Genomic DNA, 144,179 nt, shown 5'->3' with positions numbered 1-144,179 from the left:
TATGCCCCCTCCCCCATAGACTCACGTGTTTGAACAAGTCGATGGGGGCCAGGGAGTGGAATGTGATTGTTTGTATATTCTTCGATCAGGGAGTGGCACCATTTGGAGATGTGGCCTTGTTGGAATAGGTGTGACCTGGTTGGAGTAGATGGGTGTGGGCTTAAGATCCTCACCATAGTTTTCTGGAAGTCAGTCTTCCACTAGCAGCCTTTGAGTGAAGATGTAGAATTCTCAGCTACTGCCATGCTCCCACCTTGATGATAATGGACTGAATCTCTGAACCTGTAAGCCAGCCCCAATTAAATGTTGTTTTTATAAGAAAAAAAGAAAAGAATTCTGTCCTTATTGCTTCCCTTCATCCTTTGACAATCATGCTATTGGACATATAATCTGTCTAGTTTTGCTTACTAACTCCCTTAAATAAAAGCTCTTTTGTATCAACATATCAAATATTTGTTTATTTTACTAATAATTTGCTCATCAGAATATATCAATTATGAGTCAGAGGCTATTCATCTCTGTCAGAAACATTTCATAGCCTCCTACATACTATTTCTTTAAGACATTGTCTTCCAGAATATCATGATAAATAAAGTTTTCTAACACAAGACTGTGATTATATAAATGTTTGTGGGTCCTTAAAAGATGAGCCCATTCTAATTTGTGTAACCATCAATCAAGGTTGCTAATGTATAGCAGATTTTACTGTAAGTATCAGATCGAGTGTTATATAGGCCAAAGTAAGAACATGTTCATATCATGCTGAAAAAAAAAAAACAAACAAACAAACAAACAGAAAAGTGGACCATAATGTATCCTTCAGATTCTATGTATATCTCCACATGTGTGGTCTATAAATTATGAGGAATCTGTATACATATAAGTTGTATTTAGCTGCATCTATGTCTTCATTTTGCTCATTATCTCAGTAAAAAACTTTCCATTGTTATATATTTATAATTTGCATTTCATTAATGTTGTGTGAAGGTGGGAGAATACATGATTGATAATCATACTCATCACTTCAGAAATTTTTGAAATATGACAAATGGCTGGGATGCTCTTCTTAAAAGTCCAAAAGCTTTCAGTGCAATATCCTTGTCAATCTGCTCACTGTAACAATTCCAGTGCTGTGAGTTGCTTCTTCTAAGTCAGTGCTTTTTAACCTTCCTAATGCTGCAACCCTTTAATACAGTTTCTCATGGTGTGGTGACTCCCCAAACCATAAAATTGTTTTTGTTGATACTCATAACCATAATTTTTCTACTGTTATGAATCATAATGTAAATATTTGCATTTTCGAATGCTCTTAAGTGACTTTTGTGAAAGGATCAAGAGTCACAGGTTGAGAAGCAGTGCTCTAAAGTAAATTTCACTTTTTTTCCTAAGCAGGCTCTCATATGTGCTTGTGCACCTCTTCATTTTCTGTTATCTACTTCGCCCAAGACAGAAATTACCACAAAATTAAAGGATTATTTCTGTATCACTACAAAAAAATTAATAGTGAATCTTAATTTTGAACATTTTATAAATCCATCCCTTTTTTCTATCACAGCTTTCTGACTGCAGGTTTGTCTGCCACTGTTTCCACAATGCACCATTAAGTTACAGCAATGTTCTTTTAATTTGGACTGGATCAGTATATGCTTTCTTTGACCTCTCATCTGTCACAGCATATTGTGTTTGAATCTGTTTATTTCTTCTTCACTAGTTACATGAAGTATGAGCACTGAGGCTATCTGACAGATCTGGTGGTGGGAAAGAGTTTAGAATTATTACCAAAAAAAAAAAAAAAAAAAAAAAATGAAAGACCTAGAGGACACAAGCATGAGTGAGAAAACTCTTTCCTGTATTCCATATTGTGTTATGGGAAGCAAACATCCAGAAAGACTCATCCCGTGCAGGACCTACAGGTAAGCTTTTGATTACAGCTGAAGAGAGGGCATCATGATACCCTACTCTTTGGGTATCTAGCATAGGGAACTAGCTGGGAAGTAGATCAAGAAGGGAATTCACATTTGGAGAAGAAAATGACATGGAGTGGGCATTGGGAACTGAACACATATATTTTTTTAACTTGTCCCATAATCACACAAGTACAGAACACACAAATCCAAAATTTTTCTGAAAGATAACTCTGAGGAAGTCATGAGTGATTCATCAGACAGTGATGCCTGCAAACATACCGAGTGTTTCTTTTGATATTAGGTGGGTTCAAGGAGGAAAATGTGGCTTTGGCATATTTTCTTGAACAATTGTTCCAATTTCTTAGGTTTGGCAAAGTTACAGTGCATTTTTTCATTCTCTCTTTCTCATGATTTACAAAGCCATGTATACTTTAAAGGAAATTTAATCCATATGTTCTGATTCATTTGCACTTCGCTTGTTCGTGAAAGGCATCTCCTGTCGGAGAAATCAAGGAGAATCTTTTTAATAAGTCCCTACTTCCTCTCTCCTCTGAGAAGGAGCTTTTCTCATTTATTAGACAAGTGGGAACTCTCGAAATTCAGACTGGAAACTTATAAATTTCAGTGGAATGAATAATTTGTCAAAATCCTCTTTCTTCTTTTCCTATAGTAGTAAAGCTACTGGCATTTGACAAAGGAACAAGGCAACAACTGCAAAGTGCTGAGTGTTTTAAGAGTCACCCCTTCAGAATAATTTTCTCATACTTTTATATTTAGTAAACATGTTCCTATAAATGTGAACTGTGCCACCTCTATACAGAAAACTTCACATCTCTCTGAAGAAAAATGAAAGAGCAGATGGATGCTAAATTTATGAGACATTTTGTCAGCAGTCATTCCATGGAACTAAGAGACAGCCATTAATAACATGTCTAGCTCAGAGGATAGACAACCGACATTTGGGGCTAACGTATTCTAAAATCATAATTCTTATTATGTACAGGATTTGTTACTATGACCCTCAGGTAGAATGAAACAAAGAAGAAAAGAAATTAAATGGCTATAATTTAATTGCACATGAGATGTAACTTCTTGGATACTAATGACAGAACATTTCAATTAAAAAAGTTATTTAAATACATTGTGGAAACTTTATATGCCCCAATATAGGGGAATGCCAGGGCCAAAAGAATGGGAATGGGTGGGTAGGGAAGTGGGGGGCGCTATGGGGGACTTTTGGGATAGTATTGGAAATGTAATTGAGGAAAATATGTAATAAAAATATAAAAAAAAAAATACATTGTGAAAAACTATATATCACAATTTTTATTACCAGTTTCTAAGTACTCTTCCAGCTACATGACATGAGTCTTTTGCCTTGTGGTTGAGTAACTCTCTGTACCCCAGGTATTTCAAAGACACATTAAGTGTGGTAATGTAAAAAGCAGAGCACCCAGCACACCTTTTGGAGGATTGAGAGGCCATTAAAAACTCCCTGGGAAGAGGAAAGGAAGGTCCAGTATGAGAGTAAGATTATGAGAAATCAGGTTTTAATCAATTCTAAAACTTCAACATATATCTATTTAAGTTGATGTTAGATGGTTTATCCCCAGTGAAAATGAAGGCCTATATTTGCCATGCTGTGAACTATTTCAGAACAGAAATATTATATGTTCTCCAATGAATGTTTATGTGCACATCTGGATATATGAAGTAAGCTAAAGTAATTAATGGGTTATGCAAAAGTAATTATTACATCTGAAACCTTATTTTTGATTTGGGTAGAGTCTGTGGTTACATGATTAGTTTCCCAATAAAAGACACATCCATTTACAAACACATACACTTCATTTCTCTAACCACCAGCTCCAGTAAGAAGTAAGAAATACATACCTGTGGACAAGACTGACACTGTTGGTTAACTTCGTCTGACATCTAAATGTGTGCTTCTAAAAGAGAAACATAATGTGCCGTACATTATGCCATGTGTGTGTGTGTTTATGTATCAGCAATTAACTATTTCAAGTAATATATCAATGTGGTGTGGACTATGAGTTATAAAGTGAGTCAGGTTTTTGCCCAGCTCAGTGTCTTATCTTCTTAAAGCTCATCTTTGTCTTCATAACCTATTTATTCACTTTATTTTAGTTTTTAAATTCTTCTTTAAAAATTTCTCATTCTTCACCATATTCAAATACTTCCAAATTCTGTGCCTTTCTTACTGTCAAACTCTGTGTTCTTTCTCTCTTAAAAACAAAAATGAAAACAAACCAAACAAATGAGAAAGAGAAAGAAAAATGACAAAGATCACTTAAAAATCATGGAGACTAATTTGAATGGCATCTGCTCCTAAGCATAGAGGCTGCTCTGTGACTTGGTTGATAGACCATAAAAGGAAACTGACTCTCCATTGTAAAGGACAACAGGTATCCTTTACAAATAGCTTCTCAGCTAGGGGTGAGAGGCTGACCTCATTTCTCCTCTTCATGATTGGAGTTCTGTCAGGCTTGACTGTAGGATTAAAAACCTTCAAGCTCACTTCTGTGTTTCAAAAGCCACCAATCTCTGAGTTTGAAAACCCACCAAGTTTTGAGTTAAAAAACCTACTTGTCTTTGAACAGACCCCTAGCTCGGGACTTGAAATTCTATCAGTCCTCATCCTGGAAATCTCTACCCTGGAAAAGCTCTGCCACACTAGAAGCCCTATATAAAGCCTTTCTCCTGCTCAGGTGTCTTCTGCTTCTCTCCTGAGCAGAGGCTGTCATCCTACTGTGTCTTTCCCCAAAAAAATACCTTGTGTGAGGTTTGTTATGTGGTGTGACTTCATGGTTTTCCTTGGCCACCCAATTGTGATGATACCTTTCCCTTCAGAGCTGCAGTTATTTCCACTAAGAAAGTTTTCCATTCAGAGCTGCAACCCTTGCATTAGGAAACAGTTTCTCCTCAGAGCTACAACACTTACATTGACCTTGTCTAGGTCTAGTGCATGTTGTCATAGTCTCTGTGTCAACACATGTCCTGTTGTGTTTGGAAAATTCAGTTTCCTTAAAATCAACCACCACTTCTAGTTTTTATGATCTTTCTGTACCCTCTTCAGCATAGATCCATGAGCCTTGAGGGGAGAAGGAGGAAAAAATATCCTATGCATAGCTAAAACCTCAGTCTGAATAAAGTCACTATTTGCACATTGTCCTTTTGTGTATGGTAGGCTTTTCAAGGAGAGGCTTCCCCAGATAGGGACCTCACAACAAACCAAAATACAAGCTTCAACAAAGTCTGATTTGGTGAATCAATAACTTTTACTAGGTGTGGGACAACTTACAGGAACAAGTGACTAGAAGTTGGAAGAATAAACAAAGCTCACCCTAGTATGAAACATCGTAGGTGAGATTATTACTCCACAGCCTACAGATTGCTGAACAGGTTGAAGGTGTAGTTTTGAACAGCAATCAGTTTGTCTGATTTTATTTCAGACTGTACAGATGATTTTTATGCTTTGAAAAAGCTTAGCTAAACTGAAAGCTTTCTTTGTGTTTTGGTTCCTCTAAAAAGTGACTCAGCAGGTTTTGCTTTGACTCTGGGAAGGAAGTGTCCTAGGGGATCCTTTTGGTTTCAGGGACTTACTATAGCTACTTTCAATCCTTGACATTTGGTCTTAAGGTGTTTCCCTGATAGATGAATAATTTTGATCTGAAGAGAAATCTGATATAGATTTCTTTGTTAATTATCATCATCTGCAAGACAATACTTCTCTAATAAGGAATGATTGATGCATTGATCTCTGGGTATAGGAGTATGTGATTATGAATAATCATATTTATTTATTTAACAAATTAATAGCAATAGATTTTCTCCTAGTGACCAGGCACTATCTATTCTCAGGTTTTTTTACTTCATTAACAAATCTGATATGATTCTGTCTTATGTAGTAGATCTTAAATAAATCAAAAAGTGATTCTCCTATCAATTGTACCACTATTATACCAGTGGATATATCTTACATATAGGCTTCTATTTTAACATGAAAGATTATAGCTAAATGAACTTGTTGATTACTTTTCTTCTCTTCCATCCCCTAGCACTATGGATGCTAACTAGTAGGTAGGGATAATGCTTCCAGTTAAGTACCAGCTAGACTTCTCTATGTTTTGTCATAAGTATGAGCTAGCTAAGTTTCTTGCCATCAATTTTTGGAGGTCTTTATTATAATCTGCAGTATTTGGTAGATATATAGGATACTTTTAGCTAATGATTAAAATAAAATGCCATGAAGTACTAGTACTGAGTTTTTGTTGTTTTGGTAGCTTATAATATTTAATTGGAGTATTATCTCTGCGATTATAGGAAAATTCCATTTAAACTTCTTTTATATATGTATGAAGTTTAGGGAGATACTAGAGTCATAGGTTTTCATATGGTTCTTCTAAAGGCCTTTTGTGTTAGTCCTCCCAACTTTAAATTGGAACCATTACTTATTTCCCATAACTATTTTTAATATGAAACATAAGGAGTATGTTTAGTATAAACTAGGAATGAATTGTAACTCTCTTAATTATTTTGTATTAGTAAATTCATACCCTATCATGTTTATGAAAGAGCTTTCAGCCAGGGCTGCTATTAGCCACAATATAAGATCATGAATATTTTCCTTGTTTAATTTATCATTCTTTGAATGTTAGATATCATTGTCAAACTCATTGGAACATGATGAAGCATATCGTATTCATCTCTACCTGTTACTACTTGATATGTAGTAGTGAGCAGTACTTACATTTTGAAAGAATTATTTGATTGAAATATTCATTGATTTTCCTTGGAAGGTCAAGTTAAAATATACACAACAGCTCATTCCTGTTTCCTAAAAGTAAACAATATATTCAAAGCTAATATGTGTTCCTTCCTTTCATTCTCTTAGATTTTTGCTTCTCTCTCTCTCTCTCTCTCTCTCTCTCTCTCTCTCTCTTTCTGTATGTGTGTGTGTGAAGACAAGAGGATGGATTTCTGTTAAATATTGACTAAAGGAAAGTTGGAAGCTACCTGATTTAGGTGCTAGAAACTGAATTTATGTGCTCCAAAAGACCAGTAGTACTATTAACTACTATGTCTTCTCCCAAGCCTCTACATGTTGACTTTAAAGGCCATCCTTAGTCAGAATTGCTTCTGTCTAAAAGAAAAACAGGGACAAAGAGTAGAGCAGAGACTGAAGGAAAGACAATCGAGAGACTGTTGACACCTGGGGAGTCATCAAATATGCAGCCACCAAACCTAGTCACTATTGCTGACAGGCTCCTGATATAGCTGTCTTCTGAGAGGTTCTGCCAGGGCCTAACTGAAACAGATGCAGATGCTTGTAGCCATCCATCGGACTGAGCACTGGAATCGCAATGGAGGAGTTAGGAGAAGGACTGAAGAAGCTGAAGGTGTTTGCAACCCCAAAGGAAGAACAACCATAACCAACCAGAACCGTGAGAGCTCCCAGGGACTAAATCACCAACCAAAGAATACAAATGAAGGGACTCATAGCTCCATCTGCATATTCATTCAAGGATGATCTTATCTGCCATCAATGAGAGGGGAGGCCCTTGGTCCTGTGAAGGCTTGATGACCTAGCATAGGGCAAAACTCTAGCAGTGAGGTGAGAGTGGGTAGGGGAGCACCCTCATAGAAGCAGGGGGGAGGGGATTTGCAGAGGGGAACAGAGAAGGGGGATAGCATTTGAAATGTAAATAAATAAAATAACCAATAAAATTAAATAAAAAGATAAAGTTGCTCTCTATGTACTCAATCTTTTACTTCAATATTAACAAACCCTTAGAAAAATACCTATTTATCCATTGCATCTACCTCACTTCTTGTTGTTGCTCAGCTGATTCATATTCCACTGTTATGTTTAGAACACTGGTTAGAGGGAGAAAGGTGTATTATTAACTTTGAGTATTTATGGTAACTTAGTTTCATGCTTTAGAAACTGTGCTTCAATGTGCATATGAATATACTTGAAAAAAACTGTGCCTCAGTGTTCTAAGATTTCAATATTACTTGTAGAAATAAAAAACAAACTATGGTAATATTTATGGCTAGTAGCTTTTGGTTATCTTCTCTCAGCAAAAACGATTTCTCTTCTTCAAATTTCTTTTTTGGAGATTATGATTTTATAAATATAGACTCTGCCATGAAAATTGGAGGAGTGGTGAAACAAAGTTAGGAAAAATAGACATGGTAAAGAATTTGGAAACAGATTGTTTCTAAAATGGGTACTGGTTTGATTATTTACTAGTAAATGACGAATGATCACAAATCTAAAATTGAAGACTATAGATGATAATCTGATGTTTAGAGGTTTTAAAATGTTACTTAAAATAAACGCCATGGTTTTATTTGTTTGATATTATATTTCCTTCAGATTTATTAGATTGACAGTACTGTATTTATTTACTCTAAATATATTTACATTAATATATATATATATATATATATATATAAAATGTTAAATATCTGGTGTATTAGCTATATGTCTTTCTTCATCAAGAGTCTAGATACATAGTAACTTACAAAGCAGTAATGTAGTAATGTTCCCTAGGCAGTGATAGCTTGCCATGTATGAGGCTCTAGGTTCAAAATTTAGAAATGGAATGAAAGGTTTAGGAAGAAAGTAAGGCAGAAAAAATTCTGAAAGAATAAATAATATTACCAAGAAAGGTAAGTAGTACAAAAATTTTTAAAAATGGTATTTTAAGGAAGCATAAAATTGTAGAAGAGTAAACAAAACCATGTTTGAAAAGAAAATAGTCAAGTGGAAAATTTCAAAGTGAAAGAAAGAAAACCTTAATGGCAGAGATAGTAAATCAAATGGTAACTTGTTCATCTAAGCAGGAGAACTTTAATTCCTATTTCCACAACTCACTTAAAAGTGTGTTTGTCTATAGTCCCATCCTGGGACGTGGCACAGAAAGATAACTCGAGTTTGTTAGCTAGCCAGCCAAGATTATGCTGTGAGCTACAGGTTCAGTGAGAAAGACCATTGTTTGAAAGATAATGTGGTAAGTTTGACAAACAAACTACTGTGATTTTCTGGCCTTTGCATGTATGTGTGCACCCACACAAATATCCACACACATGGTCATATATACACATATACAAAATAAAGCTTGAAAATAGGTGTAGATAATATTTACTAAGTCCCAAATTCATTAAGTCTATCCATCATTATAACTTTATATCCAGAGGTTTTGAGGAGTTAGTTTGTTCAAATAATGGCATAAAAGTGTTATTAGGATTTTAATTTCAAATTTATGTCAGACAAACATAGAAAAGTAGTTAAGTGATATCTCAAAGCTAGGTACTTGAATGTTATCAATTTCTTTTAGTTAATTTATATTTCAAGTGCTTAGAACAGTAGTTCATACTAAATAGTTGTTAACTAATGGATCCCATGTGGTCAGAGAAAATAGGGGACTTTTTCATGCTTAGGTAATGGCCTTGAATTCCTGTTCTTTCCAAGACTTTTAAAATGAAGGGATGATGAATTTTGTCAAATGCTTTTTCAGCATCTAACAAAATGATCATGTGGCTTTTTTTCTTTGAGTTTGTTTATGTAGTTGATTACATCAAAGATTTCCATATATTAAACCATCCCTACAATGAAACCTACTTGACTGTTGTGAATAAAAATTTTGATGTGCTCTTGGATTCGCTTTGTGAGAATTTTATTGAAGATTTTTATTGAGTATGTTAATATTTTGCATGGATGTTTATAAGGGAAATTGGTCTCACATTCTCTTTCTTTCTTGGGTCTTTGTGTTATTTGTGGCTTCATAGAACACATTGGGCAGTGTTCCTTCTGTTTCTGTTTTGTGGAATAGTATGAAGAGAATTGATACTAGGTCTTCTTTGATGATTTGACAGAATTATGCACTAAACCCGTCTGGCCCTAGGCTTTTTTGTTTGTTTGTTTTGGAGAATTAATGACAGACTCTATTTCTTTAGGGGTTATTGGAATGTTTGGGTGGTTTATCTCATCATGATTTAACTTGAGCATGTAGTGTCTGTCTAGAAAAATTGCACACTTCATTAAGATTTTCCAATTTTGTTGACTATAGGCTTTTACAGTAGGATCTTATGATATTTTGAAACTTCTTGGTTTCTGTTGTTATGACTCCTATTTCATTTCTGATTTTATTAATTTGGATACTGCTCCTGTGCCTTCTGTTTAGTCTGGTTAAGGACTTATCTATCTTGTTGATTATCTCAAAGAACCAGCTCCTGGTTTTGGTGATTCTTTGTATAGTTCTTTTTGTTTCTACTTGGTTGATTACAGACCTGAGTTTGATTACTTCCTGCAGTCTAGTCAAACCAGTAGCTAAACTAGTAGCTAAAATCAAACTAAATGGAGAGAAACTTGAAGCAATACCACTAAAATCAGGGACTAGACAAGGCAGCCCACTCTCTCCCCTATTCATTATAGTGCTCAAAGTTCTAACTAGAGCAATTAGACAACAAAGGGAGGTCAAAGGGATACAAATTGAAAAGGAAGAAGTCAAAATATCACTATTTGAAGATGATAGAATAGTATATTTAAGTGACTCCCAAAATTCCACCATGTAAATCCTAAACCTGATAAACAGCTTCAGCAATGTGGCTGTTTATAAAATCAACTCAAACAAATCAGTAGCCCTCCTATACTCAAAGGATAAATGGTCTGATAAAGAAATTAGAGAAACAACATCCTTCACAATAATCACAAACAATATAATATAAAATATCTTTGTATAACTCTAACCAAGCAAGTGAAAGATTTGCACAAGAACTTCTAGTCTCTGAAGAAAGAAATCAAAGAAGATGACAGAGGATGGGAAAATCTCCCATGTTTCATATAGTTAAAATGGCCATCTTGCTGAAAGCAATGTGCAGACTCAATGCAATCCCCATCAAAATTACAATTCATTCTTCATATACATAGAAAGAGCAATTGTCAATTTCATTTGGAATAACAAAAAATGAAGGATAGCAAAAACTATTCTCAACAATAAAAGAATTTCTGGGGGAATCACCATCCCTAACCTCAAGCTGTACTACAGAGCAATAGTGATAACAATAGCATGGTGTTGATACAGTGACAGGAATGTAGGTCAATGGAATAGAACTGAAGACCCAGAAATGAACCCAAACACCTATGGTAACTTGATCTTTGACAGAGGTTCTAAAACCAACCAGTGTGGGGGGGGAAAGAGCATTTTCCACAAATGGTGCTGGATCAGCTGGCAGTCAACATGTAGAAGAATGCAAATCAATCCATTCTTATCTTCTCCCATAAAGCTCAAGTCAAAATGGAACAAGGACCTCCACATAAAGCCAGATACACTGAAACTAATAGAGAAAGTGGGGAAAATCCTTGAACACCTGGGCACAGGGGAAATTTTCCTGAACAGAACAACAATGGCTTATGCTCTAAGATCAAGACTTGACAAATTGGACCTCATAAAATTGCAAAGTTTCTGTAAGGCAAAGAACACTGTCAATAGGACACAATGGCAACCAACATATTGGAAAATCACCTTTACCAACCCTACATCAGGCTGAGGGCAAATGTCTAACATATATAAAGAACTCAAGAAGTTAGACTCCAGAGAAACAAATAACCCTGTTTACAAACGAGGAACAGAGCTAAACATACAACTCTCAGCTGAGGAAACTGGAACCACTGAGAAGCACCTAAAGAAATGTTCAACATCTTTAGTCATCACGGAAATGGAAATCAAAACAACTCTGAGATTCCACCTCACACCAGTCAGAATGGCTAAGATGAAAATCACAGGTGACAGCAGATGCTGGCAAGGATTTGACAAGAATTAGTGGGATTGCAAGCTGATACAACCAGTTTGGAAATCCATCTGGCATTTTCTCAGAAAATTGAACATAGAACTACCTGAAGACCCAGCTATACCAACCCTAACCATATTCCCAGAAGATGCTCCAACATTTAATAAGGACACATGTTTCACTATGTTCATAGCAGCCTTATTCATAGTAGCAAGAAACTGGAAAGAACCCAGATATCTCTCAAAGAGGAATGGATAAAGAAAAATGTGGTGTCTGTGTTTGGAGGCTGATTATGGGATGGATCCCTGGGTGCGGCATTCTCTAGATGGTCCATCCTTTCATCTCAGCTCCAAATGTTGTCTCTATAACTCCTTTCATGAGTGTTTTGTTCCCAATTCTAAGAAGGGGCAAAGTGTCCACACTTTGGTCTTCATTCTTCTTGAGTTTCAAGTGTTTTGCAATTTGTATCTTGGGTATTTTAAGTTTCTGGGCTAATAGTCACTTATCAGTGAGTACATATCATGTGAGTTCTTTTGTGATTGGGTTACCTTACTCAGGATGATACCCTCCAAGTCCATCCATTTGCCTAGGAATTTCATAAATTCCTTCTTTTTAAGAGCTGAGTTGTACTCCATTGTGTAAATGTATCACATTCTCTGTATCCATTCCTCTGTTTTGGGGCATCTGGGTTCTTTCCAGCTTCTGGCTATTATAAATAAGGCTGCTATTGCATACCCCTGCAAGATTTTGCTGAAAGGACCCTGATATAGCTGTCTCTTGTGAGGCTATGCTGGTGCCTGGCAAACACAGAAGTGGATGATCACAGTCAGTTATTGGATGGAACACAGGGTCCCCAATGGAGGAGCTAGAGAAAGTACCCAAGAAGCTAAAGGGGCCTGAAACCCTATTGGTGGAACAAATATATGGACTAACCAATACCCCCAGAACTCGTCTCTAGCTGCATATGTATTAGAAGATGGCCTAGTCGGCCATCATTGGGAAGAGAGGCCCCTTGGTCTTACAAACTTTATATGCCTCAGTACAGGGGAACACCATGGCCAAGAAGTAGGAGTAGGTGGGTAGGGGAGTGGGGGGAGGGTATGGGGGACTTTTGGGATAGCATTTGGAATGTAAAATAAGAAAATACCTAATTTTAAAAAAAGGAAAAAAATGTGGTACATTTATGCAATGGAGTACTACTCAGCTATTAAAAACAATGACTTTATGAAATTCTTAAGCAAATGGATATTACTAGAAAATATGATCCTGAGTGAGGTAATCCAGTCACAAAAGAAGGTATGCACTCACTGATAAGTTGATATAAGCCCATAAGCTCAGAACCTCCCAGATACAATTAAGAGACCACATGAAGCTGAAGAAGAAGAAGAAATACCAAAGTGTGGGTGCTTTGGTCCTTCTTAGAAGGGAGAACAAAATACTCATGGGAGCAAATAGGTAGATAAAGTGTGGAGTTGATACTGTAGGATAGGCTATCCAGAGACTCTACCACCTGGGGATCATCCCATATTTAGTCATCAAACCTAGCCACCATTGTGGGTGCCAAGGAATACATGCTGACAGGATCCTGAAATCCCTGTCTCCTGAGAGGCTCTGCCAGAGCCTGACAAATACAGAGGCAGATGCTTGCAGCCAACCATCCGACTGAACAAGAGTTCACCAAGGGAGGAGTTAGAGAATTGACTGAATAAGCTGAAGGGTTTTGCAATCCCATGGAAAGGACAACAATATCAACCAAAAATACCCCCCTCCCAGAGCTCCCAGGGACTAAACTACCAACAAAGGAGTACACAAGTAGGGTTGCATGGCTTCAGCTGTCCATGTAGCAGAAGATTGCCGTGTTGGTCATCAATTGGAGGAGAGGCTTGTGGTCTATGAAGGTTTGATGCCCCAGTGTAGGGGAATGCGAGGGCAGGGAGGTGGCAGGGGAAGGGAGATGGAATAGGGGGATTTTGGTGGTGAAACTAGGAAAGGGGATAACGTTTGAAATGTAATTAAGTAAATATTCCATAATAAGCAACAACAACGACAAGAAAAAACAAAACAAAACAATCAAATAAACAAACAAACAAAAAAAAAAACGGGGGACATTAGCTAATATAACAACATTGAATAGCTAGTCTTATAGGCTTCTGAAAGAAAAGTCGTGTGGATACTTTAAAGAGTTCAGATAAATAATAGATTTTTATACAACATTTGTGCCCTTAATTCATAAATATTTGAAGGCATTGGTTTAGCTGTCTTTTACTACTTTGTGGCTTCTTTCTTCCATCCTTCTCTACCCTTTTTCTTCCATCCTTTCAACCCCTTAACACTAAATAAGAGAGAAAAAAAAAAAGAATAGAGAGAAAAGAAAAGGGATCCCTGAATAAAGTCAAGGGGCAAAATGGGGGTAATGTTTTTGTTAGACTACTGTTGATTAGGGTTATCGTGTCTCTTGGGGCAATCTTGATCTTTCCCATTAGGATATTTAGTTAATTCTTCTTGTTTTCTCTTTACACATGACTATTTAACAAACCATGAACTCACCAACAACCCCACAATAACCCAACAACAACCCATCATGCCTCTTGGGATCTTAGCATTTATATACCCTCTGAAATGTTCCCAGAATGACAAACATCACACAATCAGATGAACTATCTTCAGCTTTTCTTGCTAGAACATAATCATCTGCTGAGGAGTGGACCATCTGAAGCAGACCCTTACCCCATACCTGGGATTAAAACAAAAATATAGCCCTATGATAATTCTGTGGTTTTTAAAGAAACCAAAACTCCAGAACTGTCACTACAGTTTAGTACATTTGACTGGCTATAAAACACACTACAATAATACAAAATATAGACAAGATGACTCTTTAGACTAATACTGCCTGTAGGATATCTCCTATGATTGAATATTTTTACAACCTATGCCATCCAGTGTTGTCATTATTAGTCGTAGGTGACTATTTGGTTCTTGAAAGTACTTTCTATATACCAGAGAAATTGTATCTTCTTGGATAATTATTTTAGTGAGATTTATATATAAATCCAGGATCTCTCAGGAAAATTAATTCAGATAATAAATCATTTTGATGTTGTTGCTTGTAGAAACTATGTCAGTTCATTATCTTTATTTTTATTTACCTTATATCTCAGGAAATATGATCAAGACTCTATTCAGAGTATATCCTCTAATGATAGTATTTCCAGAAAAGTGGGTCTATATAGGTACCACTCATATCATATAATATGCTGTTTTAATGATCAGGTGAAGAAATAGCTAACAGAGAGAATTCCAATAGCCATGCTATTTTTCCTTCCTTCCTTCCTTCCTTCCTTCCTTCCTTCCTTCCTTCCTTCCTTCCTTCCTTCCTTCCTTCCTTCCTTCCTTCCTTCTTTCTTTCTTTCTTTCTTTCTTTCTTTCTTTCTTTCTCTCTTTCTTCCTTTTTCTGTACATTTTTTTGAGATTGCAATTTAATTACATTTCTCTATTCCTTTTCCTTTCTCCAAATCCTTCCCACTCTCATTAAAATGTACATAGCACCATATCTAATAGGAAAAATTGCCAGTGCGCACAATGAAGGCAGTACACTATTGAGAATGCCCTAATGGAAGGCAAGAAAGGCTTGAGCACTTTATGTCCCCAAGCACAAGGCAGTGCCAAGAATATTTGGGTATCTTTCTGCTTTTACTAGCTTGGCTGCTCTAACAAGTCCCATAAATTCCGTGCCTTTCCAGGGCAACAAAGAACTGGGAAACAGATTACTTTCAAGACCATGTGTCTTTATGCAGCATTTCTTGGAACAGCGGTGCAATGAGTCTGGAGCCAGGCCCACAGTGGGATTCTGTGAACTATGGTATTATAAAGGGGCTATTTACTATTTAGTTTATATCTGTCTGTAAATTGTACTTATTTTCTGGAGATAAAACTATTAATTTGAAAGCCATATAAGGAGGCTTGCCCCTGATGAGCTGGTAAATGTGGGATTTCTTTCTAGTTTGTTGAGATTTCTGGTTACTTTTTTGTACTCCATATAATGTACTGTGTGCCCTTGAACAGCAAGTTATATACTGCTTGTTCACCTATTGTTTTGACTAATGTAACAATAATTGTACAGGTCTAATATATAATGTTAAGATTAATGAAAATATTGTCTGATATTCTTTATGACAGAGCCTTCATAAATGTTTCCAAATAAAATTTTAGGGGCTTTCTTCTTTCCACTCTGCCTTTTTCTCTCTCCTTTCATCTCACTCTCTCTTATCACCCCTCACCTCCTTCTGTTGTTCCTCTTACTTGCAATTGTTCATCTGCCTACCTTTCTCCTTTCATCTGTTTCTTTTGTTTGTTAAATGCAGAAAATTACTTTTACATTTGATACTTAGTTGGTTTGCATGTTTCTTAAAGCAACAAATATGTTCCGAATCAGGGACATTTAAAAGTATTGAAAACATATAAGGGAAAAGAAAGAAAAGTAAAATGAAAAAAGGAAAACCTAAGGAAGAATTGATTGGTATGCTTAACAACCAAAATAGATTTTTATAATATAAACTACCTGTTAAATAAACATAAGATCCAGAGCAGGGGTAAAGCTAGATGGTAAAGCTATTTTAGCATTGTTTTCTAAATATGCCTTTAATTGGGATTATGTCATTTTCCCTCTTCCTTATCTCTGTACTAACCCCACCCCAACTACCCTCCTTCCAACCTCTCCCATGAACCCCACTTTCAAATTGATAGCCTCTGTTTTTTATTATTACTGTTACATACATACATGCCTGTGTGTGTATGTATATATATATATATATATATATATATATATATATATATATATATGCACAGAGATGTATAAATACAAAATGCTGAGTCTGTTTTTGTTCTTTCTGTGCATACGGTTTAAAGTCTAATCACATTCTTTAACCAGTAAGAGGCTCATCTGCTCTGATGACCTGAGTTGCATTTAGAAGTCTCATTTCAAAATAAAATAGCATTCACCAGAAATCTTTTAATTACTACCAAAGATGTAGGAAGGTCTTGGCTTACATTCTTTTTGTACTCCAAGCATTGGTAAAATCATAAATACTATCAATATGTTTTTCATAATATTATAAATGCATCTACTATTCATGAGTATGTATTTTAAATCACTTACTGATAGCATACATAAGTACTACTTTAATGTTATTCAACTAATATTATATATAAGTTGTTTTAGTAAAATTTAGTTAGTTCCTTTATATTTCTAGGATAAAATCACATATATATGTTGATAATATTATAATCTAAAACATATATTGCATCTACTATTATGTACTAAATTTTGTTAAATATTATTGTTAGCTAATGGATACATTTTCTACTAATTTAATGAAAGTATTCTACATTTCTAATGCTTCAATATAACAGAAGGTGATTTACTAATATTTTACAAAACTAATGTATTACAGTTATTTTACCAATATAATAAAACCAGATATTGCAATATGATACTTTTAAAATTACACCTGAGAATTATTAAATATTAAATCAGAAGATATTAATACTATTTAATTAATTTTGCTGAAAGAAATTATTAAGTGTAATCAGATTTTAAATTATACAAGTCTGCAAATACATTGAAAGTATTGAATGTGTGGGTGTAACAATAGGAGAGTGTTTTAGAACTCATCTAAAATCGTTTCTTAGAAGCCAAACTCTACATTTTCTCTTTATCCAGTATATTCTCATTTCCCCACTGTCTCAACGTTAATATCCACCAGTGGGCTCCTCTGACTTTAAATATCGTACAATACATATGAAACAGTATGGCATGTAGTTCTTTCTGTGTTTGCCTTATTTAAGTTAATAAAATGCTATTAAGGTTCATTATGTTGTAAAAATAGAATGTCTACCTTTTTTGAGGCTAAATAATATACATTGAAAAGTGTCAATGATACATGAAAAATACAGATTTTTAAGTAGGATATGTGACTATCTTGAAAGAGTAATTACATAGTGTAAATAATATAACAGCATAAACTTGCAATGCATAACTATACATTCATAGCTATCACAGAAAATTAATGTCATGGATTAGTATAAATTGAAATATTGTCATTGTTCTTTTTAATCAATATTTGTATAGCATTTAATCTTTTAAAAATCATCTATACCTACAGTTTGATGCAATATAGATGATAGCAAGGACCCCAGTTAGTATATACATATGAAGTAGCCATGGTATATATAAGGTCCTGCCATACCTTTAAGTTTATTCACATCCCTTCCTGGGAAATGTAACTGAATTTCTGGTTGAAAGCTTTCCTGGACTTTTCCCCCTCACTTCACTTTTTCATAGATATTTCCTCAGTTGACACTTCACTTTTGTAGGGATTTGCTTCCTGGAGCTTGCAAACAGAACCATAATTTCTTCATTTTGCTTTCCTATCTAGAACATTGTTGGAATAAGGGAGCTGTTATTAAATGGATCTCAGAATCACCCACCCTTCTAAGGTTATTAAAGCATTTCCTGACTATAAGAATAATAGTAGAACATAGGTAAAAACTACATAAATAGTGCCTATGCTGTAGGGAAAGTTTAAGATGGTAAGGAGTAAGGAATGGTAGGGTAGAAGGAAGATTCCTAAAAGGGAATTTAATACATCAAAGAGAGTATAAAAACTCAAATGAAATTTTACTAACTTAACTCAAAATTTAAAAAGTGTTGCTATCAGGCATGGGATACCTCCTAGAGAACAGTTGGTCAGAGAGACCCCATAGCTTGGCTAAGGAATATGGATCTTGTTTTTGGTTTGGTTGCTCGCCATACATAGCTATTGAGACCCGATTGCTAATGGCATCACATTCTTGAGTTGCAGCACACAGACAAAGGGAGTCAACATTCTCTCAGAATTCTAGCTCCCACAGAGTTGCAATGTGCCGGACAGCCACTCTGTGCAAAGGGTTGGAGATGGAAACATCAACACTATGCTCAGTATCTAGCAATGCACCAGGAAAGATGTGCAATGGGATAAACATGCTTTTGGTGAATAAATCTGAGGCTTGATCCATAGAAGGAAATTTATGTCAGATACTATAAACCTGTTCAAATTTCTTGCCTGGGGACATTAGTTGACCTAAATGGGAACGCAGTAGTATTTTTTTTTTTTTTTTTGCTAAAGGTGCATGTTCTCAAATTACCATCTAAATATTTAGGTTTTATATTAATACCTTTATCTAGGAATGTATTATTCTTAACTTTGTTACAAGAAGCTTCTTTTGGGAGTGGCAATGGTTAATAAAAAGACTCCTAACTTATCCAAATATTGAGATTAGGTTTTGTGAGGAGTGCTTATCTACAAAGTGCTTATCTACAAAGCACTAAAATGTGCTTATTTATGAGACATCCACATCAGTTCTCCTCCCCACAATGCTCAAGGAAAAAGTATGGGAAAAGTGTACCCAAGGATGAGGTGGCACAAGCTTATATTATTCACAACCTTTTTAAATAAGGGTACATGCTTTATCCTTCCTTCTAGACCACCACCTAACAGAGGTAGTAGATAGGAAATGTTAATAAGGAAAAAGAAGATGTGGCGTTGTTTAGAAATAGTTATTTGGTGTGATTCCAATCCTCATTGTCAGGATATCAGCACTCCACTTCACTTGAATCAGTAGTAGTACCTCAATCCACTAGAAAACACCACTCATTAATCAGCAATGGCAGTTTGATCCAGAAGGAAAGGAGAGGATCTGCCAAACACCCTAGTCCACAGAAGCAGCAAGAAGCCACCAGAACACCTAGAAGTTCTTTGGTGTGTTTCTTTCTATGAAGTCAAGACAAACAATGAGACAACTGATGATCAGCCAAAAGTGACAAGGCAAATCAATGCCACACTTGTCCACTGTTATATTTATACTTTTCCCACACATCACATGTTCTCTCAAGTTTCTGCTCTAGCAGAACCTTGCATGCCTTTTCTCCATTCAGCTTCCAGAAAAATACTACATGTCTTTTCTCAAGAAAGAAGTTGAAAGATCACTATTTGTTGATGAAAGGATAGTATATTTATGTGAATCCAAAAATTCCACTGGAGAGCTCCTAAACCTGATAAACAACTTCAGCAAAGTGGCTGGATATAAAATCAACTCAAACAAATGAACAGACTGAGAAAGAAATTAAGAAATTAACACTCTTCACAACAGACTCAAACAATATAAAATAGTTTGGTGTAACTCTCACTAAGCAAGTGAAAGATCTGTACCACAAGAACATCAAGTCACTGAAGAAAGAAATCAAAGAAGATCTCAGAAAATGGAAGATGGAAAGATCTCTCATGCTCATGGATTGGAAGGATTAATATATTAAAAATGACCATCTTGCTGAAAGCAATCTACAGATTCAATGCGATCTCCATCAAAATTACAACTAAATTCTCCATAGGGTTAGGGCAATTTGTGTATTTGGAATTAAAAACAAACAAACAAACAAACAGGATAGTGAAAACTGTTCTCAATAATAAAAGAAATTCTGGGGGAACCACCATCCCTGACCTCAAGCTGTATTATAGAGCAATAGTGAGAAAAACTATGATATTCGTACAGAGACAGCAAAGATCACTTGATCTTTGACAGAAGATCTAAAACCATCCAGTGGATAAAAGATAGCATTTTCAATGAATGGTGCTGGTTCATCTGGCGGTCAATGTGTATAAGAATGCACATTGATCCATTCTTATCTCCTTGTATAAATCCCAAATCCAAGTGGATCAAAGACCTCGACATAAAATCAGATACACTGAAACTAATGGAAAAGAAAGTGGGGAAAAGACTTGAGCACATGACACCGGAGAAAATTTCCTGGACAGAGCACAAATAGCTTATGCTCTAAGATCAAGAATTGGCAAATGGGGCCTCATAAAACTGCAAAGCTTCTGTAAGGCAAAGGAGATTGTCAACAGGACTAAATGGCAACCAACAGATTAGGCAAAGATCTTTACAAACCCTATATGTAATAGAGGCTAATATCTAATATATACAAATAGCTAATTTTTTGACTCCAGAGAACCAAATAACCCTATTTAAAATGGGGTACAAAGCTAAACAAAACACTCCTTCATTGCTGGTGGGATTGTAAGGTGGTGCAACCACTCTGGAAATCAGTCTGGCAGTTCCTCAGAAATTCATCCTGTCATAAAATTGTTTCCAGACAAATTATCACATGACACAACCTAATCTCCAAAGAAATCAGAAATTTCCATTTCAGAATGATATACGGTAAAATGCTGTCTTCTGAGCATGAGAGGACTTTAGCTCTCATGACAAACACCTATAGTTCCATGAATTAGACCTATATAAAATCAGTGCCATCAAAATTCAAGTCTTGATGGAGAAGTACCTCTTGAATTCTCCTATCTAAATATTATTGACAGTTGATGGGCATTGAAGGAGGAATGCTCCTCTTTTGAGGATAGGAGTGGTGGCTATCAGAAAGTTGTCTGTGTTCTGGGGGAGGCTCTTACACACTTGTACATACATCCCCAAAGAGCACCACTTACAAGGCACAATGATACTTTAAAAAGAAGAATGATATGAAGTCAGAATGGAAGTTTTACACTGTCAAAAAGCATTGTATCCATGTATAAATAAATAAATAAACAAACAAATAAATAAATAAATATTGTCATTGAAATATTTATAAATCATAGATTTTGTTGGCCAATTTGGGAAAGATTGTTTTGTTCTTTCTTATTTATTTATTTATTTATTTATTTATTTATTTATTTATTTATTTTTTAAGGTTGTAATATAATTGTACCATTTCCTGCTTCTTTCTCCCCCTCCAACCAACTTTTATATACCTCATTGACCTTTTTCAAACCTATGGTCTCTTTTTTTATATTAGTTTTTGATATACACATACATAAACATATGAATACAAATGGCTCAGTTATAATGTTGCTTGTATGTATATTTTCAGGGATGACCATTTGGTCTTGAATAGCCAATCGGCATACTCTTCTCTTTATCTTGGAGGAAAACCTACAACCACTGCTTACTAAATCAAAATAATCACTCAATACATTCTAAACAATTTTGGATTTGGAGAGAAGCTGTAATAACCAAGAAACATGATGTTAGCTGTGAAATTGTTTCCTCTAATAATGTCAAAAGCTACACCCATAAAATCTCATTAACATGACTGACAAAATCTGAGCTGAACAAAGGTAACAACAACAGACATGCTAACATGGACAGAAAGTTCAGTATGCCTTGACCCCAAACAGTTAAAGAATGCTGAGAGCAAGAGAAACAATTTTGGCCAGAAGAAGAGCATCACAATTGTTTTGCTTTCTTTATAGAATTATATAATTTTAAAGGTTTGTTTGTATTGTTGTTGCTATCATAAAAGCATCTGTGTGATAAATGTGCATAAAAATACTTAATTGTAGATGTAACATAAGCTTGGTAATTTTCATTATTCTGAGATTATAACCAGTAAATTCCAAAAATATTAATTTTTATTAATTTATAATTATGCTGTACAATGTATTTCAAACATCAAATTATTGTATTTGTCTGTTTGCAGCTTATAGAATCAATAAAATCCAAGAATGATACATTTGCTATAAAAGAGATTACACAGAGATTTAAAATCTCTATGCATATTTTTAATCAGTTGTAAAATACCCCATCAAGATTAATTTCATATGTTGTAACTAATAAAATAAATCAATGGCATGTATAAGAACTTTTAACTTTTTTTTTTTTTCAGGTTATGATAGAATTACATTTACTCCTTCTCTTACCATCTACTTTGCGTCTGATGAACCCCCTCCTTCCTCTCTTCCAAATTCATGGTCTTTTTATTTATTATTTTAATTTGTTATTTGACTAGAAAACCACATTTCCTTAAAATTATTTACACGTTATATTTTCTGAAGTTATGAACTTCAATCATATTACTCTTTATTGGCAGTCCTTTATATGTACAGATTTTTATTAAATTGTGATATTTAATATATTTGATTTATTTATTTATTTTTTGATGTTTGGGATCCATTTTGATAGAGTTTTAAAGAGAAAATCTGGGAGCTGGAAAGCTACAAATCTCTGAAGCTACTAGGAGAGGGATGGAGGAAAAGCAAAAAGAAGGCCATATCTGCAAGCAACCATGGAGGTCAGGCACATGGTAGACAAGTAGCTACATGTCAGAAAGGGAAATTTTACAGAAGTGTAAGGAAACACAATGTGTTAGTAAAAGCAATAGAAGGAAACTCTATTCTCAATAATTTAGAAAAGCTGGTCTGAGAGCATGTAATATGATGAGCTAGGAACCTCTTTATGGAAGGAAAAGGGATATCATCTCATTAAATAACTGTTTTATTCTTTTTAATTAGGTAATGTCCTCAATTACATTTCCAATGCTATCCAAAAAGTCCCCAATACACTCCCCCCCCCCAGTCCCCCACCCACCCTACCCCACCCCTTGGCCCTGGCATTTCCCTATACTGGGGCATATAAAGTTGGCAAGTCCAATGGGCCTCTCTTTCCAGTGATGGCCTACTAGGCCATCTTTTGATACAAATGCAGCTAGAGACAAGAGCTCTGGGATACTGGTTAGTTCATAATAATGATCCACCTATGGGGTTGCAGTTCCCTTTAGCTCCTTGGGTACTTTCTCTAGCTCCTCCATTGGGGGCCCTGTGATCCATCCAATAACTGACTGTGAGCATCCACTTCTGTGTTTGCTAGGCCCCGGCATTGTCTCACAAGAGACAGCTATATCTGGGTCCTTTCAGCAAAATCTTGCTAGTGTATGCAATGGTGTCAGCGTTTAGAAGCTGATTATGGGATGGATCCCTGAATATGGCAGTCTTTAGATGGTCCATCCTTTCTTCATAGCTCCAAACTTTATCTCTGTAACTCTTTCCATGGGTGTTTTGTTCCCAATTCCAAAAAGGGGCACAGTGTCCACACTTTGGTCTTCCTTCTTCTTGAGTTTCATGCGTTTAACAAATTGTATCTTATATCTTGGGTATCCTAAGTTTTGGGGCTAATATCCACTTATCAGTGAGTACATATTGTGTGAGTTCCTTTGTGAATATGTTACCTCATTCAGAATGATGCCCTCCAGATCCATCCATTTGCCTAGGAATTTCATAAATTCATTCCTTTTAATAGCTGAGTAGTACTCCATTGTGTAAATCTACCACATTTTCTGTATCCATTCCTCTGTTGAGGGGCATCTGGGTTCTTTCCAGCTTCTGGCTATTATAAATAAGGCTGCTATGAACATAGTGGAGCATGTGTCCTTCTTACCGGTTGGAACATCTTCTGGATATATGCCCAGGAGAGGTATTGCTGGATCCTCTGGTAGTATTATGTCCAATTTTCTGAGGAACCACCAAACTGATTTCCAGAGTGGTTGTACCAGCTTGCAATCCCACCAACAATGAAGGAGTGTTCCTCTTTCTCCACATCCTCGCCAGCATCTGCTGTCACCTGAATTTTTGATCTTAGCCATTCTGACTGGTGTGAGGTGGAATCTCAGGGTTGTTTTGATTTGCATTTCCCTGATGATTAAGAATGTTGAACATTTTTTCAGGTGCTTCTCTGCCATTCGGTATTCCTCAGGTGAGAATTCTTTGTTCAGTTCTGAGCCCCATTTTTTAACGGGGATATTTGATTTTCTGGAGTCCACCTTCTTGAGTTCCTTATATATATTGGATATTAGTCCCCTATCTGATTTAGGATAGGGAAAGATCCTTTCCCAATCTCTTGGTGGTCTTTTTGTCTTATTGACGGTGTCTTTTGCCTTACAGAAGCTTTGCAAATTTATGAGGTCCCATTTATCGATTCTCAATCTTAGAGCGCAAGCCGTTGCTGTTCTATTTAGGGATTTTTCCCCTGTACCCATATCTTCGTGGCTTTTCCCTACTTTCTCCTCTATAAGTTTCAGTGTCTCTGGTTTTATGTGGAGTTCCTTAATCCACTTAGATTTAACCTTGGTACAAGGAGATAGGAATGGATCAATTCACATTCTTCTACATGATAACCGCCAGTTGTGCCAGCACCATTTGTTGAAAATGCTGTCTTTTTTCCACTGGATGGTTTTTGCTCACTTGTCAAAGATCAAGTGACCATAGGAATGTGGGTTGATCTCACAGTCTTCAATTCTGTTCCATTGGTCTACTTGTCTGTCGTTATACCAGTACCATGCAGTTTTTATCACAATTGCTCTGTAGTACAGCTTTAGGTCAGGCATGGTGATTCCTCCAGAGGTTCTTTTATCCTTGAGAAGAGTTTTTGCTATCCTAGGTTTTTTGTTGTTCCAGATGAATTTGCAGATTGCCCTTTCCAATTCGTTGAAGAATTGAGTTGGAATTTTGATGGGGATTGCATTGAATCTGTAGATTGCTTTTGGCATGATAGCCATTTTTACAATGATGATCCTGCCAATCCATGAGCATGGGAGGTTTTTCCATCTTCTGAGATCTTCTTTAATTTCTTTCTTCAGGGACTTGAAGTTCTTGTCATACAGATCTTTCACTTCCTTAGTTAGAGTCACGCCAAGGTATTTTATATAGTTTGTGACTATTGAGAAGGGTGTTGTTTCCCTAATTTCCTTCTCTGCTTGTTTATCCTTTGTGTACAGAAAGGCCATTGACTTGCTTGAGTTAATTTTATATCCAGCTACTTCACCGAAGCTATTTGTCAGGCTTAGGAGTTCTCTGGTGGAATTTTTAGGGTCACTTATGTATACTATCATATCATCTGCAAAAAGCGATATTTTGACTTCTTCTTTTCCGATTTGTATCCCCTTGATCTCCTTTTGTTGTCTAATTGCTCTGGCTAGGACTTCAAGTACAATGTTGAATAGGTAGGGAGAGAGTGGGCAGCCTTGTCTAGTCCCTGATTTTAGTGGGATTTCTTCCAGCTTCTCACCATTTACTTTGATGTTGGCTACTGGTTTGCTGTAGATTGCTTTTATCATGGATCTTGAATTCCTGATCTTTCCAAGACTTTTATCATGAATGGGTGTTGGATTTTTTCAAATGCTTTTTCAGCATCTAACGAGATGATCATGTGGTTTTTGTCTTTGAGTTTGTTTATATAATGGATTACATTGATGGATTTTCGTATATTGAACCATCCTTGCATCCCTGGGATGATACCTACTTGGTCAGGATGGATGATAGTTTTGATGTGTTCTTGAATTCGGTTCGCAAGAATTTTATTGAGGATTTTTGCATCAATATTCATAAAGGAAATTGGTCTGAAGTTCTCTATTTTTGTTGGGTCTTTATGTGGTTTAGGTATCAGAGTAATTGTGGCTTCATAGAATGAGTTGGGTAGAGTACCTTCTGATTCTATTTGGTGGAATAGTTTGTGAAGAACTGGGATTAGTTCTTCTCTGAAGGTTTGATAGAACTCTGCACTAAACCCATCTGGTCCTGGGCTTTTTTTGTTTGGGAGACTATTTTTTTTTTGATTTTTATTACATATTTTCCTCAATTACATTTCCAATGTTATCCCAAAAGTCCCCCATAGCACCCCCCACTTCCCTACCCACCCATTCCCATTCTTTTGGCCCTGGCATTCCCCTATATTGGGGCATATAAAGTTTGCAAGTCCAATGGGCCTCTCTTTCCATTGATGGCCGACTAGGCCATCTTTCGATACATATGCAGCTAGAGACAAGAGCTCCGGGGTTCTGGTTAGTACATCATGTTGTTCCAACAATAGGGTTGCAGATCCCTTTAGCTCCTTGGGTACTTTCTCTAGCTTCTCCATTGGGAGCCCTGTGATACATCCAATAGCTGACTGTGAACATCCACTCCTGTGTTTGCTAGGCCCCGGCATCATCTCACAAGAGACAGCTATATTTGGGTCCTTTCAGCAAAATCTTGCTAGTGTATGCAATGGTGTCAGCGTTTAGAAGCTGATTATGGGATGGATCCCTGGATACAGCAGTCTCTAAATGGTCCATCCTTTCATCACAGCTACGAACTTTGTCTCTGTAACTCATTCCCTGGGTGTTTTGTTCCCAATTCTAAGAAGGTGCACAGTGTCCACACTTTGGTCTTCATTCTTCTTGAGTTTCATGCGTTTATCAAATTGTATCTTATATCTTGGGTATCCTAAGTTTTGGGCTAATATCCACTTATCAATGAATACATATTGTGTGAGTTCTTTTGTGATTGTGTTACTTCACTGAAGATGATGCCCTCCAGGTCTATCCATTTGGCTAGGAATTTCATAAATTCATTCTTTTTTGTAGCTGAGTAGTACTCCATTGTGTGAATGTACCACATTTTCTGTATCCATTCCTCTGTTGAGGGACATCTGGGTTCTTTCCAGCTTCTGACTATTATAAATAGGGGTTCTATGAACATAGTGGAGCATGTGTCCTTTTTACCGGTTGGGACATCTTCTGGATATATGCCCAGGAGAGGTATCGCTGGATCCTCCGGTAGTACTATGTCCAATTTTCTGAGGAACCGCCAGACTGATTTCCAGAGTGGTTGTACAAGCTTGCAATCCCACCAACAATGGAGGAGTGTTCCTCTTTCTCCACATCCTCGCCAGCATCTGCTGTCACCTGAATTTTTGATCTTAGCCATTCTGACTGGTGTGAGGTGGAATCTCAGGGTTGTTTTGATTTGCATTTCCCTGATGATTAAGGATGTTGAACATTTTTTCAGGTGCTTCTCTGCCATTCGGTATTCCTCAGGTGAGAATTCTTTGTTCAGTTCTGAGCACCATTTTTTAATGGGGTTATTTGACTTTCTGGAGTCCACCTTCTTGAGTTCTTTATATATATTGGATATTAGTCCCTTATCTGATTTAGGATAGGTGAAGATCCTTTCCCAATCTGTTGGTGGTTTTTTTGTCTTATTGATGGTGTCTTTAGCCTTGCAGAAGCTTTGTAGTTTCATGAGGTCCCACTTGTCAATTCTCGATCTTACAGCACAAGCCATTACTGTTCTATTCAGGAATTTTTCCCCTGTGCCCATATCTTCAAGGCTTTTCCCCACTTTCTCCTCTATAAGTTTCAGTGTCTCTGGTTTTATGTGAAGTTCCTTGATCCAGTTAGACTTGACCTTAGTACAAGGAGATAGGAATGGATCGATTCGCATTCTTCTACATGTTAACAACCAGTTGTGCCAGCACCATTTGTTGAAAATGCTGTCTTTCTTCCACTGGATGTTTTTAGCTCCCTTGTCGAAGATCAAGTGACCATAGGTGTGTGGGTTCATTTCTGGGTCTTCAATTCTATTCCATTGGTCTATTTGTCTGTCACTATACCAGTACCATGCAGTTTTTATCACAATTGCTCTGTAGTAGAGCTTTAGGTCCGGCATGGTGATTCCACCAGAGGTTCTTTTATCCTTGAGAAGAGTTTTTGCTATCCTAGGTTTTTTGTTATTCCAGATGAATTTGCAGATTGCACTTTCTAATTGGTTGAAGAATTGATTTGGAATTTTGATGGGGATTGCATTGAATCTGTAGATTGCTTTTGGCAAGATAGCCATTTTTACAATGTTGATCCTGCCAATCCATGAGCATGGGAGATCTTTCCATCTTCTGAGATCTTCTATAATTTCTTTCTTCAGAGACTTGAAGTTTTTATTATACAGATCTTTCACTTCCTTAGTTAGAGTCACGCCAAGATATTTTATATTATTTGTGACTATTGAGAAGGGTGTTGTTTCCCTAATTTCTTTCTCAGCCTGTTTATTCTTTGTGTAGAGAAAGGCCATTGATTTGTTTGAGTTAATTTTATATCCAGCTACTTCACCGAAGCTGTTTATCAGGCTTAGGAGTTCTCTGGTGGAATTTTTAGGGTCACTTATATATACTATCATATCATCTGCAAAAAGTGATATTTTGACTTCATCTTTTCCAATTTGTATCCCTTTGATCTCCTTTTGTTGTCGAATTGCTCTGGCTAGGACTTCAAGTACAATGTTGAATAGGTATGGAGAAAGTGGACAGCCTTGTCTAGTCCCTGATTTTAGAGGGATTGCTTCAAGCTTCTCACCATTTACTTTGATGTTGACTACTGGTTTGCTGTAGATTGCTTTTATCATGTTTAGGTATGGGCCTTGAGTTCCTGATCTTTCCAAGACTTTTATCATGAATGGGTGTTGGATCTTGTCAAATGCTTTTTCCGCATCTAACGAGATGACCATGTGGTTTTTGTCTTTGAGTTTGTTTATATACTGGATTACGTTGATGGATTTCCGTATATTGAAACATCCCTGCATCCCTGGGATGAAAACTACTTGGTCAGGATGGATGATTGTTTTGATGTGTTCTTGGATTCGGTTAGCAAGAATTTTATTGAGGATTTTTGCATCAATATTCATAAGGGATATTGGTCTGAAGTTTTCTATCTTTGTTGGGTCTTTTTGTGGTTTAGGTATCAGAGTAATTGTGGCTTCATAGAATGATTTGTGTAGAGTACCTTCTGTTTCTATTTTGTGGAATAGTTTGTGAAGAACTGGGATTAGATCTTCTTTGAAGGTCTGTTAGAACTCTGCACTAAACCCATCTGGTCCTGGGCTTTTTTTAGTTGGGAGACTATTAATGACTGCTTCTATTTCTTTGGGGGATATAGGGCTGTTTAGATCATTAACCTGATCTTGATTCAACTTTGGTACCTGGTATCTGTCTAGGAATTTCTCCATTTCATCCAGGTTCTCCAGTTTTGTTGAGTATAGCCTTTGGTAGAAGGATCTGATGGTGTTTTGGATGTCTTCAGGATCTGTTGTTATGTCTCCTTTTTCATTTCTGATTTTGTTAATTAGGATGCTTTCCCTGTGCCCTCTAGTGAGTCTGGCTAAGGGTTTATCCTATCTTGTTGATTTTCTCAAAGAACCAGCTCCTTGATTGGTTGATTCTTTGAATAGTTTTTCTTGTTTCCACTTGGTTGATGTTGCCCCTGAGTTTGATTATTTCCTGCCGTCTACTCCTCTTGGGTGAATTTGCTTCCTTTTGTTCTAGTGCTTTTAGGTGTGTTGTCAAGCTGCTAATGTGTGCTCTCTCTAGTTTCCTTTTGGAGGCACTCAGAGCTATGAGTTTTCCTGTTAGAAATGCTTTCATTGCGTCCCATAAGTTTGGGGATGTTGTGGCTTCATTTTCATTGAACTCTAAAAAGTCCTTAATTTCTTTCTTTATTCCTTCCTTGACCAAGGTATCATTGAGAAGAGTGTTGTTCAGTTTCCACGTGAAGGTTGGCTTTCTATTATTTATTTTGTTATTGAAGATCAGCCTTAGTCCATGGTGATCTGATAGGATGCATGGGACAATTTCAATATTTTTGTATCTGTTGAGGCCTGCTTTGTGACCAATTATGTGGTCAATTTTGGAGAAGGTACCATGAGGTGCTGAGAAGAAGGTATATCCTTTTGTTTTAGGATAGAATGTTCTGTAGATATCTGCCAGATCCATTTGATTCATAATTTCTCTTAGTTTCACTGTGTCCCTGTTTAGTTTCTGTTTCCATGATCTGTCCATTGGTGAAAGTGGTGTGTTGAAGTCTCCCACTATTATTGTATGAGGTGCAATGTGTGCTTTGAGATTTACTAAAGTTTCTTTAATGAATGTGGCTGCCTTTGTATTTGGAGCATAGATATTCAGGATTGATAGTTCCTCTTGGAAGATTTTACCTTTGATGAGTATGAAGTGTCCCTCCCTGTCTTTTTTAATGACTTTGGGTTGGAAGTCAATCTTATCAGATATTAGAATGGCTACTCCAGCTTGTTTCTTCATGCCATTTGCTTGGAAAATTGTTTTCCATCCTTTCATTCTTAGGTAGTGTCTATCCTTTTCTCTGAGATGAGTTTCCTGTAAGCAGCAAAATGTTGGGTCTTGTTTGTGTAGCCAGTTTGTTAGTCTATGTCTTTTTATCGGGGAGTTGAGTCCATTGATATTAAGAGATATTAAGGAAAAGTAATTGTTGTTTCCTGTTATTTTTGTTGTTAAAGTTGGCATTTTGTTCTTGTGGCTGTCTTCTTTTAGGTTTGTTGAGGGATTACCTTCTTGTTGTTTCTAGGGCGTGGTTCCTGTCCTTGTATTGGTTTTTTTCTGTTATTATCCTTTGAAGGGCTGGATTCGTGGAGAGATAATATGTGAATTTGGTTTTGTCGTGGAATACTTTGGTTTCTCCATCTATGTTAATTGAGAGTTTGGCTGGGTATAGTAGCCTGGGCTGGAATTTGTGTTCTTTTAGTGTCTGTATAACATCCGTCCAGGATCTTCTGGCTTTCATAGTCTCTGGTGAAAAATCTGGTGTAATTCTGATAGGCTTGCCTTTATATGTTACTTGGCCTTTTTCTCTTACTGCTTTTAGTATTCTATCTTTATTTAGAGCATTTGTTGTTCTGATTATAATGTGTCGGGAGGTATTTCTTTTCTGGTCCAGTCTATTTGGAGTTCTGTAGGCTTCTTGTATGTTCATGGGCATCTCTTTCTTTAGATTTGGGAAGTTTTCTTCTATAATTTTGTTGAAGATGTTTGCTGGTCCTTTGAGTTGAAAATCTTCATTCTCATCCACTCCTATTATCCGTAGATTTGGTCTTCTCATTGTGTCCTGTATTTCTTGGAAGTTTTGAGTTAGGATCTTTTTGCATTTTACATTTTCCTTGATTGTTGTGCCGATGTTCTCTATGGAATCTTCTGCACCTGAGATTCTCTCTTCCATCTCTTGTATTCTGTTGCTGATGCTCGTATCTATGGTTCCAGATTTCTTTCCTAGGGTTTCTATCCCCAGTGTTGCCTCATTTTGGGTTTTCTTTATTGTGTCTACTTCCCTTTTTAGGTCTAGTATGGTTTTGTTCATTTCCATCATCTGTTTGGATGTGTTTTCCTGTTTTTCTGTAAGGACTTCTACCTGTTTGATTATGTTATCCTGTTTTTCTTTAAGGATTTGTAACTCTTTAGCAGTGTTCTCCTGCAATTCTTTAAGGGATTTTTGTGCTTCCTCTGTATTGTCTTCTGCCTGTTTAGCAGTGTTCTCCTGCATTTCTTTAAGTGTGTTATTAAAGTCCTTCTTGAAGTCCTCTATCATCATCAGGAGATATGCTTTTAAATCCGTGTCTAGCTTTTCCGGTGTGTTGGGGTGCCCTGGACTGGGCGAAGTGGGGGTGCTGGATTCTGATGATGGTGAGTGGTCTTGGTTTCTGTTAGTAAGATTATTACGTTTACCTTTCGCCATCTGGTAATCTCTGGGGTTAGTTGTTATCGTTGTCACTGTTTAAAGATTGGAGCAGAAGCTGTGTTCCACTCACCAGCAGTCCCAAAATCCTGCGGCGGGGGTCGTGGGTAGCTGGCGGGTGTCAGGCAACCCTGCTCTCCCGCTACCCCAGCGCTGATCCGGCTGGATGAGGCCTGTGGCCCTACTCAGGCCGGTTTCTGCTTCCCTAACTAATGCAGTCTCAGGTCCCGCGCAATTGGATTGGAGCAGAAGCTGTGCTCCATTCACCAGAAGTCTTAAGATCCTGTGGCGGGTGTTGACCCTGCGCCCCAGCTGCCCCGGTGCTTTTCTGACCGGAAGAGGGTTGTGGCCCTATGTAGGCCGGATTTCTCTCTCCCCAGCCAGAGCAGTCTCAGGTCCCGCGTGATTGGACTGGAGCAGAAGCTGTGTTCCACTCACCAGCAGTCCCAAAATCCTGCAGCGGGGGTCGTGGGTAGCTGGCGGGTGTCAGGCAACCCTGCTCTCCCGCTACCCAGGCGCTGATCCGGCCGGATGAGGCCTGTGGCCCTACTCAGGCCGGTTTCTCCTTCCCTAACTAATGCAGTCTCAGGTCCCGCGCAATTGGATTGGAGCAGAAGCTGTGCTCCACTCACCAGAAGTCTTAAGATCCTGTGGCGGGTGTTGTGGGTAGCTGGCGAGTGTCAGTGGACCCTGCGCCCCAGCTGCCCAGTGCTTTTCTGACCGGAAGAGGGTTGTGGCCCTATGTAGGCCGGATTTCTCTCTCCCCAACCAGAGCAGTCTCAGGTCCCGCGTGATTGGCTGGAGCAGAAGCTGTGTTCCACTCACCAGCAGTCCCAAAATCCTGCGGCGGGGGTCGTGGGTAGCTGGCGGGTGTCAGGCAACCCTGCACTCCTGCTACCCCGGTGCTGATCCAGCCGGATGAGGCCTGTGGCCCTACTCAGGCCGGTTTCTGCTTCCCTAACTAATGCAGTCTCAGGTCCCGCGCAATTGGATTGGAGCAGAAGCTGTGCTCCACTCACCAGAAGTCTTAAGATCTTGTGGCGGGTTTTGTGGGTAGCTGGCGAGTCCCTATCCTTTGGGAGACTATTAATGACTGCTTCTATTTCTTTAGGGGATATGGGACTGTTTAGATCATTAACCTGATCTTGATTTAACTTTGGTACCTGGTATCTCTCTAGAAACTTTTCCATTTCATCCAGGATCTCCAGTTTTGTTGAGTATAGCCTTTTGTAGAATGATCTGATGGTGTTTTGGATTTCTTCAGGGTCTGTTGTTATGTCTCCCTTTTCATTTCTGATTTTGTTAGAGTACTTTCCAAAGGGTTTATCTATCTTGTTGATTTTCTCAAAGAACCAGCTCCTCGATTGGTTGATTCTTTGAATTGTTCTTCTTGTTTCCACTTGGTTGATTTCACCCCTGAGTTTGATTATTTCTTTCCGTCTACTCCTCTTGGGTGAATTTGCTTCCTTTCGTTCTAGAGCTTTTAGGTGTGTTGTCAAGCTGCTAATGTGTGCTCTCTCTAGTTTCTTTTTGGAGGCACTCAGAGCTATGAGTTTTCCTCTTAGAAATGCTTTCAGTGTGTCCCATAAGTTTGGGTATGATGTGGCTTCATTTTCATTACACTCCAGAAAGTCCTTATATTCTTTCTTTATTCCTTCCTTGACCAAGGTATCATTGAGAAGAGTGTTGTTTAGTTTCCACGTGTGTGTTGGATTTCTATTATTTATTTTGTTATTGAAGATCAGTCTTAGTCTATGGTGATCTGATAGGGTGCATGGGACAATTTCAATATTTTTGTATATATTGAGGCTTGTTTTGTGACCAAGTATGTGGTCAATTTTGGAGAAGGTACCGTGAGGTGCTGAGAAGAAGGTATATCCTTTCGTTTTAGGATAAAATGTTCTGTAGATATCTGTCAGATCCATTTGTTTCATAACCTCTGTTAGTTTCACTGTGTCCCTGTTTAGTTTCTGTTTCCATGATCTGTCCATTGGTGAAAGTGGTGTGTTGAAGTCTCCCACTACTTTTGTGTGAGGTGCAATGTGTGCTTTGAGCTTTACTAAAGTATCTTTAATGAATGAGGCTGCCCTTGTATTTGGCGCATAGATATTGAGAATTGATAGTTCCTCTTGGAGGATTTTACCTTTGATGAGAATGAAGTGCCCTTCCTTGTCTTTTTTGATGACTTTGGGTTGGAAGTCAATCTTATCAGATATTATAATGGCTACTCCAGCTTGTTTCTTCCTACCATTTGCTTGGAAAATTGTTTTCCAGCCTTTCATTCTGAGGTAGTGTCTATCTTTTTCTCTGAGATGAGTTTCCTGTAAGCAGAAAAATGTTGGGTCCTGTTTCTGTAGCCAGCCTGTTAGTCTACGTCTTTTTATTGGGGAGTTGAGTCCATTGATATTAAGAGATATTAGGGAGAAGTAATTGTTGCTTCCTTTTATTTTTGTTGTTAGAGTTGGTGTTCTGTTTTTGTGGCTGTCTTCTTTTAGGTTTGTTGAGGGATTACCTTCTTGCTTTTTCTGTGGCGTGGTTTCCGTCCTTGTATTGGTTTTTTTCTTTATTATCCTTTGAAGTGCTGGATTCGTGGAAAAATAATGTGTGAATTTGGTTTTATCGTGGAATACTTTGGTTTCTCCATCTATGGTAATTGAGAGTTTGGCTGGGTATAGTAGCCTGGGCTGGAAATTGTGTTCTCTTAGTTTCTGTATAACATCTGTCCAGGCCCTTCTGGCTTTCATAGTCTCTGGTGAAAAATCTGGTGTAATTCTGATAGGCTTGCCTTTATATGTTACTTGACCATTTTCCCTTACTGCTTTTAGTATTCTATCTTTATTTAGTGCATTTGTTGTTCTGATTATTATGTGACGGAAGGAATTTCTTTTCTGGTCCAGTCTATTTGGAGTTCTGTAAGCTTCTTGTATGTTCATGGGCATCTCTTTCTTTAGGTTTGGGAAGTTTTCTTCTATAATTTTGTTGAATATATTTGCTGGTCCTTTGAGTTGAAAATCTTCATTCTCCTCTACTCCTATTATCTGTAGGTTTGGTCTTCTCATTTTGTCCGGGATTTCCTGGATATTTTGAGTTAGGATGTTTTTGGATTTTGTATTTTCTTTGATTGTCTTGCCAATGTTCTCTATGGAGTCTTCTGCATCTGAGATTCTCTCTTCCATCTTTTGTATTCTGTTGCTGATGCTCGTATCTATGGTTCCAGTTTTCTTTTCTAGTGTTTCTATCTCCAGTGTTGCCTCAATTTGGGTTTTCTGCATTGTTTCTACTTCCCTTTTTAGGTCTTGGATGGTTTTATTCAATTCCATCAATTGTTTGGTCTGGTTTTCCTACAATTCTTTAATGGATTTTTGTGCTTCCACTTTAATGTCTTCTACCTGTTTATCAGTGTTCTCCTGCAATTCTTTAATGGATTTTTGTGCTTCCTCTTTAATGTCTTCTACCTGTTTATCAGTGTTCTCCTGCAATTCTTTAAGGTATTTTTGTGCTTCCTCTTTAATGTCTTCTACCTGTTTATCAGTGTTCTCCTGCAATTCTTTAAGGGATTTTTGTGCTTCCTCTTTAATGTCTTCTACCTGTTTAGCAGTGTTCTCCTGCAATTCTTTAAGGGATTTTTGTGCTTCCTCTTTAATGTGTTCTACCTGTTTACCAGTGTTCTTTTGTATTTCTTTAAGTGTGTTATTAAAGCCCTTCTTGATGTCCTCTACCATCATCAGGAGATATGCTTTTAGATCCGTGTCTAGCTTTTCTGGTGTGTTGGGGTGCCCTGGACTGGGCGAAGTTGGAGTGCTGGGTTCTGATGATGGTGAGTGGTCTTGGTTTCTGTTAGTAAGGTTCTTACATTTACCTTTCGCCATCTGGTAATCTCTGGGATTAGTTGTTATTGTTGTCACCGTTTAAAGATTGGAGCAAATTCTGTGTTCCACTCACCAGAAGTCTCAAAATCCTGTGGCGGGTGTCGTGGGTAGCTGGCGGGTGTCAGCAGACCCTGAGCTCTAGCTACCCAGGTGTTGTTGAGACCGGAAGAGGCTTGTGGCCCTACTCAGGCCAGATTTCTGTCTCCCCAACCAAAGCTGTCTCAGGTCCCGCGTGATTGGATTGGAGCAGAAGCTGTGTTCCACTCACCAGAAGTCTTAAGATCCTGTGGCGGGTGTTGTGGGTAGCTGGCAAGTGTCAGCCGACCCTGCCCCCTAGCTACCCCGGTGCTGGTCTGACCGGAAGAGGCTTGTGGCCCTACTCAGGCCGGATTTCTGCCTCCCCAACCAAAGCAGTCTCACGTCCTGCGCGATTGGACTGAAGCAGAAGCTGTGTACCACTCCCCAGAAGTCTCAAAATCCTGTGGCGGGTGTCGTGGGTAGCTGGCGGGTGTCAGCCGACCCTGCGCTCTAGCTATCCAGGTGCTGGTCAGATCCAAAGAGCATTAAATAACTGTTTATCCCACCTATCTCTTTAGCCTGGATTGAGGTGAATTCAGGCAGCACTATGGTTATGCAAATGAACTGTCCTACTTAAATGTTGGTTCCCCACAGGTCAGAGATTCTATTGTCTTGACTAGAATAAGTTTTTCTTTACTGGAACTCTGTTGATACTCTGACATCCCTCCTCTCCACATGCTCTAAAATAATTTTGAAATAACATGTACTTGCAGAATTAGAGAGCTTTTCTGGCATCTTTGGCTATTTCATGGATGAAATGGTCAAGGGCTCCTAAAGGCATTTCTGACCAAAAAAAAAAAGGGGGGGGGGACTGGCTCATTTTCTCTGGAATCGTTTTACCTTAATCTATCTCACTAATTTTGACCTCCTACTTCTTTATTTATCCATCTGCCGAGGAAAGGTTCATGAACAGTATGCAATTTGGCAATGACAATTTGCTCTACATGGAATGTCAGCTGTGTCAGTTGGAATACTCCTTCAGATGACCTATGTAAACAAACAAACAAACAAAAAACAAAACAAAAATTTCCAGAAAGTGTATCAACGGTATTATTTTTATAACTGTAAAATGTAACAGAGTAAAGAAATGTTTAACTAAAGCAGGGCGTGGTGGTGCACGCCTTTAATCCCAGCAGTCTGGAGGCAGAGACAGGCAGATTTTTGAGTTTGAGGCCAGCCTGGTCTACAAAGTGAGTTCCAGGACAGCCAGGACTATACAGAGAAACCCTGTCTCAAAAAACCAAAAAAAAAAAAAAAAAAGAGAGAGAGGGAGAAAGAAAAATAATGATGAGTACTTTGGCATAACAAGTCACAGGGAACAAAGAGAAGCCAGAACAGAGATATTTTCTTAAATTTCTAAATCAAAGTCTATTACAATATCTTCATGGGCTCATAAGAACATCTGTCTTTTGGGTGCCCCTTGTTTTTGTTTTTGTTTTTGTTTTGTTTTGTTTTTTTTAATTGTCAAAGTCTGATTTTAACTTTTCTTTGATGTTTATGTTTTCCTTCTTTATACTTCTCTCTCCCTGTCCCTCCCTCCCCCTCCATCCCTCCCTCCCTTCCTGTCTCCATCCCTCCCTCCCTCTCTCCCTCCCTCCCTCCCTGTCTCTCTCTCTCTCTCTCTCTCTCTCTCTCTCTCTCTCTCTCTCTCTCTCTCTCTCTCTCGCCCTCTCTCCCTCCTTTCCTCTCCCTCTGTCTCTCCCTCCCTCTTTCTCTTTCTCTCCCTTTCTCCATGATGAGCTATAATAATAACATATAGGAACAAGAGATCAAACATTTTCTTGTCTAAACAGTAGGAAATTAAGAAGCACTGATGAATCTATCCAGAATTTGACTTCTAAATTCTAGCAAGGGCTTATAGATTGAGAAGGATCAGACACATAATCAAATTTCTGATAGGATTGAAAGTTAACAATAGGATGAGGACATTAACATTTCAATCCTTTCTTTCCCTTCCCCTATCTAACTTTCTTTGATTTATCTTCTTCACTTTCCATTCTTGTGTGTGTGTGTGTGTGTGTTTGTATTCTGTACATATGCATACATGCATGTTTGTAAACATAAATGGCATAGGGTCAATGTGTAGAGGCATAGTATATATGCACAAAGGTCCAATTTCTTTCTCTATAGTTCTCCATCTTATCTTTTAGTCCAGGTCACATATTAAACCAGGTGCTCACTGACAGCTACGTTGCCTGGCTTCAAGTATCTGTCTTTGGTTCTGCCCTCTACTCACTGCTGGATTTACAAGCAAACACATCTGTATCTGACTTTTATTAGAGTCCTGGAATTGCAAATTCATGTTTGTGTAGCAAACACTTTTACTGTAAACTTTTATTTCTAACAATCATTATTGTTTACATGGTTAACATACAATGAATACTGCTAAACTTACGTAGATTCTTTGTAAGATTTAATTCTTAACCTTCATTGTAGACAATAATATCCATTAACATCATTCAATTCATTATAATAATCTCATATTTATCATTATACTCTTTTATCCCATCTAAAATAGTATTTATTCACCTATTCACAGAATTTAATGATTATTTATCATATATTTTCTGAAAGGTTCTATATGTTTAATTTGCACGCAAAAATATAAAATGAAAAAGTGCTGTGAACTGGAAAATGCTTTGTGTTTATCTGGAAGGATCTTATAATTAGACAGAATACATGTTTAATACTATAATAATTATCTTATAAAGGCATTTATTCCCTTTATATTTGTTCCACAAATTGGCAAATGCACCAAAGTGTAGTTTTTACAAAAAAGTAAGAGGAATAGCAAACGGTGATATTCATGCTATAAAGATAGAGAAATTCTGTCAGTGTTACCGTTTCTGTACCACAAAAGCAGATGTGGAGGTAATTATTCGGGGGTAGCAGCTCACCTCTGGCCAGCCTGTACATTCATGTAGGCAGTGTCGTTTGAAGCCATTTCAGACTGAGTTACCCCAAGAGAGGCTTTGAGTCCGCCGGGCCTCTAGATGCCAATTTTACCTTTCATTTTACTTTTGGAACTTTGTCTTTGAATATTAATCTATTTGTGAATATTCCAATATCCTCTTGGGCTACCATCTGTCCTGTTTAAGAAAGAAAGATAAAGATTCTTATTCTAACTAAACATATATATATATATATATATATATATATATATATATATATGTATATATATATATATATACATATAAAATTTACCTCAGAGAAGTTTTTCATTGTGTGAGCATACTTTGAGAACAGATCAGAGGTTTTGAGCTGATACAACAGACTCAAATATCAGTAATTGCTTTGGATTGCTGTTTCTTAGAATTAGTGCTTCACAATGTTACACTTCCCTTTTTAATTACAGGAAAATATTTTTATTTCATTTATTTATTCATGTAAGTAAGCTGAATTTACTTAGTCTGTGTGCATGTTTGTATATGTTTATAGATTCTCAAGTCACTGCACAGACAAAAGGCAAAGGACAAGTTTCTACAGTAAGTTGTCCCTTCTGTGAGTCCTAGGGATCCGACTTGGGCTATCGTGCTGGAGGCCAGGGGTCTTTACCCCTGAGCTCTTTCTCAGGCTAGAGAAAAGACTGTTATGACATTTTCTGGAGAATTCATTTAAATGAGAAGAATATTGGGTGCACATAAGCTATTAGTTAATGCTGCCTAAGACAAAGACTTTCCTGCATATTTCAATTATTGCTATGAAAAGCCCTATTTTTTTCCAGAATTAGCAAAACAGATGCTGGGCCATTGATCAAAATTCATTTATGTAATTTTAGGTCACCCAAGTTCATTCTCTCAGCATGGGTTAAAAAACAACCTCTGCCTTTACATTGAAAGGTAATTTGGGGTGAGCAATATCAGTATGTGATGTGTCTAGAAGTTAGGGGTATGTTGCAGCAATGGTTTGGATATTGTAAGAAGGGTTTCCACTGAAAGGCTTTTTACCTGAAATGTTCAAGTTTGTCCTGATTTAGAAGTGAGGATCAAGTAAGTCATGCTTTTAAAAAATGGAAACGCAAAAATGTTTGAGATGAGGGTTTTGTGTTAATATGCACTGGGAGATCTTCAGTAAATTTAGAAATTACAATGCTTACTGCAATCTTAACAATGGCATCTCAGACAATGAGAGCAACAGCATACTGACATGAGCTTCTGTCAGTGAGAGGTGAGAACTAACTATATACTGCAGATTTTGTTTTTATTTTTTGTCTCAAGCTATAGGGTGAGTATATAGCAAAAAACTGTGCTACTAGCTAGAAATGGAAGTTTTTTTTTTTTTTTTTTGATATTTTCAGGAGAATCCATGTAGATTCCAGGAGAATCCAGGTAGATTTTCTTCTTGAAAAGAAATATAGACCAGTGATGCTTATAGGAGGTTGCTAATTTCAGGGAGGAAAAAGTGATTTACCAAATCCACTCCTAATTCTGAAGATAAAAATTAAAGAGATGATCAATAATGTAAAATTTCCCTTATTGATTTTTATAATTAAATGGTATCACATCAGTACATTATTAGTTGCAAAATACAATTATTTAAATAAGTGTCACTATTTATCCTCATGTAGTACTTCATTATGATTCATGAGATTAGTAAAATTTTCTTGAAATAGTTAATGAATAATATTTTAAAAATTGAGTTAAAAAGTCTGAGTAAAGTCTGTTTCTATTCCATTGTTCAAGCAGAATCTGCATTGTTATTGCACAGGAAGATAAAGATTAAAAGGCAATGACAATAAAGTGCAGAAGCACTAGCAATAATAATAACTAAAAGGTGAAAAGTAATAAAAACTATATACCAAAGAAACTACATTATGTTTACTATTCATTTAAGAATTTGTTAGTGTGGATTAGGGATAGCGAGTCGCTGCTCTGCATTTTTGACATAATGATGAAAAGGTTGAATTTTCTGATTTTTCATTGTTGTGTTTTGGGTTTATGCCCAATTTAGGAGTTATACATTCCACAAATGTAGCTAATGGAAAATCTGATTCTTCTTCTCATAGTGTCCTCAGTTTGTAAGGGCTCAATCCATACTGGATTTAGAATATTCTCTGCATCTTGCTAGAAGACTTAGTGTAGCATAGCTAGTGCAACAGCATAGTGGCACTCATGGTATTTCCTGCACAGATTTCATTGTGATCACAGGAAATAGAATTTGGAAATAAACCCCCAGTAGTGATTATCAAGTTAATAGATAGAAAAATATGTTCTGTTGTTAATCTGTCAACACCTAGATAATAGGAATTTCATCATAAACTCAGATAGACTTAGAATCACATGATGCCACTATTGAGACCTAGAAAGTATTGTGAGATTTTTCTCTTCACTTTTCTCCCAGGGCTTCCTCCTGTGAGTGAGGAAATCAGTTTTAATTCAATCGGTTCATATTTTTGTCTGCTTTATAGTATTCTTTTCAGAGGATGAGTCTCAGGTCTTCAGTTATTCTCTTTCAACATAGTCTGATACAGGAGACAGGATGCTGGACTCCAGGTGAGGAGAAATACAGGGATGAGGTGATGCTCCCCAGGGCCTCAGCTGGCATTGATGGCCGTGGGCTTCTTAACTGAACAGGTTCCATTGTTTTATTACCTCTTATTTTGGTGGTTTCTAAGCAGTACCATTTCTTTGAGATTGGATGCAATATAAGTTTTTGTTGTTTTATTTTGCTTTGATTTTGTTTTGTTTTTATTTTCTATACCTGCCATGCTATCTTAACCATACTGAACAAATCAGTAAGTGGGAAATATTTATGTCTTTAGAGCCATGGAAAATGGAAGGCTTAACTAGCACTTTGGGTCAAGGCACTTCCTCCACCATTCCTGCTCTGTCACAACGTCTCCATATATGATAAGGGGTTTACATTGTGTTATGATTATTCTAGGTTTTGTCAAGGATTGTCACATTTAGGATAATTTTTCTGCCATTCTTCTCAGGTTATATATAATGTGGAAATAATATTTTAGATTTACGTGCTTTCTTTCTGAATATTTCCTAATATAGATTTTGGTTTGACTTCAAGAGTTTATTCAAACCTCTCTCAGTCTCATCTACTCATATTTAACAATGTAATGATTTTGGTTTAAGGGAAATGGTTTGCTTCAAAACAGGATATGCCAGTAAAACCACAAGCATAAAAATCATCTAGTATTTCTTTGCTACAGATATGATCCACAATTCTGGATTTATCAAGGGTCTATACTAAAGATTTTGAGAGAAAACAGTGAAATGTCTTTAGTAAGTATTTTGAGCTATGTAGACTGTGAACTTATGCTATTCAAGTGCACTTCATTCTAGGATGAAAATTATCTCAATAAGAAGATCATTATTTCTTCAGGCTGATATGCTATCTTTTACTCGTATACAAACAATACTCTTAAATTACGCATCCCCCTTCCTGTCGGGGGGAAGAAAGTTTATAGAGTGCCCATCCTGAGCAGGAGCCATTTTGAAGAGACTAAATGTGACTCTATGGTCTCTGTTCCTTGCTGCATAGACGACATATTTGGTCAAGAAAGTCAAACCAGTGCAAGTGAAAAAAAATATGCATTCCATCACAGTATAAGAACATTATTTATTAAAGGTCTTTAAATTAAGAAATTTACTTGTTAACTTGTATACTTTTATTATGAAGATATAAAAATAACTTCTTTTAAATAAGTAGTTTTGAATACAATTTATGATCCCAAATTTTTTGTTTGTTTGTTTTTTCTGTTTTTCGAGACAGGGTTTCTTTTTATAGCTTTGGCTGTCCTGGAACTCACTTTGTAGACCAGGCTGGCCTCGAACTCAGAAATCTGCATGCTTCTGCCTCCCGAGTGCTGGGATTAAAGGAGTGCGCCACCACACCTGGCTTGATCTAAAATTTTTAGTGCATACTCTTTTATGTGTAAATGATTAATAATGGCTAGACAATTGTTAACATTTTCATGTTTTAGTTCTTTTTGAACATTTTTGTATTTTCCAGTAATAAGTTCAGTAAAATATTTTGTGCGTTCAATATATATTTGTATGCAACAAAGAGGATTGCTATTTCTGTTCTGCATAAGTTAAATATTCATCTGATAACATCTGAACTAAGACTACATATGTACTAGGGCATAACATATCCTATTTTTCTTTTATTTTATCTTAATCTGTGAAATGATTTTGAACAAGAAGCACTAATATAGTGAACCATGAATTTTGTACAGATGTTTTTAATATCATAATTATTTGAAAGTAAGTTTTTTAAACCCACAATTATATGGACCACCCAAGATAGCTATGGATGTATTAGTTATTTATTCCTGAATCCTTAGGATAATTACACACTGAGTTTCTCATAACAAGTTTTTTGGAGTGGTTAACTAAAGTATTATATGGAGAGTAATTAAGAAAATGAAATGAAGAACAACAATTATTCTAGAAAAAAGGAAATATAATTTTAATTTTACTTATTGTTGGACCATATCCGAAAAGTGTGCTAAGCCTAGTGAAATTAAAATATGCCCTGGGAGACCAGAGACCTCTTGAGAAGAGGTAGTAGAGTTACCCACATGTGAGGTTTTGAAGAATTTTTCAAATTTTATAGTTTCTCATAGAAAGCAATAAAGTTCTCATTAAAGTAGAAATACTGGGATGGAAATACAGGCAAGTGTAGCTTCTTTTGTTCTCAGCATGGTTGTGCTAACTTCAAAGTGAATATAACAGTTTCATGAAGCCCCTGATCCTCCTTAGGAAGAAAGGTCTCCTTGCAGCTTCCTCTCTTGGGCCAGTCCATCTTTCTCATCTCATATGTAACTGAGAAGAAAGCATTTTGTATACTCCACCACCACCCCTTTTTCTTTTTATCTGAAACCCTTCTTAGTTCATTTTTACAGTAAGAGACATTAAATGAACATGGAAGAAACAAGCCAGTAATACTTTGCCTTAGCCATTCATTTTGCTAATACTTAACTAAAAGTGAACCTTACAAAATACATTATGGTCACCCAACAGCCAGCATTCATTTAAGTACTGTGAACTAATGTAGCACCAATTAAAACCACACCATATCAATTAACATATCTTCTGTCTGGCTCTTGAAACATTATAGAGAAATCTGTATCTGCTTAATATATCATTTCTCTTTTCTTAGTGTTTATAATATAACTTGACAAAGAGACAGTGAAGATAAATTGTGTGTGTGTGTTTTCACACATATTAGTTGCATGGTTGAAAGGAAAAGGATAATACAGCTTTTTTGAATGAATATTTGATATCAGTTATACATGGATTCTGCTACAGTTTCACTGGTGAGAGAGAGGAGAGAGATAGAGAGAGGTGGGGGAGAAAGAGAGGGAGAGAAAGAAAAGAAAAGAAAAGAAAAGAAAAGAAAAGAAAAGAAGAAGGAGAAGGAGAAGAAGAAGAAGAAGAAGAAGAAGAAGAAGAAGAAGAAGAAGAAGAAGAAGAAGAAGAAGAAGAAGAAGAAGAAAGAGAGCAGGAGGAGGAAGAGAAGGAGGAGGAGGAGGAGGAGAAGAAAGAGAGCAGTAGGAGGAGGAGAAGGAGGAGAATAGATTGATGAGCCCTGAGTAAAGAGAGGAACATAAAGATTTCCAGTAACCACAAAGGGTTGGGAAACAGGAAATCAAGCACATTCTTTCTCAGACCCTATAGCAGCAGCTGACACCTTGATTTCTGACTTCTAGTCTCCACACCTGTGTTAAAATAAATTCTTCTTTTTTTCTACACAATTTTGGTACTTTGTTAACAGAAGATATAAGAAAAAGATGTTATCAACACAAGAGCTGCAAAACTAAAGCTGAGCTTCCTGTGGTGTGCCTCCATGTCACTTCACTGGAGTAGAATAGAGTAGCATCATAATAAGGCACAAGTGCCATTTCCTATACTAGCAAAATTAATGTGTCTGCTATTGAGCAGAAAAAGTACACTGTTACATTCATCAGTATTTTTAAATTGTGTACTAATTTTAAAGAAAAATGGTTTCTGAGTCATATTATGTTTTCTTTGTTTGAAGAGTTATTCTACGGATACATATATAATTTTACCATGTGCTTGAATACTGAATATTGACTTGTTCCAACAGTTGACAAAAGCCCTGAGGATGTGACTGTGCAATTTTACTTTCCTACCAGGTACATTCTATTGTCATTCATCATTGCCTTTCTCTTCTTGTCTTCCTTCTGTCTTTGTCTTGTCCTCCTTATTTTTCCCATGACCTCTATGCTAAACTTAACTTTCTTGAAGAAGTGAGAGATGAAAAGAATGGAAGTAATCAAATATAAAACTTATTATTTTTCATTTCTCCAGATAAAAACCCAACACTTTGACTTAGGAAACTAGAGAGCAGCATGAGCTTTCCTGTTGTCCTGTTTGAATAATGGATCATGATTTTAATTGTCTTTCATAACTAGACTGTTGGAGGTTCAGCACACGCCATCTGCAATTTGTCAATATTGCGGAACTACCTAAGATTATGAAGAATAAGAGAAGAAAAATGCCTTTCCAAAGTTTTAATTTGTTAGTAATATTTTGTGTGGATTTTTTAGGAGGGTGTCTAATTATCAAAAACCAAACAATAAACAAAAATAAACACAAATAGTTTTATAAATGGATCACAATTCTCTCTTTACAGATTTTAAGCAGATAGAAATGTTAGGTCCTCTGAGTTATTGTCGTTTCTGGATTTCACACTTTTTGAAAAATATGTATATCTAACGTGAATGTAACTATAAGAGAAAAGAGTTTCAATTAAATGCCTTAATGCTTTTAGTTCTTAGCACAAAGCCTTAAGAACAGTAGCAGTGAGTCATCAGTGTCTGCCTTGTAAATCAAACAAAAGCAGCTTCAAATGCATAAAACATGGAAGAGTATTTAAGTTAATAAACAAAAATGATATTATCATGGTTATTTTTTTGTTTTCAAGCATTAACTATGCTTAACTAACCATGGAAAATAATTTCAAATTTATACAAGGCAGATAGCATTGGAAAATGTCTGTAGTTTTGAAGGCTTTGAAAGAAATGATTCACAGGTTTAATGTGGTTTTACAGGACAAAGGATCTATAGTTAGCATTAAAAATAAAACAACAACCTCTGTCTTTAGTTGACTCCATATGGAAATATTAACTATTACTAATTCTAAAGAAAGAATTACAATATTAGTACAATTGTCTGTTAAGTGGAAATATTTTAAAAATCAAATGTTTTAAATAAAACTCCTTACTTCATCCACAAAGTGTTCTTTGTATACTAGCATTGCCATGAACTTCAAGATCCATTGTGAGTATCATGAAGATGTTATCATCTTTCCTTCCTTACTTTAAATACCATATTCCTAAGGGACAGGATCAGAAGAACATCTTGCATTTCTAATCTTAATATTTTTTTATGAAAGAATCTTCTTTAATTCCCTCCACAGCACTTAACAGAATAATAAAGAGTATCATGTATCATCTTTTACTGCTGTAGTTATAAGCAATTTATATACAGATGTGTAGGACAAACCTTTCTTTAAAAAAAAGTATGAGAAAATGTGCCAGAATTCTAAATTATCTAGACAAAACACAGTTTTACTGAATAGAGCCACAAGGTTTCTTTGTCTAAAAGCAAATGATAGGGACAACCTGTGATAGTGACTGATCATGAAAGAAACCCCAGGAGATCAGAGCTCTATAAAAGATCTTAGAGGAAGTCATTATGCTGTTGAGGGAATAAAAAAGAAAAAAAGAACTTAGGCTAGAAAGTTGTGAAATGTTGTCAGTATAGGTCATCTTTGTAATTATCTGACATCTTCAGGCAGAGTCACTATTTGATCAAAAGGATGAATCATTACAAATATTGATCTAGGCCAAGACATTTGAAATAATTAGTTTACTAACACAACAAAAATTTAAACTTAACTTATACAATAACTTTAGTGTAGTTTTGTAGTAAATAACAAAGAAATTATTTATAGATTTTGGTAATGTGTTAAGTGTAGAAATGACTGTGTTTAAAATGAAGTCACACCATCTGAATGTCACAATATAAAATCCATAAGATGGTTGATATTTATAATTAAGTTCATTAACATTACAATTACAATTAGCTAGGATGAAGAATTGTTTTGGCCTAAAAATATAGAAAACTAATATACTTTTATTATACAGGAAAAGATAATATAATGGCGTACTTATTCATAAGAATATTGTGATTATAGTGATAGTGATAGTTCAGCCAACAAATATGATTAAATTCAAGCTATATTAATTAAAATTTGGTATGAGTTGAGTTTAGAAAACTTTAAGAAGTTGGTACATAGTCTATGGACCTAGAACATTGGTAAAACATTCATAGATGATGAGGTAAAAGAGTCCTGAATGCAATGCATTATAAGAAATGGAAATGATGACATTTTGAACTGAAAAGTCCTGGATTGGTGTTCTAACCAATATGTAACACATGCCCCCTTGTCTTTTATATTATGGCCCTTGATATTGACATAGAGGACACAAAAATCACGAACTTCTAGGAAACCAAGAACTTCCAGAAAGTTCTTATGGTGCAAACAACTAAAGAGGAGAGATAGAATTTAAGAATGTACAAATGAAGAGATCAAAGGAAGAGGGAGAAGGGAAGAGGGGAAGGCTTTAGTAGTGGAATACAGCTAAAGGTGAGGTCTGGACACACAGTGCTATCAAGAATTGATACTGAGGCAAGTAGTCTTCTTGAACTCAGTAGATCATAGCTATTAGAAGTGAAAATAAATATAGAGATAGTGTTTGTCATGTGTCACAGGTTTCCTAGGAAGACAAAACACACATATCTGCTCTTCTCATATGGGTACCAAAGAAACGACTAGACTATAAGCACTACCAAAGTCCAACCCATTGAAACAAAGAGTTTTGTCCCAGTTACCTATAGTAATATGGGTAAGGGGTTATTTACAAGAGTAGAAGTGATTCAAAGAGACACGAATCATCAAAACCCTCCCCAGTAAAACTGACAGCTCCCCAAACCAGCGCAGCCTGTTGAATGCTGTTCTTTCCAGGCATTGTTCAGTCTGCTTTGCATCCCGTGTTCTCTGAGAGTGACTCAGACAGTCTACCATTTATACATTGTTGGTTTGTAGAGAGTTTTAGCAGTCAGTTTCAGCGATTTCCTCAAGTTTGTTTGAGTTGTGTACTTTCTAACCTAAGCAACAACATTTTAGTCTTTCCTATCCCTTTAGAACATCACTGTTCCTTGTAACAAGTTGTCTTAAGACATTTTCCTCCAAAAAGGCAGATTTAACCTTACTGAATACTGCTGCACAACATTCTAGAGATAGAGGCAAAATAGTGTCACTTAGTTGAAACAGAGGCAGTGATTGAGGTTCCAAAAAAGTCAAATCAATTTCAACCAAATACTCAGTAGTTTTTTGTACACATCAAGAATGACTGGCCATGTTTTTCATTACTGTACTATTATTATAATATTAAATAATTTGAGGGTTTAATTTCCAAATATCTGTGTTGAAATTCTGGCTTCATCATGCATCTGACTGGAGAAAATGTCATTTCCTCGGTAAATGTGGATAATGCTCATCTATTTAATATTTTTGAGATGAACAAAATAATTTTTTGGGTGCAGTGAACTTGATTGATTGTATTCAAGAAAGTAGGGAGGACTCCCTAGGCCCCTCCTGTTATTATGGGGGTCTGGAATGGGAATTGTGAGGGAGATGCTCAGTGTTGGGGGCCGAGTTGGGATAGGGACTCCTCAGCAAACAAGAGCCTGTCTCTTGCTCTCCATGTCCTTCCTGGGGTCCAGGGTTTCTTACTCCTTGGAGGCCATGTAACCATGAGGTCCACCACCCTGTTTCTGTAGCCGTATTTACTGTCATACCAGGAAATGAGCTTGACAAAGTTGTCATTGAGAGAAATGCCAGCCCCAGCATCAAAAGTGGAAGAGTGAGAGTTGCTGCTGAAGTCTCAGGAGACAACCTGATCCTCAGTGTAGCCCAGGATGCCCTTCAGAGGGCCCTTAGATGCCTGCTTCATCACCGTCTCTATGTCTTCATACTTGGCAGGTTTTCTCCAGGCGGCATGTCAGATCCACAATAGACATATTGGGAATAGGAACACGGAAGGCCATGCCAATGAGCTTCCCTTTCAGTTCGGGGATGACCTTGCTCACAGCCTTGGCAGCACCAGTGGATGCAGGGAGGATGTTCTGGACAGCCCCACGGCCATCACACCACAGCTTTCCAGAGGGACCACTCACAGTCTTCTGAGTGGCAGTAATGGAGTGGATCATGGTCATTAACTCTTCCATGATGCCAAAGTTATCATGGATGACCTTGGCTATGGGAGCTAAGCAGTTGGTGGTGCAGGATGCATTACTTATGGAGGCATCATCAGAAGGGGCAGAGATGATGACCCTATTAGCTCCATCCTTCAGGTGGGTCCTGACCTCTCCATGGTGGTGAAGATGCCAGTAGACTCCAAGACATACATACTCAGCACCGGTATCACCGCATTTGACGTTAATTAGATCTCACTCCTGGAAGATGGTGATGGGCTTCCCGTTGATGACAAGTTTCCCATTCTCGGCCTTGACTGTGCCGTTGAATTTGCCATGTGTGGAGACATAAATGAACATGTAGACCATGTAGTTGAGGTCAATGAAGGGGTCTTCGATGGCAGCAATCTCCACTTTGCCATGTGGAGAGCAGACGGCAGCCCTTGTAACCCAGCGCCCAATAAGACCAAATCCATTCACAGCGACCTTCACCATTTTGTTTACCGGATAAGACTGGCCCTGCACAAGAAGATGCATCTGTCTCTGGAACAGGGAGGGGCAGAGAGCCTAATAAAAGAAAATTTTAATTGGATATTTTCTTTATTTACATTTCAAATGTTATCCCCTTTTCTGGTTTCCCCTCTGAAAAACACCCTCCTTCTATCTTTTTCCCCCTGCCCCTGCTCACCAACCCACCTACTCCTGCTTCCTGGCTCTGGCATTCCCCTACATTTGGGCATAGGGCCTTCATAGGACAAAGGGCCTCTCCTCCCATTGATGTCTAACTAGGACGTCCTCTGCTGCAGATGCAGCTGGAGCCATGGGTCCCACCATATGTGCTCTTTGGTTGGTGGTTCAGTCCCTGCAAGCTCTTGGAGTACTGGTTAGTTCATATTGTTGTTACTTCTATTATATGGCTGCAAACCCCTTCAGCTTCTTAGGTCCTTTCTCTTGCTCCTTCATTGGGGAACCTCTGCTCAGTCCAATGGATGGCTGTGAACATCCACCTCTGTACTTGTCAGGCACTGGCAGAGCCTCTCAGGAAAGAGGTATAACAGGCTCCTGTCAGCAAGCACTTGTTGGCATCCACACAGTGTCTGGATTTGTTGATTGTAAATGGGTTGGATCCCCAGGTGAGTCAGTCTCTAGATGGTCATTTCTTCAGTCTCTATGAACATTACGTAGTCAAAATGGAAACTGCACTCAGATACTCCTCCCTGTCTTTGTCTTGGAAGAACCTGATGCCCAAGATGGTATGAGCTTCCACCAGACAATCATGAAGCAATGCTGTTAATTTGTCAATAAAGATAAGGAAAGCATAAAGATGAATAATCCTACTTGTTCTTAAAGGGACTGGCCTCTATGTTCATCTATTTTATCAATTTAAAAATCCTCTGTGATCCATCAATTGATAGCTGCCAGCTTAATTTAATGTTATAAACATCTGACTATTCACTACTTTTGAGATTTTTAACCTACACTAATTATTCAATAAAGGATAAAATTGGGGTTTAGAAACCCATGAGTAATAAGTACTTTTAAAAATACATACTATGATGTTTATTTTCCACAAACTGATGCTTCCACAAACCTTACTTAAAATGTCTCCTCAAAAATTATTTTGTAACGATACATTTTTAACAGTACTTAGGTTAGACACAAAGTATTCTGAAAAGAGCTCTTATAAGCTCTCAAATAAACAAAGCATAATTAGTGTTGAAATGTTTTGAAAAATCATCCATTTTCCGAAGTTCTTATTCACTATTATAAGACATGTATTATGTTACCTGTCTCTACTTTCTCTTCCATATTGGCTTTTCCATTTTAGGTTTTTTTATGATTCTGAATTGTTGCAGGTCCACAAGAAACATAAGGATTAAATGAAAAACCAAAATAGGGAAACACTACTGAAAAGTCTGAAGGTTAGTTCAAATGCATATAGGTATTCATTGTTTTATGGAAAAAAGTACAGATACAGAAACATCTTGTTTTTATTAAGGAGAATGAACTGATAGTCAAAAATTAGTAAATAGAGGAAATGATACTTTATAAAGGGATAATAAATATCATGTGGGGAGTTCTGTGCTCTTTTTTTGAATTTACAGAAAATTGTGGGTTTCTTTTGAAGCATAAAGTAAGAAGGCAAGCTATTCATAAAAGAAAATTCAAAAATCAAATTCCAGCTTCTTTTATTGATCCTTTTCATAGGTAAAATATGATAAAATTTAGCTAGATGGCTTTTCCAGTCTTTACATTTCACCACTGTGCCTAGTACTGCAAAGGAAAATGGAGTTTCATACTGGGAGCACTAGGCCATAATTTTCATACAGGTAAAAATATAATACTTAAATCTATTATTAGCTTCTACCTTCTCAGTATAGATGTAGTTCCAAAAACAAAAGGTATACTTGGCTCTAAATCTACGTAGGTGACTATGCATTCATTATATCTTTATTTTTCTTTTATTTTCATGTACATTATATAGAACTATAGATTCCCCATCTTCTTAGGTTCAGCAAGTCAAGTGAAATGGTGTTATGAGATTTTCTGGTTTTTGTTAGCAGGTTTACTGATGTTGTCCTTGTTTAAGTCTTGTTTTAGCAGCTATGTGATTGTCCTCTTAGACATTTCTAAAAGAAACTATCTCAGAGCCAAATTCTTGCTTCCTGGCTCTTGGAGACTTTTTGCCTCCTCTTCTGTGATGATCTGAGTGGAGAGGCCAAGTCCTAAACCATAGAGAAAGAACTGCGCATATAGGAATGTTTGAGGATGGGAGAGATGGTTTTTCCTAAGGTAGAGAGTCAAGTCACCCAAATATGTTATGTAACACTAGGTGGATATCTCTGAAATCATGTACTTACAAATAACTTTATACATAGTAAGCAGAAAGTGTGTGTGTGTATATATATGTGTGTTAAATATTAAATTATTGAAAATGAAAGCATGAGTGATGAATTTCTGTGAGAACAACAATGAGAATACATGGGAGGGCTCAGAGGGAGGAAAGGGACAATGATATAATTATATTTTCATTTTTTCCTTTTTATTGCTAGTACAATATTTACTTATCAAAATAGATATGAGGAAACATCATAAAATCAAGAAAATGATATGAATAAATGTAAATCATTCAATAGTAATAATTATTATTGGAAAATACAGATTTAGGGTTGAAAGTAGTCCATGAAAATAGAACCAGAAAATCACTATGCACATAGTTATCCTAACATCTGACAAAATGTACTTCAAGTCAAAAGTAGTTAATAGAAAATGGGTGAGGGCATGTTACACTCATTAAAGAGTATTCTCTAAAAAGATATTACAATACAAAGTATGGACATAGCAAATTCAAGTGTATTCAGTTTAATAAAAGAAACACAATTATGTCTGAAATAAAGATTTACCCCAACACATTCATAATCAATAAATCTCTTCTGTGAATAAACCGGGTATCTATAAATAAATGACACCAGGGAACCCTGAAGTTACAGTACAGCATAAGTCAAATGTTTCTAACACATACCAGGAAATCTTTATAACACTGAAAAAGAAAAACAATGGAAAGCGTACACATGCTCATGGATTTTGTAAGGATACCCTTGTTAAAATGTGTATCCTATCAAAAGCAAGCTATTAATTCAGTAAAGTCTCCACTAAATTTCTAATACAATTCCTCAATAATATTCAAAATAGTCTTGAAATCCATGTGTAAATAAAAAAGACCAGGAAGAAAAAAAATCAATCCATCACATTAAAATAATGCTGGAGTCATCTCCATTTCACATTTCAAATCGTATTACAGAGGTATAGTAATAAAAATCACCACGGCATTGGCTTCAAAATGCACTCACTGACCAGTAGGATAAAATTGAGGTCCCTAACACAAAAACACACAGCTACATCTTTATGATCTTTGAAAAATAAGATGGTGTATTATTACAGAAAAGACAACATCTTCAAGACTGCTTGCTAAAGTGTAAAGAGCACTGCATAAAGTACGTGGTAGAACCCTGTCTCACACAATGAACAAAACCCAACTTCAGAAGTATCAAAGAAGGACTGCAATATAATCATGATATCATAAAATTATTAGAAGATATATATTTTAAAAATATTTTTTCAAACAAAAAATATTTTAAAAAATATTTGAAGTCTCTATAGTCACTGTATTGGAATCCAACCCTACCTTTGCCACCTTTACATTGTAGAAACTAAGCCTGTTACGTGGTTGCTTCTCTACCTGCTGCCTGTCTTTGTCAGTTCCTGATTGTGTAATCTGGATCTGAATTTAATTTCACCATGATTTTACTGAGCTTCTGAGTTTGTTTTTAGCATTGTGCATTATCAGCCAGGACTGCCATCTTAAAAACCAGGCAAACAAACAAACAAACAAACAAAAAGCCCCAAAACTTAACAAACTGAAACTCTAACACTTAGACCCTAAACCTCTATCCTAAAGTTCAGAGATGAATGAGCAGATCCAAACAAGTTTGGGTTAAGAGGAGCAGAGGCCTACCACAGGAGCCATGAGGAATCTGAACAAGTGGAAGGATTGGTCATGATGCTCCTAATGGTGGATGAGTTTGTGAGGTGAAAAAGCTGGTGGGTTTGGAATCAAGAGTACTTCATTCTTTGTAATATCTCTCAGAGTTCTTCTGCAAAGAACAGGGAAGTTGGCAAGGTTCACAGATCAAGTCATACATTCTATCCTGTCACACAACACTTGATTTCAATTAGACAGCTGTTGGTTACACCAGTATAGAAGTAGCACTACTGTACACTTGTTTGTAACTTATCATACTTTCCATTGCTGTGGTGCTTGGCCTTGCAGGTGAGTAAGCATATTAATACTCTGACAACCCCACACTCTTCCCACTACCCTCTACCCTTGCTGCTTGCTCAGCAACTTTCAATGCTATAAGGGGGACTCTTCTAGTAAGAAGCAAAGGAAACAAGGAATCAAGATAAAAAGAAGCCCCAGAGTGAGCTATTCATATGGCAGTGGACGTATGTCCAGAACACACAAAGAAGCCAAAACAGTGTCAAGAAAACAAATATCCAAACATAACACCCCTATAATTTAGTATGAATTTTGTTTCTGAACAGAGTTCTTAAAAGAAGAAATGAATATGATTCAAAAAATAAATATCTCAAAATCTGTTTATCATCATGAGCAATTAAGGAAATATAAATTAAATCTACTTAAAGGTTTTACCTTGCCCCAGTAAGAATGGCTAACTTACAAAAAACAATTAACAAAAATGTCGCCAAATGTGTAGGGAAAGGCGAATTGTCATTCACTATTGGGGATGCAACTTTGTGCAGACACTCTGGAGATTGGTGTGGAGAATTATCAACGAGCTAAAATCAGATAAGACCCAGCTAATTCATTATGTTGTATATATATTCCCCAAAGGACTCTCATCTGTGTGCATTGCTGCTCTATTTACAATAACTAAAGAATTAAAATGACCTAATGTCGTTCAATAATGCCTGATAATGGAAATATGGTACTCATCCATTCTGGAATTGTCAGGTCAAATGACTGAGGTGCCAATTTTATGTATCAAAATGGAACTGGCTACCAGGTTTTCCCAGCATCCCTCATTCCCTACCACTATAGGGTATGGCTGACATATCCCACACTCTACCCCAAACTTATCCAGCCTTGGGGCTGAATTGCCATTTCCAAAGCACTGGCATAGCCTCATATGAAACAGCTATAACAGGGTCCCTTAGGCAAAATCTTTCTGGCATTGTGCAATAGTGTCTGGTTTGGTGGCTGATTATGTGATGGATCCCTGGGTATGGCAGTGTCTAGATGGTCGATCCTTTCATCTTACCTCCAAACTTTGTCTCTATAATTCCTTACATGGGTATTTTGTTTTCTATTCTAAGGAGGAATGATGTATCCACCCATTGGTCTTCCCTCTTCTTGATTTTCTTGTGTTTTGCAAATTGTATCTTGGGTGTTCTATGTTTCTGGGCTAATATCCACTTATCAGTGAGTGCATAACTAATGACTTCTTTGGTGATTGGGTTACTTCACTAAGGATCATATCCTCCAGGTATCTCCATTTGTCCAAGAATTTCATAAATCCATTGTTTATAATTGTTGAGTAGTACTCCATTATGTAAATGTACCACATTTTCTGTATCCATTCTTCTGTTGAGGGACATCTGGGTTCTTTCCAGCTTCTGGCTATTATAAATAAGGCTGCTATGAACATAGTGGAACATGTGTCCTTCTTACCAGTTGGAACATCTTCTGGGTATATGCAAAGGAGAGGTATTGTGGGATCCTCCGGTAGTACTATGTCTAATTTTCTGAGGAAACACCAGACTGATTTCCAGAGTGGTTGTATAACCTTGCAATCCCACCAAAAATGGAGGAGCGTTCGTCTTTCTCCACATCCTCCCCAGCACCTGCTGTCACCTGAATTTTTGATCTTAGCCATTCTGACTGGTGTGAGCTGGAATATTAGGGTTGTTTTGATTTGTATTTCCCTGATGATTAAGGATGCTGAACATTTTTTCAGGTGTTTCTCAGCCATATTCCTCAGGTGAGAATTCTTTGTTTAGCTCTGAGACCCATTTTTAATGGGGTTATATGATTTTCTTTTTTTTATTAATTTTTAATATTTTTTATTACATATTTTCCTCAATTACATTTCCAATGCTATCCCAAAAGTCCCCCATACCCCCCGCACTTCCCTACCCACCTATTCCCATTCTCTTGGCCCTGGCATTCCACTATAATGGGGCACATAAAGTTTGCAAGTCCAATGGGCCTCTCTTTCCAGTGATGGCCTACTAGGCCATCTTTCGATACATATGCAGCTAGAGACAAGAGCTCCGGGGTACTGCTTAGTTCATCATGTTGTTCCAACTATAGGGTTGCAGATCCCTTTAGCTCCTTGGGTACTTTCTCTAGCTTCTCCATTGGGAGCCCTGTGATACATCCAATAGATGACTGTGAGCATCCACTCCTGTGTTTGCTAGGCCCCTGCATAGTCTCACAAGAGACAGCTATCTTTCGGTCCTTTCAGAAAAATCTTGCTAGTGTATGCAATGGTGTCTGCTTTTAGAAGCTGATTATGGGATGGATCCCTGGATATGGCAGTCTCTAGATGGTCCATCCTTTCATCACAGCTCCAAGCTTTGTCTCCGTAGCTCCTTCCATGGGGGTTTTGTTCCCAACTCTAAGAAGGGGCACAGTGTCCACATTTTGGTCTTCATTCTTCTTGAGTTTCATGCGTTTACCAAATTGTATCTTATATCTTGGATATCCTAAGTTTTGGGCTAATATCCACTTATCAGTGAATACATATTGTGTGAGTTCCTTTGTGATTGTGTTACCTCACTCAAGATGATGCCCTCCAGGTCCATCCATTTGGCTAGGAATTTCATAAATTCATTTTTTTAATAGCTGAATAGTACTCCATTGTGTAAATGTACTATAATTTCTGTATCCATTCCTCTGTTGAGGGGCATCTGGGTTCTTTCCAGGTTCTGGATATTATAAATAAGGCTGCTAGAAACATAGTGGAGCATGTGTGCTTCTTACCGGTTGGGACATCTTCTGGATATATGCCCAGGAGAGGTATTGCTGGATCCTCCAGTAGTACTATGTCCAATTTTCTGAGGAACCACCAGACTGATTTCCAGAGTGGTTGTACAAGCTTGCAATACCACCAACAATGGAGGAGTGTTCCTCTTTCTCCACATCCTCGCCAGCATCTGCTGTCACCTGAATTTTTGATCTTAGCCAATCTGACTGGTGTGAGGTTGAATCTCAGGGTTGTTTTGATTTGCATTTCCCTGATGATTAAGGATGTTGAACATTTTTTTTCAGGTGCTTCTCTGCCATTCGGTATTCCTCAAGTGATAATTCTTTGTTCAGTTCTGCGCCCCATTTTTTAATGGGGTTATTTGATTTTCTGGAGTCCACCTTCTAGAGTTCTTTATATATATTTGATATTAGTCCCTTATCTGATTTAGGATAGATAAAGATACTTTCCCAATCTGTTGGTGGTTTTTTTGTCTTATTGATGGTATCTTTTGCCTTGCATACGCTTTGCAGTTTCATGAGGTCCCACTTGTCAATTCTCGATCTTACAGCACAAGCCATTGCTGTTCTATTCAAGAATTTTTCCCCTGTGCCTAGGCTTTTCCCCACTTTCTCCTCTATAAGTTTCAGTGTCTCTGGTTTTATGTGAAGTTCCTTGATCCACTTAGACTTGATCTTAGTACAAGGAGATAGGAATGGATCGATTGGCATTCTTCTACATGTTAACAACCAGTTGTGACAGCACCATTTGTTGAAAATGCTGTCTTTCTTCCACTGGATGGTTTTAGCTCCCTTGTCGAAGATCAAGTGACCGTAGGTGTGTGGATTCATTTCTGGGTCTTCAATTCTATTCATTGGTCCTCTTGTCTGTCACTCTACCAGTACCACGCAGTTTTTAATCACAATTGCTCTGTAGTAAAGCTTTAGGTCAGGCATGGTGATCCCACCAGAGGTTCTTTATCCTTGAGAAGTTTTTGCTATCCTAGGTTTTTTGATATTCCAGATGAATTTGCAGATTGCACTTTCTAATTCTATGAAGAATTGGGTTGGAATTTTAATGGGGATTGCATTGAATCTGTAGATTGCTTTTGGCAAGATAGCCATTTTTACAATGTTGATCCTGCCAATCCATGAGCATGGGAGATCTTTTCATCTTCTGAGATCTTCTTTAATTTCTTTCTTCAGAGACTTGAAGTTTTTATTATACAGATCTTTCCATTCCTTAGTTAGAGTCACACCAAGATATTTTTTATTATTTGTGACTATTGAGAAGGGTGTTGTTTCCCTAATTTCTTTCTCAGCCTGTTTATTCTTTGTGTAGAGAAAGGCCATTGATTTGTTTGAGTTAATTTTATATCCAGCTACTTCACCGAAGCTGTTTATCAGGTTTAGGAGTTCTCTGGTGGAATTTTTAGGGTCACTTATATATACTATCATATCATCTGCAAAAAGTGATATTTTGACTTCATCTTTTCCAATTTGTATCCCTTTGATCTCCTTTTGTTTTGGAATTGCTCTGGCTAGGACTTCAAGTACAATGTTGAATAGGTATGGAGAAAGTGGACAGCCTTGTCTAGTCCTTGATATTAGAAGGATTGCTTCAAGCTTCTCACCCTTTACTTTGATATTGGCTACTGGTTTAGTGTAGATTGTTTTTATCATGTTTAGGTATGGGCCTTGAATTCCTGATCTTTCCAAGACTTTTATCATGAATGGGTGTTGGATCTTGTCAAATGCTTTTTCCATATCTAACGAGATGATCATGTGGTTTTTGTCTTTGAGTTTGTTTATATACTGGATTACCTTGATGGATTTCCGTATATTGAATGATCCCTGCATTCTTGGGATGAAACCTACTTGGTCAGGATGGATTATTGTTTTGATGTTTTCTTGGATTCGGTTAGCAAGAACTTTATTGAGGATTTTTGCATCAATATTCATAAGGGATATTGGTCTGAAGTTTTCTATCTTTGTTGGGTCTTTTTGTGGTTTAGGTATCAGAGTAATTGTGGCTTCATAGAATGAGTTGGGTAGAGTACCTTCTGTTTCTATTTTGTGGAATAGTTTGTGAAGAACTGGAACTATATCTTCTTTGAAGGTCTGATAGAACTCTGCACTAAACCCATCTTATCCTGGGATTTTTTTTGGTTGGGAAACTATTAATGACTGCTTTTATTTCTTTGGGGGATATAGGGCTGTTTAGATCATTAAACTGATCTTGATTCAACTTTGGTACCTGGTATCTGTCTAGGAACTTCTCCATTTCATCCAGGTTCTCCAGTTTTGTTGAGTATAGCCTTTGGTAGAAGGATCTGATGGTGTTTTGGATGTCTTCCGGATCTGTTGTTATGTCTCCTTTTTCATTTCTGATTTTGTTAATTAGAATGCTTTCCCTGTGCCCTCTAGTGAGTCTGGCTAAGGGTTTATCTATCTTGTTGATTTTCTCAAAGAACCAGCTCCTTGATTGGTTGATTCTTTGAATAGTTCTTCTTGTTTAAACTTGGGTGATTTTGCCCCTGAGTTTGATTATTTCCTGCCTTTTACTCCTCTTGGGTGAATTTGCTTCCTTTTGTTCTAGTTCTTTTAGGTGTGTTGTCAAGCTGCTAATGTGTGCTCTCTCTAGTTTCTATTTGGAGGCACTCAGAGCTATGAGTTTTCCTCTTAGAAATGCTTTCATTGCTACCCATAAGTTTGGGTATGTTGTGGCTTCATTTTCATTGAACTCTAAAAAGTCCTTAATTTCTTTCTTTATTCCTTCCTTGACCAATGTATCACTGAGAAGAGTGTTGTTCAGTTTCCACGTGAATGTTGGCTTTCTATTATTTATTTTTTTATTTAAGATCAGCCTTAGTCCATGGCGATCTGATAGGATGCATGGGACAATTTCAATATTTCTGTATCTGTTGAGGCCTGTTTTGTGACCAATTATGTGGTCAGTTTTGGAGAAGGTACCATGAGGTATTGAGAAGAAGGTATATCCTTTTGTTTTAGGATAGAATGTTCTGTAGATATCTGCCAGATCCATTTGATTCATAACTTCTGTTAGTTTCACTGTGTCCCTGTTTAGTTTCTGTTTCCATGATCTGTCCATTGGTGAAAGTGGTGTGTTGAAGTCTCCCACTGTTATTGTATGAGGTGCAATGTGTGCTTTGAGATTTACTAAAGTTTCTTTAATGAATGTGGCTGCCTTTGTATTTGGAGCATAGATATTCAGAATTGATAGTTCCTCTTGGAGGATTTTACCTTTGATGAGAATTAAGTGCCCCTCCCTGTCTTTTTTGATGACTTTGGGTTGGAAGTCAATCTTATTATATATTAGATCGCTACTCCAGCTTATTTCTTCCTACCATTTGCTTGGAAAATTGTTTTCCAGCCTTTCATTCTGAGGTAGTGTCTATCTTTTTCTCTGAGATGAGTTTCCTGTAAGCAGCAAAATGTTAGGACTTCTTTGTGTAGCCAGTTTGTTAGTCTATGTCTTTTTATTGGGGAGTTGAGTCTATTGATATTAAGAGATATTAAGGAAAAGTTATTGTTGCTTCCTGTTATTTTTGTTGTTAAAGTTGTCATTCTGTTCTTGTGGCTGTCTTCTTTTAGGTTTGTTGAGGGATTACATTCTTGTTGTTTCTAGGGCTTGGTTCCCATCCTTGTATTGGTTTTTTTTTTTTCTGTTATTATCCTTTGAAGGGCTTCATTTGTGGAGAGTTAATGTGTGAATTTGGTTTTCTCGTGGAATACTTTGGTTTCTCCATCTATGTTAATTGAGAGTTTGGCTGGGTATAGTAGCCTGGTCTGGAATTTGTGTTCTTTTAGTGTCTGTATAACATCTGTCCAGGATCTTCTGGCTTTCATAGTCTCTGGTTAAAAATCTGGTGTTATTCTGATAGGCTTGCCTTTATATGTTACTTGGCCTTTTTCTCTTACTTCTTTTAGTATTCTATCTTTATTTAGTGCATTTGTTGTTCTGATTATTATGTGTCGGGAGCTATTTATTTTCTGTTCCAGTCTATTTGGAGTTCTGTAGGCTTCTTGTATGTTCATGGGCATCTCTTTCTTTAGATTTGGGAAGTTTTCTTCTAAAATTTTGTTGAAGATGTTTGCTTGTCCTTTGAGTTGAAAATCTTCATTCTCATCCACTCCTATTATCCGTAGGTTTGGTCTTCTCATTGTGTCCTGGATTTCCTGGATGTTTTGAGTTAGGATCTTTTTGCATTTTCTATTTTCCTTGATTGTTGTGCTGATGTTCTCTATGGAATCTTCTGCACCTGAGATTCTCTCTTCCATCTCTTGTATTCTGTTGCTGATGCTCCAATCTATGGTTCCAGATTTCTTTCCTAGGGTTTCTATCTCCAGTGTTGCCTCATTTTGGGTTTTCTTTATTGTGTCTACTTCCCTTTTTAGGTCTAGTATGGTTTTGTTCATTTCCATCATCCGTTTGGATGTGTTTTCCTGTTTTTCTTTAAGGACTTCTACCTGTTTGATTTTGTTATTGTTTTTCTTTAAGGACTTGTAACTCTTTATCATTGTTCTCCTGGAATTCTTTATGTGAGTTATTAAAGTCCTTCTTGATGTACTCTACCATCATCATGAGATATGCTTTTAAATACAGGTTTAGCTTTTCAGGTGTGTTGGGGTGCCCTGGACTGGGCGAAGTGGGAGTGCTGGGTTCTGATGGTGATGAGTGGTCTTGGTTTCTGTTAGTAAGATTCTTTAGTTTACCTTTCGCCATCTGGTAATCTCTGGAGTTAGTTGTTATAGTTGTCTCTGTTTAGAGGTTGTTCTTCTGGTGATTCTGATTACCGTCTATCAGCAGACCTGGGAGACAGGCTCTCTCCTCTGAGTTTCAGTGGTTAGAGCACTCTCTGCTGACAAGTTCTCCTCTTACAGGGAAGGTGCACAGATATCTGGTGTTTGGACCTCCTCCTGGCCGAAGAAGAAGGCCCAAAACAGGACCTTTCCCAGATGCTGTGTTGCTTTGGCAGGTCACAGAAGCTGTCAGCTTCTGTGCTGCACACTCTCACCTGTGCAGACTAAGTTCCTAAGTTCTGCGGAGTCCCGGAACCAAGATGGCGCTCCCTTCTCCTGAGGCAGAGGGCTCCCATGCAGGGCGGGACCACTGTCCTCTGGTTGGGAGGGTGCCGGATGTCTGCGTCCCCAAAAGGGTGCTGTCTCAGCGGCTCTGTGGCTCCCGCCTGTCCCAGAAGCTGTCTGCCTCTGTGGTGCACACTCTCACCTGTGTAGACTAAGTTCCTAACTTCGGTGGAGTCCCGGAACCCTGGAGTCCACCTTCTTGAGTTCTTTATATATATTGGAAATTAGTCCCCTATCTTATTTAGGATTGGTAAAGATCCTTTTCCTTTTGTCTTATTGATGGTGTCATTTGCCTTACAGGAGCTTTGCAGTTGTATGGGGTCCCATTTGTTGATTCTTGATCTTACAGCACAAGCCATTGCTGTTCTATTCAGGATTTTTTTCCCCTGTGCCCATATCTTCGAGGCTTTTCCCCACTTCTCCTCTATAAGTTTCACTGTCTCTGGTTTCTGGTTTTATGTGGAGTTACTTGATCCACTTAGATTTGACCTTAGTACAAGGAGACAGGATTTGGAATTTTGATGGGGATTGCATTGAATCTATAGATTGCTTTCAGCAGGAAAGCCATTTTTACTATATTAATCCCGCTGATCCATGAGCATGGGAGGTCTTTCCATCTTCGCGGATCTTCTTCAATTTCTTTCTTCAGAGACTCAAAGCTTTTATATATATCTTTCACTTCCTTACTTAGCATCACACCAAGGTATTTTATATTATTTGTGACTATTGTGAAGGGTGTTGTTTCCCTAATTTCTTTCTCAGTCCATTTATCCTTTGTTTAGAGAAAGGCCATTGGTTTATTTGAGTTAATTTTATATCCAGCTACTGGACTGAAGCTGTTTATCAGGTTTAGGTGTTCTTTGGTAGAATTATTGGGGTCACTTTTATATACTACCATATCATCTGCAAATAGTGATATTTTAACTTGTTCTTTTCCAATTTGTCTCCCCTTGATGTCCTTTTTTTTTTTTAATTGCTCTGGCTAGAGCTTCGAGTACTATATTGAATAGGTAGGGAGAAAGTGGGCATCCTTGTCTAGTCCCTGATTTTAGTGGGATTTTTTCGATTTTGTCTTCATTTAGCTTGATGTTGGCTACTGGTTTGTTGTAGATTGCTTTTATTATGTTTAGTTATGGGCCTTGTATTCCTGATCTTTCAAAACTTTTATCATGAAGGGGTGTTAGATTCTGTCAAATGCTTTCTCAGCATCTAACAAGATGATCATGTGGTTTGTCTTTGAGTTTGTTTTTATAGTGGATTACATTGATGGATTTCCATATATTAAACCATCCCTGCATCCCTGGGATGAAGCCTACTTGGTCATAATGAATGATCATTTTGATGTGTTCTTGAATTCGGTTTAGGAGGATTTTATTGAGTATTTTTGCATTGATATTCATAAGGGATATTGGTCTGAAGTTCTCTTTCTTTGTTGGATCTTTGTGTGGTTTAGGTATCAAAGTAATTGTGGCATCATAGAATGAATTGGTTAGAGTACCTTCTGTTTCTATTTTGTGGAATAGTTTGTGAAGAGTTGGAATTTGTCTTCTTTGAAGGTCTGATAGAACTCTGCACTAAACCCATCTGGTCTTGGGCTTTTTTTGGTTGGGAGAATATTGATGACTTCTATTTCTTTAGGGGAAATGGGACTGTTTAGATTGATAATCTGATCCTTATTTAACTTTGATACCTGGTATCTGTCTAGGAAGTTGTCCATTTCTTCCAGCTTTTCCAATTTTGTTGAGTATAGCCTTTTGTAGTAGGATCTGATGATCTTTTGGATTTCCTCAGACCCTGTTGTTATCTGTCCTTTTTCATTTTTGATTTAGGTAATTAGGATACTGTCCCTGTGCCCTCTAGTTAGTCTGGCTAAGGGTTTATCTATCTTGTTGATTATCTCAAAGAACCAGCTACTGGTTTGGTTGATTCTTTGAATAGTTCTTCTTGTTTCCACTTGGTTGATTTCACCCCTGAGATTGATTATTTCTTGCCATCTACTCCTCTTGGGTGAATTTGCTTCCTTTTGTTCTAGAGCTTTTAGGTGTGTTGTCAAGCTGCTAATGTGTGCTCTCTCTAGTTTCTTTTTGGAGGCAGTCGGGGCAAGGAGATTTCCACTTAGGACTGCCTTCATTGTGTCCCATGAGTTTGGGTATGTTGTGGCTTCATTTTCATTAAACTCTAAAAAGTCTTTAATTTCTTTCTTTATTTCCTCCTTGACCAAGGAATCGGTGAGTAGAGTGTTGTTCAGTTTCCACATGAATGTTGGCTTTCTATTATTTATGTTGTTATTGAAGATCGGCGTTAGTCCGTGGTGATCAGATAGGATGCATGGAATAATTTTAATATTTTTGTATCTGTTGAGTCATGTTTTGTGACCAAATATATGGTCGATTTTGGAGGAGGTACAATGAGGTGCTGAGAAGAAGATATATCCTTTTGTTTTAGGATAAAATGTTCTGTAGATATGAATTAAATCCATTTGTTTCATAACTTCTGTTAGTTTCCATGTGTCTCTATTTAGTTTCTGTCCCAGGATCTGTCCATTGTTGAGAGTAGGGTGTTAAAGTCTCCCACTATTACTTTGTAAGGTGCAATGTGTACTTTGAACTTTACTAAAGTTTCATTAAAATGTGGTTGCCCTTGCATTTGGAGCATAGATATTGAGAATTGAGAGTTCCTCTTAGTAGATTTAACTTTGATGAGTATGAAGTGCCTTCCTTGTCTTTTTTGATAACTTTGGGTTCATTCTGAACTTTTCTAGATGTCGGTGCTGCTTGCTATGCTCTGTTTTTTATCTACATTAATTCTTCTCTTTCAATACATGTAGGGGAAATCATGTTCTTTTTTATTTCATTTTTTTCATTCAGAAATGATAGTCATATAAAAGGTAAATGAATGGGAATAGAAAATAATCATAACAGGTTAGTTAACTCATTTCCTGAAAGACAAACAAAAGTACCCTGATATTACCAGCTTCAAACTCTAGATGTGAGAATATAACCAACAACAACAGGTTTCTAACCAAGAAACCTGTAAGGTAAAATGTAACATCTTGGGAAGTAGAAAAAGCTCCCAAGACATGATTACTGGAAAGGGATAACTTGGATAACACTGGGAATTTAACATGGGGATGCTTTGGGATACCATTAATAAATAAGGTGGAGCATAGTAGAAAAAAGATACCCAATGCCAACTTCAGACCTTCTACATACATACACACACCCACACACAAACACACACACAGAAACACACATGTATGCTTGCATCATAAACTAGCATACACATACACAAGTGTATCCATGTGCACTTGAAAATTGATGTCCACATTCATAGACCTATCTGCACACACATAAGAAAGTAAGTGTGTACTTTTGCAGAATAGAAATGTTTTTACTGAAAACACAAATGGTACTCAATACAGAGCTCAAATCTCTGTTGCTGTTCTATGAACAGTAGCTTCTTTTTATTGTCAGAGAAAAGAACTTCTATTTTAAGTAATTATGTGAAAATTCTGTTCTATAAATGTTATCATAGCATTTAGAAAGCATCAAACTTAAGCAATAGTAGGTGAGTACATTTTAATTACTCTCAAGTGAAAACCTCAGAGGAATATTACCTTAAAGAGGACAGGGGTAATTGAGCCTGAGAGTATGATATCCTGGTAACAGAAACTCATTTACAAGGTATAGGCAAACCTTTGTAAAAGAAGATCATAGGTAAGATCATATGGAAATTGCTTTAGTATGTTTTCATAGAAAACGGGTTGTCCTCAAATTTCAATATTGCTAAACTATAGACATTTTAATATAGTTAAAGCTGAAGATGCATAGGAATTTTTGGCCCCAAACTCTCAACCCTCAAACTGGTATATTCAATATAAAATGGATTAAGTATCATTTCAATGATGCCTGTAGTGGGATGGTACAAATTGTATAGGGGACAATATAATTCCAGATGTACCATAGATTCCTCAGACAACTAACTTTACTATTCTAGGAAGATTTAGCCTAAATCTGTGCCTAAACCACCCATGGAAATAGCTATAGATATTACGTATTATTTGCTAATATACTACTTTTGATTCACAGGTTATTTATAGTATTCAATATGGAATATTATGAACTCATAGAATATTGGTCACATGACAGCTAGTAGAAAGTTAACACAGATAAAACATAGGAACTGAAGAACCAAATAAAGTCACATGTGATTACATGTCCAGATTTGGATTTCCTGAAGGAGACGGAACCACTTCTGTGAGTTATTCACTGATCTCCACATACAAGCTGTGATGGGAACACAAATCTCCCGCAAAAAATAACTAAATAAAAATTAGTGTGAAAAAAGCAAAGTATCTTTCTGCACATCATAAGAAAGTTAAGGAAAACCATTCCCATCCCACCAGAGGTAACAAAGCAGCTAAAGCAGAAATCTTCATCTTATGACATTCATCATGCCCTTGACATGCTGAAATTCACACATGGGATCCTTTGGAGATTTATTGCTTTTTTCTTTTATTTTTTTTTCTATCCAGATATAAATTAGTTACAATATGTGACGGTTTTGGATTACAACTATTATTTTAAATGGGTTTGACAATTTTGATTATGTTAATTAGTTATTAGTAAGAGAATTGAAGAGCACAAACACATGATCACATTCTGATAAATCAAGTGTGTCTTTAGTATCTGGTTTCTATGGCATTAGCTAAATGTTCCTAAAGAAGCACAGGCAACCTCTTTATGTGTTTATTATTGTCCACAATATTTTCTCAAAATGCTATTCATGTGAGTCACTAAAATTATACAGATTATGATACACTAGGAATCTTTTGTCAGACTGACATAAACACCATTTTGCAGCACATGTAAATTGAACATCTACTCTCACGTGGACAGAAGTTTCACTGTATTGTATTTACTCATTTGAAACTTTGAGTATAATCTTTTCTCACAATTATTTGAAATATCTGTATTTATAGAGAGGCCTTCAAAATCTTTTGTAGAGGTTAAATTATTTACATGGACTATTTTTGTTTCCATAGATTTATGGACTGACTTTCTCACTAATTAGTTTTAGAAACTTTCTAAAATGTCCTAAATATTATAAAAATATTGGAAAGTGCATGGGTAACTATTATCATTAGTATATTTTGGTAACATGAAACACAAGCAACATCAGTGGACCCTAGTGCCAAGAATTATGTGATTTTTAAAAAGCCACTGCCCTATTTCCCAGGAAATGTCTAATTTTTTTTACACAAAATTCATGAGGTAAGCATAGAATCATCAATGTTCAATCCATAGACATTGAGAGAAAGAAGAAATGATAAACACTCAAGGTTCATGAATGTAAGATTTAATTAGACAAAGAACTCTATAACCTGCACATAATGGTGTTTAACATTAGCCAGGCAGGATTCTTCCTTCCTGTATTGCTAGAATTTAAGGAACTGAGCTTGGAGCATCACATCTTCAGAGCCAGCATGAGCAACAGAGCAAAAGTCCTCCATAAAATTTAATATTTATTGACTTATAGTATACACATACTATACTGTGCACAGAAACATAATGAAGCAAACACATTATGTATATCTCCTTAGACTTCAATACTACCAGTCTTTATTCTTTGGTAGATATAATTAGTGTTCAAACAGGCTTTAAGTTTTCCAATCCTTCTTCTCTGTATTAGTATAATCTGCAACTTTAAAAAGGCAAGCCAATTATAAGCATATCAAAATTGAATTTAGGAATTGAGGCCAGAGCATTTGAGTGGATTTTACTAAGAAAAAAATAATCTATTCTCTATTTTCTTGCTGATATTTCTAATATAAGTATACTTCAAACATTCTTGTGCATTCTGTCATGAAAACAGTGGTATTCGATTAAAAATATATTTTTATATTTTTTAAAATCCTTTTTTAGACAGTGAAGGAATGTGACAGAACACAATAACTTTCCTCAACAAGTTTATTGTAGCTAGGAGTCAAAGTTCAGCAATCAGTTGTTTTCTTCCATCAGGTTTCATAATTTATTTCTAGATCTAATGAGAAAAGCATTTGATATGATGTTTGCATAGAACATTTAAATGTACTTGACACTAAGTATTATATATGTAGTATGCAATATGTAATAACCATATATATATATATATATATATATATATATATATATACCTGTTATTAGTAGAGTAGGTAACTAAATTTATGACAACTTAATATACTACAATGTTTTTCAATACTCTTCAAATGAATGAACCCATAAATGATGCCATTTAATTTATGAGATCAAAGTTATACACTCAGCTTCTGTTCTCTTGCCATGGGTCATGATAATTCACAGAAGATTATAAAAACCATGGTCAGTGGTTGGTCTCAGAACCTGATAGCAAGACCTTACTTCTGAAGTGAACATTTACTTATATCATTGAACACAAAATGTCAAGCTAATGCCTTGCTAGGAGTTTCACTAATACTAAGTATTTTCAACTGAAAAAAGAAAAGAATCAATTTTTCCAATGGAATATAACTGGATATATCAACCATATATCAGGGCAGGCCCCATGTCCAGAACAAAACAAATGAACTTAAAGTATCTATGTGGATATTTTGTTTTGGCTTGACAGTTTTTGTGTTACTGGTTTTGGTTTGCTGGTTTTGACTTTTTTTTCAGAGAAGCTTTTTGTTGTTGATGTGAAACACAAGACTGAGGAAGGGAAGGGAAGAAAGGAAGTGAGACAAAGTTGACTGGGAAAGAGTAGTCGGGGAATCTGGGAGGATGGGGAGAAGAGGAAAACATGTTCAAAATATATTGTATAAAATATTGTGTCTATAAAGCAATTGAGAAGATTGGTAACCATAAGAAATGGTTGTAAGTAATAATTACTTCTAGTAAATAAAAAAAGAATTTCAAAATCATGATCAGTAAAAAGGGAAATCATAATGTATATGCTATTCCATGAATGTCCAGACAACTTCCAGAGGTAGGGAAAATGTAATATGGGATAGAGTCAGACATCTCACAGGAAATGATGAGCATTTTCTGAATTGCAGGATTAGTTTTTTTATAAAAAAATTACCCTTAATGAGGGTTCAAAAACCCTTCAACACCCCCTTCTACTACATCATCTAAATGTAGGGGAGAAAATATGGTAAATCGGACAAGAGAACATGGACCTGTTAAAAAGTAGCTCTTTGTGCCCACTCCAACCTCCATTTGAAAGAATATTAGCATTCCAGTTCAGTAGTGTCAGAATAACAAACACAAATTAGCATTGGTGGCACAATTTAGCAGAAACATCCTGGCCTCCACAGAATCAGCAGGAGTCAGCAAGAGCAAGGGAAAACAGCCAGCCTGTCAGGAGAACTTTTCTACCATATCTCTCTCAGGGAAGTGAAGAGAAGAGAAGATGCATGACAAACAGTATTACAAAGCCAGTTAAGCAAATTTTCAGTCACTGTCCATGAGTCCTATTTATACTCTTTCCAAATATTATGTGTCCTTCCATGTGTCTTGCTTCAGCAAAACACCACATAAGTCTGTCTCAGCAAAAGACCATGTGAGTCTGCCTTAGTAAGACACCATGTGAGTCTGCTTCACATGGCATAACTGGAAACTTCCACTTCATTGGACATTGCCATATATTGCATTTCTATGTTGTATAAGAGATTACCATAGACTGGTAAAACATTACAAAACTTTAAGTCAGTTCTGTGTAGCCCAAATTAGGCAGAAGAGGTTTCTTTCTCTGATCAGCTTTCTTCAAATCAAAAATGATATTAGCTCCACTCATACTGATTAGCAGACCAGTGGAGGAGAAGGTGCTTCTGACTACTGTGGGTTTGAGATCCTGTGTCTGCTGACTGTGAGCTGTGAGTTAAATAGCTCACATGTACAATACATGAAAGTGTTTAACATCTGACCTAGAAAATAATACATAATGTAATACATAATTATAGCTATTTTATTCTTTGTGATTTATTTCAATTAGAATATTAAACAATGACCAAAGAAAAGGATTGACATAGATATGTTCAGTTTAGATGCATAGATAGTGTTATCCAAAGAACATAAAGGTTCATAAAATAGAAATTTCAGTTACAAAATAGTCTCTCAAATTTCATTTTTTCTTAAGGTTTTCAAAGATGGAAACTTTTTGATTGGAACTAGTAATAAATAAATAAATAAATAAACCCCACACTCACTTTAGTCACTCTATTAATGCTCATGAGAGTTTAGTTTAAATCTAATTCCATTCATTTTAATTCCTCATTAAATCAGAGTGTTCCATCTGTAGCATAATTGAACATATTCTTAATGAGAAAATAGTAATCATAGAATTCATTTTCACAGTGGTAATGGATCTCTCATTATTCTTCATCTTACCTATTGAACCAGGCCATGATTACAGCAGTATCTATGACTGAGAAATTGTAATTGTGTGGCTGCTTTCAAACAAGTCACTGAAAGAAGTCACTGAAGAGGTATGTATGATCTATTAAATAAAATGCCCATATGTTCATTAAAACTTGAAAGAAAAGCATATGGCACAAAATTTACTCACATAAAAATAGATAATTGCCTTTACAAAACTATGATGCATGTGTCCAGCTTTACAAGATTTGAAAACTATAACAGATGCTTCACCACTAAAATATGTTCCTAGTGCAAAAAGGTCTGCAACTTAATTATGTGGTAGAGAGCAGAGACTATTTACAATGCAAAAAAATGGGGGATATTTTATTTCTACCACCAAATACTAATCACTTTAATTTTGAGCATTTAAGGGGACTTTTGAAAAAGTTGAAGCAATTGTATGAATTTGGGATTCTTCAACTGCTTAATGAACCAGGTCATAGGTTTGTAAGAAATGGAAACAATACATACACTCTCTGCTATGTTTTTATTAAACAGTGGTTTTACTGGCTTATTGAGCATCTATAAATCTTTAGAATGAGATTTGTCTGCTTAGAGTAAAATAGTTTATAAATGAAAACTTTATGTTACCCTTCTATGACAAATCAAATATCTTTTAAAAGGATATAAACCTCTATTTTTAAAATAGATTCCAACATGAATACTGGGACAGGTATTCGATAGTTGAACAAAGTTGGCTTCCTTCCTTCCTTCCTTCCTTCCTTCCTTCCTTCCTTCCTTCCTTCCTTCCTTCCTTCCTTCCTTCCTTCCTTCCTTGTTCCTCCTCCCTCCTACTCTCCCTCCCTCCCTTTCTTCCTTTCTTCTTTAATTCTTACATGCTTTCTAACTGAAGTCTCAGAGGAGTGTCAGTAGAGCATTTGATAACTGTGTCACAGCTTCTTACAGACTCTCTAAACTTACAAATCCCTGACATATCAATTCTTAGAACTTAGTTACTACAAGGTAGAGTTTAAAATGTAAAAAACTGTTAGGAGGAATCAATAACTATTTTTAAAGATGAATAAATACCTAATGAATCAAGCATATGAACAGTGCAAAGTTAATGTTTCTGAGAGAGAAAGAAGACCAGACTCAGACTCTTTTGTAGGTAACGCAAATAAATGATAATTAAATTTGAAGTTGAAATAGTTTTGATGTGAAATAATTATAACTAAAATAAACACATATTATATATGCTTATGATTGATATATATGTTCTACTTTTTATTTGATGTTTGTGTTCTGATTCTATCTGGAAGATAATAGCAATACATATAAATGGTTTGACTTTTTCTCGAATGCTTCTAAATCAGTGCTTTCAGAGGGAACAACCAGACATAATTACATAAACTGAGAATGGAAACTTTTATTGCTTTGGAGAGCCTACATCAGGCATTTCTCATCAAATCCAACAGAAAGAACCTGCATGCCAAGCAAATTAACACTCTCTAGCTTAATTCTCCTCCTAAGCTTACACAACCCTGGGTACCACATGTCTTCACAGGAGTCTCAAAACATACAAACACAACCATGGCTGATTTGAATAGTATAAACAAAATCAATAAATCTTACAAAATAATAACATTTGTTCGTATATTAAAAAGCATTTGTTTTGCCATCAGTAAGAAAAACATATTTAAATGGATAAAAATACATTAGAATTAAAATGGATAATCATGTTTATTTAAATGAAAATTAGGGAGCTTTTAGTCATAACCTAATATAAAAATGGGAAAATTATTTGAGTTGGTTTAATTGGACATGTTTATGTTTCACTTTATTTTAACCCTGAAATATTTATTATAGTATCTCTCAAAATCATTAGTTTGGTACTTTGCCACTAAAACTGCATATTTATAGACATGTAAAATACAAAAGAATACATAGGCCATAAATACAAGAAATTGTCAAAGCAGCTACACACTTTTCTGAATTGTAAGATTGTTTTTCCCCAAACACACTGTATATATAATCCCGTGGTAGACATAAGCAAATATATATTTGAGAATCTGGCTTTATGTTTTCATTGTGATTTCCCTTCTACTTCTATAGTAAGAAAATAGTCCAAAAACTCACAACTCAAGTGACCTCTGTGAGACAATTATCTACTTTCAATATAAATACAAACTAAACCAACCAACCAAACAAAAACCCTTCCAATTCTTCCTGTTCTCACATCATCCTTTGTGAGATAGCAAAGGGAACTCAGGAGCTCAGGCCCTGCTGGAGAGTTGGCACACAGTGAGTAGACCAGCAGGACCATGTCAGGGCAGAAAGTAGCTGGATGGAGCACAGGAAGTTGGCAGTTCTACTTGGTTACTAGAATGTGGGACCAGCAGGCAGACTACAGGGGTTTATGGCAGAGAAGGAATTAGCGGCTCCAGGGACAAGTGAACCAGAACTGATGGGACCAGGGTAGGACCAGAGCTGCCAACAGTAGTGTGGGAAGCCGGCTGGTCCTTTTAATAATTCCCGCAATACTACATTAAAAAAATAGATAGATGGATAGATAGATAGATAGATAGATAGATAGATAGATAGATACATACATACATACATACATACATACATACATACATTCATACATACATACATGATAGATACATAGATCATAAATATCTAAATGATCTATATTTTTATTGATATTTACATATTCAACTTCAGTAATTAAAAGACTAAGCAAGCATAATTTCAGTATGAACATATTTGGCTGGAGCAGTTATGATCTAATTGGCTTTTAAAGAACAAAAAGGAAGAAAATAAAATAATGAAGCAGGGAGCTGGTGGACTGACGAGGAGGAAAGAACGTATAGGTAGTAAAGGAAATGATGTTGATAAAAATTTAGTTCAAATTGACTGTGGACAGCAACATCCTCCACCAGTGTACACAGTGTAACAGAGATGTGTGGGCAGGATTATTACAAAGACACTTGACTTTGAAAGTCATAGAGCAAAGGTTGAAGGAAGAAAGGAAAGAGGAGCTTCTTTTCCTAGGAGCCCAATTGCACTTTTAATGTATAACCTTTTTATTAGATATTTTCTTCATTTACATTTCAAATGCTATCCCCTTTCCTAGTTTCCTCTCCGAAAGTCCCCTATAACATCCACCTGTCCTGCTCCCCAACCCACCCACTCACGCTTCCTGGCCCTGGCATTCCCCTGAACTGGGGCACAGAATCTTCGCAAGACCAAGGGCTTAAGCTGCAATGCTCTTTACTTTACTTTACACTCGTCTTTCAACCCTGGAAATCACACTTCTCTATGACAACAACAACCTCAACCTTGCCAAGCCCAGAATTTCAGAGTCTCTATATATTTTATTCTCAGAACCACCAATTAATAAGCTTGTACACCTCTTTTCCCTATCCTCCTCTGGTGAATCTACAGAACTCTCTACTTATTTTTTTCCATTTTTTATTAGGTATTTAGCTCATTTACATTTCCAATGCTATACCAAACGTCCCCCATACCCACCCCCACTCCCCTACCCACCCACTCCCCCTTTTTGGCCCTGGCGTATCCCTGTACTGGGGCATATAAAGTTTGCAAGTCCAATGGGCCTCTCTTTCCAGTGATGGCTGACTAGGCCATGTTTTGATACATATGCAGCTAGAGACAAGAGCTCCGGGGTACTGGTTAGTTCATAATGTTGTACCACCTATAGGGTTGCAGTTCCCTTTAGCTCCTTGGGTAATTTCTCTAGCTCCTCCATTGGGGGCCGTGTGATCCATTCAATAGCTGACTGTGAGCATCCACTTCTGTGTTTGCTAGGCCCTGGCATAGTCTCACAAGAGACAGCTATATCTGGGTCCTTTCAGCAAAATCTTGCTACTGTATGCAATGGTGCCAGCGTTTGGAAGCTGATCATGGGATGGATCTCTGGATATGGCAATCACTAGATGGTCCATCCTTTCGTCACACTTCCAAATTTGTCTCTGTAACTCCTTCCATGGGTGTTTTGTTCCCTATTCTAAGAAGGGGCAAAGTGTCCACACTTTGGTCTTCATTCTCTTGAGTTTAATGTGTTTAGCAAATTGTATCTTATATCACGGGTATCCTAAGTTTCTGGGCTAATATCCACTTATCAGTGAGTACATATTGTGAGAGTTCCTTTGTGATTGGGTTACCTCACTCAGGATGATGCCTTCCAAGTCCATCCATTTGCCTAGGAATTTCATAAATTCATTCTTTTTAATAGCTGAGTAGTACTCCATTGTGTAAGTGTACCACATTTTCTGTATCCATTCCTCTGTTGAGGGACATCTGGGTTCTTTCCAGCTTCTGGCTATTATAAATAAGGCTGCTATGAACAAAGTGGAGCATGTGTCCTTCTTACTGGTTGGGACATCTTCTGGATATATGCCCAGGAGAGGTATTGCTGGATCCTCGGTAGTACTATGTCCAATTTTCTGAGGAACGGCCAGACTGATTTCCAGAGTGGTTGTTCAAGCTTGCAATCCCACCAACAATGGAGGAGTGTTCCTCTTTCTCCACATCCTCGCCAGCATTGCTGTCACCTGTATTTTTCATCTTAGCCATTCTGACTGGTGTGAGGTGGAATCTCAGGGTTGTTTTGATTTGCATTTCCCTGATGATTAAGGATGTTGAAAAATTTTTCAGGTGCTTCTCTGCCATTCGGTATTCCTAGGGTGAGAATTCTTTGTTCAGTTCTGAGCCCCATTTTTTAATGAACTCCCTACTTATTGAGGATTTTGGGCCCAGCCATACTGCATCACTTTCATCCACTGATTATCACATTTGCATTGCCTTTCCCCTCTGCTTTTCAGCAGAAAATATTCAATGCTTTTCCAATGGAATATTTAGCAGGAACCACAAGTGTAATATGACTGAAATGTCATGATTTCTTCTCTGTTTTCCCATGTGTGCTTCAACAACCACAAAAAAATCTCATAATGGCTTCAGTTATGGACTAAGTATAGACAACGATGATTAAAGTGATTTCTTTTGGAAAATAATTCTTTCTTTTAGATTAAACAATTAATGAAAAAAATAGTTAAAATATAACTTCAGCGTTTTCCCCTTTCTTTTTCCTGCTTCCAACAGCTTCCATGATTCTCCCCTTGAGTGCCTCCCAGGATCTTCCATAGTCTCTCATTTAAATAAAATATATTGATATACATTAAGTCATATATACTATATACTATATACTATACACTATACACTATACACTATATTTGATGTATTGCATAGTATATTTATATTTAATTTGAATTTAAATTTCATTTCATCTCTCCCTTTTATTTTTAAAACTTTATTTAATTATATATTATATATCCCTTCTATTTCCTCCCTTCAAATATTGCCATATAACCCTCTTTGCTCTGTTTCAAATTCAGTGCCCATTTTCCCACTGTTTTATATATGTGTGTGTGTATGTATGTGTGTGCATATGTATTCTTCACATTATAGCAAAATTGTTCTTTGGATTCATAATAGTAGGCTACATTTCTATTACATGTCTTTTCATATAGATTGCAAACATTTATTCTGACAATTATACCACTTATCTAACACCACAGTTTAGTTAGATACAAGAGAAAATTTTAAACTGTGATGTGATTTCTTTTCAAAATATTTATTGTGCATAGACATTCAACTGATCTTTTTCTTGTTTTAACTGTTTTATAATTGTTTTTTAATTAGTTGTTTTTTAAAAATTTACCACAACAGATTTAAGGTTTTTTTGGAGGTAATATAATTTACAAACATATAAATCTTCCTTTATAATTTTTATTTCTATGCTATTTTACTTTCTTGTCTAATAGCTTTTGCTAGATTTTCTAGTATGACAGTGAAAGGAAGCTGCAAGATGATTTATTTTACCCAGGACTTTCTCTATAAGATTTTAGCCTTCTTTTACCATTGAGGCCTCTCCTGGCTATTGAATTTCTCTTTCATTACTAGTTTGTGTGTCTAATTTTTTTTAATGAGTCGATAAACTTTATTAAATGCTTCTTCAGCATCAGTGGATATGAGCTTGTATGTATACACACACTCACACACACACACACACACACACACACACACACACAAGTGGAGCATGTGTCCTTGTTATATGTTAGAGCATCTTTTGGGTATATACCCAGGAATGACATAGTGGATCCAATTTTCTGAGGAACCGCCAGACTGATTTTCAGAGTGTTAGTACCCACTTGCCATCCCACCAACAATACAGGAGTGTTCCCCTTTCTCCACGTCCTCACCAGCATCTGCTGTCACCTGAGTTTTTGATCTTAGCTATTCTTACTGGTATGACGAGAAATCTCAGGGTTGTTTTGATTTGCATTTCACTAATGACTAAATATCTTGAACATTTCTTTATGTGCTTTTCTACTATTCCGTTTCCTCGGGTAGAATTCTTTGCTTAGCTCTCTACCCCATTTTTAATAGGGTTATTTGGTTCTCTGGAGTCTAACTTCTTGAGTTCTTTGTATATATTGGATATTAGCCCTCTATCAGATGTAGGATTGGCAAAGATCTTTTCCCAATCTGTTGGTTGGCATTTTGTCCTATTGACCGTGTCCTTTGCCTTGTTTTTTTTTTCTTTGCATTTATTAATTCTTGATCTTTGACCATAAGCCATTGCTGTTCTGTTCAGGAACGTTTCCCCTGTATTCATGAGTTCAAGACTGTTCCCCACTTTCTCTTCTATTAGATTCAGTGTATCTGGTTTTTTGTGTAGGCCCGTAATCCACTTGGGCTTTGTACAAGAAGATAAGAATGGATTGATTTGCATTCTTCTTTTTTTAATTTTTTTATTAGATATTGTCTTTATTTACATTTCAAATGTTATCAGCTTTCCTGGTTTCCCCTCTGAAAACTCCTTATCCCATCCCTCCTCCCCATGCTCACCAAACCACCCAAACCAGCTTCCCTGTCCTGGCATTCCCCTACACTGGGGCATCTAGCCTTCACAGGACCAAGGGCCCCCTTTTCCATTGATGTCTGACAAGGCCCTCCTTGCTACATATGCAACTGGACACATAGGTCCCTCCACATATACGCTTTGGTTGGTGGTTTAGTCCCTGTGAGATCTGAGGTTCCTGGTTGGTTCATATTGCTGTTCCTCCTATGGGGCCGCAAACCCCTTCCTTCTTCTTTCCTTTCCCTAGATCCTCATTGAGGACCCTGTGGTCAGTTCAATGGTTGACTGAGAGCATCCACCTCTGTAATTGTCAAGCCCTGTCAGAGCCTCTCAGGAGACAGCAGTATCAGGTTCCTGTCTGCAAGCTCTTGTCGGCATCCACAATAGTGTCTGGGTTTGGTAACTGTATATGTAACAAGGACCCATGCTCTACTACACTTCTATGTATAAAAGCCAGAAGCTGGGAAGAACCCAGATGTCCTTCAACAGAGGAATGGATACAGAAAATGTGGTACATTTACACAATGGAGTACTACTTAGCTATTAAAAACAACGAATTCCTGAAATTCTTAGGCAAATGGATAGAACTAGAAAATAACCTGAGTGAGGTAACCCAAATCACAAAAGAACATACATGGTATGAACTCATTGATAAGTAGATTAGCCCAGAAATTCAGAATACCCAAGATACAATTCACAGACCTCATGAAGCTCAAGAAGAAGAAATAACAAAGTGTGGATCCTTCGGTACTTCTTAAAGGGTGGAACAAAATACCCATGGGAGGAGATACAGAGACATGGAGCTGAGACTGAAGGAAAGGACATCCAGAGACTGCCTCTCCTGGGTATTTGCATTCTACTACAAGCTGACCACCAGTTAAACCACACAATTTGTTGAAAATGCACCTTTTTCCATTAGGTTGTTTAGCTGCTTTGTCAAAGATCAAGTTACCATAGGTGTTTGGGTTCATTTTTGGATCTTCAATTCTATTTCATTGATCTTCCTGCCTGTGTCTGTACCAATACCACATAGTTTTTATCACTATAACTCTGTAGTTCACTTTGAGGTCAGCAATAATGATTCCTTCAAAATTTCTTTTATTGTTGAGAATAGTTTTCACTATCCTGAATTTTTTTGTTATTGCAAATGAATTTGCAAAATTGCTATTTCTAACTCTAAGAAAAATTGAGTTGGAATTTTGATGGAATGTTGAATCTGTAGATTGCTTTCTGCAAGATGGTCATTTTTAGTATACTAATCCTGCCAATTCATGAGCATGGGAGATCTTTCCAACTTCTAAGATATTTGATTTCTTTCCTCAGAGACTTGAAGTTTCTTATAATACAGATCTTTTTCTCTTTCTTAGTTGGAGTCACACCAAGGTATTTAATATTATTTGTGACTATTGTGAAGGATTTTTATTCCCCAATTTGTTTCTCAGCCTCTTCATCCTTTTAGTAGAGGAAGGCTACTAATTGGTTTAAGTTAATTTTATATCTGGCCACATTGCTGAAGTTGTTTATCAGCTTTAGGAGTTCTGTGGTGGAATTTTTGGGGTCACTTTATACTATCCTCTCATCAGCAAATAGTAATATTTTGACTTCTTCCTTTCCAATTTGTATCCCTTTGACCTCCTTTTGTTGTCTAATTGATCTTTGGCTAGAACTTTGTGTACTGTATTGAATAGGTAGGGAGAGAGTGGGTAACCTTGTCTAGTCCCTGATTTTAGTGGGATTGGTTCAAGCTTTTCTTCATTTAGTTTGATATTGACTACTAGTTTGCTGTACATTGCTTTTACTATGTTTAGGTATAGGCCATGAATTCCTGATCTTCCCAAGACTGTTTCCATGAAAGGGTTTTGAATTTTGTCAAATGCTTTCTCAGAATCTAATGAGATGATCATGTGGGGTTTTTTTCCTTTGAGTTTGTTTATATAGTTGATTTCCATATATTGAACCATCCCTGCATTCCAGGGATAAAGCTTACTTGATCATAATGGCTGATTGTTTTGATGTGTTCTTTGATTCAGTTTGCGAGAATTTTATTGAGTAATTTTGCATCAATATTCATAAGGGAAATTGATTTGAAATTTTCTTTCTTTGTTGGGTCTTTGTGTGATTTAGGTATAAGCACAATTGTGGTTTCATAGATCAAACTGGATAGTATTCCTTCTGTTTCTATTTTGTGGAATAGTTTGAAGAGAATTGCTACTGGGTCTTCTTTTAAGGTCTGATAGAATTTTGCACTAAAACCTTCAGGTCCTGAGCTTTGTTAGGTTGGGAAACTTTTAATGACTGCTGCTATATCTTTAGGGAATATAGGACTATTCAGATGGCTTATCTGATACTGATTTAAACATGATACCTGATATCTATTTAGAAATTTGAAGTTGTTCTTCAATAACAAAAACAATGTAAAGCCCTCATACGCATGGAAACTGAACAATGCTCTACTTAATGATGACTTGGGTAAGGAAGAAATAAAGAAAGAAAGACTTTTTAGAATTTAATGAAAATGAAAGCACATAATACCAAAATTTAAGAGACACAGTGAACACAGTTCTTAGAGGAAAACCCATAGCTCAAAGTGCTATTTGAAAATCATTTCATCCTGATCTTCCAGATTTGTTGAGTATAGGTTTTCGTAGTAGGATCTGATTTTTTTTTTAATATCCTAGGTTTCTATTTTTAAGTCTCCCTTTTCAATTTTGATTTTATTAAATTGGATTCTGTCTCTGTGCTCTCTGGTTATTCTGGTGAAGGTTTATCTATCTAGTTGATTTTCTCAAAGGATCAGCTCCTGGTTTTGTTGATTCTTTGTGTAGTTCTATTTGTTTTCACTTGGTTGATTTCAGAACTGAGTTTGATTATTTCTCGAGGTCTACTCCTCTTGGGAGTATTTGCTTCTTTTTCTTCTATAGCTTTCAGGTATGCAATCAAGCTGCTAGTGTATGCTCTTTCTAGTTTCTTTTGTTCGCACTTTGAGCTATGGGTTTTCCTCTAAGAACTGTGTTCATTGTGCCCCTTAAATTTTGGTATTATGTGCTTTCATTTTCATTAAATTCTAAAAAGTCTTTCTTTATTTATTTCTTCCTTACCCAAGTCATCATTAAGTAGAGCATTGTTCAGTTTCCATGTGTATGTGGGCTTTACATTGTTTTTGTTATTGAAGAACAGCTTCAGTCAGTGGTGATCTGATAGGATACATGGGATTATTTCAGTCTTCTTGTATCTGTTGTGGCCTGTTTTGTGACTGATTATATGATCAGTTTTGGAGAAGGTTCCATGAGATGCTGAGAAGAAAGTATATTCTTTTATTTTAGGATGAAATGTTCTATAGGTATTTGTTAAATCCATTTGGTTCATAACTTTTGTTACTTTCACTGGGTCTCTGTTTAGTTTCTATTTCCATGATCTGTCCATTGCTGAGAGCTGGGTGGGGAAGTCTCCCACTATTATTGTGTAAGGTGCAATGTGTGCTTTGAGCTTTAGTAAAGCTTCCTTTATGAATGTGGGTGTCCTTGCATTTGGAATATAGATGTTCAGAATTGAGAGTTCATCTTGGTAGATTTTTATCTTTGATGACAATGAAGTGAACTTCCTTAATTTTTTTTGATAACTTTTGGTTGAGTATCATTTTTTTTTTATATATATTAGAATGGCTACTCCTTCATTTTTCTTGGGACCTTTTGCTTGGAAATTTTTTTCCAACCTTTTACTCTGAGGTAGTGACTGTCTTTGTCACTGAGATACAGTGTTTGTCTTTATCACTGAAATGTGTTTCCTATAGGCAGCAAAATGATTGGTCCTGTTTATGTATGCAGTCGGTTAGTCTCTGTCTTTTTCCTGGGGATTTGAGTCAATTGATGTAAAGAGACATTAAGGAAAAGTAATTGTTGCTTCCTGTTATTTTTGTTATTAGAGTTGGAATTATGTTTGTGTGGTTATCTTTGTTGAGGTTTGTTGGAAGATTACTTTCTTGTTTTTTCTAGGGTGTAGTTTCCCTTTTGGTGTTGGAGTTTTCCATCTATTTTCTTTTGTAGGGTTGGATTTGTGAAAAGATATTGTGTGGGTTTTTGGTTTTTTTAATTTTTGTTTTTGTTTTCTTGTCATGGAATATTTTTGTTTCTCCTTCTCTGTTAATTGAGAGTTTTACTGGTTATAGTAGTCTGGGCTAGTATTTGTTTTCTCTTAGGGTCTGTATGACATGTCTCCAGGATCTTCTGGCTTTCATAGACCCTGGTGAGAAATCTGGCATAGTTCTGATAGGTCTGCCTTTATATGTTACTTGACCTTTTTCTCTTACTGCTTTTAATATTCTCTTTTTATGTGTACATTTGGTGTTTTGATTCTTAAGTGATGGGGGGAACTTCTTTCCTGGTCTAGTCTATTTGGATTTCTGTATGCTTTTTTTATGTTTCAGCATTGAATCCTGGTTCCCTATCTACTGCTAAAACCTCTACTTTTCAATAATATGTATTTTCCCATTCAAATCTGGCACTTTTGTTTTATGTGTGTGTGCTTATGTAATATCAAGTGCAAAACTATGTATGCCATACCAGTATCTTTCTAACTGTATTTCACTTTTATTAGCAAATACTGATTTTCTTTTTAAACCTCCTATAGTTGCACTTACACAGGCTTTTCTGATCATATAACTTTCAACTTACTTATGTCTTAGATCTAACTTCTCTTGTAGAAAAAAATGATAGCCCACATTCAAAATTTCTGACCCAGAATTGTTCCTGTCTAAAACAAATGCGGAGACAAAAAAAAAAAAAAAAAAAAAAGGAGCGAAACTGAAGGAAAAGCTGACTGATGACTGGCCCAACTTTGGATGCATCCCATGGTCAAGCACCAAACCCTAACATTATTACTGTTTCAGACATGACTATCTTCTGAAAGGTTCTCTCAGCAGTTAACTGAGACAGAAGCAGATGCTTACAGCCAACCATTGTATTGAGGTTTGAGACTCCTATAGAAGAGTTAGGGGAAGGATTGAAGAAGATGAAGGGGATGGCAACCCCATAGAGAGACCAAAATCTCAACTAACCCAGATTCCTGGGAGCTCCCAGAGACTAAGCCACCAGACAAAGAGCACATAGGCTAGTTTGAGGAACTCAGCACATATGTAGCAGAGACTCTTTGCCTAATCCTGTATGCATGGGGTGAGGGAGGACCCGTAGAGAGACAACATTTGAAATGTAAATAAATACAATAATTAACTTAAAAATTAAAAAAAAGAAAACATGATAGAATTTTGTCATTATATTTTAAATCCTTTGTACCAATCTGTGTCTTTTGACTGGAGAAAAGAATATTTTTACATTAAAAGTAATATTAGTAAGGACAAATTAACTTCTTACACAGTGCTATTTCATTTTATACACATTGAATCTCTTAGGCAATTATTGTCTCCATTATTTACTTTGTATTTTATTTATTTATTTATTTATTTATTTATTTATTTATTTATTTATTTATTTATTTGGAGACAGGTTTTTTCTGTGTAGTCCTGACTACCTTGGAACTTATTCTAACACCATGCTGGGTTCAAACTCAGAAATCTGCCTGCCTCTGTCCCCGACATGGTTGGATTAAAGCTGTACACCACCACATCTAACTTTCTTTTTTTTTTTTTTATTACATATTTTCCTCAATTACATTTCCAATACTATCCCAAAAGTCCCCCATAGCGCCCCCCACTTCCCTACCCACCCATTCCCATTCTTTTGGCCCTGGCATTCCCCTATATTGGGGCATATAAAGTTTGCAAGTCCAATGGGCCTCTCTTTCCATTGATGGCCGACTAGGCCATCTTTCGATACATATGCAGCTAGAGACAAGAGCTCCAGGGTTCTGGTTAGTACATCATGTTGTTCCAACAATAGGGTTGCAGATCCCTTTAGCTCCTTGGGTACTTTCTCTAGCTTCTCCATTGGGAGCCCTGTGATACATCCAATAGCTGACTGTGAACATCCACTCCTGTGTTTGCTAGGCCCCGGCATCGTCTCACAAGAGACAGCTATATTTGGGTCCTTTCAGCAAAATCTTGCTAGTGTATGCAATGGTGTCAGCGTTTAGAAGCTGATTATGGGACGGATCCCTGGATACAGCAGTCTCTAAATGGTCCATCCTTTCATCACAGCTACGAACTTTGTCTCTGTAACTCCTTCCCTGGGTGTTTTGTTCCCAATTCTAAGAAGGTGCACAGTGTCCACACTTTGGTCTTCATTCTTCTTGAGTTTCATGCGTTTAGCAAATTGTATCTTATATCTTGGGTATCCTAAGTTTTGGGCTAATATCCACTTATCAATGAATACATATTGTGTGAGTTCTTTTGTGATTGTGTTACTTCACTCAAGATGATGCCCTCCAGGTCCATCCATTTGGCTAGGAATTTCATAAATTCATTCTTTTTAATAGCTGAGTAGTACTCCATTGTGTAAATGTACCATAATTTCTGTATCCATTCCTCTGTTGAGGGACATCTGGGTTCTTTCCAGCTTCTGGCTATTATAAATAGGGCTGCTATGAACATAGTGGAGCATGTGTCCTTTTTACCGGTTGGGATATCTTCTGGATATATGCCCAGGAGAGGTATTGCTGGATCCTCCGGTAGTACTATGTCCAATTTTCTGAGGAACCGCCAGACTGATTTCCAGAGTGGTTGTACAAGCTTGCAATCCCACCAACAATGGAGGAGTGTTCCTCTTTCTCCACATCCTCGCCAGCATCTGCTGTCACCTGAATTTTTGATCTTAGCCATTCTGACTGGTGTGAGGTGGAATCTCAGGGTTGTTTTGATTTGCATTTCCCTGATGATTAAGGATGTTGAACATTTTTTCAGGTGCTTCTCTGCCATTCGGTATTCCTCAGGTGAGAATTCTTTGTTCAGTTCTGAGCCCCATTTTTTAATGGGGTTATTTGACTTTCTAGAGTCCACCTTCTTGAGTTCTTTATATATATTGGATATTAGTCCCTTATCTGATTTAGGATAGGTGAAGATCCTTTCCCAATCTGTTGGTGGTTTTTTTGTCTTATTGATGGTGTCTTTAGCCTTGCAGAAGCTTTGTAGTTTCATGAGGTCCCACTTGTCAATTCTCGATCTTACAGCACAAGCCATTACTGTTCTATTCAGGAATTTTTCCCCTGTGCCCATATCTTCAAGGCTTTTCCCCACTTTCTCCTCTATAAGTTTCAGTGTCTCTGGTTTTATGTGAAGTTCCTTGATCCACTTAGACTTGACCTTAGTACAAGGAGATAGGAATGGATCGATTCGCATTCTTCTACATGTTAACAACCAGTTGTGCCAGCACCATTTGTTGAAAATGCTGTCTTTCTTCCACTGGATGTTTTTAGCTCCCTTGTCGAAGATCAAGTGACCATAGGTGTGTGGGTTCATTTCTGGGTCTTCAATTCTATTCCATTGGTCTATTTGTCTGTCACTATACCAGTACCATGCAGTTCACATCTAACTTTCCATTATTTGCCTTAATAAAATGACAAAATTTAAATGTCTAAGTTTCTTTCTTATTTTACACACACACACACACACACACACACACACACACATACATACATGTGTGTGTGTGTGTGTGTGTGTGTATATATATATATATATATATATATATATATATATATATATAATTTGGGTAATTACCATGACAACTATATTGTATATTTTTGATCTCTAAATTTATAAACTTATAAGTATAAAACCCAGTTTAAACTTCTCCCTGTTACATGTGTCCACATTCGTTTTAGTTAATTTTACAAAAATCAGAATTTCTAATGTTATATGTAATAACACAATGTCTTTCAAATCATGTAGTATCTCATAGTGATTTCCATCACTCTCTGTGTAACATACCTTAAGGAGAAAGGAGGTAGATTCACAAGGTTCAGGAAACTCATGAACCTTACACAACTCGCAAGGTCCCTAACCAAGTTACATAAACAAATAGCATTGATGGGAAGATGGGAAGCAGAGACTCTGATGAATCTGACTAAAGGCTAGGTAGCTAATTATTCACCCATGGTCCTGCATGGAACCCCAGTGAAATCAACAGTACACCATTCTAAACTTAAGAATATTTGTTTCTTAGAGCTTTCCTTAGTACCACTCTATTTCTATCTCAGGTAAATAGAGCTTTGTTTAAGTCTTTTTAGGAAGTCTTGATCATTAAGAAAAAAATGCAAACTATTTCTACAAAACAAACAAACAAACAAATAAATAAATCAAAATAAAAACTCAACCCAACCAAATCAAACAAAACAAACAAAGAAATTGCTCTTTTAATTGATTTTAATTTTACAATTTTTATTATTTTCTATAGCTTCATGGTCATACCTACTATATTTCACTTTACCTTGAATGAGACCCTTATTTCTTAAATATTAAGTCTCTCTGCTTGCCTAGATTTTATATTAGAGTACCTTAATTTATTCATAAAGTTAGAAAGACATTTTTGTTGGTTGTACTTTAGGGATGAAAAACTTAACTATGTGCCTGCCTGACTGCTTGACATTTTGTCCTGCCTTGTCCTGTCCTGTCCTGTCCTGTCCTGTCCTGTCCTGTCCTGTCCTGTCCTGTCCTGTCCTGTCCTGTTCTGCCCTTCCATCCCTCCCCTCCCCTCCCCTCCCTTCCCCTCCCCTCCCCTCCCCTCCCCTCCCCTTCCCTTCCCTTCCCTTCCCTTCCCTTCCCTTCCCTTCCCTTCCCTTCCCTTCCCTTTTTTTCTCATTTCTGCATTTTAAATCCATGGTTAACTGGCCTCTAAGACTTTGTTTCTATATTTATATAAAATCTTATTGAAGACTCTATTTTTAATTGGAAATAGATTTTTCTCTTATAGAATATATCCCAACCATAGTTTACCCTCCAACTCCTTCCCTTCCTCAGCTCCTCCTATCCTGATTTTCTATTTCTCCCAGATACACTCCTCCATTTCCCTTCAGAAAGGATCAGTTCTCCAAAAGACAAAATGAAACAGGCAAAACAAAACAAAACAAAACAAACACAAAGGACAAAAAAAGCTCTCAGAACAAGGCTAGGCTAGGTAATGCAGTAGGAGGAAAGAGTCTCTATAGCCAGCAAAAGACTCAGAGGTATCCCAAAAACCAAAAACAGCAAGCTATCATAACGTATCCACAAAGGACCTGGTGCAGATGCCTACAGATTACATGCTTTTTGTTTTATTCTCTGTGAGCTCATATGAGCCTTGCTGCCTTAGTTTGTGTTTAATTGCTGTGAAGAGACACCAGGGCCAAGAAAACTCTTATAAAGGAAAGCATATAATTGATGCAGGCTTACAGTTTCAGAGGTTCAGTCCATTATTATCATGGTGGGAAGCATGGCATCATCCTGAAGGACTTGATACTGGAGGGGGAGTGAAGCGGTCTGCATTTTGATCTGATGGCAGCCAGGAAGATGACTATCTTCTACAGGCAGTCAGGAGCAGGATGGAGCTTGAGGATAGGACCATAAAGCCCACCAGTGATGGACTTCCTCTAATAAGGACACACCTCCTAATATTGCCACTTCTCATGGGACAAGCATATTCAAATCATAACACCTGCTTAGTTGGTTCAGTATGTCATGTTTTTCTGGTGTTCTCCATCATCTCTAACATCTACGATCTTTCCTTTCTGGTAACCATGGAATTTCCTGGGCTTTCATGGGAAGAACATGATCTTGTCCTTCTATTTAGATTTTCTCTCCATAATGCCTAGCTGTGGGTGCTGTACTCAATTCTGTCTGCTGCCAGAGAAAACATCTCTGAGATGACAACTAAAAAATATGTGTGGAAATGAGAGCTGGGGGAGTATGGTGTGTGGAGAGTAGGGGAGAGATTATAGGGAGAGATGGTTCAAAAGGAGGAACATTTGGAAGTTATGTGAAAACTTAGTGCAGTGGAAATTTTTTGAAACCTATGAAGGTGCTAGAGTGAGAAACTCTAGTAACAGAAGACACTGAATTTGAACTGACCATCTTCGTATGTAGGTAAGACTTCAAGTTGTAGACATTAGTTGTGTTTGGTCAATTTGTTGGACAAGAGGTCCTGTACAGATTCTCCAAACAACCCAGGCTGATGCCAGAATAGATGTTCACTTGCAGAAAACTGATTGGGTGAGAGCATTTCTGAATACAACACCCACATAGCTCATTGAACACATGCTGATACCTGCATAGAGATACCTAGATACCTCTATATTTTAGACTCTTTGGTGAGAAGATACTCTACAGGCTGCAGAAAGGAAAACATGGACACTAAACCAGCCTTAAAACCCTTAATCTTAAATCTTCCTTTCCTACAAGATGTTCTGGGACAATGGTGGCACAGAACTTGTGGGAATGGAAAACAATGTTTGTCTTAACTTGAGGGAGCTCATGGCAGACACTGCCCACATGGCCAGGAACCAGTTTGTATATCCCAAATAACTAGGATAGAATGAACTCAACTGGTAAAACATCAATCAAGACTCTAATATTTTTCTGGTAACTACAACTCTTGTTCCATAGTTTGCTTGCTGACCAATTTAGTGATGATGTACAAGTACTGTGTAGTACATCATTTTATTCAAATCTTTTATATTTATGTTCTGCAAATTGAGAAATTTTAATTGTATTTTTTTTTCAAGTTCACTTACCCCTCTCCTTCCTCAAACCATCCTTTTGAGTCCTCCAGTGAAATTTTCATTTCAGGTTACTGTATTTTCTAGTTTCCCTCATTTCAAGGATTTATTCTTAACTTTTCTATAACTTCACTATTATTTTTTTGTACACAGTTTTGTACATATTGCTTTCTTTACTTTGGTAACTTTAAGGCACTTGTTTCAAATTCTCTAGTAAACCAACTATTAGGGATATATATTTCTACAGAAAAAGGTTATATTGATTTATCCTTTATATTCACTGCTATATTTCCCTATTAGTTTGCTCACTTCATAATTTTTGCTGAAAATTGTATATTTGAATACAATAATGTGATGAATCTTAGAATAAATTCTCATGGTTTGCTATTTAATAATTTTTGGTCACTGTTCTCCATTATTCTGGGCTGATTTTATATCTTGATGTTTCTATGTCATCTCATCTTAAGACTTCTATTAGGTGTAGCTTTCCAAGGAAATGTAGATCTCATTCTAGTTTTTGCCTATGTGTATATTGCTTCTCAGCATCCTATATATGCATACCTCTTCTGCCAGCTAAAAGTTAGAAGTTAATTTTCAACAAATCAGAATTTTTCTTTTTTTAATATTTTTTGTATATTTTCTTTATTTACATTTTAAATGTTATTCCCATTCCTGGCTTCCCCTCCGAAAAACACCTCCCCCTATTACCTCCCCCTTCCCCCTGCTCACCAACTCACCCACTCCCTAATTCCTGGCCCTGGCATTCCCCAACATGGGGGCATAGAGCCTTCATAAGACCAAGAGCCTCTCCTCCCAATGATGTCTGAGTAAGCCATCCTCAGCTACAGATGCAGCTGGAGCCATGCAACCCTCCAAGTGTGCTCTTTGGTTGGTGGTTCAGTCCCTGCGAGCTCTGGGGGAACTGGTTAGTTCATATTGTTTTTCCACCTATGGGGTGCAAACCCCTTCAGCTCCTTAGGTCATTTCACTAGCTCCTTCATTGAGGATCCTATGCTTTATCCAATGGATGGCTGTGAGCATCCACTTCTGTATTTGTTAGGCACTGGCAAAGCCCACCCCCCAGGAGACAGCTTTATCAGGCTCCTATCAGCAAGCACTTGTTTGTATCCACAACAGTGCCTTGGTTTGGTGATTGTGATTGTATATAGGATGGATCCCCAGGTGGGTCAGTCTCTAGATGGTCATTTCTTTAGTCTCTACTCCACATTTTGTCTGTGTACTCCTTCCATGGGTGTTTTGTTTTACCTTCTAAAAAGGATCAAGGTATCCACACTTTGGTCATCCTTCCTGAGTTTCCTGTGGGTTGTGAATTGTATCTTTGATATTCCGAGTTTCTGGGCTAATATCCACTTATAAGTGAGTGCATATCATGTGTGTTCTTTTGTGACTAAGTTACTTCACTCAGGATGATATACTCTAGATCCATCCATTTGCCTAAGAATTTCATAAATTAATTGTTTTTTAATAGCTGAGTAATACTCCATTGTGTAAATGTACCACATTTTCTGTATCCATTCCTCTATTAAGGGACATCTGGGTTCTTTCCAGCTTCTGGCTATTATAAATAAGAACACTATGAACATAATTGGAGCATGTGTCCTTATTACATGTTGGAGCATCTTCTGGGTATATGCCCAGGCATGGTATTGTTGGGTCCTCAGGAAGTACTATGTCCAATTTTCTGAGGAACCACCAAAATGATTAACAGAGTGGTTGTACCATCTTGCAACCTCCTTACCATCCATGGAGGAGTTTTCCCCTTTCTCTTCATCCTAACTAGTATCTGTTGTCATCTGAGTTTTTGATCTTAGGCATTCTTACTGGTGTGAGGTGAAATCTCAATCTTCTAAAAGATAGGAATGAATATAGATTTTGATATTGAGGCCTTTGTCTTAGATACAGTATAAAGTTGGATCCTTTTTTGTTTCAATCTGTTAGCCCATGTGTTTTTGGAATATTTGAGACATGTAATGTTGAGAGTCTATACTGAGCATTGTTTATCAATTCCTTTTATGCTTTCATTATAGTACGTTTTTTTTTTCTTTTTGGCTTACTAGAAGACAAATACTTTTCTTTTTTCTGTTTTCTATTTCTTTCTTTCTTTCTTTCTTTTCTTTTTTTTTTTTTTTTTTTTTTTTTTTTTTTTTTTTTTGCCTCTCTTTACTCTGATGGTTGACCAGGCCATTTTCTGATACATATGCAGCTAGAGACATGAGCTCGGAGGAGGGGGGGGGGTTACTGGTTAGTTCATATTGTTGTTCCACCTTTAGGGTTGCATATCCCCCCAGCACCCTAGGTACTTCCTCCAGCTCCTCCATTGGGGGCCCTGTGATCCATCCAATAGCTGACTGTGAGCATCCACTTCTGTTTTGGCTAGGCCCCGGCTTAGTCTCACAAGAGACAGCTATATCAGGGTCCTTTCAGCAAAATCTTGCTAGTGTATGCAATGGTGTCAGCGTTTGGATGCTGATTATGTGATGGATCCCCAGGTATGGCAGCCTCTAGATCTTTTCGTCTCAGCTCCAAACTCTGTCTCTGTAGCTCCTTCCGAGGGTGCTTTGCTCCCAATTCTAGAAGGGGCAAAGTATCCTAGAAGATATGGGCACAGGGGGAAAATTCCTGAATAGAACAGCAATGGTTTGTTCTCTAAGATCAAGAATCGACAAATGGGACCTCAAAAAAATTGCAAAGTTTCTGTAAGGCAAAAGACACCATCAATAAGATAAAAAGGCCACCAACAGATTGGGAAAGGATCTTTACCTATGCTAAATCAGATAGGGGACTAATATCCAATATATATAAAGAACTCAAGAAAGTGGACTCTAGAAAATCACATAACCCCATTTAAAAAATGGGGCACAGAGGTAAACAAAGAATTCTCACCTGAGGAATACCGAATGTCTGAGAAGCACCTGATAAAATGTTCAATATCCTTAATCATCAGGGAAATGCAAATTAAAACAACCCTGAGATTCCACCTCACACCAGTCAGAATGTCTAAGGTCAAAAATTCAGGTGACCGCAGATGCTGGCGAGAATGTGGAGAAAGAGGAACTCTCCTGCATTGTTGGTGGGATTGCAAGCTTGTACAACCACTCTGGAAATTCATTCTGGCGGTTCCTCAAAAAACTGGACATAGTACTACCCGAGGATCCCAAAATACCTCTCCTGGGCATATATCCAGAAGATGTTTCAACTGGTAAGAAGGACACATGCTCCACTATGTTCATAGCAGCCTTATTTATAATAGCCAGAAGCTGGAAAGAACCCAGATGCCCCTCAACAGAGGAATGGATACAGAAAATGTGGTACATATACACAATGGAGTACTACTCAGCTATTAAAAAGAATGAATTTATGAAATTCCTAGGCAAATGGATGGACCTGGAGGGCATCATCATGAGTGAGATAACTCAATCACAAAAGAACTCACATGATATGTACTCACTGATAAGTGGATATTATCCCAGAAACTTAGAATACCCAAGATATAAGATACAATTTTCAAAACACATGAGGCTCAGGGAGAACGAAGACCAAGGTGTCAATACTTTCCCACTTCTTGGAATTGGGAGCAAGGCACCCTTGGAAGGAGATGTCTATTCTTAAGGAAGTAACTAGACTTTTTTTCCATTATCTTTCTCAAGCTGGTCTTTTTGGTAATTGAATAGTAATTCTCACTAGATAGTTTAGATTTGCCAACTATTCAGTGGAAAATTACTAGTGTGTGTACTATGTTGAAATATGTCCTTCACTATTACATATTGAAAGCATTTTATTATGATGGAATTGTGTCCAAGTGCTTCTAAGACAGCATTAATAATTATTCTACTCTTCTGCTGTGAATACAACACTTCTATAAATAAGTGATACTATTCTCTGACTGTATCTAATTTTTACACTTAAAGTAACATCCTCTAGTGTCAGGCCTCTCCTTGAGCTGGATCCCAATTTGGAACATCACTGAACCACCTTTCCCTTAGTCACCTCTCCATTTTTGTCCCTGTAGTTCTTTTAGACAGGGACAATTCTGGGTCACAGTTTTGACTGTGGGATGTCAACTCCATTCCTCCACTTGATGCAAGTAGTCTTTCTACTAGAGGCAGACCCTACAAGCTACCTTTCCCCACTGTTGGGCTTTTCATCTAAGATCCCTACATTTGAGTACTTAGTATTTCTCACCTCCCAGGTCTAGCTCCACTTATAGAAAATTTGAGGTAAAAACCTGAACATATCTGTACTCATGTGCACATACCTACACAGAAACATACACATATACATTTAAAATCCAGAATCTATCAATTGGTCAATATGTCACATGAATAAATAATCAAATAGAATTACTTCATAGGATAACAGGCCACAAATGATTTTGACCTCTAGTCTCTTTTTCATGGCTGGTTATGTACTAATCTCTTAGATTTACATAGGATTAATTTATGAACTAGATATCATTTTTCACTGACTAAGAAATTATTTAATGTTAGAAATAATGTGTGTACGTGTATGTATGAGAAACAGCCAAATGAAGTGTGTGTGTGTGTGTGTGTGTGCATATTCCTTCTTTTCATTCTATAAAATACTTAAAATTCTTCATCCAGCATGAAAGATGACAGATCAGTAGCATGCATAGAATGTTAAAGGAAAAAAATCATTTAAGAGAATTTAAAAATTTTAAAGTAATGAAATTTAGTCAGATATAGTGGCTAACGTTGACTGTACTGGCTAGTTTTATGTCAAGTTGATACAAGCTAGTCTCAACAGACAGGAGAAATCCTCTATTGAAAAAATTTCTCCATATGACCTATCTAAAGCTAAGCCTGTAGGATAATTTTGAATAGTGATCAGTGGGAAAGGGCCTGTAATACTCTGAGGAACCTTAGCTTACCAGGGACCACCCCTCCTACCCCAACCCAACCGCAAGTGAACAGCATAGAACCAGGGATCAATCAAAAGCAAGAGTAATTTATTGTTCCAGCGCATTGGGGTAGTCCCACACCGGAAAGAAAGAGAGGCAATGACCTCAGGCAGCTTGTTTGGCCAGTTTTTATACAGTTTTCAGTGATAGAATAGAGGAACAGCCACTAGGCACAATGATTGGCAGAAGAGTGTGACTCTTAAACTGATTGGTCCTTAGGAATGAAGTAGAAAGGGCTTTCCTTGTCTGTGAGGGCCAACTGTACAGCTGCCCTGAGGAATGTGTCTATGTGCTTCCCTTCTCTGCAGGTGCTCAGCTGTCGGTGTCCCCTGTGGTCTGAGGACAGAGTCAGCCTCTCCCTTCCTGAGAGGAGAGGTGCAGATGTGCTCTAAGACCTTTCTCTTCCAGGAGAGGAGGGGTCTGGTGGAATTTTCCAAAGTTCCTTATCTGTCCTCTTCAGGCTCAGCACATTGTGGGTGCCACTGTTCCTGGGCTGGTGCTCCTGGGTTTTATAAGTAACTAGGCTAAGTAAGCCATGGAAAGCAAGCCAATAAGTAGCACTCTTCCTTTTATTTGCATTAGTTCCTGCCTCCAGGTTCCTGCCTTTTGTGAGTATCTGTTTTTACTTGTGTTGGCAGAGACCCCAACACATTTGATAGTGAACTATTATATGAAACCATCATAGAAGTAAACTTTTTCTTTCAAAATTGTTTTTGGGCATTTTCACAGCAAGAATAACCCTGACAAAATATCTGTATTTCTTAAATTCAAGAGACAGATAAGTAGTTTCTATGATTTTAAGTTAAGCCTGGATTATATAGAGTTTTAGGCCATCCAGGTCTACACAAGAAAACACTGTTTAACACTAAACAAATAATCACTAACTTATACAAAACAAAAATATCAACAATGGGCTAGAGATAGGACTCATAGGTTAAATGTTTGTTGTGCAAATAATTGGGTTGAGATTCATGTAAGTTCTTCACACTTACATAAACGCAAAACAAAATGGTGGTGCATTTGAATAATCCCAGTGCTGGGTTCTGGACATGACCCTGTGCTTACTGGCCAACCAGTCACCCATCTAACTGCATCACCAAGGAATCACTTCAGTAAGACAGCCTGTCACTAAATAAAAGATGGGCAGTGATTTAGGAAGACACACAATGCCTGTCAGTACATATATATCCACATGAACACAAACATACACATAGGCTCACATGCGAGAGAAATAATGTTATCAGCAGAAAAATTATGAATGATATCTTTGCTAAAATAGTAAGATATGTAGAAATCATGTAATAGTGGAGATTCTACAATTCTGATTTTAGTTTTAACTTCACTATTCAGTATTAAGTACCTAAATTATTCCTTGAAGATCTTCTAGTCCTCGGGGAGGGAAAAATAGATTGGATACTTTTTACATTCTCCATATCAAACTCCTATTTTTTCAAGAACCATGTTTAAAGCAGTGAGATAATGGGAATAAAGTCCTAATCTATGGTATCCATATGTTGGTTGCATTCTTGGTGTGTGCAATGTATGTGCTGTGCTTCACGTACACTTCTTCATGTCTTGGTGCTCTTTCCACCCAGCTATATGAGTGCATTCTTCTAAGTATTTTAATCACCATCAAGGTGATAGCTCTAAGGTTTTTGTTCTTTTCATGTTAATGCCTAATTTTCCCCCAAGTGCTGGAAACTCAGCATATGGTAAGAGCTGTAGGGCATAAGGAATCTAAGGGAAATCAGTTGTCATCCATCAAAAAGGACTGTTCTAATCAGAAAATGGCAAGTATCCTTTTATGTTGATCTCATATGCAGATCATATCATTCTCGTAGAAATTAGGCAGCATGAGTACACTTTACATACCAAAAGAGCCGAAGCTTTCTGATCCTTAACATGTCATAAATTTGCATTTTGTGATACTTAAATTAGTGAATTATGATAAACTGTGAAGGAATCAAAGAGCTGTCTTAGCCAGTCAAATACTTTAGCTAATTTCATTTTGTGTAGTTAATATGCTACTTTGGCAAGCCCTTTCTTTCTGCAAAATCATACAATTTGTTGTGTTAATAAAATACATTTACTATCACTAGTTTTTATTCATTTTTTTGGTTTGAATTGTAGATTTTAGATGGAGACTATATTGAAAAGTTCTTACTAAAGCAGGTCTCTATTTTTTTTTAAGTTTTCAAACTCATCATAGTTACAACAATAAAACAAAGCTCAGAAATTTGAGTGTAGAGCATTATGAAAATATGGTCCACATAAAAAAATAGGCCATTGTGACAGAAAAATGAGTGTAATCTCAGCATCTTTCCCATGTTGTGGGTATGTCCACTAGTGTGCTTTCTTCAGAAGGCAGCTGCTTACATTCAGTAATTAATTCTCTAGAACACATAGTGTTCAAATTTCAATTTAGCAATGAATACATCTGTTTAAATACATCCTTTTTGATTATTTTTACGTGTAACTTTTTAAAACCATTCATCCAAAATTACAAAATATTAGAAACAAAATTAAACAGTCTTTAAAAAATGTGTGCATATGAAACAGAGCTCTCACCTAGCACTGTTGGAGTCTAGTTCCCATTGATCCAGCCATACAAATATCTGAGTAGAAACATTTAAGTTTTATGGATCATGCCAAGAATAGGAGAAAAGATGGCAAGGAGTAAGTGATTATGTTCTTCCTCTTTGCATAGATGGTTTCAATCAGATAAATGCATTCTACCTTAAGGTTATGGCACTTAAGTTAGCTGCTATGAAAATATGTAGTCCTCTTTAACTAATTTTTACTATAAGAGAGGAAAGCAACACTTTACATTAAAAGAGAAGCTATTTCCATGATAAATTCATACACCAGCTATGAGTCATGGCACTGCACTTAATTGTTTTATTGACATTGACGATAGAATAGTGAAATGTTTTCTTTTCTGCTTATCACTTTAGTAGATTGGTCGATTACTTTCCACTGATTAAAATGGCTATTTCTTACACCACATGCCTCCTATTCTGTCAGGTGATATTTAAGAGGAATAGGTAATTTATCTTCCTTTCATGGTTTTCATAATGATTAAAATTTTGCATGATTTCCAGTCCTTTCCCAAACAAAACAAAAAATTCAGGTCACTTTCGCCATATACTATTTTTAAAAATATTTTTATCAGATATTTTCTTCACTTACATTTCAAAAGCTATCCCAAAAGTCCCCCATACCCCCCCCCCAGTCCCCTACCCACCTAATCCTACTTCTTGGCCCTGGTGTTCCCGTGTACTAAGGCATATGAGGTTTGCAAGACCGAGAGGCCTCTCTTCCCAATGATGGCCAACTAGGCCATCTTCTGATACATATGTAGCTAGAGACATGAGCTCCGGGGGTACTGGTTAGTTCATATGGTTGTTCCACCTATAGGGTTGCAGAACTCTTCAGCTCCTTTGGTACTTTCTCTAGCTCCTCCATTGGGGGCCCTGTGTTCCATCCAATTGCTGACAGTGAGCAACCATTTCTGTGTTTGGCAGGCCCCAGCATAGCCTCACAAGAGACAGCTATATCAGGGTCCTTTCAGCAAAATCTTGCTGGCATATGCGATGGTGTCTGTGTTTGGGGGCTGATTATGGGATGCATCCCCCGGTGCTGCAGTCTCTAGATGGTCCATCCTTTCGTCTCAGCTCCAAACTTTGTCTCTGTAACTCCTTCCATGGGTGTTTTGTTCCCAATTCTAAGAAGGGGCAAAGTGACCACACTTTGGTCTTAATTCTTCTTGAGTTTCATGTGTTTTGCAACTTGTAACTTGGTATTCTAAATTTCTGGGCTAATATCCACTTATCAGTGAGTACATATCATGTGAGTTCTTTTGTGATTGGGTTACCTCACTCAGGATGATGCCCTCCAGGTCCATCCATTTGCCTAGGAAATTCATAAATTCATTCTTTTTAATAGCAGAGTAGTACTCCATTGTGTAAATGTACCACATTTTCTGTATCTATTCCTCTCTTAAGGGACATATGGGTTCTTTCCAGTTTTTGACTATTATAAATAAGGCTGCTATGAACATAGTGGAGCATGTGTCCTTCTTACCAGTTGGAACTTCTTCTGGATATATGCCCAGGAGAGGTATTCATATATAGTCTTATTTGTTGGTTTCACTGTTGGCCTCTTCAGCTTTACTGTTCCATTGTGCATTTTTCAGGAGCACTTCTTCACTAGCCCTCAAAAGGGCTGCCCACTTTCTTTCATTTCCTCTTTTGCTTGGCCTTAATGTTGAAAGTTATTTTTGTTTTGTTTTCTGTTGCTATGGGAAAAACAGTGAAACTTAGAGAAGAGTTTATTTATTTTATAACTCAGAGCTTTAGAACATCACTTCAGGAAGTCCATGTGTCAGGAACAGAAGTGTCTGATGACATATTTTCAGTTAAGAACAGACAGCAATGGATTAAAGCCTGCATGCTTACATTTAGGTCACTGTGTTCAAGGAACTTACCACCCAGAGTGAGTGAGTGTTCACATTTATCAAAGACCTCCCCTTGAGACACAACCACAATGCCAACCTAATCTTGGCTGTCAGTTTCTTCTCAGCCACTTCTACAGTCTTATTCCAACACCTTTGTATGATATGTATAATTTTTACCCTAAACAAAGAAATTTCATTTTGCAGTAGTCCGGATTCACTACAGAGAGCCAAGACTTATTAAATTGCAGATGCCAACTGGATGTGGGATGCAGAGTTCTAATTGATATGTCTATAACACAATCCAGGGATCATCACAGAAGAGGGAATAGACTGTAAAAATCAGAGGATCTGGCCACATGCTGAGAGGAAATATCTTCTGTAAGTGACAAGAAAGCTGCACCTCAATGTAGTATTGTGACAATATGGCTAAGATTAAAAGCTACTGGCAACTAATTGCTCCTAAGAGTGAAGAACAATTCTCTCTAGGGATGAACCCATGAGAGGCTAGCTGTCACGTCCAACTCGACCAGCAAGCAAAATGCAACCACCGGTTCTTCTTAAAGCATTTTTACTCAAGCAGCTTCTCTTTACAAATCCCCCAGCCTCCCTGGTTACAAGTGTTTTTCTCCACTCCAGCCACAACCACGCCCCCACCAATCACCACAGGTCACATCACCTCACCAGGCAGGCTTGCTCAGCCAATCAAGGATTAAGGGCGGGCCATCTACCAAACATAGGCTTGTTTACTGCATGGAGTAGATTTCCATCCGGCTGGCCTGTTTACAGCCTGGAATGGCTTCCCACAGCTAGCCAGTCTCAAGCAGTCATAGTAGTCTGAGATGACAGTCATGATCTTTCAGAAATTTCCAATTAAATCCAAGAAAACATCAAAAATGTATTTCACCAAATCAACTCAGATGTACTTCAGAGATAAAGGGATTGTTCAGCTGAACATATATAAATAAATGTTATCAACACTTATACAAGCTCAATGATGTAAATCAAATGATCATCTCAGACAATAAGAGTCTTGAGAAAGTTCAGTATACCTACATAATAAAAGTAACTATATACCTACACAGTTTTCAATATATGTACATAAAAAGTTCAATATATCTACATAATAAAAGCATGAACCTAGTGATACAGGGGATATATCTAAATAAAATCTACAATAATATCTTGTTAAATGGAGAAAAACCCAAAACATTTTCAATAAAGTCAGAAATTATGAAAATTTGCATCATCTCCATTCCAGTTCTGTTACAGTAAATTGAAGTACTAGTTTAGGCAATAAGACAAAAGGAGTTAAAGGGGATAGAAATAGGAAATAAAGTGTAAAACCATCCATGTTTACATATAAAATCCTCGTATACATAGAGATCCCAAAACTCAATCAAAAAATTCTACCTGATCAGTTCTCCAGAATGGCAAGATATAAAATCATTAAACAAAATTCAGTACCATTCCTATAAACCACTAAAACAGAAATCAGAGAAAGACTATCTTATTAAAAAATCGAAATATAAAATACTTGGGAATAAGCCATATGCATTGAAAAAGAACTCTACAATGAAAAGTTAAAAACATCAGAAGATGGAAAAGTCCACTAGTGCTTATGGATTAAGAAAATTAATAGTGGAAAAAGACCATCCTTCCCAAAGCAATTCACAGATTCACTGCAATTCTAATTGAAATACTATGAACTTCTCACACATAAAAAAAAATCCAAAATGTGTATTTTGAGGTATTAAAGACCAAAAATAGAAAAAAATGAACAAAATAAATGCTGCAGAAGGTATCACTTGATTTCCAATTATACTCTTATACAAGGCAAACAAGCACACACACACAGACACACACTCACAGTCACACACACACTCACACGCAGTCACACACACACAGATACACACTCAAACAATGCACACTCATACATACACACATGTGCCTCACAATACTCGTATATACATATACACATACATATATACACACATATTTATACACACTCATTCACATATACATATACATTTACTAAGCATCCTGAGAAGTAAAATAAATATTCAGGTATATTAAGTCTACTACTTTAATAATAAAAATTAATGATAATGTTTTGACATATGCCATACATAAGTCATTGGGTGTGCAAAGCTGTGAATCAAGCTTCATATCTAGACATTGGGAATTAAGGATCACATGAGATTAAAAACAAACGTGGATTCAGAGAGAAGAGTGGCATTGAGGGAAATCCAGAAAATGATCAGTAGGCTTAAATGAACTTATTATTTAGAATATCAACAATAATTTATGTAAAATGATTTGCCATATAATAGAAAAATTAAGCATGATGTTATATTTAATGACATGTAATAATTATAGATATCCCTTTAATAAACAGAAATTCGTATGCCACTTAAAATTATTTTCAAAATCATTGTTATTTATATCTATTCTTGACATTATCAGAAATTATTTTGAATATATATACTTCTTCAGTTTGTAAAAGCCTATGGCACAATTACACAAGTAATACCCTTACTGCTTCCTTATTGTTTAAATTAGAGCTCTTTAAGAATATTTTTCAAGGCTATATTCCGCAGCCCGTAAACCATAGATATACTTTATCTACCTAACAAATTGTTGTAGGGACTGAACAAAACCCAATATGCATATCATTTATCAAAATACATACCACATAGTGAATAATAAATAAATGTTAAGGAACATAGTATACAGAAGAAAAATGTTTGAAAACTTCAAGAATAAATGTACATTAATACTTGTTAATTGTTATTACAAAACAATATATTCTGTGGTTAAGAAAAGACAAAAAGGCCACCAACAGATTGGGAAAGAATTTTTACCAACCCTAAATCTGATAGGGGACTAATATCCAGTATATACAAAGAGCTCAAGGAGCTGTACTCCTGTACTCCAGAAATTCAAATAACCCCATTAAAAATGGGACTCAGAGCTAAACAAAGTATTCTCAACTGAGGAAAACTGAATGGCTGAGAAGCACCTGAAAAAATGTTCAACATCCTTAACCATCAGGGAAATGCAAATCAAAACAACCCTGAGATTCCACCTCATACCAGTCAGATGGCTAAGATCAAAAATTCAGGTGAGAGCAGATGTTGTCGAGGATGTGGAGAAAGAGGAACACTCCTCCACTGCTGGTGGGATTGCAAGCTTGTACAACAACTCTGGAAGTCAATCTGGAGGTTCCTCAGAAATTTGGACATACTATTACCAGAAGATCCAGCATATACCCAGAAGAAGTTCCAACTGGTAATAAGAACACGTGATCCACTATGTTCATAGCAGCCTTATTTATAATAGCCAGAAGCTGGAAAGAACCCAGATGTCCCTCAACAGAAGAATGGATACAGAAAATGTGGTACATTTACACAATTGAGTACTAGTCAGCAATTAAAAACAATGGATTTATGAAATTCTTGGACAAATGGAGGTACATGGAGGATATCATCCTGAGTGAGGTAACCCAATTACCAAAGAAGTCATTTGATATGCACTCACTGATAAGTGGATATAAGCCCAGAAACATAGAACACCCAAGATACAATTTTCAAAACACTAGAAAATCAAGAAGAGGGAAGACCAATGGGTGGATACATTATTCCTCCTTAGAATAGGGAACAAAATACCCATGTAAGGCGTTATAGAGACAAAATTTGGAGCTAAGACGAAAGGATGTACTGTCCAGGCACTACCCCACTCAGTGATCCATTCCATAATCAGCCACCAAACCCAGACACTATTGCACAATGCCAAAAATATTTTGCTGAAGGGACCCTTTTATAGCTGTTTCATATGAGGCTATGCCAGTGCCTGGCAAATACAGAAGTGGATGCTCACAGTCATCTATAAGATGAAACACAGGGCCCCCAATGGAGAAGCTAGAAAAAGCACCCAAGGAGCTGAAGGGGTCTGCAACCCTATAGGTGAAACAACAATATGAACTAACCATTACCCCCAGAGCTCATATTTCTAGCTGCATATGTATCAGAAGATGGCCTAGTCGGCCATCACTGGGAAGAGAGGCCCCTTGGTATTGCAAACTTTATATGCCCCAATACAGGGTAATGCCAGGGTCAAGAAGCAGGAGTGGATGGGTAGGGGACCAGGGTGGAGGGAGTATATAGGGAACTTTCCAGATAGCATTTGAAATGTATATAAAAAAAATCTAATAATAAAGAAAAGGAACACATACTCAGTACAAATGCACATATAAACTGATTTTATCTGAATAAAATCTCTTTTGCTTCTCAGCTGAACCCCACCCCCCCAAAAGAAACTAACAGTTATTTCTTAAGAAAATGAAAATGTACATATACGAGCTGGGAAGATTGCACTTGTTGTTCCTAGAGAGGACCCAGATTCAGGTTTCAGAAGTCACATAAAGTCTTAGAACTATTTGTAACTCCTGTTCCAGGTAACCAGAACCTTTCTTTGACATCTAAGAAAGGCAATAAGCATCGATGTTCTATACTTACCTACATGCAGAAGAACAAACTCAAACAATCAAAATAGAAATAAATTTAAAAGATGTTCAGAAAAAAGTGATTTATTTCATCATAATACTTCCCTCTTACTAAACGTGCTTTCCTCCCCTTGTGGTAAGGACCAGCTCCCAGCCACCTTGGGTTCAAATTCTGCAGAAGGTCCAACAGTCCCCAGAGGACTCTCCACACCATGGCACCCTAGTATGCCTAGGATCTTAGGATCACTGGTGAGTGGAACACAACATCTATTCCAAGCCAATCATGATGGGCCTCTGCCAGCAGTTGCAGGGACGCAGGAAATCTACCTGACCAGGGGCCCAGATCCCTTCCATTCAGCTCAGGCTCCTAGCCACCTTGGGCACAAACTCGGTGGACAGTCCCACAGTCTCCAGAGGACTCTCCATGCCGTAGGACTCTAGCTCTTCCAGCAATTTAGGATCACTGGTGAGCAGAACACAATGTCTGTTCCAAATCAGTCATGAAAGGCCTGTGACAGAAGGAGCAAGGACACCAGAGGCCTGCCTGACCAGCAGCGCTGGTTCCCTACTTGTCTATGCTGGTATACCTTAGTTTCAAACACAGCAGAAAACCCCATGGTCCCCAGAGGAGACACGACTTTCAGGTGCTATAACAAACCCAGGATCTTAGATTTCCAGAATCCCAGGATACTAGGAGTGTGGTCACACGAGGATCTCAGGTTCTCAGAGGAAGCTTGACTGCCAAGAACTCTGACACACCCAGAGTCTCAGGTTCACAGGATCCCGGAATCACAGAATCACAGAGAAAGCTGGACTCTGAAGAGTCCTGAATCAACCTGGATTACAGGAAGGACCAGTTCCAATCAGATAAATTGAGAGCAGCAAGCACTTGAGATAATCAGATGGCCTGAGGCAAGCTTAAAATCAGAAGCAACAGAAACCAAGATTACTTAGCATCATCAGAACGAAACTCTCCCACCTTAGCAAGTCCTGGATACACCATCACACCAGAAAATCAAGATATGGATCTAAAGTCATTTCTTATGATGATGATGGAGGAATTTAAGAAGGAATTAATTCCCTTAGAGAAATACAGGAGAGCACATCCAATTAGGTGAAAGAATTGAACAAACCTATCCAGAATCTAAAAATGGAATTTGAAAAAGTAAAGAAATCATAAAGGGAGACCACTCTGAAAATGAGAAACCTAGAAAAAAGACAGGAGCCATTGATACAAGCATAACCAACAGAATACAAGAGATAGAAGAGAGAATCTCAGGTGTCAAAGACACCATAGAAAACATTGACATGATAATCAAAGGAAATGTGAAATGCAAAAAGTTCCTAACCCAAAACATCCAGGAAATCCAGGAAACAATGAGAAGACCAAACGTAAAGATAATAGATATAGATGAGAAAGATTTCCGACTTAAACGGCCAGTAAATATCTTTAACAAAATTATAGAAGAAAACTTCCTCAACTTAAGAAAGAGATGCCCATGAACATAAAAGATACCTACAGAAATCCAAATAGTTTGGACCAGAAAAGAAATTCCTCCCCTCACATAATAATCAAAACACCTAATACACAAAACAAAGAAAGAATATTAAAAGCAGTAAGGGAAAAAGGTCAAGTAACATAAAGGCAGACCTATCAGAATTATACCTGACTTCACCCCAGAGACTATGAAAGCCAGAAGATCCTGGGAAGATGTCATACAGACCCTAAGAGAACACAAATGTGAGCCCAGGCTACTTTACCTAGCAAGACTCTCAATTACTATAGATAGAGAATCCAAAGTATTCCATGACAAAACCAAATTTGCACAGTAACAGTCCAAAAATCTAGCCTTTCAAAGGATAAGAAAGGGAAAACTTCAACACAATGAAGGAAGCTAAGCTCAAGAAAAAGCAAGAAAGTAATCTTTCATCAAACCTAAAGAAGATAGCCACATGAACAGAATTCCATTTCTAGCAACAAAAATAACAGGAAGCAAGAACTTTTCCTTATAGTCTCTTAATATTAAAGGACTCAATTCCCCAATAAAAATACAGACTAACAGACTAGTTATGTAAACAGGACTCAACTTTTTGCTCATACAGGAAACACACCTCAGGGACAAAGAAAGATACTACCTTAGAGTAAAAGGCTAGAAAACAATTTTCCAAGCAAATGGTCCCAAGAAACAAGCTGGAGTAGCCATTCTAATATCGAATATAATTGACTTTCAATCAAGTTCTCAAAATAGATAAGGAAGGATACTTCTTATTCATCAAAGGTAAAATTTACCTTTGATGAACATCTTCATCAAAGAGACTTCATCACCCTACTCTCATTAATGGACAGATCATGGAAACAGAAATTAAACAGAGACACAGTGAAACTAACAGAAGTTATGAAAAAAATGGATTTAAAAGATAGCTATAGAACATTTCATTCTAAAACAAAAGGATATACCTTCTTCTCAGTACCTCATGGTACCTTCTCCAAAACTGACAATATAATAAGTCACCAAACAGGCCTCAGCAGTTACAAAAATATTGAAATAATTCCTTATACCCTATGAAATCACCATGGAATAAGGCTAATCTTCAATAACACATAAATAATAGAAAACAATACTATACTCAGTAATAATTTTGTCAAAGAAGAAAGAAAGAGCTCTTCCTGTCGGACCAGCACTGCGGTGGCTGGGGCGTGGGGTCAGCTGACACCTGCCAGCTACCCACTACACCCGCCACAGGATCTTGAGACTTCTGGTGAGTGGAACACAGCGTCTTCTCCAATCTTTAAACAGTGACAACGATAACAACTAACCCCAGAGATCACCAGATGGCAAAAGGTAAACGTAATAATCTTAATAACAGAAACCAAGACCACTCACCATCATCAGAACCCAGCACTCCCACTTCGCCCAGTCCAGGGCACCCCAACACACCAGAGAAGCTAGACCCGGATCTAAAAGCATATCTCATGATGATGGTAGAGGACATCAAGAAGGACTTTAATAACACACTTAAAGAAATACAGGAGAACACTGCTAAACAGGTAGAAGACATTAAAGAGGAAGCACAAAAATCCCTTAAAGAATTGCAGGAAAACCAGACCAAACAAGTGATGGAATTGATTAAAACCATCCAAGACCTAAAAAGGGAAGTAGAGACAATGAAGAAAACCCAAATTGAGGCAATGCTGGAGATAGAAACATTAGGAAAGAAATCTGGAACCATAGATGCGAGCATAAGCAACAGAATACAACAGATGGAAGAGAGAATTTCAGGTGCAGAAGACTCCATAGAGAACATCGGCACGACAATCAAAGAAAATACAAAATCCAAAAAGATCCTAACTCAAAACATCCAGGAAATCCAGGACAAAATGAGAAGACCAAACCTACGGATAATAGGAGTAGATGAGAATGAAGATTTTCAACTCAAAGGACCAGCAAATATCTTCAACAAAATTATAGAAGAAAACTTCCCAAACCTAAAGAAAGAGATGCCCATGAACATACAAGAAGCTTACAGAACTCCAAATAGACTGGACCAGAAAAGAAATTCCTTCCGACACATAATAACCAGAAAAACAAATGCACTAAATAAAGATAGAATACTAAAAGCAGTAAGGGAAAAGGGTCAAGTAACATATAAAGGCAAGCCTATCAGAATTACACCGGATTTTTCACCAGAGACTATGAAAGCCAGAAGGGCCTGGACAGATGTTATACAGAAACTAAGAGAACACAATTTCCAGCCCAGGCTACTATACCCAGCCAAACTCTCAATTACCATAGATGGAGAAACCAAAGTATTCCACAACAAAACAAAATTCACACATTATCTCTCCACGAATCCAGCCCTTCAAAGGATAATAACAGAAAAAAAATAATACAAGGACAGAAACCACATCCTAAAAAAAGCAAGAAGGTAATCCCTCAACAAACCTAAAAGAAGACAGCCACAAGAACAGAACACCAACTCTAACAACAAAAATAAAAGGAAGCAACAATTACTTCTCCCTAATATCTCTTAATATCAATGGACTCAACTCCCCAATAAAGAGACATAGACTAACAGACTGGCTACAGAAACAGGACCCAACATTTTGCTGCGTACAGGAAACTCATCTCAGAGAAAAAGATAGACACTACCTCAGAATGAAAGGCTGGAAAACAATTTTCCAAGCAAATGGTAGGAAGAAACAAGCTGGAGTAGCCATTATAATATCTGATAAGATTGACTTCCAACCCAAAGTCATCAAAAAAGACAAGGAAGGGACACTTCATTCTCATCAAAGGTAAAATCCTCCAAGAGGAACTATCAATTCTGAATATCTATGCTCCAAATACAAGGGCAGCCACATTCATTAAAGAAACTTTAGTAAATCTCAAACACACATTGCACCTCACACAATAATAGTGGGAGACTTCAACATACCACTTTCACCAATGGACAGATCATGGAAGCAGAAACTAAACAGGGACACAGTGAAACTAACAGAGGTTATGAAACAAATGGATCTGACAGATATCTACAGAACACTTTATCCTAAAAAAAAAGGATATACCTTCTCAGCAGCTCATGGTACCTTCTCCAAAATTGACCACATAATTGGTCACAAAACAAGCATCAACATATACAAAAATATTGAAATTTTCCCATGTATCCTATCAGATCACCATGGACTAAGACTGATCTTCAATAACAAAATAAATAAGAGAAAGCCAACACACAAGTGGAAACTGAACAACACTCTTCTCAATGATACCTTGGTCAAGGAAGGAATAAAGAAAGAAAATAAGGACTTTCTGGAGTTTAATGAAAATGAAGCCACAACATACCCAAACTAATAGGACACATTGAAAGCATTTCTAAGAGGAAAACTCATAGCTCTGAGTGCCTCCAAAAAGAAACTAGAGAGAGCACACATTAGCAGCTTGACAACACACCTAAAAGCTCTAGAACGAAAGGAAGCAAATTCACCCAAGAGGAGTAGACGGCAAGAAATAATCAAACTCAGGAGTGAAATCAACCAAGTGGAAACAAGAAGAACAATTCAAAGAATCAACCAATCCAGGAGCTGGTTCTTTGAGAAAATCAACAAGATAGATAAACCCTTAACCAGACTCACTAGAGGGCATAGGGAAAGTATTCTAATTAACAAAATTAGAAATGAAAAGGGAGACATAACAACAGACCCTGAAGAAATCCAAAACACCATCAGATCCTTCTACAAAAGGCAATACTCAACAAAACTGGAGAACCTGGATGAAATGGACAAGTTTCTAGACATATACCAGGTACCAAAGTTAAATCAAGATCAGGTTAATGATCTAAACAGTCCCATATCCCCTAAAGAAATAGAAGCAGTCATTAATAGTCTCCCAACCAAAAAAAGCCCAGGACCAGATGGGTTTAGTGCAGAGTTCTATCAAACCTTCAAAGAAGATCTAATCCCAGTTCTTCACAAACTATTCCACAAAATAGAGTCAGAAGTTACTCTACCCAACTCATTCTATGAAGCCACAATTACTCTGATACCTAAACCACATAAAGACCCAACAAAGATAGAGAACTTCAGACCAATTTCCCTTATGAATATTGATGCAAAAATCCTCAATAAAGTTCTTGCTAACAGAATTCAAGAACATATCAAAACTATCATCCATCCTGACCAAGTAGGTATCATCCCAGGGATGCAAGGATGGTTCAATATATGAAAATCCTTCAATGTAATCCATTATATAAACAAACTCAAAAACAAAAACCACATGATCATCTCATTAGATGCTGATAAAAGCATTTGACAAAATCCAACACCCATTCATGATAAAAGTCTTGGAAAGATCAGGAATTCAAGGCCCATACCTAACCATGATAAAAGCAATATACTGCAAACCAGTAGCCAACATCAAAGTAAATGGTGAGAAGCTGGAAGAAATCCCACTAAAATCAGGGACTAGACAAGGCTGCCCACTCTCTCCCTACCTATTCAACATTGTACTTGAAGTCCTAGCCAGAGCAATTAGACAACAAAAGGAGATCAAGGGGATACAAATCAGAAAAGAAGAAGTCAAAATATCGCTTTTTGCAGATGATATGATAGTATACATAAGTGAACCTAAAAATTCCACCAGAGAATTCCTAAGCCTGATAAATAGCTTCTGTGAAGTAGCTGGATATAAAATTAACTCAAGCAAGTCAATGGCCTTTCTGTACACAAAGGATAAACAGGCAGAGAAAGAAATTAGGGAAACAACAGCCTTCTCAATAGTCACAAACAATATAAAATACCTTGGCTTGACTCTAACTAAGGAAGTGAAAAATCTGTATGACAAGATCTTCAAGTCCCTGAAGAAAGAAATTAAAGAAAATCTCAGAAGATGGAAAGATCTCCCATGCTCATGGATTGGCAGGATCAACATTGTAAAAATGGCTATCTTACCAAAAGCAATCTACAGATTCAATGCAATCCCCATCAAAATTCCAGCACAATTCTTCAACGAATTAGAAAGGGCAATCTGCAAATTCATCTGGAACAACAAAAAACCTATGATAGCAAAACTCTTCTCAAGGATAAAAGAACCTCTGGTGGAATCACCATGCCTAACCTAAAGCTGTACTACAGAGCAATTGTGATAAAAACTGCATGGTACTGGTATAACGACAGACAAGTAGACCAATGGAACAGAATTGAAGACCCTGAGATCAACCCACATACCTATGGTCACTTGGTCTTTGACAAGGGAGCAAAAACCATCCAGTGGAAAAAAGACAGCATTTTCAACAAATGGGCTGGCACAACTGGCGGTTATAATGTAGAAGAATGTGAATTGATTCATTCCTATCTCCTTGTACTAATGTCAAATCTAAGTGGATTAAGGAACTCCACATAAAACCAGAGACACTGAAACTTATAGAGGAGAAAGTAGGGGAAAGCTTCGAAGATATGGGTACAGGGGAAAAATTCCTGAATAGAGCAGCAAAGGCTTGTGCTGTAAGATCGAGAATCAATAAATGGGACCTCATAAAGTTGCAAACCTTCTGCAAGGCAAAAGACACTGTCAATAAGACAAAAAGACCACCAACAGATTGGGAAAGGATCTTTACCTATCCTAAATCAGATAGGGGACTAATATCCAATATATATAAAGAACTCAAGATGGTGGACTCCAGAAAATCAAATAACCCCGTTAAAAATGGGGCTCAGAACTGAACAAAGAATTCTCACCTAAGGAATACCGAATGGCAGAGAAGCACCTGAAAAAATGTTCAACATTCTTAATCATCAGGGAAATGCAACTCAAAACAACCCTGAGATTCTACCTCACACCAGTTAGAATGGCTAAGATCAAATATTCAGGTGACAGCAGTTGCTGGTGAGGATGTGGAGAAAGAGGAACACTCATTGTTGGTGGGATTGCAAGGTGGTACAACCACTCTGGAAATCAGTTTGGCGGTTGCTCAGAAAATTGGACATAATACTACCAGAGGATCCAGCAATACCTCTCCTGGGCATATATCCAGAAGATGTTCCAACCAGTAAAAAGGACACATGCTCCACTATGTTCATAGCAGCCTCATTTTTAATAGCCAGAAGCTGGAAAGAACCCAGATGCCCGTCAACAGAGGAATGGATACAGAAAATGTGGTACATTTACACAATGGAGTACTACTTAGCTATTAAAAGGAATGAATTTATAAAATTCCTAGGCAAATGGATGGATCTGGAGGGCATCACCCTGAGTGAGGTAACATATTCACAATGGAACTCACACAATATGTACTCACTGATAAGTGGATATTAGCCCAAAAACTTAGGATACCCAAGATATAAGATACAATTTGTTAAACGCATGGAACTCAAGAAGAATGAAGACCAAAGTGTGGACACTGTGCCCCTTCTTGGAATTGGGAACAAAACACCCATGGAAAGAGTTACAGAGATAAAGTTTGGAGCTGTGAAGAAAGGATGGACCATCTAAAGACTGCCATATCCAGGGATCCATCCCATAATCAGCTTCCAAACGCTGACACCATTGCATACACTAGCAAGATTTTGCTGAAAGGACCCAGATATAGCTGTCTCTTGTGAGACAGTGCTGGGGCCTAGCAAACACAGAAGTGGATGCTCACAGTCAGCTATTGGATGGATCACAGGGCCCCCAATGGAGGAGCTAGAGAAAGTACCCAAGGAGCTAAAGGGAACTGCGACCCCATAGGTGGAACATTATTATGAACTAACCAGTACCCCAGAGCGCTTGACTCTAGCTGCATTTGTATTAAAAGATGGCCTAGTCGGCCATCACTGGAAAGAGAGGCCCATTGGACTTCCCAACTTTATATGCCCCAGTACAGGGGAATTCCAGGGCCAAGGGGTGTGGGTGGGTGGGTGGGGGACTGAGGGGGGGGAGTGTATTGGGGACTTTTTGGATAGCATTGGAAATGTAATTGAGGAAAATACCTAATTAAAAAAAAGAAGAAAGAAAGAAAGAAATTAAAGACATTTTAGAGTTTGATGAAAATGAAGCCACAACATACCCATCTTATGGGACACAATGAAGGCAGTCCTAAGAGGGAAACTCATAGCTGTGAGTGGCTCAAAAAAGAAGCTGAAATGAGCAAACACTAGCAGCTTGAGAGCATACCTAAAAGCTCTAGAACAAAAGGAAGCAAATTCACCTAATAGGAGGAGATGGCAAGAAATAATCAAACTCAGGGAAACAAAAGGAACTATACAAAGAATCAACCAATGCAGGATCCAGTTCTTTCAGAAAATCAACAAGATAGATCAACCCCTAGCCAGACTAAATAGAGGGAACAAGAACTGTATCCTAATTAACAAAATCAGAAAGAAAAGTGAGATATAAAAACAGAATCTTAGGAAATCCAAAAAATCATTAGCTCCTACAACAAAAGTCTATACTCAACAAAACTGAAAAACCTGGATGAAATGGACATTTTTTTAGGCAGACTCTAGTTACCAAAGTTAAATCAGGATCAGATTAACTATCTAAACAGTCCCATTTCCCCAAAAGTAATATAAGTGGTCATTAATCGCCTCCCAACCAAAAAAAAAAAGTCCAGGACCATATGGGTTTACTGCAGAGTTCAATCAGACCTTCAAAGAAGACCTAATTCAAATACTCCTCAAACTATTACACAAAATAAAAACAGAAGGTACTCTACCCAATTCATTTATGATACTACAATTACTCTAATACCTACACCACACAAAGACCCAACAAAGAAAGAAAACTTCAGCCCAATTTCCCTTATGAATATAGATGCAAAATTACTCAATAAAATTCTCGAAAAACCGAATTCAAGAACACATCAAAAAACATCCATGGTGAACAAGTAGGCTTCACCCCAGGGATGCAAGAGTGGTTTAATATATGGAAATCCATCAATGTAATCCACTATATGAACAAACTTAAAGACAAAAACCACATGATCATCTCATTAGATACTGAGAAAGCATTTGAAAAAGTCCAACACCACTTCATGATAAAAGTCTTGGAAAGATCAGGAATTCAAGGCTCATAACTAAACATAATAAAAGCAATATACAGCAAACCAGTAGCCAAGATCAAAATAAATGGTGAGAAACTGGAAGAAATTCCACTAAAATCAGGGAATAGACAAGGCTGCTCAATTTTTCCCTAACTAGTCAATACAATACTTGAAGTCTTAGCCAGAGCAATTAGATAATAAAAGGAGATCAAAGGAATACAAATTGGGAAGAAAGGAGTGAAAATATCACTACTTGCAGATGATATGATAGTATATATAAGTGACTCCAAAAATTCCACCACAGAACTTCTAAACCTGATAAACAACTTCAGTGCAGTAGCTGAATATAAAAGTAACTCAAACAAATTAGTGGCCTCTCTCTACACAAAGGATAAACAAGCTGACAAAGAAATTAGGGAAATAACTACCTTCAAAATATTCACAAATAATATAAAGTACCTTGGTGTGACTCTAACTAAGAAAGTGAAAAGTCTATATGACAAGAATGTCAAGTCTCTGAAGAAAGAATTCAATGAAGAACTCAGAAGATGGAAAGAACTACCAGGCTCATAGATTGGCAGAATTAATATATTAAAAATGTCTATCTTGCCCCAAGCAATCTACAGATTCAATGCAATCCCCATGAAAATTCCAACTCAATTCTTCATAGAGTTATAAATGGCAATTGGCAAATTCATCTGCAATAACAAAAATACTAGGATAGCAAATACTATTTTCAATAATAAAAGAATCTGTGGTGGAATCACAATCCCTGACCTCAAGCTGTACTACAGAGCAATTTTATATGGTACTGGTACAGTGAAAGACAGGTAGATCAATGGAACAGAATTGAAGACCGAGAAATGAAACCACACACCTATGGTCACTTGATCATTGACAAAGGAGCTAAAACCATCCAGTGGAAAGAAGACAGCATGTTCAACAAATGGTGCTGGCACAACTAGTGGTTAGTATGTAGAAGAATGCAAATTGATACATTCTTATCTCCTTGCACAAAGCTCAAGTCTAAGAGGAGCAAAGAACTCTACATAAAACCAGAGGCACTGAAACTTTTATAGAGGAGAAAATGGGGAAGAGCCTCAAAGATATGGGCACAGGGGAAAGATTCCTGAACAGAACACCAATGGTTTGTGCTGTAAAATCTAGAATTGACAAATGGGATCTCAGAAAATTGTACAATTTCTGTAAGACAAAGGACACTGTCAATAAGACCACAAGGCAACCAACAGATTGGGAAAGGATCTTTGCCAATCTTAAATCTGATAGGTGACAGGGATATATTGGATATATATCCAATATATATATAGAACACAAGAAGTTGGACTCCAGGAAACTAAATAAAGCTGTTAAAAAATGGGGACAGAGGTAAACAAAAAATTCTCAACTTAGAAATACTGAATGGCTGAGGAGAAGCACCTAAAAATTGTTCATCATCCTTAATCATCTGGAAAATGCAAATCAAAACAATCCTGAGATTCCACTTCACACCAGTCAGAATGGCTAAGATCAAAAATTCAGGTGACAGCAGATGCTGGTGAGGATGTGGAGAAAGAGGAACACTCCTCAATTGCTGGTGGGACTGCAAGCTTGTACCACAACTGTGTAAATCAGTTGGGTGGTTCCTCAGGAAATTGGAAATAGTTCAACTTGAAGATCCAGCAATACCACTCCTGGGTATATACTCAGAAGATGCTCCAATGTGTAATAAGGACACATGTTCCACTATGTTCATAGCAGCCTTATTTATAATAGCCAGAAGCTGGAAAGAACCCAGATGTCCCTCAAAAGAGGAATGGATACAGAAAATGTGGTACATTTACTCAATGGATTACTATGCAGCTATGAAAACAATGAATTTATGAAATTCTTAGACAAATGTATGGATGTGAAGGATATCATCTTGAGTGAGATAACCCAATCACAAAAGAACACACATGATATGCACTCACTGATAAGTGGGTATTAGCCCAGAAGCTCAGAATCCTCTTTAGAAGTGGGAACAAAATACCCATGGAAAGAGTTTCTTTGGAGCAGAGCCTGAAAGAATGACCATCCAGAGACTGCACTACTTGGAGATCCATCCCATAAACAACCACCAAACCCAGACACTAAGCAGATGCCAGCAAGTACTTACTGACAGGAGCCAGATATCGCTGTCTCCTGGGAGGCTCTGCCAGCGCCTGGCAAATACAGAAGTGGATGCTCAATAGATAAGGGGGGAGTGGGCATCTTTGTGTTATCCCTGATTTTAGTGGGATTGCTTCATGTATCTTTCCAAAGCAGCTTAAAAAGTCAGATGCAGATATTTACACCTAATCAATGGACAGAAGCTGGGACCTCTGTGGTTGAATTAGGGAAAAGCTGAATGAACCTTAGGAAGTGGGTGACCCCATAGCAAGACCAGCCATCTCAACTAACTTGGAACCCTAATATTTCTCAGACACTGAGCTATTAACCAGGTAGCATAATACAGCTGATATGAGGCCCCTGACAAATATATAGCAGAAGATTTCCTGTTCTGGCTTCAGTGAGAGAAGCTATACCTAACCTTGAAGACATTTGAGGCCCCAGGGAGTGGGGAGGTCTGGTGGGATGTGGGTGGGCATGGGGACTTCTTGGAGACTGGGAAGTAGGTATGGGATGAGGAACAGTCAGAAGGCAGACTTGAGGGGGAATCAGGACTGGACTGTAAAAAAGGATTAAAGAATGAAAAAAATACTTCATTCTTGTGATGTGATATTACCCACACTAAAAGGTTTTCTATTCCTTTGTATTCCAAAGTGAAAGTTTCTATAAAAAATTAAAATACTAAAATATAGAAAGGTTTCCATTGCTCATGATTTGGTAAGATTGACATAGCAAAAATGGCTATTTTTACAAAGTCAATTTACAGATCCAATTCAATCTCTCAGAAGTTGAAAGAAAATAAAATCAGCTTTATATGGAAACAAAGTGCCATCTGCGGTATGCCCCACCTGGGGATCTATCCTGTGTGCAGACACCAAACCCAGACACTGTTGCAGTTTCCAGGAAGCACTTGTTGACAGGAACCTGGTGTGGCTCTTCTTTGGAAAATTCTGCCATCAACTGACCAGTGCAGATGTGAGTGCTTGGAGCTAATCACCAGACTGAGCTTGGGGTTCCCAGAAGCGTGTGCTGGTGGAAGGAAGGGTTGATTTTGTTTTGTTGTATTTTATTTTACTATTATACTTTTAGATGTCTTGTTTTTATGAAGAGACAGAAAGGATGGGGATCTGAATGTGGAGGGAGGTGGGGAAGAACTGGAAAGAGTAGAGGCAAAGGAAACCATATTCAAGGTATTTTGTGAAAAAACCCAAAATCTACTTTCAATAAAAGCAAAAAGAAAACTGTTAGATGTTTCATTGCCAGATAAGCTAATAGCAAGAAAAAAAAGAAAGAAAGTTTATAAGGAGAGCTTTTCATTTGCTATGAAAGGTTTTGGAGTTGGAAAGATTCACACAGCAGTGTTTCCATATGTTCATTCAAAGGTCACCTCTACTATCATGCAAAATGGTAAATGTGTCTGTTTGTGATTTACATAGGGCTTGCAAGAGACTGAATATATTTGGCATACCTATACCTATTTGTGGTTCAAAATATAAATGTATTTTTGAACACAAACAAACACCTTAAATATTTTGCTCTATGTTTGGTTGTTTAAAGACAAGGCAATGTCACAAAGATTTCATTGTCTCAGAGTATTTTGTAAGGTGACAGGTTAACATCATGAATATTGTCCTGAGAGCTAAATTCACAAATGGTCTTATTTTGTATTAAAATATGTGTAACTACCTTTTTATTTTGCAGATTCTTACTTAAACTGATAAAAAATAAACATATGTTAACAGTTATTGAAAAAAGAAAAAAATTTTGGTAATGCCACAGAAGATAACGTAGGGAAAAATAGAAAAATCAGTAACATCTCATTATCTGTCTGTTTCCTCTCATATATGAGAGATTTCCAGACAAAGCTAACAGTGTTAAACTAGAGAACTGATAAATTCAGAACTGATGTACATTATAAATTATAAATTGTATTTTATAATCAAGGTTGAAACTCCAATTTCACAAAATCTGAGAATGGCTCTTGAGTACAAGATCGCATGTACCATTGAAAAAGATTTCATTATATTCATGGAATTAACTTCCCCATAGAAAAAAATCGAGCACGCAGAACTGATGTGGTGATATTTTACACATATGGAGATGGCACATATAGCATGATTCTATATGTGAAAACATTTGATTAAAAATGTAGCACTGATGTTTATGGATTAATCTCAAGCAAAGCCCAGGACTCGAGTGATGCTTGCTGAAGCATAGAAGTCCTACTTTGAATCATCTCCTTACCACATTTCCTTGTCTTCTCTGTCAGAGAAATTAATTTTTAATTTCTATAATCCCCCATCTGAATTTCCCCCTCTAACTACTTTTGCCATCATTGGAATATACAGTCATAAACCCACAAGTAGAGAGAGTTGCCAGTGTCTTAGGCTACTAAAAACTCTGGTAAATGAAAGAAATTTAAGACATGTACAATTAAAAATTTCCATCTCTGAGATCAGACTATAGTTTCAAGACAGAGATATTGATATCAAATGAGGAAGATAAGAGGAAGAAAGCATCAGGCAGGGATATCAATTAATTATCTTTCAAATAATGAATACATGGTGATTAAGCAGAGAAACGGTTAGAAGAGAATCCACAAAAACAAGATCACTATACAAACACAGCAACTCTGAGAGCATGAGATACGTGAGGTGAACCTTTCTCAAACTAGACAGCACCAGCTAGGCTCTCTGAGGCCTGTTTCCTTGTAGGCACTTGCATCAATCCTGGCTTCTAGTTAATTTGAAATCATCTATCATCATTTCATTGGAAGCAGTTTATAGTGTCATCATGATAATGACTTGATTTCTACACCATTTGGTAGCAAACGTCCCCTAATCTGGTGTCTAAACTAAATCTTCCTTTGATTATCTCTAACTTCTATTCAGGACCACATTACATTCTACATATAGGTTATATATCCTAAACATGTTCACATATACATGACTACATGAGTGTAGTTTGTCTATACTATCTTATTCTGTAAGATGTAAATGAAATAGTTAAAAATTTAATTCATTTTTGGGGAGGGGAGCCTACAAATTGTGAAAACAAACTTCTAGTATCTTTGCTGTGACATGTTTATTCTTATAGTGTTACAGTAATTCTTCCTTTTAAATTTTGCTACAGGAGTTTATTTTAAACAGTTTGCTATTTGTTGAGGTGGTATACGACTCCACTTAAGTCTTGTTTTCCTGGTAACCATAGTATTTTTAAAAATTATTGAATTTTTATTACTGAATAAACAGCAGATCTATTTTAAATGTCCAATTTAACAAGTTACCTTGACATGAACAACCTTAGTTATGAATATTTTTATTACAGAGGTGACACAACTTAGAAAAATGGCCTTAAAATTTGGTGTGACAGGCCTAAGAATTAAAACATGATAAGGAAAATGGGGATGCATACACAACCCAGAGTTCTCAGAGTTTTCACTCTACTTTCATGAGATATTAGGGAAGTTTCTCTTGAGAAAAGTAGTATAGCCCTAGTAGTAAGCCTAGCAATATTAATAGGTGCAGGTATACTGAGAGTAGACAGATTTGGAGGGTAAAGAAAAATTATTTTCCACAAATTAGCGGTAAAATACATTCCATTTCAGGAATACCTAAAAAAAACCTTTGAACAGTGTTCCACTTTGCAGATGCCAAGAAGTGTGAAAGAATTTCTAGAAGGAAGAGACAATATTATTCATAGATCTCATACAGACATGTGGTGTATTCTGATATTAAATCTATGTGATTCCTAAATTATCATATATGTGCATTAAAATAAAGATTGGAGGAATTGTTCTGACCAAATCCCCTTTCCTCCCATCTTCTGGTCTTATCAACAGCTTGACTATTTTTATTGATTGCTCTTTGAATATTTTTCCTTTTGTAAGCCCTAACTTTTAAAATATTTTTTATCAGGAATGGAAATTATGACAAAATTATAAGAGTGGCTAAATGGAAATTATGACAAAATTATAAGAGTGGCTAATGGCTCCAGGAAACAATATGATGTTCAAGATTCCCATAGTTTCTGCATTCTAATTTAATATATTATGTTCCTCCTTTTACCCATCCGCAGTTCAGTACAGCACACTAGTCTATACCTTCTCAATATCTCTAGCTGCATATGTAGCAGAAGATGGCCTAGGCGGTCATCACTGGGAAGAGAAGCCCCTTGGTATTGCAAACTTTATATGCCCCAGTACAGAAAAATGCCAGGGCCAAGAAGCGGGAGTGGGTGGGTAGGGCAGCAGGGTGGAGGGAGAGTATAGGGAACTTTGGGGATAGCATTTGAAATGTATATAAAGAAGGTGGACTCCAGAAAATCAAATGACCCCATTAAAAAATGGGGCTCAGAAGTGAACAAAGAATTCTCACCTGAGGAATACCGAATGGCAGAGAAGCACCTGAAAAAATGTTTAACATCCTTAATCATCAGGGAAATGCAAATCAAAACAACCCTGAGATTCCACCTCACACCAGTCAGAATGGCTAAGATCAAAAATTCAGGTGACAGCAGATGCTGGCGAGGATGTGGAGAAAGAGGAACACTCCTCCATTGTTGGTGGGATTGCAAGCTTGTACAACCACTCTGGAAATCAGTCTGGTGGTTCCTTAGAAAATTGGACATAGTACTACCAGAGGATCCAGCAATACCTCTCCTGGGCATATATCCAGAAGATGTCCCAACCGGTAAGAAGGACACATGCTCCACTATGTTCATAGCAGCCTTATTTATAATAGCCAGAAGCTGGAAAGAACCCAGATGCCCCTCAACAGAGGAATGGATACAGAAAATGTGGTACATTTACACAATGGAGTACTACTCAGCTATTAAAAGAATGAATTTATGAAATTCATAGCCAAATGGATGGACCTGGAGGGCATCATCCTGAGTGAGGTAACACAATCACAAAGGAACTCACATGATATGTACTCACTGATAAGTGGATATTAGCCCAAAACTTAGGATACCCAAGATATAAGATACAGTTTGCTCAACACATGAAACTCAAGAAGAATGAAGACTGAAGTGTGGACACTATGCCCTTCCTTAGAATTGGGAACAAAACACCCATGGAAAGAGTTACAGAGACAAAGTTTGGAGCTGTGACAAAAGGATGGACCATCTAGACACTGCCATATCCAGAGATCTATCCCATGGTCAGAATCCAAACGCTGACACCATTGTATTTACTAGCAAGATTTTGCTGAAAGGACCCAGATATAGCTGTCTCTTGTGAGACTATCCTGGGGCCTAGCAAACACAGAAGTGGATGCTCACAGTCAGCTATTGGATGGATCACAGGGCCCCCAATGGAGGAGCTGGAGAAATTACCCAAGGAGCTGAAGGGATCCGCAACCCTATGGGTGGAACAACATTATGAACTAACCAGTACCCTGGTGGCCTTGACTCTAGCTGCATATGTATCAATATATGGAGTAGTTGGCCATCACTGGAAAGAGAGGCCCATTGGACATGCAAACTTTATATGCCCCATTACAGGGGAATGCCAGGGCCAAAAAAAATGGGAATGGGCAGGTAGGGAAGTAGGGGGGGTATGGGGGACTTTTGGGATAGCATTGAAAATGTAATTGAGGAAAAGATGTAATAAAAATATTTTAAAAAAAGAAAAATAAAAGAAAATATCTAATAAAAAACTGGAAATGAAAAACATCCAAAAGGAAGAAAGACAGAGAGGGAGAGAGCGAGCGAGAGAGAAAGAAAGAGAAAGAAAGGAAGGAAGGAAGGAAGGAAGGAAGGAAGGAAGGAAGGAAGGAAGGAAGGAAGGAAGGAAGGAAGAAGAAGAAAGAAAGAAAGAAAGAAAGAAAGAAAGAAAGAAAGAAAGAAAGAAAGAAAGAAAGAAAGAAAGAAAGAAAGAAAGAGAAAGAAATGCTTGGACCACCTTCTATTTTCCAGTCAATGTTTCTTTTAATTTATCTTTGAAAAACATTTAAAATCTTGAAAACTTATAACTAGGTAAGAGATAATATAAATGTTTCAATTCAAAATGGTCTATTTATACACCAACATGGATATACATCATCCTTTGCAGTGCATAATTTACATGATACTTTACTTATAGAACTATTTTAAAGCTATACTTGTTCTTAACAATTTCATACAAGTACGTAATACATTGTGCCCACTCTAACTTACCCCTCTCACCTGCCTCTAATCTCTCTCTCACCCCCACTTGTTACAAATTTCTCTTGAACGTTCACAGTTCATGTGTATTTATTTTGTTTTGTGATGCACTGAGTTTATTTAGGATTGTCTTGTCAACCAAAGGTTTTGAGCTATTTGCTGAAGCCTGAAAATCCCAGCAACATGCACATCTTGAAAACCAGTGATTCTCCTTCTCCTGCCCTGTAGTCCAGAGATGTGCGGTAGATTCATATGAAATCTCTCTGCTCTGTGTCTGATTGTTGATAGAGTCAGTCATGTGTATGTCCACTGCAAGTAATCACAGATATTGTGAGTGGTGAGTATAATGGTGTATGTGATTCAAGTGTCACTGTTTATTAACTTCCAACTAATACATTAAGGTAATTAAAACACTGTGATATATGATTCAACATATTCTGTCCAAAAATATATCAGTGTCGTAACATAGTAACTGAAGCAAGGAGTAGAGGAAAAATAAATAACAAAAATAAGAAAAATTTCCCTATGTGATACAAATAGCAGATAGGTATTGAAAAAAAAGGTGTCTGTCACAAACACTGATGTTTTAGGATGTGGTCCCAAGCCAGCGGCACTGTTTGGGAAAGGCATATATCCCTTTAGAGGTAGATCTTGCTGGAGGAAGTATATCACTTGGGTGGTCTTTAGTTTAATATAGTCTGACACACCTGTATATTCTCTTTGTCTAGATGAACTGTGACCAGCAGGCTTTCTGCGCCTTGCCTTCATGTTGGCATGCCTACCCCACCACAGTGAATTATATCCCTTTAAATCAATAACCCAATTAACTCTTTCTCCCTAAGTTGCTTTTGACAGATATTTATTATCATAACGACAAAACAAACTAATAGAGTGAGCCTACATTTTTTAAAAATATCTATCCTAGTGAAAAAAATTACAAAGCATCATTGCAGTATCATTTTATATGTATATACTTGAGCAGCATTTGCACAGTTAGTATGCAACTAATGTGTTTAATTTTATATTATTGAAACAGAATTTTTCTTGGCTCTCCTCAACTTATATATGCCAAACTTCTTGAACTCTTAGAAATTGTCCCACCTCTGTCTCTTTAGTCTTAGGATTAGACGGTGCTGCACTATGCCCAACATTGAGAACATATATTCACATTCACATACCTGTTGAATTACCAGAGTTGTTTTGTTTTTAAGTTGGGAATTTGCAGGTGGGAGTTATTGATGGTTGAATAATTAATTTTCATTTTAAAACTGAACAAAATCCCTTGTCTACAGAGCTAGTTTCCTTTGCTGTTATTCACTAGCAGAAAGAAAACATATTATTGCAGTTCATGGGGCTACATAGCAGGATAGGCTTTCAGCTCTATCTGCCCAGGCTTTGCAGACCATACTTTCCAATTTACAACAGGAAATCCAAACCTATAAAAATCTAATTATTCATATGGTGGACTCAGCATGACTCTCCTCTCTACTGTCATAACCCCCCTCCCCTTGGCTGGGTGATGAGTGTAGTTTCTCTAGGGTTTCATATTTTTTTCAACCAAGCTAGATTCTGAGAACACACACAGCAGAAAAGTATTTGGCACGCATCTTTCCCCATTTTTTCCCCCATAATTATAGCTAATGAAGCTATGTGTGTCTTTTCACTTGTGTGGTCCTCTGGAAAATAAGTGTTTATGTTATTCCAAAAAAATGTCATTTCAGTATTTTGGTGGGTTCAATATTATTATCTTTTCAGGGGTAACAAGCAGCCCCTTCCAAAAATATGTTAATAATTATGGTATTAACTATTTAAAAAAATAACTATTGAACATCAAAATTAGAATTCATTGTGGGCTGTTCACTGTAATAACTGGGTCATGAGTTTGGGTGTTCCTGCTTAGCATGCACTTACTATTCATACATATTCCCTCACCTAGAGGGCTGATATTTTTAATGAGATTATATCAAAGGATATGAAGGCTAGAGAATGGTAACATCATTTTACTAGATAATTCCCAGAACTCGTATTCATTTTAGTGAGGCAATTAAGACTGCTGACTACAATAAATGATACTAGATTATACAGGTTTTTCTCTATGCATGAGAGTTTAAAAAATAATTTAGGTTTACTTAACATCTAAAGAAATCTAACTTCAGAGTGGGAAGTGTGGAAATTTTTCTTTTCATTTTTCAATCTAATTGAATACACTGGAGTGATTTTCTCTTGCTACATCTGGGTGGCACTTCTGTGTATCCTGATATTAAATGATTTTTGTGAGGCCTACTAAAGGATGAAGATTTTTAATTGTTCACTTTTTCAATATGTTTGCTAATATATGAAATATTATAATCATCAAGTTATTCCCCCAAATTATTTATCCAGCCAAAATGAATTTGTGTCATTGTCATCAAATGTAATATGCATTATAGCATCTTTCTCACTGCTCAGCTTGAAGCTACCAGGGCTACCAAAGACAATGTGAGACTACCCAAAAACAAACACAGAGAAATCCAAGTTTGTTGTGTGGAAGAGTTAATTGTGACAGAGAGGTGACCTTTATCCCTATATACTCTCTTTATTTTATTTTATTATTTATTTTAGTTTTTTCATCAAGTCTCTCCAAAGAGACTCATCATATGCAGGGCTCTATGAAGTGAAAAGGCAAAGCTGTGTCCTTATCACCTCCTTCCAGAGAGCACAGGGTAATAGGACTTTGTAAGGCGAAATGAAGCCCAGTCTGATGGCTGCTGATTAAAAATTGACTCTGCCACATCAAACAGCAGTTGAAGGTGAAAATGATGATCACCTCCCGCTCCCAGGGACCCTGTACCATTTCTTTTATTCAACCTTGAAAGGTTCTTTCTGAATAAGATAATATCCCTTGAGTCCATTCTGCCTTGGCAGCATGGAAAAATGTAGATCAGTCTGCCAATTCTTTATGAGAAAAAAATAATAACAGGATCTTATTAATGACATAGTACATAAAAGTAATGACTTGTGCTTGGCAAATGTTGAGAAATTAATTATAATATGTTTTAGATTACAGATCAATTTAATTGTTAGTAGGCAGCTACTAAAACAGACCATTGTAAATGTGAGCTGCCGTCATTGTCCTTTCCTGATTGTTTTAATGCTTGGATACAACATTTCAACCCAAGCCCTCTTTTGGTTTCATCATAGCATAGAGACACTGAATTCTCAGGAAGGTTGTCATCTGTAGATATTTCTATCATTAAGAGTAAAAACATCCATACTTTTATGTCAACACCTATTTTACACCTTATTTTCTGAGTGTTTGAAGGCATCCACATGGTAACCTAGTCCCCAGAGTATGAATATATGTAAATATATAATAATCTATAGATAAACATAGAAATACAGTCCAACTAGAAAACATATACACATAAAACTACCTGGAAAATACATTTTACAAAATATCCATGAATTTATAAGCATACAGATATATTTCTAACAATGCAAACTATGAGTCTATGTACATGTATTAAAGACAGGAAAACATCATTTTATCTTTCTTGGAATACACAAAGCTTTGATACCTAGGGAAATTTCTCTGCAACTTCTATATCTTCATTATGAATATGTTCCTCACTTTAGATTTCCTTCCCCCCCCTTGTTTTTTTTTTACCAACTTTTTATTAAATGTTTACTTCATTTACATTTCAAATGCTATCACAAAAGTCCCCTATACCCTCCCCCGCCCTGCTCCCCTACCCACTCACTTGCACTTCTTGGCCCTGGTGTTTCCCTTCTACCTGGGCACATAAAGTTTGTAAGACCAAGGGGTCTCTCTTCCCAATGATGGCCGACTAGGCCATCTTCTGCTACAAATGTATCTAGAGCCATGAGCTCTGGGGGTACTGGCTAGTTCATATTGTTGTTCCACCTATAGGGTTGCAGAACCCTTCAGTTCCTTGGGTACATTCTCTAGCTCCTCCATTTGGGGTCCTATGTTCCATCCACTAGCTGACTGTGAGCATCCACTTCTGTGTTTGCCAGGCACTGGCATAGCCTCACAAGAGACAGCTATATCAGGGTCCTTTCAGAAAAATATTGCTGGTATATGCAAAAGTGTCTGCATGTGGTGGCTGATTATGGAATGGACCCCAGGGTGGGGCAGTCTCTAGATGGTCCATCCTTTTGTCTCAGCTCCAAACCTTATCTCTGTAACTCCTTCCATGGGTGTTTTGTTCCCAATTCTAATAAGGGGCGAAGTGTCCACACTTCGTTCTTATTCTTTTTGAGTTTCATGTGTCTTGCAAATTGTAACTTGGGTATTCTAAGTTTCTGGGCTAATATCCATTTATCAGTGAGTGCATATAATGTGAGTTCTTTTGTGATTGGGTTACCTCACTCAGGATGATACCCTCCAGATCCATCCATTTGCCTAGGAATTTCATAAATTATTATTTTTTTAATAGCTGAGTAGTACTCCATTGTGTAAATGTACCACATTTTCTGTATCCATTACTCTGTTGAGGGACATCTGGGTTCTTTCCAACTTCTGGCTATTATAAATAAGACTGATATGAACATAGTGGAACGTGTGTTCTTAACTACCAGTTGGAACATCTTCTGGGTATATGCTAAGGAGAGGTATTGCTGGATACTCCGGTAGTACTATGTCCAACTTTCTGAGGAATTGCCAGACTGATTTCCAGAGTGGTTGTACAAGCTTGCAATCCCACAAATAATGGAGGATAGTTTCTCTTTCTCCACATCCTCACCAGCATTTGCTGTCACGTGAATTTTTGATCTTAGCCATTCTGACTGGAGTACTGTCAATTAGACAAAAAAAAGTCACCAACAAATTGGGAAAGGATCTTTACCAATCCTAAATCAGATAGAGGAGTAATATCCAATATATATATATATATATATATATATATATATATATATATATATATATATATATATATAGAGAGAGAGAGAGAGAGAGAGAGAGAGAGAGAGAGAAGTCAAGAAGATGGACTCCAGAAAACCAAATAACCCCATTAAAAAAATGGGGCACAGAGCTAAACAAAGAATTCTCAACTGAGGAATGTGGAATGGCTAAGAAGCACCTGAAAAAATGTTCAACATCCTTAATCATGAGGAAAATGCAAATCAAAACAACCCTGAGACTCACTTTAGATTTTCATTGGGTAAAAACAGTTCTGGGAAGCAAGAAGCACTTGCAAACAGGGGTGTCCTATAATCTAGAATTGCTTCTACACTTATAATGTGCTTGTCAAAGATTATTTCAAAATAGAAACATTTGAAATTTGGAGAGTATATAAAAATTTTAGTGTTTAATTGAGATTTCTAATATTTAAATTAAAAACAAAACATGGGAGTTATATTTTTAGATAAATATTTTAAACTTTTATTTTTCTGAATGAGTCTTAATAAAAAACAGTTCACCACTTAGAGAACAGTATGTGAGTTCAATATTTTAATATTTACACATAGACCAACTTTACAAGGATGCTATTGTTTTCAGCCTCTAAATGATTTTTGTACATGATGTGATTCAATACTTACTAGCAATCACAGTCATTAATAGAGTAATTATAGTTTGTTTTATTGCTATGAAATTTTTGCTGGAAAAAATCATCCTTAATATGACTGAGACTGTGATGTAAATATAGACATATCTATACCAGAAAACTGTAAGTAAACTAGTTAATTCTGAACAATCAATGACTATATACATATATACAGATATAAAAGATATAGAAAAAAACTGATGATATGAAAATAAGCATTCTCTAATGTGGGGCATTGGGCTATACACAGAGTCTGGTCTCCAGTTGAGCTTGGGTCTGAACCCCAGAGTGGTCATAATTCACCTACATGGCATGGTAGGCATTCCCTCATGTCTCCTGGACTCAAGGCTCCTGTCAAAGTTACCGCCCCTACAGCCCCTTAGACAATGTCCCAAGCTTCTAACCTTCAGGCTAGACTCCTCCCAAATACCTAGCAACAGTAAACATAACAGCCCACCATAAGAGGGGCTGTTTGGCCCCACCTCGCTCTCTCCTCTTACTGTCCTCATCCTCTCCTCCCCTCTCCTCTCACTCTCTTACTTTCTCTCCTCACTCTATCACTCTCTAGCCTTTCCTCTTTTTCTTTCCCCCTTCTCTCCTCTTGGCCATGGCTGGTCTCTCTCTCTTTCTTTCTTTTCTACCTTATCTCTTTCCCCCTGCCTTTCTACAATAAAGCTTTAAAACCATAGACTGTCTCAGTTCATCAAGGCCTGCTGTGCATGTACGATGGGATAGGCGTTCCTCTAATGAACCTTTTCTAATCTCCCATCAGAAGGCCTTCCTGTACTCTAGCCACAGACCAGCCTAAGACTCTCACCTGCATGGGAACCTCTCTCCTTCAGCCCTCTCTCCCATAACCCCAGGGCTGAGGGTACCACCCCGGAGGCCCTGGTTTCAGTGGATGTCCCTTGCCGACCCCTATCAAGTGGGGTCAGTAGCTTAGATGCCCACCCAGGGCTGAGTGGAAAGCGTCTGGCAGCCCTCCTGCATCTGCCTTCCCAGAGCATATAAGGAACTCTGGCAGGACTTGGGCTATTCCCCTCCCTCTACCTCCACCCCATTTGTTCCCAACACTCTAAAATATATATGGTAATGATAACTCTTCCAACTCCTTCAATATAAAGTAGCAAGATAACTTACTTTTAAAACAACATATGTAATTTATAACTAAACCCTAAGCTGTTATTAAATTTTGATTATTATACATTATTTTCTCTCTTAAACAATTCAGCCTTTTCTAAGCAGGTTAAGAGGACCTATGAATTAAACTTACAGAATACAGAAGTATGTAGTCAATAAGCTAAGTGCAAAATGAAAGGACACAGCATTCTCACAGAGCTGCAAATGTAGGCTCTCATCTGGCACCTTTGTTATCCTCTATAGGAAAAAAATGTCAGTGATACACATAATAAAAGATCTCCACTTAGATTTATACAATACTATATAGACTAATGATAGTAAGTATTATGGAATGAATTTTGTAATTTTCAAAGAAATTTAAATAAACCCTGCAAAGAGAAGTATATGGAAGGGCTGCAGTGGTTTTCATCATGTGAGTTTCATTCCTTTTAGGGGTGGAATGTTATTATCCTGAATATCAGAGAAGGGGAGATAAGTAAGTATACTATAATCTCAAAAAATAAAATAACTTCTATGAGGGTGTGGGGAGGGGGTGGAATGGGGAGTTTCTGGGGAGTAAACTGGGAAAGGGGAAATGTGAAATGTAAATAAGGAAAATAGTTAATAAAAATACAATAACTAATATAAAAGAATCTATAGAAATAACCATGTTATTGGACAGGGTGAAGGTGGGGCTGCATAAAGTGACTAGTGTTTTCCTAAGAACTCAGAGATTTCAGTCACAGACACAAAAAGGAAAGGCGTATTAAGACAGGCAGAAGTATAAACACTAAGAGTAGCGTTGTATCTGCAAGGATGGGTCAGAGGAGTGGAGAATGATGGGTACTAGCAAAGACATTCTGAAGATGACAAATTACAACCAGTACTGAGATTGGCTTTCTGGAAAGTTGGAGAACAATGTGGTGTTGAGGTTACTTTGATTGTAGACCTTCAATTTTCACAACCATGAGAGGATACATTTCTTTTTGAGAATAATTGAATATTGTTCTTTAAAGCTACCCATTTTTAGAAAAATAAAACCATGAACTTCAGGACTTTTGCCAATAATGTTAAATTGCACAGCCTCAGATTTACTTTGTAATAGAATCTCCATGAATGATCAGAAATACAGTAACAACACACATTTCAGGTAGTGAAAGTTACAGTAGCTAATCATGACAAGTGCCAATCAAAGCTACACTAAGAGAATTTCAGTAAAACGGTGAATATGTGAGATCTGGAAAACACACACAGACACACACAATAAAAGCATTGATTTAACTAGTGGCTTCAGAAATTAAAGGTGCCAATTATTTTGTCATGTTGATTTGCACTGTTTGATGAGGCAACACTTCGTCATAAAGATACACAGTCAATCAACACAGTTAATCATGTTTACCATATGGTGGCCCAGAGATGGAGAAAATAAAAGAAGAAGGAAACAAGTGTACTTCAAGAACAATTGTTCAGTAACCTGACTTCATTTCACTTGGCTGTACCTCTCCAAAGTTCAATAGTTGGGGAACAGACATTTATACAATGTCTTTGGTAGCAGTGGAAGACCACTAACCTCAGCTCTAATAGAAGTACTCAAGTAGCGTTTTAGAGAAATATGTCTACAAGTTAGAAAGGTTAGGTTCTAGTTAAGTACTTTGAAGTCAATATCACATTGGTATAAATAAAACTACGGGACATAGAAAGGGCTCAGTACTTGCATACATAAACTTGGCAATCTGAATTGAATTTACTGTGCACACAACCCTCACACATATACAAAGGGATACAGAAAAAAAGAAAAGAAAAGAAAAGAAAAGAAAGAGAAAAAGAAAAAGAAAAGAATGCAAACACAATAAACATAAACTGCCATGTAATTATTTGGAAAATGAAAAGTTGACTATCATTCTATTATAGTTACAGAATTTTATTCTGACTTAAGTATTTAAAGACCTTACCTACCCACTAAAGTATAGAGTTATAAACTGCCAATTACATTTGTTTTTTTAGATGTCATATCTCTTTCCGTTCCAGGAGATCCCATACTCTGAGTATAATTCAGAACTATAATGTCAAAGTTATACGTTTAGAAGTGCAAAAGTATGTAGATACAGAGAGATCCTCATGCCATTTAAAAATCTCCTCAAACAATCGAAACAAAACAGAAAATTTACAAACTGTCTTTTCTTTTAAACCTAATTTCCAAAGAACGTATGGTAGATAATTCTAGTAGAAAGTTAATGTTCAGGATATTCATTAACTATAAGCACAATTTTCCATAGACATAAACTATATTATTGGCTATAAATAATTTACTCCAGTGTAGCTTCACTCTTATAGAGGCAATTTGTCAATCAAGACCCCATAGTGAGCAGACACAGTGGGAAAGCTGTGTCTAAACTTGTCTCCATTGTGCTTTTCAATTTGGTTCCAACATTTCAACTCAGGATGTTCACTCTTTCCTGAGCAGTGGGAGTGCATTTAATTATAGTCTGACATGTGTATTCCTGAGAAACAAAAGACTATAGACTGAGGGTGATGATTAAGTGTCCTCCTGTATAATTGCTTAAACTACTACTTATATGATGCTGCATTATCTCTCTTGAACAAAGTGATTATCAGCCTTTTGTGTAGCGATTATACAATGTAAGTGCAATCTTGCTGTTTTAACTCTTGTCAGAGTTTATGTTTAATACACTTCTATATCAAGGAGGTTTGAACCTTTCAGTATCTTGTCTTTCATTGAGAACTCCCCTAGACACAAGCTCTACTGACTTTCATTTTGGAACCTAGAAATTCTTCTTGTCCTTTAGGGAACAGACATGGTGATACAAGATTCAGGAGGAAAATTTTTCTTTAAAAAAAGTCGTTACAGTTACGATTGGCATTTTTGACAATATTATGAAAAATATTCATTTAAAGCATGACAAAACTAATAGTCAAAACAAATTGGATTTTTGCACTTATAAAACCATAGACATATCACAATGAACTTCATTTTTATCAATATGTTTAATAATCTCTAAAAGTCTTCATCTGGGCTCATGCCATTTCATTAAAAGACAATTTAGAGCAATCCAAATGACTTAATCACTTTTGGTTATTAACAATGTCTTAAAGAACTTTGTTCCATTTCAAGTATATCTACGTTTACATGACATTTTTTTTCAAAAACAAACTTTCCCAGGCCCATTGCCTTACTTTTTAACGACATAATCACCATTCAATATGATGAAATCAGATCATATATTAATATATGATTGTAATTATCATGGAATGAACTGCACATGCATAAAATGCTCTGGTTGGTGGACTTATGTTTCAGTAGTAATCACTCTTCTATAAACTCTGTACTTCTAACTACAAATTCAGAAGCAAAAGGTACATTTTTGTTTGGGTTTCATTTAATACCTATGATTTTTAGATTAATACATGAACTAACCACAGACTTCTACAACTTCAGAGAAGAAATCGCTCTAATACTTCTAAACTATTCTACAAAACAGTAATGGAATGAATATTTCTAAATTTACTTCATGAAACAAATATTATTCTGATATCAAAATTAGACAAAGATGAAAGAAAAAGGAAATTACAAGCTAATTTCTCTGATGATTGTGCATGAAAACTTCTTTAAAATGTATGAAAATTTATTGCAAGTAGCTTCTGGGATGTAGGTAACTTTGTGTCTATATTCCCTTTTCTTTTTTGTAATTTTAAAAATATGTATCATTTTATTATGTTTCATGTGATGTAAAATATCTACAGTAAAATAAAATCCAACTTCTCCAATGGCAACGAAGTGTCTGATGCACCCCTGGAACGATCAATTCAGGAAGAACAGCAAAGCGGCCAGCCACTTGCAAATGCACTATCATCAAATATTAGACAATCTTACCTCTGTAACTTCATTACAAAGATAGAACATGTAACTTTATCCAGCATCTCTCTTATTATTATCCTTTTGTTAAAAATCTACTCTACTTTCCGTCACTTTTTTAACTTCAACAATCACATTCAAGCCACCTATAGTAAATAAAACCCAATATGAAAGACAACTATGAACTTCCTGATGGCTTAACCCTCCTTCCCACCATTAAGGATGGCCGCCATTCTGATTCCGACCTTGTGTGCTCTAAGCAGCCTAGGTTGAGTGATGTGTCCGCCCAATGTTCACACCCCTTACAGCATAACCTGATGTCTCTGATAGAAACCAATGCCTTCAAGACAACATTCACGTGCTGCTCCTGTGAAAATCTGCCCTTGTTCTATATTTCAGTGAAGGTGTTGGCTCAAGTGGAAAGCCAGGTAAAAGAAAAATGAAACCTAAACGAGCAGCGCTCCTCAGTCCAAGGAATTACTTTGGAATAAAGCTTTGAGACCTTACGTCCAATTCACCTGTGATATGCTATCAGCTATGCCACTTTCACAGGCAAAAAGCAACAACAAAAATGCAGTGTCTCCCTGCAACTGTTAGCATTTAGTCATGTGAGCTTTTGTTTGGGTTTAACTGATTTGTCTTCTGAGAAAAACAGGACATTTAAATACTAGTTCCATGATGATAAATCTTACTTTTAAAAGAAAACAATACAAAACAAACAAAAACAAAAACAAAAACAAAAACAAAAGCAGTGTCATTTGTAGGAAATAAATTGAAATTTAAGTGTTTCGTGTGTTTCGTTATTTAATTTCTAGACAGCAATGAGTGCAAGACTTTTCAAAAATGTGATTTATATAACAAAAATCTGAAGGACAAAGTACCACGTCATATTTAAACATTGCACATCACAGGCAACACCTGCCATCGATAGGAACGTGAACATAATTACAATGAGAAAAGAGATATTAGAAGAACAGGAAACAGACTCTAGAAATTCTTCTGGATCTTCCTCACTGATGGGCACGAGTGAGCTCTAATGTCGTTATGTTTAGAAATGGCTTCATCCAGATCCAACTGCCCACCATTGATGTTCACTTTCATGCAGCCGCTTTTCTTTTTTTGTATTGTTTGAACTTGTGAGGGTTCTGTGCATATGATCACAGTCTGAGTTCATGTGTGTTCTGTCATTTCACTACTGTTCTATCAAGCAGCTATTTTTCCCTAGGCTTCACCCACCTCTGGATTTTACATCAGTATTAGATATATAAATGGAAAATTAGAATTAAATTTACACATGGATAGTGTTACTATTGAATGTAGAAGTGATCTGTTTTAAAATGTTATATGCATTCATATGAAAAGTATTAGAAAGAATAGGAACACAGGAGACGTATCTCAACATCATAAACATAGAAAGCATACACAAACCCATGATCAACATCATCCTAAATGTAGAAATTAAAACATGTGCACTCATTTGAGGAACAAGACAAAAATGTCTAACCTTCACTCCTATTTAAAATACACACTGAAATTTTTGGTAAAACAATAAAACAAGTGAAAAATAGAAATAGAGACACAAATACAAATGAAAATATTGAAGTATTCTTATTTGCAGAAGATATGATCCTATACATAAAAGTCCCTTAAGACTCCACAACAAAACTCCTACGTAGGTTAACACATGCAGCAAATAAATAGAATTCAAAATTATCAGAAAAATCAGTATCCTTCCTATATAAAAGTGGCAAACATCCTCATAAAAAATTAAGAAAACATTCACAATGGCCATCAACACCAAATAAAATCAAGTAAATAAACAAGAACAGGAACTAAATAGAATAGTCAAGAATACACGTGATGACAGAAATGACAGACCTCTACAGGGAAATTTTTCAAACAGTGAAAAAGAAACTGAAGAAGGCACCATAGACTGACGAACTCTACATGCTCAAAATCCAAACACAAGTTTTCACTGAAAACAATATTTAAGTTCATTTAAAATATATAATACCCTGGGTTGTTTCCAGTTCCTGGCTATCACAAATAAGAGTGCTATGAACATAGTGGAACACGTGCTTCTGTGACATGGTGTGGCATTCTGTGTCATATGCCTAAGTGTCATAGCTGAGTCTTCAGGTAGATCTACTACCAGTTTTCTAAGGAACCTCCAGATTGATTTCTGGAGTCATTGTACCAGTTTGCAATCCCACCTGCAATGGAGGAGCTTTTCACCTGAGTTTTGATCTTAGCCATTCTTACTGGTGTGAGGTGGAATCTCAGGGTCATTTGATTTGCATTTCCCTGATGAGTAAGGATTGCCAATTAGTCCTATTGGCTATGTCCTTTGTCTTACAGAAGCTTTCACTCAAAAGAAAAAAATTGGCATGAAACAAAATTGAAGATTCTCAAAAGATAAGTTATAAATGACAAAGAAACCTTGTTTCTGAATAATGAACAAGGAATTGCAAGTTACAACTACTTTGAGTTTAACTACTTCATCATTCCCAGATAGATAATAAAAAAATAAAATAAAACAAGACAAAAATATGAAACAAATGTTGGCATGAACACTAGGAAGGAGAACATTTTATCAGCACACTTGGGAGTGCAAGCTTCTGCAGACACTGGAAATCAATTTATTTCTCTAAAAGTTAGAAATTGATCTACCACTTGTTGCAGATATACCACTTTTAAGTATCTGTACCCAAATAGCTCTATAACTATATAGATATAAATTCCTGTTCATTGTTGTACTACTCAAAATAGCCAGGAAATAGAAGTATCATAAATACATAATAGTTAATGAATGGATAGTGAAAATATAGTATGCATACTCAATGGACTGTTATTAACAAGTTAAGTTATATGAAATTAAGAAGTGTTGATTAATTTAATTAAAAATTAATCATTTCTGCTACTATGTACACTGGTACACACCTTGTAGGAGTATCACTCTTTCAGGTTATGGGTTTTATTGATGATTATTATCATCTCTGGTAGCATCAATAGTACCATTCAGTAATGAATTATATTCCATAGCGATTAAGATTCTAGTTGTCCACTAACTCAACTTCTTCATGTTCAGTAGCATAAGTAAATGATGTTTTCACTTATAAGAGCTAGTGTGAGGCTATGAAGCATATCCATTCATCTTGGAAAATGCTTCAGTGATTTAAGGTTGTCTATAAGACCCCATTTCTAATGACTCGACGAGATGTAAACCATTGTTGGCAATGAGGGTTTTACTTCTTGCCATAGGATGTCTAATTACAATTAGAATAGTGTCTCCCCCACTACATGATAAATCAATACAAATTATTTTCATATGTATATATACTTTAGGATGCTTTTATATCAATAGATATCTATATGATTTTTCAAATAGTCTTTGAGAATATTTGTCCCTCCTTATATACCTTCCTTTACCTTGCCTCACATTCCCCTTCCTATTTAACTTCCCATTTATATGTCCTCCTTTATCCCTGTCTATATACTATACTAAGTTTCCCAGTCCTTCATTGATCTTAGCCTCACTTCTGGTCTCTTAGTAGCTACCTAACCTCTGGAATTATTCTAATTGAAACCCTCATATCTAAATTTAAAAGTATAATCTTCACATGTAAGAGACAGCAAGGAATGTTTGAATTTTTTGGTCCAAGCTGACTTTTTCAAGATGATTGATACTAGCTCCATCTATTTACTTCAGATTTTCAAATTTTCATTTTTCTTAACAGCTAAACTATATTACATTTGGTGAATTAGGCTCATTTCGTGAGAAAGAACCCATTCCTGATACTGGTAACACGGCCATGAATCTGAGACTAGATAGGTGATAGATGCTAGGGAAAAAGTACTAGCATTATTCTGGTAAGTGAACATAGTAATGAAATGAATCCTAATGATGATTTGCTCTACCCATAGATCACTGTATTGCTCTTTCATTCCTCATCATACAAGCTTCTTCTCTCAATAGATAAGTAATGCAGAGACCCAGATCTGAATCCCTACTGGTTATTTTTCATCAACTGGAAGTTGTTATAGATGCTATAGAAATGCAATAATGATAATAAATTATATCCAGTTATGAACCTGGAAAGCCACATTACTGGCTGATGTGGCAATATATGTCCATTATTTCAATAGAAACATGAACTATCATGGGAGCATCTACTTTTATTGGAATGTGGAACCAAACCTAGTACCAATAAACTTTGCTAATCAATTCATAATCACTAGAATACATAATATCAACATTTGACACATAGAAAATATCCCCAATAATACTTCATCAACAAAAAGATATAATTTTTGAAGGGCATAATGCATCAAAAGTGTTAGCATTAACCAAGAATCCTACATACAGATATTTGCCTTACAAATACACATAGATGGAAGAGAGGAGGGTGAGGGAAATAGAGGGGACAGGTTCAGGAATGGATAGAAAAAGAAGAGAGTTCCAAGGGTCCAGAAGTACAAATGGAAATATGCAGTTACCAGGACTGTGGGTAGGGGTTAGGGGGATTCCCTAGAAAGTCACAGACACCCAGGACCTTAACCAAAATGCTGAACAGTGGGAATATGGAACCTGAATAGACTACCTCCAGTAGCCACATGGGACTCCTAGTTGAAGGACAGGGACACCAATTGACCCCAACTTCTGACCCCAAATTGGCCCTGCAGAAAACAAACGCAGAGACAAAGCTGGAACAGAGACTATAGGAATGACTGACCAGTGACCGGCTTATTTTGAGACCCATCACATAGGCAGACAACAATCACTCACAGTATGCTATGATGTGCTTGCAGACAGGAACTTAGCATAGCAGTCCTCTGAGAATCTCTACACAGCAGCTGACTTAGACAGCCACAGACAAACATTGGACTGAGGCCAGGGTACCCTGTAGAAGAGTTAAGGGAAAGATTGAAGGCCCTCAAGGAGATAGCAACACTGTAGGAAGACTAACAATGTCAACTAACCTGGACCCCTGGGATTTCCCAGAGACTAAACCACCAACCAAACAGCACACACAGTCTGGTCAGAGGTCCCAAGCACATAGCAGAAGGTTGCCTTGACTGGCCTCTGTGGGAGAGGATGCACCTAATTCTGCAGAAACTTGATGCACTAAGGTGGGAGGTATGGGAGAAGCTGTCCTTTCAGAGGCAAAGGGGAGGATATATAGGAGGAGGAATTCTGGAAGGGGGAGACCAGAAAGGGAGGCAATATTTTGGATTAAAAAATAAATTAATTTTTTAAACTTAATTAATTAATTAATAATTTTTAAAATGGGCATTCCTATGTTTTAATTGTATTAGAACTCTTGTTTTTATAAGTTTAAACTAATTTCTGTAAAAATAGTAGTAATGCCTCTTTTTTTCAGGTTTTATATATGTTTTGACAATCCTCTGAATTTTGGCTTATACTTGAGTATTTCTTAAACTGCATTCACCCCTTCAAAAACTGCATTTTGGGGTACTTTATCTAGCTCCTTCATTAGGTGCCCTGTGGGAGGAAGGAGGGGTATGGTGCCCAACACTGTTTAAGAGGGAGATAACATGTAAGAGGAAATGTGTACTTTATTTTGTCGAGCCTAAATATCCATGTGTTTGTTATCTAGGAAGTTCTGCAATTGCTGCATTGCCTTTCACTCAGCCTACTTCTAAGATCCTTTTCTCTTTCTCTTTATTCTCAATGTGCTTTTTAAATATTTGCTAGGTTTCAATTTATTCCATCTTACAGGTGATTCAAACCAGTAGGGACACTGAAGAAACAGGGAACCATAGACCTGGGTCATTTCACTTAGAGATTTTTTTTTATTATTCTTCGAAACTTTCATATGTGTTTTTACAATACTTATACCCTATACTACATGTCTTCAAGATTCACAGTTCTTATCTGCCTAACCAACTGTGTGTCCTTTTAATTCTTCTAGGCAATTTTCTTGCCAAAATATTCTTGGACTCCCTAAATTCCTTCCAATAGAATTTTGTCTACTTACAAGGCAGTACAATCTTAAAAACAAACAAACAAACAAACAAATAAACAAACAAAAAACTGTCTTGCTACCCAGGATCTAACAACTGCCAAGAATTCAGTGACTTAGGTTGTTATCATGGTTTTCGACTCTTCTTTCCATGTTAGGGAATAGCCTAGCTTGGATTAATGCAAATTTTATATCTTCTATCACAACTGATATGAGGTCATAGACACAGCTGTCTTGCTGTATCTAGAAGTTACTGTCCCCCTATAGTAAAAAACTGCCTCTAGCTCTTATAGTCTTTCAGTTCCCATGTCCAGAGTGATCACAAAGACTTATTAGAAAGGAGGTATTAGACCTTAAATTTTTAAAAAATTTGAGCCCTGTTGTATGACCCACCTTTATATATATGTAAATAGGCCTATACGTCCATCATTCACAAGTACTAAACCCTAATATTTTGATTTGAGGCAATTTTTATATGTTTGCACATTTATAATTTACTAAAGACAACATAATGATAATGTATATAAATTTCATGCCAATGGATGGATGTGCTTGTTTATGTTTATATACTTTGTAATTTTTGTTAGGTAATAAATTATAGAAGTATACAGTATAATTTTATAAGTTTATTTATAAATACAATTTTAATAAATAATACATTTTTATATATTTGGATATTTCTTACTTAAGATAATTTCAAAGTTTTTCATTATCAAGAAATATTTTGACTTCACAATTATTAACGCTGTGAACTCAGATTCACTCACATATATAATCACAAAAATAACTGAAAGAGGGTCTGTTTCTAAATTATTGAAAATTTTGTCCTAATTTCAATCCACGTTTATTTAACATTAAGTTTTTGTAAAACTCAAATCTGAAAATCAAACACCCTTTAAAAATTTCCACCTCAACACAGTCTAAGGGTTTGGTAATTTTAACAATTTCTTTTGGAGACCTGATGGTCAAAACATTCTTAAATGATACACTTCATTCTAAAACAATATACTTCTATAAGAGCAGAAATACATAATAACAGTATTGTAATTGATAATATATGATACTTTTGAGAGTAAGAGAAAGCATTACAAGCGTCTTCTGCATTGGCATTGACTGATATGTAGCACAACTTTGTCTGAACTAGGGTCCGAATTCAATAGTTCAGAATCAAGGTTTCAGTGAACTTAAAGCACACTTACCCATCTTTGAAATCCTCACAATTAATCCTTCTACTCATCAAGATCGACAGATTGAGAAGTTTAAAGGGAGAATGTAGTGATGGACAAGGACTTTCAAAACTCACTATTTAGATACTTCCCATAAGAAGCTCTCTGACTTATTTATTTATTTATTTATTTGTTTATTTATTTATTTATTTATGTGTGCTCTGTGAGTAATGCAATCTTATGCAAAGGATAAAGGTTTTATAAGGAAAATATTAAATAATGTATGTGTGATTCTTGAAATACAATATGCTGTGAGAAGTCAAACCTCAGAAGAAAATGGAAGCTAGTCTGTTCTGTCAGAGAGCATAAAGGAGAGGGCTATAAAAGGTGGTGTTGGTTAACGGAGAAAGTGTCAGCATCAGGCCAAAGATCCCTTCTACAGTTTGTGAGATCTTAGCCTCTGCTAGCTGAATAGAATCAGGGTCACAGTGTATTTGTAGGGCATAACACCTGGAGACTGCATAATGACAACTGAAGTTTACATGTGCAGAATATGGGTTTAGAGATCTTCATAGTTCTCCCTTTGCCAACAATGCTGAAATTCTTCTCATCTATTCCACATATGATTTGACCAGTCATAATTGATGAATAGAAATCCTTTGCAACTCATTTGCAATCAATCAGTACCATTTCCTTCTCTTTCCTTTCCTATTTTCCATAGCTCTGCCTCTCGTCACATGATTTTATCCTCACCTTAGAATACCTTGTCTTTAGCTGCATATGTATCAAAAGATGGCCTAGTCGGCCATCACTGGAAAGAGAGGACCATTGGACATGCAAACTTTATATGCCCCAGTACTTGGGAATGCCAGGGCCAAAAAGTGGGAATGGATGGGTAGGGGAGTGGGGGGGAGGGTATAGAGGACATTTGGAATAACATTGGAAATGTAATTGAGGAAATACATAATAATAAAAACAAAACAAAAAGCAAAACAAACAAACAAACAAACAACAACAAAAAATGATGACTGCTGAGTTTTCAAAACCTTTCCTAATGTTCTTTGTAAGCAATGATATGTCAATGTGAAAAAAATCATCAAAAAAAAAAAAAAAAGAATACCAACAGACAGATGGAGATTATGAGACTTGCATTCTAACCTCAACTACCAGTGCCTTGTACCACAGCACACCTGCACATTAAACGTGAATAATCAAAGTATCTCAATTCGTGAAACAGCAGGGGTGCCAGATGTGATTACAGATTGGAAGCCTTGTAAATGTCAGCCATTACCATTCTCATCAGCAATGGTGGTGTCTCTTTGCTCTCTGGTTTAATTTCCTCAGGATTTTATCTCTTCATCTTTAAAAGAGAATATTTGTAAATGTCTCTTTTTACATGATTGTGAGTTGCTAAAGCAATAATGTACAAAAACTAAGCTATTTTTTTTTATGTAAGATAGATCCTTGGTAGTTATTTTAAGATCAGGAATGACACTCTGTCACAGCTAATGATAAAATATCTTGACTGGTTAATGTTTTCTAACAGAAAACTTAACTAGTTACTTTCTGCTGTACAGATACTGTTTGTGTGTACTCAAATATTTATTCATAAAGCTAGGGGGTGTGCCATTATGCTTTCTTCCTTCCTTTCTTTCTTTCTTTCTTGCTTGCTTGCTTGCTTGCTTTTTTTAGGCGTTCTTTTCTTTTCTTTTTTTTTTTATATTAAAAACTGTAATTTTATTTTATTTTTGTTTTTTTGTTTTTTTTATTAGATATTTTCTTTATATACATTTCAAATTTCAAATGCTATCCAAAAAGTTCCCTATACCCTCCCTCCGCCCTGCTCCCCTACCCACCCATTCCTGCTTCTTGGCACTGGCATTCCCCTGTACTGGGGCATATAAAGTTTACAATACCAAGGGTAGGCGTTATTTTCTTAATACTACCACTAATATTATTGTGTTTCTTCTCTACAAACTGGTGAATCTGTGGTTGAAATCTCTCAGAACCCTTGGTATCCCATGAGCTTCTTCAGTGACAGGCTGGGAGTAGGTACTCATTTTATTTTTATGGCTATAAGTTTAAATCAGGCTTTTTATTGCTAGTAAAGCATCGTTTACTATTTTCTTCTATTTATTTATTTATTTATTTATTTTTAATTTAATTTTTTGTCTTCTGTGTTTGCATATTTTGTGTACATTTCTAAGCACACAGGTTATCTGCTGCTTATTTGTAAATAGATTCTCTTTTTTATCTGTTTCTTAAATAACTCTTTAATGTAAGGAATGCAATGTAGGAATATGATCAAATTACACTATAGACACCCATGTTTATGTCATAATAAAACCCCTTACTTTGTAAAATTAATATATGTTATTTTAAGGAATATTCTACCAAGCATAGCAGAAACAAAAGCACACTAAGAGTGCTAGCAGACAGTTGTGATCCCAGGACACAGGAGCTAGGAGCAGGGGAGTCCTGCATTCAAGGTCACAAGGACAACTTTTCTCAGGGGAAAAACAACTGTGGAAGACTAAATTCTTTATCTTCTCTACTACTTCCAAGCTGTTCTTCTCATAGTCTGTCCCAGATTTTATAATGGCAACTGCATCAAATCTGCTCCTGTCAAAAACATGTGCACTGATCAGCCTTGATCTTTTCTTACTCTTTTCTTACTCCCTCTATCCATCACAACCCATTTCTTCTGTATTCAGAATAAATCAGGCTTTAAGTCATCTAATACTAACATCTTTAGACCAGCCTCCATGGTCTCTAACCTGTACTAAGGCAACAGCATCTATGTGATTGCCCTGCATTTTCCCTTGCCTACTTTCCTACAATAGCCTGTTTAAATAGGACACAGTGTAAGTCAGGACATGCTGCTTCTCTGTATAAAGCCTTCCAAAAACAGCACTCTCAGGACAGAAAGCCAAAGCCTTTATAATTATCTCAAATGTCTTCTATCAGTGGCCCCATGAAAAACATTCTTACTTGATTTCCAACTGTTCTTTCACCTGTCTTGATTTTAGCCTCTTTCTCAAAATTCAAGCACACTTATTGGTATCTAGCTAGCATCGAGCCTTCCCTTCTGGCTAGTTCTTCTATACTGACAGCTGCTGGGTGACTCCTAACCTTTGTCCGTGAAGCCTCCCTGACTGCTCTACAGTAGCTTTGTCTCTCATTCCCCAGCTTGTTATCTCTGTTCTTTTGCCTTTATTCTTTATTGGATATTTTATTTATTTACATTTCAAACATTATCCTTTTCCCAGTTTCCCCTCTGCAAACCCCTATCCCATCCTCCCTCCCTGCTTCTATAATGGTGCCCCCCCCCACTCACTCCTATCTCCCTGCCCTGACATTACCCTATACTGGGGCACTGAGCCTTTCCAAGACCAAGGGCCTCTCCTCCCATTGATGTCTGACAAGGCCATCCTCTGATACATATGCGGCTAGGGCCATGAGTCCCTCCATGTATGCTCTTTGGTTGGTGATTTAGTTCCCAGGAGCTCTTAGGGGGTCTGGTTGGTTAATACTGTTGTTCTTCCTATGGGTTGTAAACACCTTGAACTCCTTCAGTCCTTTCTCTAAGTCCTTGTGGACCCCATGCTCTGTCCAATGATTGGCTGTGAGCATCTGCCTCTGTACTTGTCAGGCTCTGGCAGAGCTTCTCAGGAGACAGCATTATCAGGCTCCTGTCAGCAAGCACTTATTGGCATCCACAAGAGTGTCTAGGTTTGGTGTCTGTATGTGGGATGCTCCAGATGGGGCAGTCTCTGGATGGCCTTTCCTTCAGTCTCAGCGCCACAATTTTGCTTCCCCTTCTAAGGACTGAACCATTTATAGTTTGGTCTTTCTTCTTCTTGATCTTCATGTGGTCTGTGAATTGTATCTTGGATATTCCAGGCTTTGGGGCTGATATCCACTTATCAGGGAGTGCATACCATGTGTGTTCCTTTGTGACCGGGTTACCTCACTCAGGATGATCATGTCTTGAAAGTTTTCCCTGACAGACTCCAGAATCAGGAAGCTTTAGTTTAAAATTGGGCATCTACCTCAATATAATATAACAGGCTAAAAGTTTATTCTTATAGATTTGCACAGGTTAGAGATTTAAATTAACATTATTACTGCAATTGTGACTTTCAACACTGTACACATTTGATATTAAGACTGTGAATTCTCATCTGTCATTTTGACATTAGATCAAAAGAAAATTTGCATACTGATTATTTCTATAAATGACATGATTTAAAAAATACAGATAGTAACATAACAAGGACTCCACTTCATGATCAATATTCCTTGAAATCAAATGTCAATGATACACCTCACTGGACATTTTAACCCGTTTTATATCCAAAGGAACATTTAATTCATTGAGTTGTTCATCTGACATTTTTACAGATTGCTTTGATTGTAAAAACGTCATCTTAAAATGACATTTTTATACTGTCTAAGTCTTAAAAACATCAAATGGGGGATAATTCTTCGTTTGAAGTTATTAAACATGGCTATAATCATAAAAGTGCCATTTAAAGGTAATTCTTCATTTGACCTTTTTACCCTTACTCACACTTTTCTTATTCAAAATTTTGATATTAGACAAGAACCGGGAAGCAGGAGTTGGTGGGTTGGGGAGCATGGGGAAGGGGAGAGAATAGGAGATTTTAGGGGGGGTGAACTAGGAAAGGGGATAACATTTGAAATGTAAATAAAGAAAATATCTAATAAAATACTGTATATATAAAAATAAAATTATGGGAATTTTAAGGCTATACTTAAAAATTCTAATTGGGTTTCTTTGCTAATGTTTTCATGGGCTTTAGAAAATGGTGTAGCTACTCAACCTTACCTAGTACATTTTATCAGACTTTGTGTGTGTGTGTGTGTCGTGGAGGTGGTGTACAATTGAACAAATAGTAATAACCAACTGTGCTTAAGTATATCTTATCAATTATAATCCCTTAAAACTTTTAGCTGTATTAATTTTTCTCATATATTATTATCTGTAGGCAAATCATAATAGCATCATGCTGTTTCAGTTGTTGTCCCTGACCATATAGCTTTGAAGTAATGAAATTACATAGTTTTACTTTTATCTAGATTCTATGCCTTACTTTATGATAACACTTATTAGTCTACATATACTTTTTGTCCATGAAATCCAAAAAGGATAGGGTACAATATTAGACCTTATTCAATGACTCTTCAGTGTATAATAAATATACTCACAAATATAGCAAATTTAATACTAATAATTTTGACCTATTATATCAACCACTCATAATGATATAAACTACATAGCTAAGTCTTATAGCAGTTCTAAAAAGAGTATATCTTTATTCTGTGCTTTATAAGAATTGGACATAAAAGAGATGAACCAACATTTGATAGCAGGCTGACATAACCATTCAGACCAGTTAGCTTTCAGTATGTTATTCAAAGAAACTTCCTAAATATCAAGATAAACGTTCTCTCATGTTTACTATCAAGATTATTACGGATTGATTACCGATAAGTCCTTTGTGTTATGAAGAAACTAACCAAAATAGCTGACATAATGGTATAAAAGTATGTATTTTAATTGTTGAAACAAACTGTAACTTGCACCTTAGAACTACATACTCTATAGAAGCAGTGCTTTGTTGATGTTATAAGCATGAAGGAGAAAACTCACAATACATGTACTTATTTTTTCATTCATTTACTATGTATGATATTGTATATCAACTAATTAAGAAGAAATAATTCTTCACTATCTTGAACACACTGCTTTAATGTGAGGAAAGCTCAGTCCTACAGAAATTTAGCATTTTAGTAATATAGAATGTCTACCATATTACTCAGCTCGACCACCCCTCTGCTTTTGTTGAGAAAGGACTAAACATCCCACTCCACAAATGCTTGTTTAGCGGTGTTCCTTCCTGTTCTATTCACAATTGCTAGGAAACAGAAACAACCTAAATGACCTTCAACTTATGAATGGATAAGAAAAACATGGGACATATATGCTATGGGGTACTATATATAGTATATCTGTACAGAAAAATGAAATAATTAACTTTGCAGGTAAATGGATGGAACAAGAAAAAATGTTGAATTAGGTTATTCAGGTTCTGAAAGACAAATATCACATGTTCCTACTTAACCCACAGCTCTCTAATTGGACTTAAGACTCATTCAATAAGAGAAAAACCATGGGGGTTTCTAGGTCTAAAGGTTCATATGTGAATACTGATGCAGGAGTAACAACAGATACCAGGAAAATAAAGAGGGCCCAGTGATGGGTTCAAAATGTGGGAAAATACTAGAGAGAAATAGTGAGTTACAAATGGTTTCATAAGAAAAATGAGAGAGTACCAGTGAAAGAAGTAGAAGAGAGATAAATACAGAAGGAGAGAGCAGAGGAAAACAACAGTAAAAATGTCTGGAAAGACGTCAAGAATAAAACTACTAACTCTTATTCCCTTCAGATAATAACATAACACACAAATAAACATTATATAAAAGTGCACATATAAAATGCATAAAAATATTCACTGGGGATACAATGTTCCCTACAAGCATCAAAGAGCACCAAACAAAACCCACAACATAGGCATTATTAACAGTCTTTTGAGTTGATGCTCAGGATTTTCGAAGAGACTCTCAAACATATAAAATGATGTTATTGCTGTTGACTTTCCTAAGAAGTATACGGTGAGTCCCTATTCCTGAAGACTCTGTGCACTTCAGATACAGGGCAAAGAGGCCTCCAAGCTGGAACTGTTTTAAATACTTCATCCCTGAGGACTAGCTTGCATGCTACCAAAAGGCACCATGAAGACTTCTACAGAAGAGACCCAACCATAGTACTACCCAGCTGTGATACCTATAAACAATAACAACAACAAAAACTGATCTACATGGGACAGTAACTCTACAGATACAGCAGTGACACACATAATTTGGCAGTAACCCAGAGCTCTCTAAATGGACTTAAGACTCACTCAATAAGAGAAAGATCATGCATCATACTAGAAATCTAGCCAACTACACATGGCTAGTAAAGCCATAGATTTTAG

This window comes from Mus caroli, unplaced genomic scaffold, assembly GCF_978045245.1.
Source record: "Mus caroli unplaced genomic scaffold, Mus_caroli_1 scaffold_3, whole genome shotgun sequence".
Lineage (NCBI taxonomy): Eukaryota > Metazoa > Chordata > Mammalia > Rodentia > Muridae > Mus > Mus caroli.
This window is presented reverse-complemented; position numbering follows the sequence as displayed.